The sequence below is a fragment of the Astatotilapia calliptera genome, chromosome 19 (assembly GCF_964374335.1).
Source record: "Astatotilapia calliptera chromosome 19, fAstCal68.1, whole genome shotgun sequence".
NCBI lineage: Eukaryota > Metazoa > Chordata > Actinopteri > Cichliformes > Cichlidae > Astatotilapia > Astatotilapia calliptera.
Window position 1 is genome coordinate 28,121,807 of NC_137440.1, and position 121,896 is coordinate 28,243,702.

At 41.7% G+C, this 121,896-nt stretch overlaps 3 protein-coding genes and 1 long non-coding RNA gene across 10 annotated transcripts; 2 read left to right on the forward strand and 2 right to left on the reverse strand.

Moving 5' to 3' along the window:
* Positions 1 to 15,342: 15,342 nt before the first annotated feature.
* Positions 15,343 to 18,311, forward strand: LOC145422595 (uncharacterized). Its single transcript, XR_013903909.1, has 2 exons — positions 15,343 to 15,525; positions 17,363 to 18,311. It is a non-coding gene; the product is annotated as an uncharacterized LOC145422595 (long non-coding RNA).
* Positions 18,312 to 19,611: 1,300 nt separating this feature from the next.
* On the forward strand, positions 19,612 to 22,058 carry id2a (inhibitor of DNA binding 2a). The gene is made up of 3 exons (XM_026152696.2): positions 19,612 to 20,099; positions 20,429 to 20,489; positions 21,352 to 22,058. Exons 1-2 carry the CDS (start codon positions 19,746 to 19,748, stop codon positions 20,483 to 20,485), a joined length of 411 nt encoding a protein of 136 aa, XP_026008481.1. The 5' UTR covers positions 19,612 to 19,745; the 3' UTR covers positions 20,486 to 20,489; positions 21,352 to 22,058.
* Positions 22,059 to 23,432: 1,374 nt separating this feature from the next.
* Positions 23,433 to 69,617, reverse strand: kidins220a (kinase D-interacting substrate 220a). Of its 7 annotated transcripts, none has more exons than XM_026151220.2 (32): positions 69,469 to 69,617; positions 65,915 to 66,073; positions 64,560 to 64,658; positions 63,767 to 63,865; positions 62,482 to 62,580; positions 62,039 to 62,137; positions 61,725 to 61,823; positions 60,759 to 60,956; positions 60,554 to 60,652; positions 60,149 to 60,247; positions 58,419 to 58,517; positions 58,141 to 58,318; positions 57,866 to 58,030; positions 57,573 to 57,752; positions 56,348 to 56,513; positions 55,997 to 56,148; positions 55,148 to 55,248; positions 54,823 to 55,008; positions 54,497 to 54,637; positions 53,381 to 53,618; positions 51,911 to 52,002; positions 49,400 to 49,544; positions 48,794 to 48,956; positions 34,851 to 35,029; positions 32,618 to 32,829; positions 31,768 to 31,881; positions 29,122 to 29,154; positions 27,817 to 27,933; positions 27,513 to 27,611; positions 26,341 to 26,559; positions 25,217 to 25,438; positions 23,433 to 24,858 (listed from the first exon to the last, which is right to left on the reverse strand). In XM_026151220.2, exons 2-32 carry the CDS (start codon positions 66,044 to 66,046, stop codon positions 23,968 to 23,970), a joined length of 5,115 nt encoding a protein of 1,704 aa, XP_026007005.1. In that variant the 5' UTR covers positions 66,047 to 66,073; positions 69,469 to 69,617; the 3' UTR covers positions 23,433 to 23,967. The 7 variants fall into 7 exon arrangements, with proteins under 7 accessions (XP_026007005.1, XP_080150262.1, XP_080150260.1 ...); XM_080294136.1 differs by having other exon boundaries at positions 69,473 to 69,609; XM_080294134.1 differs by lacking the exon at positions 69,469 to 69,617 and adding an exon at positions 67,931 to 68,070.
* A 2,848-nt stretch (positions 69,618 to 72,465) lies between these two features.
* mboat2a (membrane bound O-acyltransferase domain containing 2a) lies at positions 72,466 to 115,287 on the reverse strand. Its single transcript, XM_026151727.2, has 13 exons — positions 115,030 to 115,287; positions 94,011 to 94,156; positions 88,867 to 88,944; positions 84,068 to 84,163; positions 81,711 to 81,766; positions 78,907 to 78,961; positions 77,472 to 77,658; positions 76,705 to 76,897; positions 76,015 to 76,118; positions 75,853 to 75,917; positions 75,448 to 75,580; positions 74,505 to 74,656; positions 72,466 to 72,957 (listed from the first exon to the last, which is right to left on the reverse strand). Exons 1-13 carry the CDS (start codon positions 115,111 to 115,113, stop codon positions 72,789 to 72,791), a joined length of 1,518 nt encoding a protein of 505 aa, XP_026007512.1. The 5' UTR covers positions 115,114 to 115,287; the 3' UTR covers positions 72,466 to 72,788.
* Positions 115,288 to 121,896: the final 6,609 nt, after the last annotated feature.

Below are 121,896 nucleotides of genomic sequence, written 5' to 3' on the forward strand. Positions count from 1 at the left end.
AACAGGAAGCTGCTCTCCTGGAGACAGATGGACTGCCATGCTGTGGACACTCTCTCACACACACACACACACACAAACTCACACACACTCAGAGTGACACACAACAGTACAGCCAACAAGAGAACATATCAGAGCACGACTGCTGAAAACAGAAAAACACACCAACATGCTAGCCTAAACAGGCATCGCGGACACAGATGACGCACATTTGAGATAAAACGGAGGAAATATGCAAACTCTATAAACTGACTTAACAACAAATCACCAGAATTAGCCGCAACCATTGTCTATTTATGTAGCCAAGAACTTCTTCAAGGGACTGAGCCTCGTTTGATTGGCTCGTTGCAAGTTTGTTCGCAGAAAGGAAAAAAAAAAAAAAAAAGAATCCCAATGAATGCAGTGAGATGCTCATTGACAAACATACATGACACACTCGAGCTCATAACAGGTGTTAATCCTGCGAGCTTCAGGTATGTGGTGACAACCTTCTCACACCTGACTTGAGAGCTCTGGCGGATCTAGGTTACGCCAGGTTGTCACACAGGATATGTTGTGTGTACAGACACATGTAGACACACACACACACACACACACACACACAGCTTCTTCTCTTCACTTTTTTCCTGTCGCTCTTTTGAACAGCGACACACAGGAAAAGGAAGGAACAAGAGAGTGAGGGAGTGAAGATGAGAGAGAGTCTTCACAGACATCGACTCCAGCGGCGACAACAGCAGTATCACACCGTGTGTTTGGGTGTTTCTGCGAGTGTGTGTGTGTGTGAGCATCTGTGAGTGTGTGTGTGTGTGTGTGTGTGTGTGTGTGTGTGTGTGTGTACCCAGGCACGTGTGTTAGGTGTGTTTCACAGGATTGCCAACACATCTCCTCGCAGCGAGAGCCCTATAGGAACAGAGACATCTGTGGAGTGAAAGGACGCCAGCTTGCATGGTCGTCTCTGGAGAAAGGAAAAGTTGGGGAGAGGAGAGGAGAGGAGAGTCAACAGGAGCTCCAAACCTTGTCTGTCAGCTGATAATTAGAGGCGAGACGCTGTCTAATATAAAATAGTTTAATCTGACCATATTCCTTAATCAAGAATCGAGTCTTCAAGTTAAGCAAGTGAGCAAATCTACTTTAAATCTGCACCTGCTAAGCCTCACACCAAATTTTTCAAGGTAAACGTGCAAAAACTGAGGTCGAAATCATCTGCACTTTCTTCAAAGCTGATAGTGAGTGAGCTAATCTAAAGTCATGTGACATGCGTGGTGACTCAGCTGTATGGCAGCAAAGAAGATCCTTACCATTAAAGCTAAACCTTAACTAAAAGTAGGTGCTGTGTCATTCTTTCAGGATAAAATCGCTCACGGTGAATATCAGCAGATCAGTGAATAAATATCGGAGGCGCTGGCCTTCTTCTGTGATTCATCCATAACCCTGCAGCCGGGGACTTCCACTGCAAATGGAGTTGATGACAATACAAGCAAATGTCCTCCTTGTGTGTACAAGCAAGAGCACTCAAGCAGATGTGCACTGCAGACCTTGGGAGTATGAGCCAGGGAACGGGACACAGGTGCACCTGCTCTCTGCTCTCGATGAAAGGTCAGCCAGATTCAGAGAGAGATGCAGCCTTCTAGTGTGAGGGAGCCAGTGACACAAAAAAAAAAAAAAAAAAAAAAAGTCAGAGAGAGCGAGCTAGACTGACACAGGAATAATCACAGCAACGGTAAAGTGAAGGCAAGATGAAGAAATATTTAACTTTCATTTTTCGCAGAGTTAGTGATACAAACTATTTGCTGTGGACCCTTTTTTTTTTCCAAACCCACTTTCAAAACCATCTTTTTTTTTTTTTTTCTAAACAGCCATCATTGCCACATGTGGCTCCATGTCGGTTGCCAAAGTGCATTTCCAGCGATCTGAGCAGGTATACAGGAGAAAACATGTGCAGCCGGACCGGTGCCAGAAGAGACAGAAGGTCCGCAATGATGTTTCACTACATAGATTATGCAGATACCGCGGTCAGAACGAGGAACAGACAGAGTGAGGGAAACAGAGAGAGCGAAAGAGAGGGAGGGAGAAAGGGAGCACGAAAAACAGAGTAGGCGACAAACAAATACAGACAGAAAGAGAGGACAGCGACGGCGGCGAACACAGAAAAACGGAGCAAGTGTAAGCATGAGAGGGGGAACATGAGAGACAGAGAGAGGGAAGTGAAGCAGGGAGGGGTGTGTGTGTGTGTGTGCGCAGGCTACAGCTGGCAGAGGGATTCCCAGAGCCAACTGCCAGTGTAGTGGAGCTCCTTAACAACTTCACAGGCCTCTCAGAAAGGAGCTTTAAAGTGGCCACATGGCCTCGCCAGCACAGCAGAGCAGAGCAGCAGGCTTTACTTGGGCTATGTGCACACACATTTGTGCACATGCATTCATACACACACAAGCTCAAGCAAGACTCAGCCCGCCAGCTGCTGACAGGGACAAGAGTGTCCAGAGCGATAAATCTGCAAGTGTGTGTGTGAGGGAAGAAGGGGCGGGCGGGCGGGGGGGGGGGGTTAAGCAAGAAATAGCAGGAGAGCAAAAATCCTCATCTAGCTTTAGATACTCCACAGAAGTCACTGCATAGTTTCAAGTCACACTTTTCAATAAAAATATGAAGCCAGCCTCATATTTTGATATTCTGACCAAAGAGGCCACATCAGGTTTTGCCTCCCTCACACCTGCAAGCCGATTTTATCTTTTACTGAGCTGCCTCTTTGCACAAATAGAAAAAATGCATTTCTCCAACTGCTGCGTTCATCCTCGTCTGTGCTCGTAGGGGTGAAAAAACGTGGTACACGCCACTCAGCAAAGCAGCTTTGCCTTTCGCCGTTTGATTCCTCCGATAACAGTAACCACCAGCTCATTGTGAAATGTCCTCAACAAGTTAAGCCTCCTAATTTCAAAATCGTTCCCTGATCCTTTAAACGCTTGGTGCAAAGCAGAAATTGGTTCTTTTATCGCTCTCTTTATATGCACGATTATCATTATCCCTCTTTGGAGCTGAACTTTGAGGAAGGGATGGATGAGGTTTGGGGGGGGGAGTGGATGAGATGCCATCACACGACCCAGCTGTGTGTGTGGTGAGATGGATATCGCCCCTTTCTTTCTTTCTTTCTTTCTCTCTCTCTCGCACCTCCACTGGACGTTTGTCCGTCTGGATCGGCACAGTTGATTTTTCCAGGGGTTGTCCAGTCACAAAGGTTTTTCAGTCAGGATCGCGGTCTCTCCCTTTTTTCCCACCATCACTATGCTAGACCACCACTATACTAATGGTGGGGCATTAGCATTTCAAGGAGCCTCCATTAAGGAGGGCAAGAAAAGCTGCTCTCGGCGGGGGGAAATCCATTTTGTCCCAGGCTCCAACATCTGCTGCAGCCGTCCCAGCCAGAAGGACGCTCGGATAAAGCCCGAAGAGCCCTCTGATTTACTGTAATGACAGACAGACAGATAGACAGGCAGAACGGATGACCATATGCAGAAGAGAGGGAGAAAAAGGAAAAAGATAAAAACAACTTCTGTCTCACTGTCTGTCATTTTCTGGTGCTTTCTGTGTGCATGTGCCGGTGGTGGTGGGGAAGAGGGGAGGGGGCTGGGGGGGTCATGGGAAAGGCAGGTTGCCAGATTAGGCTCTCTGGGTAAAATCCTTCATGCCCAAAGTAGTGTGAAATTATTATTTTTTTAATTCTTAGAAGCAGAATGTCATAGTATCATAGACGTGGTATTATAATAACAGTTTAAGAGAAGCAGTAAGAGGACATCTGTAGTCATAATTAGAGGAGCTCACAGGCTGGTTGTCATCTGGCCCCACATAATGGCTGAAAGACCTGAACCAGAAACAGAAGACAAGTCGAGAGAGGGACAGAGGGACACGGGGCCTTGATCCCTACCCCATCTGTCCCGTTTCTCGCAGCTCCTTCTAACTTCTTCATCCCGCCCTCCCTCTGTAGTGGTCTCCTGTTTGCGTTGGTCTAAACCTACTAAGTCCCTCAGAAGCCTAAAGCCCGAACAGCACGGAGGTGAGCTGAATCACACGCCGGCCAGCTGGGAAGTCAAAGCTTTTAGCAGCTATACAGACAGGAAGCAGAAAACACCCGCAGTAGCAGCAGTAACATGAGGCCGAAGCAGGAGAAGAACGTGGGTTTGTTTTGGGTTTCTTTTTTTTAATCCTTACAATAACTCATGTAATATAATGACACCGTGCCCTTCTAATGATAGAGCATATTGCAATTACATGACTTTTTCCCCACCCAAAGGGAGCGTCTGTGATGTCATGGCGCCACAGCGTAGATATTTTTGTCCGTCTGCACAGAGCATGCTTGATAATAGCACATTCTCCGAGATGAACGCCGCAGCATTAGTGGCGGGCGTTTAACAACCTCTGGGTTGTTGTGACACAACACACCACCACGATGATGGATACTGGCTGTTGCCGTGCACAAAAATAAGAAACTTGCTGCAGCTGATAAATGCTGTATTTTATTTATTATTTTTACAGCAGCAGCACATCTGACTGTCTGGCAGGATAATAACACGAGTTCATCTGTCTCTTTTCTTCTACCATCTTCTAGGAGTAAAGACACAGATACAAAGTGTCTGCGGGAGTTTAAACAGATGGAGGGCCTCTACTGGGAAGGAGTTTTTCGCCATAAAAAAAGAGGGGGAAAATGAGGCAAAAAATGTCTTAACAAGGCATTTATTCTCATTTTCTGTCTTAAAATATTTATTGTTCCATCTCTAAATGTTTAATTTAGACATAAAACAGTACTATTAGGGGCAGAACATTGTTTCCAAAGCATTTACTCTTCAGAAGGGGTGGAAATATGAAATGCTTCAAGATATCGTGAAGCTATTTTTTATGTATGCATATCAGAAAAAAATGAAATTATCTGTTAGTTAGCTTTTGGAAAAATTCTTGTTTCCAAAATGTAGTTTTTTAATATTCTCGGTAGATTTAATGTCTTAGTTTGCACACTGCAAACACACTCGCACACACATATGAGAAGGAGGACGATGATGTCATCAAGTCAAGTCTGTGTCTCACATCATCAGCTGACCCGGTGGTGTCGCCTGCGGTGAGCACCTGGCTGCTTTCACCACAAGAGAGCCATTACATGTCAGAAGGTTGTTTAGAGCGCAGTCATTATGCACAAATACACGCACACACATACAGTACATAGAGCCAGCAGCTGGTATGCAACTCCAACTGGACAAAACAATAAAACTTGGAACACCGCAGCCCATTGGATGCTACAGAAACCTGGTGAATTTGGAAAGAGCTCTTTCTGGTTGACTGTATGTCTGTCTGTGTGTCTGTCTGCTTCTCTCTCTCTGTCTTTATTTCTCTGTCGTTCTCTTACTTTGGTGCCACCCAGCCTTGACGCCATAGCTTTTATGAAACACCAGCCTGACGGATGCCTTTTGCTCTGTGTGGTCCAGACGTAAGCCATCCAGGCCACTTGTGTTTGTGTGTGTGGGTTACTTTTTGCTCTCTCTCTCTCTCTCTCTCACACATACACACACACACGTCATCTCTTGCTCTGTCTCCACAGGTCTGGTTCTGAGCTCCATCACTCCTAACAATTATCTTTGGCTCACGGATCAGGCACCTCAGAGTCTGGGGCTGCTACAGACGAAGCACATGCCGGCTTAGAGATGTGTTTACAAGAACTGGGGGGTAAAGTACGTGTGTGTGTGTGTGTGTGTGTGTGTGTGTGTGTGTGTGTGTGTTCATGACAGAGAAAAGAGAGAAAATGTACGATGTTAGAGCAGAAGGCTAGCCTATAGTGCGCTACAGTCACCAAGACTCTAAAAGGAACGCTTGTAGTGCTCTTCCCAGTACCGGATCATGTCCAGTGTGCACACACAAACACACACAGACACAGCCAAACATGCACATACACATTCGCAGAGCCAGATGGACAGCAGTGCTAAGGCTTAGTTTAATGACAAAAGGACCCTCAATCTGGACATGGATTTATCACTCACTTTAAAGTCCATCTGCGAGAAGTTTGGACAGAAAACACAACTGCTCAATCTCACTGCCTTCCCCAGCTTGTGTTTGAGCAACTTAGCAACTCTCTCTTTTAGACCGCACTCACACACTTCGCCACACAGCGTGTCCCGCACCTCTCCTGTATCTTTAACAAATCTGAATGATAAATGTTTGAAGAGAGGGGCGGCTGCGCTACTTAGATTCCCGGGCCGGTGGCCCTGTCGTACAGGCATGCAACCATAGGCTTTTATTTCCTGGGTTTAGTGGTGTCCAGGGGCCTGGCAGCATGTGGGGTGGTGTGAGGGGAAGCTGAGAGGCAGATAGACAAGAAGAGTGACAGCACGGAGATAGACTAGCTACCTATTTATAGCCCGGGCCATCTGCAGAGCTCCCTCTTGTCTTTGGTCATCCTGTTCACAAAGGCTTGGAGGCAGATTCCAGCAGCCCAGCGCCCAGCCGCTCCATTCACTATTCATTCCAGAGCCGGCAGCACCATATGGATCCGGCCCCACTGCTGGGCCCTGGCCGGCCTGTTTCTCCCTCTCTATCTCTCTCTCTTCAGATTGACATGGTAATGAAGCCTGGGTGGCTTGCAAAGCGTTCTCCTTTCTTTTTCCCCCTCTTTCTTCCAGTGTCTTTCCCCTCTTCGCTCTCAAAGACGCCGGGCTTGAGCATGACCGGACACCCCCTCCTCCTTCCCTCCTGTTCTCTTCCTATTACTCTCCCTCCTCCTCCTCCTTTTGCAGCACTCGCCTTCTGTCTTTCTTTACAAGCAGCCCAGACACTCTCCTCTCCGTAGCCACTCTCAGACATTCAAATGATCTCATTTGATTCTCTCACACCTGTGAGGAGCTAATGTGACCTTAAGTGGCCAAGATGTTCTCTTGCCAGTTTCGCACTGCACAGAGATCGCCATCTCTGTCAGGGCTGACGCTGAAACAGAAATGAGTCAAAGTGTGTCACTTTTAAATCACCAGTGTCACATGTCAGCAGGAACACAGGATACTCCCAGACACCATATCCTCTTTTTCAGCTCACATCCCCTTTCCAGCTTGACCATCTCACTTTAATGAGGCATAAAAGGCGATAAAGCGGAAATAGAATCAGAGAAGGGGATTCCACGCAAGGAAACTGTTAATGAAGCTACAAAGCACAGCCCCTTGGGGGAAGTAAAACGACTGTGAAACTAAACCCAAACAGAGCTACTGTCAGGCTCTCGCAACCCTGCTTGGTCCTCCGTCATTGGTCGATAGGAAACACGAAAGGCTTTAAAATGAAATGTCTTAGTCTATAAACACCACATGCTTTCAAAAAGCCCTACTGAACAACCTGACACCATACCTCTGCAAATTGTTCTCAGAGACTTTGTCTTGCAAATATTAACTACAATCACAAGACTTTTCATCTGCCTTTCCCAAACATAAGATCAGAGCTCTAAGGTAAACGGTTCTTTCTCTACAGTACTATGATCCAGAGCAGTTTTATTTTGAAGTGGCCACTAATTGGTGCGTTTATAATCTGATATTCTCACAGCTACTTTCAGCTGTTATTACTGCTTGAAGAGCTAAGAAAGAAGACCCTAATGATAGCAGAAAAAAGAGAAAGTTTAGCAGCTGTTTGATGCAAATATTTTTTAAGAGGAACTGTAACTGCTAGAGCAAACTTTTGTGCTTTCTTGAGTGTTTCTCTCTAATTGCAGAAGGGCATGAAGAATAACTGTGTCCATGAGTATTTATTGCCGTAATATTTTTAGAAGATGGATAACGTTAAAAGTACATTAGTAGACCGAGGTATTATTCCCGCTGTAGTGTGCCAGTCACCTTGGGATCTGTGGAGCCTGAGGCCTAGGCCAGCCTAGTTAACCATGCATGCTGTGCTGGGCCTAACCTAATTAGGTGCCATCCCAATGTCAACACTGCTGCGTTCAGAGCATGATAAAAGACAAGGCTTCTCTTCCTCCTCTCAAACTGTGAAAGGGCTACAAAGAGCCGGGTAGGAGAGACCCTACCATCTGCAAGCTCCGTGTGTGTATTTGTGTATGCATGACTTTGTGTGATACTCGCATGCTGTCAATTTGCTTTAAAACACTCGCTGGGAAAGAAAACAGCTACAGGTTCTCTGCGCAATTGCTTCATCTTATTGTGAAACTGGTGTGGACTGGTGGGTTTTTTCTTAATTAAATTTAGAGCTTTTTCTGTGATAAGCCTTCAAAAGTGCATCCTGCAGCCAGCGGTACTTCATACATCCATCTACAATTTAATGATTCCACTTTTACTTTAGTCTAGGTGCACTCTGATTTCAATGCCTTTGTTTTTTGTATTCTTTTTTTTTTTTTGGGGGGGGGGGGGGGGGGATTTTCCATCGCATCCAGAGCATCATTAAAGCAAAGACAGATTTTTGCACTGAAATCCCAATTAGGGTCGATCAAATATGGCTCCCCAAGCACAGAGGCGCGCACGCACACGAACTCAACGTTGCCTTTTTAATGTGTCGTCAAACCAGCCACTAATTCCATTTATACGGATAAAACACTCTCACAAATAGATTACCTGCTACATACGATCCTCTCTTTCACTGTGAAATTGTGGCACGGAGCCACATCCTCCCACTGCTTCTTAGTCCATTAAAATACAGATGAGAGCGTTTTACAGCCTGGGCCAACAGCAACGCCTCCCAGCTAATCCACCAACAAACACAAACATCAGATGAATTATCTGTAATGGAGAGGACTCTGTTCTGGCACAGCTGACGGAGAAATGAAACAAAACACGAGTTTATTTTGGTAAATATTTGGATTTCGTTTTGATTCTGCTTTTCATGTATGTAATTAGCTGGCAAATATAGATCTGTATAGAAACCTTTGCTCGTCTATGGAGGGTGTTGGTGTCTTTAGGTGTGCTTCCAGCAGTTCCTTTCAGAGCCGCTTCGTGCCTTTGCGTTCTGAAAGCTAAATGCGAAAGGAAAAGTTTCTTTCCTCTCAGCATTTGAAGAGTTTGTCAACTTCAGCGTCTAAAAATGCACTTTGAGAAGAGAAATCCGCTTTCTGAAACCTCCATCCATCCATCTATCCGTGGCCAGCAGCACACTTGACAGTTTCACTGGCTCAGGAGCCAAGCAAACAATGCTGCTCTGACAAGCGAATCTCTGCCGTGTCGGAATCTCATCTACTTAAAGCACTATTTATTCAGCACACATCCTTTTAATGCTGAATCTTGGCAACGGTGCATGAAATCCAGCACCTTAATTCCATTAGCTTGTTACTCCAATAAGTCCCAATAATCTAAACCTAACTGCAACACATACACAAACCCTGGAAATACACAAGCCATAGCTGCTCCCTCTGGGGCATTTTTAATAACAGTAATAGCCTTTAAAGGTTGATTCATTCTGCTGAGATAAAAGTAAATGGCCACATTAACCTGTTGGCTGGGACTAGCTGTGCTGGAGCTTGTCATATAGAGGAAGTAAAAACTAGCGGCAATGTGAAACACAGCAGGTTTTTTGAGGATTTAATGTAATTACATCACAAAGACGTAAAGATGCCACAGCTTAAGGAAGTTCTCCTTCAAACGCTTTCTCTCGGCTGCTTTTTTTGGTTAGTTTCCCACCGTCCTGAATGAAACGCCTTATGCTTGATCATAGTCGACACACAGGGGTGAAGCTATTGTTGATAAGAGACTGAAACTTCTCTTCAAATGGGGCTTAGCGAGTGTCATTCAAAGACTTTGCTCTTCATTTCAAAAGTGACTCAGCTTTTGTTAGTCAAAGGGTAAAGAGGGTCCTTTAAGACCTAGATGCACTTGGTGGAAAAGAAGCGATAAAATTGTGCAAGTGAAAGAGAGAAAAAAGAATTTTTAAAAAAAGGCGAAGATGGCGTCAGCGTCGCGAGATAGATAATCTAAGAGGAAAGAGAGAGAGAGAAAGTGATGGGGATATTAAGAGTACACCAAAAGAGAAAGGAATGAGAAAGTCCGCTGGTAAGTCTGATCCTGTGTGAGCCGATGAGATGGGTGACGGGTGAGGAGGGGTGAGAGATAAGAGCCAAAGAGGATTAGGGCTGTGAGAACCTTTGTTGTTGTGATCAGTTAAAAGCACTGGCTCTCAATGATCCACCTGACCACTTCGGTGTGCTTACAGCAGCAAATCTGCATGTGAGGCATGACAAGACAACGTCAGCAATCCACTGCAACACGGGGACCCACGACCACAAGTCCACAGCCCTGCAGACAGATGTTTAACAGAGCTGACGTCTGCTTTCTTTAAGCATCTTTACAAATCTTAAATCAAAGCGTCAGATACCAATATGAGTGGAGAACACAAGCATGAGTCATGTGAATCCAAGATGTGTCCAAAAGCATTCACCACATATTTTCCCATGTGTTGTCTACAGCATTGTTCACACTGTTTTATCAAAGTATGTGAACAATTATGAGCCAACGGTACCACAATAGAACTGCCTCAAACATATACATACTGTGACAAAGTGGATGAGCGGTTGAAATACTCTCCACTTGTCCCAGAACTTTTTGCACATTATTCTCTCTATATATTTATTCGCTATGATTTGTTATTGTCAAAGTAACATTGCAGCACTTACTATCCCGGGTTTGTTTGTGTAAGCATTATGTTACTAGCAAACCAAACATTCGGCAAATTAAAGCAAATACTCAGTTACATGTTGCTTTATATTTTTATTATGTTGCAGAATTCGTGCATACTCACGTTGTTTTTTGTTTTCAGTCTTCATGTAGGTCAGGTGTGAGGAAAGGCCCGCCCAGCATTTCCTGATTTTTAAAGTACTGTCATGTCTGACATCAGCAGGTTAAACCAAGAGGAGGGGTTTCTTTTACCATAGGAATGCTTCCTTTTGTTTTTTTCGGGATACAGCGGGACTTGTTGAATATTTTTTCTTATAGAGAGCAATTTAGTTGCATAAATGTGTTAATCAGACAAGTGGTGAGCTTTATGTAATTCTCAGTCATTTGTGTTTAGTTTTAGATTCCTCAGCTCAAGCTAGTGATACTGGCTAGACTAACTGAAGGGAAATTGATAGCCCTATATATAGTCAGTCTCTGCTGATTCAGAGGAAGGAGAGAAGAGTTGTGTTACTAAAGCTGTGTGGGTTTGGTGGGGGGGGGGGGTTGTTAAGTTTTGCATATGATGGCGGTAACTGTGAATAAATTGCCTATCTCTGGGAACCCAAAATGTCTGCTGAGTCTGCTTACCTGCCACCTTCATTGACGCTCGAGTCAGATTATCTCACACATACATTCTTAAATCTTTTAATAAATTATGCTAAACATCCACTTGTCATGGCCTATTCATTTCTCCTTAAAGGTCATGACTGGCTAAAACTGATACTTTGGCTTTGCCAGCATAAAAAGGATTTGTTTGACACCACTAATTGGATTGATCAATGCTCAGAACAACGGGAAGGTTCAAAGACTACCTTCATCTTCACCTTAACGCAACAGCTAGATGGTTGAGACTTGGCTGTACCAACAGGTCAATGATCCCAAACACATCAAGACTGGTTTTGAAAATGATAAAGCAGGCTAACATTAAGCTGACCTCCCAAAGCTCCAACCTCAGATCTGTGCATTACGCTTAAAAGCTGCGTCTGTGGCAGGAATCCAGCTAATTTAAATGAACTCTACCAATTCTGCCAAGAAGAGTGATCAAATATCCAGCCAGAATTATGCCATAAGCTTGATGATGGCTACAAAAAGCATCTGATTGAAGTGCAACTTGTTAAAGGACATTTGACAAAATATTAGTGTGGGTGTGTGTATATATTTGAGCCTGTATGTATACTGTATGACCCTGTGTGTAGTAGAGAAGATCCAGAATGAATCCAAACTTGCGCACCTAATTCTTGTTTTTAAAGTCATTAAAGATGGATGCTATAGAATAATTCCACCCTAGAAAAGGCTGAAAGAAATCATTAAAATCCTAAAAATTACCATAACATTCATGCCCATGATGAACTTCTAACCACAACTGTATTACAGATAGAGCCATCATGACATCATCTACTGGTTTGTAACTTTTGGGTTTATTACCTGCAGTTTAGCATCATTACTACTGGCATTTCTTACCCTCAAAACAAGCCATTTATCATTTAACAGAGAATTTTGTTAGTGTCCTAGACGAGTCTGTAAGTGGGAGTCGAATAACTCACTTTTGGAGCCAGAGTCAAGTGGCCATTCGAGGTACTGCACTTTTTGGAATTGGTACATTTTGTCTGCCCTCCAGGTTGCAAATTAGGAGATTAGGGATTTTTGAAGAAGGTGTTAACCACTACACGATGGAGCCACTACATTCCATATGATGTAATTCTCCGTAGCAGCTTTAAAACGAACAACTTTTAAGACAACAAAATGCAAACAGCAATTAACATCACTTTAATGGCATGAGAAGGTGGCATGGGGTGAGAGGTGGGGTACACAGGTCCATTGCAAATATGAACACATAGTCTACAACATCCTTTCAAAATGTATTTATGGTGATGTACCGGTGGTCAGTGAATGTATAGGAGCATGTAATGTATCAAACAGGGCTGACCTGTTTTTACAGAAATAAGTGTGTTTCCTACATTAACTCTCTCTTCCTTCTCTGCTGTATAAATAGATAAAGATTGAGTAAGAGCAAGATGACTGTGGTTAGAAGGAAGTGGGCTTTGCTGCAACTAAGAGATACAGCTGAAGGAAACAGAGTTCTGCAAAAGACAGAAGTCAGTCCGAAATGTTTTCTTCTTGTGTTCCTGTCGGAGTGTGTCGCAGCAGTCAAGCATAAGGTCGTGTACCTTAAAGATATAAATCAATTTTTTGGTTGCTTGGCCCAGTGTATTGAACACAAACGTGACTCCAGCTATGACGTGTTTCTTTTAACTAAAAAAAGAAACATTTTTGTAGAGTTTATGTGCATGTGGTGGTCTGAGAATAAACCAAGAAAATTAAGGTTCTAAATATGCTCTTCATGGTTAAATATTGTGGTAAAGTAACCTACATGTCCCAGACAAATCTAGCATCCTCTCCAGCTAAAGATCCTTGTAGGTCTTTTACAGTGGTACAGCTGATTGTCTTTTTTATTGAAAGGATTAAAAATGAACAATTTTAGAACAATTTTGTACCAACATGACCCTACATGGTTCAGTAAAGATCTTTCAGCTTTAATCGTGGTAAGATTTTTTTACATTTTGTGTTATTGTATTATTTTTAGTTTAGTTTAGTTGTTGGGTTTTTTTTTCGTTAATTATGTGCTTCCTGGCCCAAAATGTTAACAGCTGCAGCTCAGATGCCAAATCCATTTCTTAATGGTTTGCTCCAGTTTTGTTTTGCTTCTAGACTTATTTCAACAAACCCCTTTAAACTTTAACTGGCTTTTCTCTTGCATGCTCATGCACATTGCTTCAGCATGTTTCCAAAGATTCAAAGACTTGCTTTTGCAATCCATAAAGAAAAAACAACTTGAACTCTTGAACTCTTAAGGTCTGCTGAGGAAAAATGATATGATACAGCTCTCTGTATGCTATTAGAAATGGTCCCTGTGAAGAGATTGCTCTAGTTCCTGGAATGTCTTGCAAAACGGCAGTAATAACTTTACTGAAATTTGGTGTCGTGGATGAAAATAGGGGACCGCTTATGCAAGGCTAAAGCTTATTTAACCAAAATGGCTTTTTTGACACATATCATCTTCGAGACGAGCACGCACAACCGCATTACCACAGAATCCAAGAAGTCTGAGGGCTAGGTGGTATCAGAACCTAGTTTCACGTCTCATATACATTCTCAATTCCCCTTGGAATAGAGGAACCTGACAAACTGAACCCTGGGATTGAAACAGCCCCAAACTTCATCAGTTTAAAAATGACGAACACAATGATATTACACTGTTCCTGCACCTGTCACATCCTAACAGTAACTGACTAGTGGTCATTAACGCCACACGTTAACGTTGACTTAAAAAAACATTTTTGTCACATGCGTGTAGCTGTGACAGATAAGCAATCCCAACTCCTAATTTCCACTCACACACCAGCTCACCTCTCTTCTCCCAGCTGCATTAAGAAAAAAAATCTCATTTCCACAATCATCTTTTAACAATATTCTACTAGAACCCACACTGTCATACTCCCTGTGTGAAAGTGGAGATATGCAGATATCTGATTACGGGGGTGCAGACTGCTAGCTGCAGTGACAGCTGTACCGCAGTGATAGGTGGGCGACACAGCAATGTTAGCGTGTGATTGTATGCCAACGGGCAATATTGCCTAAAAGTTAAACTGCAGCCAACTTTTTCACACTGCCAACTGGTTGGTGGTTGTTTCTCTGTCCAAAGAAGCCGAGCGGTTCAGCAGAAAATAAGTGGAGTTCTAACTTTACACAACTAGTTGCTTGAACGGTTTAAACTATAGAGTAGGGGGTAGCATAATGCACATCATATTGCTGCAGCTCAACTGTCCATCTCCATCCTCCACTTTTTCTCCTGCAGCCAGCTGTGCGTTGGGGAGAAGCAGAAGAGGAAGGCCGGCCTCCAGGGAGGCTTGGAGTGGCCACTCCACCACCAGCCTGGAAGGCACTTGGACAGCCACGGCCTTTGTCTCCCAGACCAATCTGGCCAAGATCTCTCCCAGTGCTTGCATGTGATGCGGCCACAGCCTCTCACGTTACAGTAAAGCCAGGCATGGCCGTTGCTCAGAGAGCAGAGAGAGTCCCATCTGGACCACAGGACAGACTAAAAGACGGGCAGGAGGTGGACTGGAAGACAAGGAAAGCAACAGGATGGAGGATTTTAGTCAGCTGCCAGTTAAATCAATGCAACAGTCTCTCTGATCTTAAAAAAAAAATCAAACATATCAGTATTTCACATAATCAAGTCACAAATGTGGGCTGAGAACTTAGGGTGTCTCACATAACCTTTTAGTTATTCTACTGCACCGAGATAAAACAATGAGTCCAATGAATTTGAAAGAAAATGATTCAACAGCTCTTTTGATAATGAGTAAATCTGTGTCGGCTCTTGAGCAAAAATACCAACAAAAAATCCCAATGGTGGTTTTTGTAAGCTGCTGTTGTCTTATTGATTGACGGGTTTACTGAAACGCTAATGTGCAGATTACTTGACGATGAGCCTGATCGTAGTCTGCAGTTCAGCTGCGATAAATGTAAAAGAAAGCCTTTACCGTGCTAGAGGTGACTCGGGGGCTGATCACGCTTCACCCCACCGCATCACATCAGTGTTTGGGGGTGTGGGCCTATTTTAGCAAACCCCGCCCTGCAGAATAGACGCTGCTTAAAGAGTCACTGCACCACTGTTTGATGTGTACACTCCTCCACGCGACAGGCGCGTGGCAGCCCTACGAAGAAGAGTGTCGAAGGGGAGACCGCTCGGTACTGAGGGACGGTGGAGAGCAAAGTGTTACTTACGGTGTACTCGGCTGATGTCACGTCGGAGGACTCGGAATTGCAGGAGGAATTCAGTGTTAGGAAAGAAAGAGAGCGCGCGGTTTGTACGATCAAACCCACATTTGAGAAATTACGAGTTTAAATAACCGTTGAAAAAAAAAAAGCTTTTTAATCATCGGTGTTTTCTCCTCTCCACTTTTAACCCTCTCCATCACACGGCTGGGGTCGATAACATCAGCCGTAGAGGGATATTATAACATTTTCTCCTATTTTTCTTGTTTTACTGTATTGTAATTGGTATTATTATTATTACTAGTATTATTATTAGTAGTATTTCTGCTGTTATTATGAGAACTGAAGACCAGTCGCCGTTCGGGTTAACTTTTAGGCGCACGGGGAGGACACTTTGATAGCCTCCACTGTGATTCACCGCATGCAGCAGGGTCGACCAAAAAGTTCATTTCTTTGCGTTTCCCGTAATTAAAGTATTGGCACCAGGAGACGATCGGCACATCGTTTAGAGCCAGCTTCATCTTTTTACCTTGAGAGTTAGGTAGGGAGAGGGGAGGAGGATCAACAAGTTCACCGGAGCACAGTCGGGCTGTAGAGCGCCCGACTCCGCTTTGGGTGCTGAACATTACTTTCTGATCCTTCCCTTGATATTTGAAAGAGAGTTGGTTAATGGGGATTTCTTAATTTATTTATTTTTTCATTATTATTATTTTTTATTTTTTACTATTCTGTTCGCTCAGATTGGATAATCTCTCTGAGTTACAACACTGTGTTACTTTAGAAAAAATTGGGAAACGTTTTGCAGTACTGCTGGAGTCCCAGAGGCATGTTTCTAAAAGTCTGACTGTGCGCTCACAAACTTTTGTGCAGGTTCTTTCCCTGCTTTTCGCAAGGTGATGCATGAACTCTGACACTGTGGTACAGAACAAGACATACAGCCACATATGGAAATAAGTATGAGCTTCATAGTAGAAAAGAGACAGATTACTTTAAAGTAAAAGAAAAAAGACTGGTTAGGTTTTGCAATTAAAAATAAATCAATCCAAACATAGTTGAACATAGGCCTGCAGTTGGTTTCTTCCCACACACCCACACCTAATCACAGAAAACAGAAAGAAGATGCTGACCGTTTGTTACCATTAACAATATAAAGTTTGGTGCAAATGAAAAGACAAAAAGAATTAATTTCATAATGACACTCAGAAATAAAACAAAGAAATTAAAATCTCCAATCATGCACTGAAACAGTCACAGCATGCATGAAGTCTTAGGAAAGTAAGAAGCATATTCATACTCCATAAAATATGCAAGTGTTCTTATTTAGCGGCATCCGTGGATCATTATGAGTGATTCATCTGTTATAAGATGAAGATTAATCAAGCTATTTTATATTCACTTGGGTTTTAATCTATCTTTGGCTTTAATGTTCCTGTGGAAAATCTTAATCCTTAAACTAGTGACTATAGATGTCAGATAAATATAGCCTAATGGAGTAAAAGTATGTCCACAGTATTTCCCTGCGGGTTGGGATGTAGCAGAAGTAGCATCAAATAAATACGGACCTGTAAGCTTATCCTCCATTAGCGAGTAAATGTAGGCTACTTAGTCACACTAGAGGCATCATAGGAGCGGACACGGCACTCGAAGAATCTCCAATTGAACTTTGTTTTAAAGACAGATATTATAGATCTATATAACTATATAGATAGACAGATATAGTTTTTAAAATCAGATTTGATTGGTGATTCATGCATTTGGCTACAGAAATTTAAAAATGGGCTATTTTAGATAATGCTTTAAAATAACCGCCCAAATAAGGGTCCAGATGTGTTTCAGCATGGCTGCGGGGTTACAAGACTTTCTTCTACATACTACAGAGGCTTTGGTCACATTCCTTTAGTGGTATTTTCTTCTTCTTCTTTAAGATTTGTAATGAGATAATCCGCTGGTCCCTCGAAGCACCACCACCAAAGCAGACTCCTCCGGAGACTCAAACCCGTCCCCGGTGTTAACGCTTCCCTGGTTCGGGCCCCGGCTCGATCAGCTGAGAAACACCTCTGACTGACATCCCCGAAACCCCGTCTCTATGGAAACCGCCTCGGCGGCGCCGGGAGGGCTGGCTCGAGGGCTGCTGTGAATGGGGTGACGTCACGGCGCCGGCGCCAGAGAGTCTGCTCCAAAGACGGAGAGAGAGGGAGAGAGAGAGGAGAGAAAGGAGAAACAGGGAAGAGTGAAGGCAGGGTGAGGCTGCGGCTGCTGCTGCTGCCGGTGATTCGCTCGGCTTTGTACCGACGTGCTCTTGCGCCAATTCATCACCTGTCTGTCAGGCATCAGTCAGAGGCGCAGAGCGAAATGTACACAGCTGTGGGAGCGAAAGGATGAAGGGGAGAAATGGAAAAATCCTATTGCACCAGATGTGGACGCAGACTGCAGGAGTTCCAGATTATATTAGAAATGAATAAAAAAAAATCAGGCTCGTCAGACAGCTGAAGGAGAAGCTGTCCGTGAACTGAACCACGCGCAAAACAATGGCACAGATGGTGTTTCATCGGTTTTTCTGAAATCCCGGAAACATTTCTTTGATGTATATATTTATATATATATTTATATATTTTTTATGAGAATTTCAGGACTCAAACCCTTTGCATAGCTTCTACTATTATAGACTAGAGCGTCTTTCTTTGCCATGGGTGAACAGCCTTTTTGGGCTTTTTCATCAGGATCCACCCCTGAAATGCTTCTCTTGTGGTCCATTAAGCTGTAGAAAGCGGATTCTTTTGACTTGTGGGGTTTTCTTTGATTAATCCTGTCAACCAAATTGCCTTGCCAAATTACTAGGCCTATATTTCAATAAACTGAAAATACGAACGCTGACCGCTTCGTCGTCTTTTTAAAAGTACACTGAAACGCGTCATCTGGAGCAAATTTGATCCACAGTGCCAAAATCGCGCACATCACATTCAGCTGCCCCTGGGGGCAATTACTTAGTGCAGTATTAAGCAGCCCCCATCACCTCCAGCCGAAGAATGAAGCGTGTAATTCCTGCTAACAAATGACTCATTCAGAAAACATTAAAGTGTCAATTGTAGTTAATCGCCTCTTCACGTGTGTGGATGTAAAAGCTACATTTGCACTCTGCTGTGCCGAAGTGCACTGGGTCTTTATTAAAGACACATCTCCAACGTGAAAGTGGTCTAAACACGATGCTCTGGATTACTACAGTTTAATACAACTGTGGGGAAAAGTCGCTGGAGTAAATCGACTGATGATTTTCCCTCTGATTGCAACTGTCGCGCATCATGTCTAACGCACACACGCACTTTATTGTGATATATTTTACAGACTCTTGGCGTCAGTGAATACAGTGAATACATTTTAATCAGGTATTGGGTGCGTTAGTTAGTTAAACTGTATATTTCTGCCACCAAAACAAAACAAACATCCATAATCTTTCGTGCACATGGGTACGTTTCCTAGTGCGTATAAACAAACAAAACAATTAAAGGAAAGAAAGAAAAAACTTTGACTGGTCTGAACATTTCTTTCTGTTGGTAGCTGTTTCAGTTCTCCACTTTAAGGTTATTGTTCTCCTTCATGCAGGAACCTGCCTTCACGCCGGTCCGGGCTGGTGTGAATTAAGAGTCATCAGGCGCGCCGGACACGGTCACTATCATCACTGCTCCACAACTTCAAATCCACAGCTGAATGCGCTGATGCAAGAAGGAAAAATAAGTGCTGGCTGATGAGGACTTTGATGGTGTTCCGTAAATAGGATTAGCAGATAAACTCTTGAAAAGATCTCCTTTATTTATTTTTATGTTGAATTTAAATACACCTTTCTAAACCCACTGAAGCTCGACGCCGATCGCAAATCTATGGGGTCAAATTTAAAACGTGCAGGCAAAGGTGCTCGCGCCTTGCCGTTGTCAACTGACATCCATGAGAATCATTAATTTTCTTGATCAGAAACAGGTAAGGGCTTAATTTTCCAAATTGCCCACCGGAGCTGCTGAAGCGCCCTCTGGGTTCCGCCTCCAACATGCGTTGCCACTGGTAACCTGGTGGAAAGGGGGGTGGGGTTTGAATGAGAAGCGCCAATAGAGGGTATAAAGGAAGTTGAGTGACATGTTAGCAGCTCCCAATCAGCGCGTTTGGCCCGCCCGTGCCGCATGCCCAGCCTACTGGCTATATAAACCACACTGACAGCTAGGTAATCCAGTCTGATCGCAGATCGTCTGGCAAATCACAGGACTTAATAGAAGCAAGACATCCGACACAAGCAAACCCTCTCGCTCAACACTTACAAAAATGAAAGCAATAAGCCCCGTGCGATCCTTCCGGAAAAACAGCGTGAATTTATCAGAGCACTCCTTGGGAATCTCTCGGAGCAAGACCCCGGTGGATGACCCGCTCAGCCTGCTGTACAACATGAACGACTGCTACTCCAAGCTGAAGGAGCTGGTGCCCAGCATCCCCCAGAACAAGAACGTCAGCAAGATGGAAATCCTGCAGCATGTCATCGACTACATCCTGGACCTGCAGATTGCGCTGGACTCCAGTGTCGCACTAACCAGCCTGCATCACCCTTCCCGGCCGGGGCAGACTCCGTCCAGGACTCCTTTGACCACCCTCAACACAGATATCAGCATCTTGTCATTACAGGTAATTACACTGTAGCTGAGCGCGTATCCTAATTGAAAAGCGACAGTCCAGAGTGTTGTGAGAGAAAGATTTGGTGGATTTTTTTTCTCTTTTTTTCATGTGCGCGCATAAGCAGTGCGCCTTTGTAGCCTATGCGTAACTCGCACAAAATGGCTTGTTGGAAAGGAGGAGGGGGGGGAAATGGCATGTTATATATTTTTTTCCTCCTTTTGTTCAGAATCAGATGAGGAAGAGATTTGACCTACATAACACTATTGCAAACGCCAGACACATCATTCGGATACTGCTTAAAGAATTAACATTTGGTCGGTTTGTTTGTTTGTTTTCAGTCCCCGGAGTTGCCATCAGAGCTGATGACAGATGACAGCCGGACTCTGCATCGTTAAAGCGGTAAGTAGGCTGTCCTCATGTCTGCTGCTGCATTCTGTCCAGGGCTTTTAGGCTCCGCTACAGCCTGTCTCCCAGTCTGCTGGAGCAGAATGGGCTTGAATTACCATTTACCCATCCATTTGTTCCACCGCGAATGTCGTCTCACGTTGCTGTAATGGTCCCACTAATGTTTTTGTAAAAGAATGCGATGCAACACTGGGGCGTCTGTTATGGCAAGCACGACTTGGGTACATTTTTATTATTATTATTACTATTATTATTATTATTAGTTACAAGGCTCATCCGAAACAAAATTAAAGATCACATCACTGGCTTCTGCGAGACTTTAGTGTCACAGATTGATCGAACTATTTCGTGTCTCATCTGCTGTGTGGAAAGACGTAGCAGACTGATATTTCGCGCTGGAGTTTAGTGGCAAGATATTCGCTCCAGGCTGCTTGGTTTACTGTATATAAGTAGCAATCGTCAGGGTTGTATTATACCCTCTTGTGTCTATAATGAAGAGCATCTGCAACAGGAAAATAATGGCTGTTTGGATTACTGCTACTACGATGTCTGCACATAATTGGTACAAGAAGTGGGTAGGCGCCAGCTGAGCGGCAATTACGCTGATTCTTCCCCAGATTGTAGGCTGAAGTTGTGCGAGAAGTGTGTGTGTGTGTCTGCCTGTGTGTGCGTGCGCCCTCTCCTTTCCCCCTCTCTCTCTTTCTGTGTGTGTACATCTGGAGCGCAGGGTTTGCTTAGTATTGGGAGTGTTTGGTTAAATGTTAAAAACTGCGGCTTCCTCCCTGGCGCCAGTCTGTCCGGATCTCTGCCCTGTTTGCATTTTCTAAACACGCCTCTCTTTCTCAATCTTTTGCAGGTGTTTGGTCAAGACGTAAAAACACACACAGGACCTGGGGAGCAGGACTTCTCTCCCCCCCACCCCCTTCTCTCTCTCTCCCTTCCCTCACCTCCAACCTCTGTCCTCCAGGCCTGGATTTTTTTTTCTCCTCTTCTGACGCTGAAATCAAGAGACTTTTGCTTATTATGGGACAATCTTTATGTGATGTGTTTTCTGTTTGGACACTTCATTATTATTTAACTTAAGACTTTTTTATTATTATTATTTGTGGGTCCTTTCTGGAAATGGAAGGCGCGTTATATTCCCGACAGCGGGAGGAAAAACGAGATTGTCACAAGGATTATCCTCCACCCCACCACCACCACCGACTTAACCCCATCCCTCTTCCTCCCTCTTCACCCCCCCTCCTGTCCTTCTCCTCCTTGTTGAAGTCTTCGCTTTTTTTGCGGAGGTGGGAACGTAAATAGACAGCTTGGTTAGTTACTGTAAAAAGTTTAGTCTTGTCAGAATTGTTGGCACATGAAGGACTGGACGTTGTTTAAAAAAAAAAAAAAGTTAAAATGAAAAGAATGAAACCTTGTGAACTCTCATCGGGAGTTTATCTTGTATAGTTGCAGGAATTTCAAACTTCTGCAAAAGTGTAATGTTGTACTTAATTATGCTGAAACTTTTTATAAAAGTAATGTAAATTGTACCTTTTTATACAAAATAAATCAAAAACGCCATTTGGATATGTGTCATTTGGGGGAAGAACCACTTCGGGTTGGGGGTAAATGTGGTGGGCTTTTGTTTGTTTGTTCAGGAGATATTAAACCAGTGCGTAAAATGATCTAGTCAGATACAGAACAAGCTGAGGTTATCTGTGTTGGCTTTAGGTTGGATGTAAAGAAAACATCTGAGATGCATGAAAAACTAATCGTACAGAGTGTCCTTATCAGACCTGCAGTATGTGACCTATAATAGTCTTAAAACACAGCGTCAACACTTCTCCAAGGCAAACACGACCTGGAGGCACGGTTGCGTAAAAGCTTACTGAGGACGCACTGACTGCACTCTTACTTTCTCACATGCCGCTGAAAGTAAAAGGGATTAACTGGTTTAGGTTGTGAGAGCCAGAAGCCGAGGATCTATTGTTTGGTTTTTTTTTTAAATGGTAGACAATTGTGGGAAAGAGGTGAAACTATAGGTCTGTGATGGGTTGGATTCCGTAAGTCGAGCTATTAACTTGCCTTTCCCCTTTTTGCAAAACAGAAGTACGAGTCAGATCAAAACGTCCTAGAAGCATCTGTATTCAGACCAGATTTTGACTAATCAAACCCCACCGGTGTCCGCAGTTTGGACTTTATCAGCTTGATTCCTGTGAAATTAAACTATAAACCAAGTCAAACGATGACGGGAGTTCAAAATCAAAAAGCCACCCGTGGTCATTTGGCAGTCCACTGTTCTTTAAAGCAGGCATCAAAAGCGGACTGAGGTAGAAAGGGGGGGCAGGGGGCGGCTAATGCGTGCTGTTGGGTGACGTGATGGACCCCGCAGTGAGACCTGACAGTCACGTGTTGCAGGATCTCAAATGTTTCCATACCACTGACCCGCCAAGTAATCTGTGGCCTCCCATTAGGTGATTATTTTATTTATTTATTTATTTTAATAACCCCAAGGGATACTTAAAAATCTCCAAGTGTGGAAACAGTCACTCTTATACAAACCAGGAAAAATCTATTTATAAATAAAGCATGTCTTAAAGTTAAGACTCATTTACAGTTAAATGTAGAAGTACCAGAAATAAAAACGGCTCCTTAAAGGACACTTTAAGAGTTACTGTGTTGAAGTTCAGAGTCCTCAAACCTGACAGGCGGTGTCTGTACAACCAGGCAGTAGCACGTTTGTATGAAGAGTGCGCCATCTATCGGTCAATACGAATCCTACCACTGAAGACATTTGCTTTTCCTCACCACATCATTAGGTAAAATATGAAAGCTATTAAAAATGTGACTTAATGTGCGTATTCTGGCCTATTTACCAGCGAATTCCAATAATGTACTGCACAAGCAGCTGAGTTAAGTCGAAGAAAACAAAAAAGAAAACCCCCGTCAGACTGATTTCAAGAGTCCACATACTGAGGATGTTTATTGATTCACAAAACACACTTACATGTGACGCTTTGCAGTCTAGTTCATGCATTTCTATCACACAGAAAACAGCACAAGTGTCTACACTTTGTTCTACCTGAAATATTCTAGCAACCTCACAACATGCTTTGAAGGCCGAATGCCTCAGAAACACTAGACTTGTTTTCTCTTCACAGTCATGGCTACTGTTCTATAAGCAACACTTTATTTTGTTTTATTTTTTACTGTAACATTACCGTCACTACACACAGAAAATCCAAACTAACGACAAAAACACACGGGACAAACAAACAGACCTTACAAACATTTTTTGGTATTTAACCATCAACTATCAGATTTATCCTTTTCAAAAATCAAGGTGGTTGCTTTATTAAACCTTACAACTCTTCTTTGACTTTGTCCTTAACAACACAACACTCATCTACGCTAGTTCATCGCAACACAATACAAACATCAAGAACCACACTCCGCATGACCCTTCTTAGTGTAACAAACACGTGGCTTCTTAGAGGACGCTCTCCCTCTCGTCGCCAAGGCTGATGGTTCGCAGGTTCTGGTTGTGGTGGATGGTGGCTGCCGTGGTGTTGGCAGTGCTGCTGCCGGGGATGATGATGACATCTGGGGAGATGATGTTGGAGCAGGCGGACTCTGTGCCTGTGATGGTAGCCTGCTGCTGATGGCTGTTGTTGGTGTTAGTGTTGGTGTCGCTGGGGCTGCTTGTGTTGTTATTAAGGGTGGTGTTGCTGGCGCTGTGGTTGAGGTTGCTGACCCCGCTGGATGGCCACCCCTCATCTGGGCTGCTGGCCATAAGGCTGGCCTCAGATGGAGCTTCGGAGCAGATGGACATGCGGGCCACTGTGGCATCCTGCAGGCCGCTCAGGCTGCTGGGTAGGGGGCCTCTCTTCTTCACCAAGCCCTCCAGCTCCAGTTCAATCAGACTGGGCTTCAGTGCATCTCTCTGTCTGCCAGTCTCTCCTTCAGCCTCTTCCAGGGATGGGTCTGAGGAGCTTTCACTGGAGCGCATCCCCGAATCGGACGAGTCCTTCTTATCGATGAGGATTTCGGTGAGGAAGCCAGGCTTGGCAAGCAGCCCAGTTGGCTTGGAGCTGTGGGAAGACAGAGCACCAAATTTTGCCTCTTTATGGAGGAGAGGTGTGGTGTTGTCAGAGTCTTCTGGGCCCGAGTCTTCATCATTGGGCAGCTTGTGGTAATATGACCCAGCTCCTTTCTTCTTGGAGCCTGGAGTCCTGGAGGACGAGCTGTGATCCAGCTTTTCATCCTCTTCGCTGATGGGGTCTAATCCATCGGTCCCTGAGGCAAAGTCTGTGGCATCAGAATTCTTGGAGCTTCTCTTGGTGAAAGACTTGCGGCTGTCTTGATCAGATCCTTCCTTGGCCTGAGAAGAGGGAAGAAGTTTCAATGAGGAGAACATAAAAATATACTGAATCCTCTGCTGCTGACCTCTGAGAGACCACTGACAAAAGGATTCCTATCTCTGCCTCTGGTGCCAAGACAAACAAAGAATATAAGCCAATAATGATGAAATGCAAGAAGCAGTGGTCTCCATTTTCTCAGCTGTGACTTCGAGTTCCGCCATTTCTCAGTACAGCAAAATACAACATTTCAAAATCACAAGTTAACTACACGGTACTTTCCTCCAGTCATGACAGTAGAGACTTATTTGAATGAGCTATTTCTGCCATCAGCGATGTGGTGACAAAAACACGACAGTGTACTTGTGACTGTCCACCCACCCCTTTGTCCTCTGAGCTGGCAGCCTGAAGGAATTGTCCAGGGTGGGGCTGAACAGGCCTCTCTCCCCCACTGCCGGACATCTCCAGCTGGGCCATCTGAGCGATGTACTCCCTGTAGGCATCATGATACTCAGCCTGCTGCTTGTCTGTCAGCTTGCAGATGTCATTAGAGGATTCCTGGGAATTCAGGCTAGACATGCTTGAAGTGCGGTGATTTGCCACCTGAAAAAATGAGGAAAAAGTTTGGTTGGGGTGCAACATTCATCCGAGTCTGTCATGTGCTGAGTACAGAGTGCCTCATGGTTCTGGGCTATTGACTTAAGAGTGCATAAAACAAGAGTGCAACAGCATTTACTCTGTGTGCAATCAGACATATACAGCAGCATTCTAAACTGCATGAATATGTACATGAGCTTTTGTAGCTCAGATTGATTTTATTTGTAGAGTTTATTTTTTGCACATCTTATATTTCGACTGTATTTCTTACATACTGTTTGGCATCTGTCGTGTACAGCAAAGGAAGAGTTTCACTGTACAGGGAAACATGTTTCTTTAATGTGCATATGACTAGAAAACTTTGAAACTTGAAACTGAAACTGATCATTAGATCTGAAATATTCTAAATCTGAGAATTGAATGTTTCCAGCAAAGACCGCGTGTGGAGTGGGAACTGGAGGTCATCTGAAACAGCAGCAGTGTCACTCGACGTGTGACCGTTTGCATGTGTCTCAGATGTTTGCACACTGGAAATACAAAAAGGTGAAAATACCAAATAGGGGGCCCTTTGACACCTTTTGGTTTGCAGTAGTGTCTAAGTATTTTTAATTCTGCAAATTTCAAGACCATCGTCAGCTTCCTCCGCTGTGCTCTTCTTTTTTTTTGGGTTAAACCACATTTATGTGAAACTGCTGAGGCCATCAACACACTGGCTTGGTGCAGCGACCATTCAACAGTTTGGGGTCCGACTATTTCCAAGTGTAACATGATAACAGTTACGCTTAAAAGTAGCAACTTCAATACGGTTGCACATCTGCATGTGTTAAAATAATGTGCCCACACACACACTGGTTGATCACGCCGCAGTTGTGATATTTCTATAACAAGCTCGTGACAGGAAGACTAACCGGCCAGTGTGAGTTGTTGCTGCGTCTCACAGGCTCCTCCAGACCCACGCCGCTGAGTTCCTCAAAGCTGAGGTTGAGGCTGAAGGCGGCTGTTTCGCGCTGGGCTCCCCCTGAGCGTCTGCTGGGCTCCCCGAGGTGCACGCTGCTGCCCTGCTCGCTAGCAGCTCGGGACTCATCCTGAAGTGCTGCCTGGCTTTCAGCATGCCGCTGTTCTATGACCTTAAACAATACAGGACAATATATGTGATCAACAAGTCACTTAGCGTGTTGGTTTTTGGTGTGTTTAAATGTAACAAGTACATCAGACTGCAGCAACAACAACAACAAAAGCTTGTGAGAACAGAATTGGGAGCTGTTCCTTAAGTAGATCTACTCAGCTGTCCCCTCCTCCCTGACAATACCCTCCCTTCATCCAGATATCAGTCAGCAATCTTGAACCAGATGGCTGTGCTAGCTGCATCCTGGCAACACAACACTGGTTTTTACATGGAGCTGCAAGGCCACTGCACTCTCCAGCTGCTTCTACCCAAGCCCTGCATAGGATCTCCGGTAAAACACGACCAATCTGGGGCTCTTGCCTTGGCATTAAGAGCACAGACTGACATTTGATGAAGTGGAGCCGGCTACATGTGTTAGTGATTTGAGCCGACTAGACCTCTGGCTGGCTGACTAGCGCCTTTCTCGTAATACGGATTATAAAATCTCCATCCCAATATCTCAGCACAACACGAGATGTCTTATTATGTGATATTGTCTGGATTCTGGCACAAACCACAACTGAAACAAATATCACCAGCGGGGCCCTGGTATGGTTGAGTATACGTCAGAGTCGCAGAGGGGCAGTTGATATTGTTTGTGGCGGACTAATGCTTTCCCTGTCAGCCTACATATGACCACTTCTGTTCACAAGAGTTTAACGGGTAATTAATAAAAAAACAACTTTATTTATCCAGGAAAGGAAACTCGTGAGATTTAGAGCCTATTTTTTCAACAGTATCACAGGCCCAGAAAGGCAAGATTGACCAAGCATCTTTTCTGGAGCATGAGAAACCAGAGCTTCAAGAGAAAACTCGCACAAGAATGGTGAGAACATGCACACAATATTTAGCAAGATGTTGAGTTGCACAATATTATTGCATTAAAGGCACCTAAATGAAGCAATCTAGTCTCACCATTCCTCTGAAGAGCTGCCAGTCACCAAAGTTCATCTCCATCTCTTTCTTCAGCTCATCTAGGTTGCAATGCGTGAGCACCCGACCATTTATATTGGCCTGCAACGGATAAAAAAAAGGACTGGTTTGCTCACAGATTCAATGCAATTGCCTAGAAAAGCCCACAGAGTAGCGAGAACTTCATGAAGAAAAACACTGCATTCATATGTTGCAATAAATGTGACCATCGAAAGAATGCCACACAAAGATGACGACAAGAAAAAATGAGGTGTTCACATAAACTTCTTTTAGTTTAAACGCGTACCTTCTTAATGGTGGAGGTGTACTGAGGCAGCATGGTGGGGTCGATTCCTTCTAGCTGCCTGAGACGCTCGCACACTGCGTCTGTGTTCAAAGAGCTGAGCAAGATGGCGGGAGAGCCCTACATAATAAAACACATTAACATATAATTGGAACATATTAAGACAGCTTTCATGGAGTTAAAGTCACCAGAGCAAACACACGCACACATTCTGTTAGAGCAACTCATAACTCCTAACACACTGATTAGGGCAAACTGAGCAACAATTCCTGAGAAACAGACGTGCAGGGCTGTTAGCTGCGAGGCACACAGAGGTGCAAAACCACGATCTCACACTGTATTTCTTTCTATCAGTCACACAGTGTAAGTGTAAAAGTAAACATAAATGCCAACCTATCCAAATATGCTGTTATCTTCCCTTATTCTTTTTCTCTGTGTATATATAAGCGCATAATGTGTGTGCTCAACACTTAAGGGATGGAGTCTGTGAGTCTGTGAGCCGACCAACACCGAAGCGGCCTCTGCTGATGAGCAGCTACGTAGCTCGATGTGACTAACACCAGTTGCCTGTTGATGCAACTGGCTGTCTGTGAAGGCCTCACAGACAGCCAAAATGCCACCCGCTGGCACGGAGACCAAACAAACCTCATCCACCCTCCTTCAACCAACCCCCCCTCCCGTCCCTTTTCTCACCCCTCTCCCTCTGGCTCTGCTCGTCTTTGAGACAAGCAAAGTTCTCCTTTCTTTCTTCCTTCCTTCTCCCTCTTCTCTCCCTCCCTTCCTTCCTTCCTTCCTTCCTTTCACATTCCTCCCTGCTCAGCCTCCTGCACTGACCTCCTATCACTCTCTTTTCCATCACTGTCTTTCTCTCACCCCTCCATCCTTCCCTCCTCCCGCTCCACTCGGCTATTAGCACTATTAAGACAAGGCTTCAGTCTAAGCCCCCTGGCTTTGTTTCTGGTTTCGAGGGAGAGAAGAGCAGAGCTTAGCCGAACTGTGAGTGGTTGTTAGACAAAAAACCTAAGCAGCTCTTACAACACAGTACACAATAATAGGTGCCAACTTTCAGTAATGGCTAGGATGAAGACTGGCACTAAGGGAGTTTAACTACTGATCATATCCACACTCTAGAATGAAACTATGTTAGTGACTCTAATAATTATACTAGTTAAGTTGTGTTTTGCATTGACTTTAAAGCAACAAGTCCGTGTTTCTACAGCATGCAACGTACACCGGTGCAAGTGTTAGGGATGAAGCAGAGATAGGTGGATGATGGAAATGGAAGTAGCATCGAAACCAAAGGTGTACCTGCTTGAATTTGTAAGGCAGCGGCTTTAAATGCTTGATCAGGAGACAAAAAAATAAGAAGCAGACGGACAAGAAGTCAGACAAAAATACACACAGACATTTATAACACTGTGAAACCAGGAGTGTACCTGTGAAAAAAGAAGGCGGGGAGGCAGAAATTTAGACAGACAAGCAGAGAGACTGTAAGGACACATGTTAAACTCATCACCACGACAACAGTGCAGACATTTATCTGTCAAACAGTAGGAGGGGAGACAGCTAGCCAGCCAGTGTTGTCGGCCTGGAAAAGAGGAAGCTATTGGAAGTAGAATTGTCAGAGAAAGAGATTTTGTTTTCGCTGGAGTCAGCTGGCTTTTACAGCCATAATCTTTGCAGACAGAGCGGACTGCGGAGGACATAGAGACAGAAAGAAAGATCCATCTAGAGAATGAGACGTTTCTCACTCTGCAAAGAAAAAGCAGAAGTTTCGATTCACTGAAGGCCTTGAATAAGGCTCCTTGATTCAGACACCAAACGTGTCTTCTAAGAGCGTGAGTGAAAGCATGAATGTCTGCGGGTGTGTCCGTGTGTGTATGTGTTTGTGTGAACCCTCCCAGTGTGTGTGTGATAAGACTGTAATTACAGCTGGGCTGAGCTCAGGGCTGGGCAGAAGGATGGGGAAGAGGAAACAGAGCTCTGTGAGGGAGGAAGCGTCTTGGTAAGGAGATAAGCTCTACCAGCGCTGGGCTCATTGTCAGTATATATGTGTGTGTCTGTCTGTACGTGTGTTGCCAGCCCCAACAGTTGCTCTGATGATAATCCCAGCAGCCAGAGGAATCCATACTCGCACTTACATCAGCTAGGCAATTACACTGGGATAGGGCTGCTTATATATCCCCACACTAGGAATTACACACAAATGTACACATACACATTTGCAGATTTGTAGAAATGCAGGGACACATGAGCACGACACAAAGAGATTAAGTACAAACCAAAAAAGGGAAGGAAAATGTGAAAATTTATACTAAGGAGGAAAGAGCACAAGGGAGATACGAGGAACAAAAATTGGTATTAAAATATAAGAGACTGATGAAGGTATAAAGGATTTTTTTTTAAAATTAAAGACACAAAATACAGACAGATAAGAGTTAGACGGAATGAACATTACTCAGTAATCTATATTTAAATCTTTCATACAGCTCCTCTAAATGCTTGCTGGCAGCAGCCTGATAAGTGCCTTTGTGAAGCAGAAATCTCCCGAGTAGCGTTATCATCAAATTGTTCTAATACTGGCTGATTTCTCTTCAAATGTGTGAATATCTGGATGCAGAGGCTCACTTCTTTTCAGTGCAACTCCAAGCATCCTTGATGTAAGTTCACAGGACCTCTACATCCATTTACAAGAAGAAGAAGAAAAAAAAAATCCAACCCGCTGTTGATTTTTGCACACTGCCCATCACTTATGATGGGCACAAAATGAGCAATGGGCAGTGTGTGTTTTTGGCTTTCGTTTTAAGACAGACCATTTTTGATCCCACACACTTTTCACCAAGACTTTGCAGTGTGAAATATCCATTTATAAGAGAAGTAGAGATTGCAGTGTGCCAGAATCAGAATTAACTTCATTCAGCGTGTTATAATTACATGTGTTATTGCTTGCACACTCCTTAGTGGGGGGTAATAATCACACCGGATGCAGCTTACTATGAGTATTTAAGCAGTCTGCAGCACGCAGCAGGCGTGACAGCTTATTTTAGTTCTCCTGGCGTTTGTAAACCACTGCAACAAAATAAGTAGCCTGCCGCACAACGAGGCATGCCTGTTATTCGTGCAGCATGTGAGGTTTAAGCATCAGGCCTGCAGGCAGATAATGAAGGACTACTTTTTTTGTTTTTTGCATTAGTGTTGAGTTTGTATGTGCGTATTACACGTCCGCTAATGTTAGTAAGGTTACCATTGTGGGGTCAATGGGGCTTGTGTGGAAGGCTTCGCTGGCATCCTCTGCAATAATGTCCTGATATGGAGTGCAGAATGGAGACAAGGATTGTACAGGGAGACGTGTTAACGAGGGTTGGGGTTATAAGCATGCAGCCTACTGGGAGGACCTTAAACTTCTTAATTTGCAAGGGTAAGGCTTTACAAACAGAGAAATACCCCCGCTAAGGTCAGGACCTGGACTGTGAATGAGAACAGTGATAGTGAAAACAGGGAGTTATAAAATCATTGAGAGGAAATGAAGAAATTTAAAACTAAAGCATATAGAATCACTAACAGGACAAATGAGGTGTGCGACAGAAAAGGAAGTATTAAAAAAGGAAAGGAGGTCATACTTTGCGGTTCACAATGGACTTCACAGCACATTAAACACTGAGTGCTAAAACTCCACGCTGTCCTGAGCCTGAAATTTTACAAGTTTAATTATTTAATCTATTAACTTAACTCTGTGTATGTCTAATCAAATAAGACTTTTCTAGCTGCCAGGAAGCACTGCTCAGATGTCATAAACTTATTAACAAAGTGAACCAGAAGAGTAAAAAGCGTTTAAACTTTCAATCGATCCAGTCAAACAACGTCAAACACACTATTAACACTTCTTTACGGTGTATGTGCTACGGTGAGATGAAAGCACGTGTGAAATGCATTTAGCCCAACTTCTTTACTTACAAGTCCACTGGTGTCTTGCGGTTGACCGGGTGGTTTAATGGAAGGACGCGAGGATGAGGGGACATGGTGGGAGAAATGCCGTGGCAGGTGATACACGTGATGGGGGAAATAAGGCTACGAGGGGAGAAAGAAGGATTGTGGAAAGGCAGGCAGGAAGACAAAATAAAACAAAAATCATAAAATCATATAAAGGAGCATGAGCATGTGTACATATAACAGGAAAGGATGCTGGGGGGGATATCATGGTCATGCGGCACTGTCCAAATCTGCAATGTAGGTCAACTGATAAGGAATAAAGGACTGGGCAGCTAAATCCAGTAACTCTTTGAAATCCATCTTTATTTCAATAGGTGCTTTCTGACCAGAGGAGCCAATCACAGTTCTTAAGAAAAACAATGAGTAAATATTAGTAGAGATTGAAGGACTCTGATATTGGCTGTGTGAGTCTGCACTCAGTGAAAATGACAATCACAACAACCAAAGTAGATCTGAATCAATATGATTTAATGGAGACTATCAATGGTCAAGGATCAGATTTGGAGGCTAACATCAGCAGCAAGCTGCTGAAAGAAGCTTCTGTCTAAAGGAAACAGCTATTTGTAACACTACCTAAAAGAACATCACACTGCTTTCAACTATGTCCTTGCTATATTTCCTTTCCGCCTACATTTTTCCTAATTCCTCATTGGTATGTTCTCACATGGGACCACCCCAGTGGGTAGTCCTTAGACCTGTTTGGCCTGAAAGCACCTATTGTGTGCCATTTTTGGGTTGTTAGCATTGTCATTTGGCCATATAGACACCTTTTAGAGTGAGTAGTAGGTACAGGATGTAAGTCATGTTTCCTCACCCGGTTGTAGAAAGGGTGCTGAGGGCCAGTCATTCCACTGAAGTAGGCACTGTGTGGCTGAGGAGGCAGGGATCCGGTGAAGGAGCCTGCTGGGGAGCAGGCGGCAGAGTGTTGGGTGTAAACTGACTGGGGACGGGCCGCTGCCTCTTGGAGGGGCAGTGTGGGATAGGTCACTCCTCCGATGTGCATCTGCTCCCTGGCCGCACGCACATCTAATAGACGGCAGAGGCAGGGAAGAAGTACAATGGAAAGAGTGAGAGAGAGAGGAAGGGTTTATCTGTGATGCTGATTATCATGTCTTGGCGATGACTATAAAGACCCTTCAGATCCACCCACACATCAATAATTTAGCTTTATTTCATAATCTCTGGAGAGTTTGGACAGTTGTGAATTCAGAGGAAAAAAACTACATATCAAACAGCTGACGTACATGCCGGCAAAATTCTTTGATTCTCAAAGCACTGCAGGGAATACAACAAGAACATTGTTCGTGAACATGTTCTCCTTATCCCAGTAAGAAGAGAGTCAAACAACTACAGACTGGAAAGAAAATTAGCGCAGATGTTACGATTACAGAGACCTTCAACTGTGAATTCCACTCTCACATTGATTCCTATTACTCTGTTTGCTCACAAACAGCAGGCGTGTTGATATTCTCTGTTTTCCAGATTATATGCCAGCCACGTGACGTTTTCTGGCACATGCAGCTCTTTGCTGTCCCCGTCAAATAAATTCGCCCATGTAAACAAACAAAGAGGACCATGTGAACTCATAGACATCATCCCGTAAGTGCTTTGCTACAACCGCTTTCACACGAACCATTCTGACTTTGAGAGAAGTCGTGGAGGAGGTAAGTAGGGAGCTTTGGTTAACGCTCCCAAATTAAAGTTAAATAAGCCTGAAGACAGAACAGAGTAGCTCTGTGCGGCTGGCAAGAAAGGAAGAACCAGAAACAGAAGCAGGCACCAGAATGTCTCCTGGTTATACAAGTGGCTGCTGAATGACACGCTGAGTGAGACCCAATCCAGCCTGTGAACACAATGGGGGCCTTATGATGTGAGTCAGGCTCATGGGCGGGTATCACTGACAGCACTGCCCACTGGTTGGCCACAGGACACTGGGCACCAAGTACCAACTGGTCAGGGAGGGGAGCGCAGGGAGTTCGATGACTGGGTAGGAGCGTTGGTCACCTTCCGTTTCGCCGTGGATAAGAGTGGAGGCACAAACGCCCACAGTTTTGAGCACGTACAAACACATGTTTCATGGATGCATACACTACACGCACCTTTTTAGGAACAGAGTACTGTACTTACAGATCGGGGCGTTTGGTTGTAGTACTTTGTCAGCTGCGCCCTCCGTGACTCAAAGTTGTTTCAGTGGAACAGACTTTCTGTGTGTGCGAGTGTGTGTTTTCTGTGGTCTCATAACGCTATGATGCAGCAGCTTCACACCAGGCGTCATCCACACTCCTGTACGGGCCGAATGGACGCTGACGCACGGTAGCGAAAGTACAACTCCGCTCTGGCTTACAGTTTAACAGTGATGCACTATTACGTCAGTGTAACTACAAAGTGTGAAATTTGGTGCTGCACTATGGCCAGATTGGAAACGGGGAGCGAAGGCATTGTCCTGATCGTACAGCGCTGGTCGACATTTGATTGTTTGGAAACAAGACCCACGCTGTGGGTTACTGAGAGCCCCTGCAGTGGGCGATTTCAGAGCAAACCCTGCTACAATGCTATGAGTAATGCCACTGCCAAATGAGCTGGCACTGCACCGGACACATTGCATAGAGGACAGTTTTCAGTGTCTCCATGCTATTGTTCACTATTCAGTTTGGGGGTTTTTGTCCCATCATAACAGCTAAATCATCCACGTGCCAACTGAGCTTGTCCGTTTGCTGAAGATGTCCATGAGATGTGGCTGAAAGCTTCAGAGGCAACAACAGAGTTCATCCCCTTCATGCTCCCTTTCCTTTCCCCAGATTGCAACAAAATAAAACAGATTTGGATGTGGTAGACTGCACTCCCCAGCACTATCATCAAAATACCAAATGAGGGAATATCTTTTGAAAGAATGCTAATCCCTGCAGGAGAGCACAGGAGACTGCCAAAGAGCACTGAAGTTGTTCTGACAGGATATTGCAACTCAAATATCTACTAACACTATGCTATTTATGGCAGGGTTTGTTTTTTTTTCTGCCATCTGTAAAATATACCATGTGTGTACAGACCTGCTATGATCTCCCGCAATTTGGGGTCCAAGTTAACAGTGCAGGGCAGAAACATCTCCACATCTCTGGCAGTAAGAACAGGCGTCCTGGAGGAGAGGAACACTTCAAAGCTGCGGATGTCTCCGTCGATCTCCAGCAGAGGCTCCACGTCCTTTGTGGTCGGGATGTTCTTGGAGATTCTTTAGAGGAATGAAGAATTTTTGAAGGAGTTATTGTAGTGAATATTTACCTTAATTGATACTTATTAAGACGAAAAATGCCAAGGACAACAAAAAACACATGGCACCACTGACTATTTGAGGGTGTTTAGAAATGTGATGTTTGCAACCACTGCTGGCATGACTTATCAGAATGTATGTATGACATTAGTTAACACCATTTTACTACATCTTGTATTGCACGTGAACACTAAATTAGAAATCAGAAAGGTAAATTACCCTTTGATCAAATACTTTAACAATACAAATAACAGAAATTTAAAAAGCACCAATTGGAAACAATATTACAATTTGACACCTTTTACTCCTCTTTATGAGTTAAGAACCAAAGAGAGCACAAGGATGACGACAAACTATTCTGTCTTACTGACAAATATGGCATAAATATGTAACTGCATGCTAAATTCTGACTTGTGGATTCATAGCAAAAAATAGAAATCATTAAATTCTGACAAAAAAAGGAAAGAGGAAACAACAAGCAGTTCTGTTAAGATTGAAAAGATATGACAACGGTCATCATCATCATGAGAGTAGAGAGATAACTGGATTTAGAAAAAGGCGAGATAGTGAAAGCGGGGATGTTCGAGTACAGATAGAGTGAGGGATGTTATCTTTTCTGAGCAGAGGAGGAAACCTGAGAAGATGACAATCAGGGTAATTTAGCAAGCAGCAGACGGAAGCGCGTCATGATGTGCTGCTACGGTTAACGTGATGTTTGTTATCACAGGCCCTAAGTAAACACCACGTTTGGAGGTTGTTCTGTTTCTGCATGATTATAGTTTTCCTGGTCTATACAGCAGGGGGGAAAAAGCTGTACTACATGAAGAACTTTAGATGAGAACAATTTATCGACGCTGTGTTCAGCTTATGGAATATTCCATTTTAAAACACTAAAATTAAAATTGTATAAACCAAATTTTAGACCCCGGAAATGCTGCATATGGATTACAAATGCTGAAAGGTTATGAAGTGAGGACTTTTATTTAAGCTGAATAATGTTAAAAGTGCTATCACAAAATCACAGAAAGGGTAAAATGAGGCCAAGGATACACAGGATACAAACAACAACAAGCCACAGCAATCAGTACATCTCGACCGATCCTATCATTCAGACAGGAAAATATGAAACTTGGAGTGACTTATGACACCGGCCATTCATCATGAGAGTATGCAGCTCTTATCAGATGAATGAGGAGACTTCAGTGGGGAGTAGACATTTTTCTCATCTCGGCTTCCATTTGTCATCCAAACCCTTCATCATTTTCTCAGTAGATGCTTTTCTCTCCCTACATCTCCCTTAACCTTCCCTCCTTACAGATCAACCTCAACTCACCCTCCTCTAATACATCATCCAGTCTGTCTAGTGGTGAGCTGTGCAGGGAATACAAGCTGGAAAAGTTGGGGTTTTTCTCAAAGACTGAGCTGTTTTCAACAGTGAACACAGACTCGTCTTTCTGTGACTTGATTGGATGATTAGTACGGCTGCTGCTGCTGCTGCATGCTAGCTAAGTCAGGATGAGGTCAGCATCTGGCCAGAGCTCAACACAGCAGACTGTTAGCTAATAATCCAAAATATAAACTAACTTAATCTGGTTAACACGGTGGCCTGAAATGTCCTCCATCAGCCCATTCCAGTGAAGTTCTCATACCTCAGTGATGGGTGGTCACAAACAAGTCCTTTAAAGGTGCAGAACACTCAGTTACAAGTTACATAATTTCCATTTCTGGCTGTTAGTTGACACTCCAGACTGCTTACAGTGAGTGAACAGGTAGGGCTCCAGTCCTCTGTTCAAGGACATTTCCACAGGACAGATGGCTGGTGATAGACAGGTCTGCTGCTGCAGCGCTAAAACCTGTGACCTTGTTGCAGGTTCATGCTCAAGTCTGACAAGAAATACTGACATTTGGGTGTCTTAGAGAGACATTCTGCCGTGTTTGGTAGTCATAATAAATGAAAAATAAATATATGACATGCAAATCCCGCATGTTGATAGCATATACATTATTTCAGTTGAATCAAGTGAATGTTTTCATATTTATCTTCCCACTCAGGATCTTCTCTTAGAACAGCCCAGGTGGCTCACAGCAACCCTTTGTACCCACCCAACTGCTACTTAGAAAAGACAGTGAGGAGTAGGGATGGGTACCGGTACCGGACATAAACGGTAGTAACCAGACCGAAAAGCAGCGCACATTTCGGTGCTTTATTTCGGCGCTTTTTTTCCTGAAATGTCATACACTTTGGATTCCAGCCAATCATTTTACCTTTGCAAGCGTAGTAGGCGGGCCCAGGTACGTACGTTCTTTTAGAGCAGAGCTACAGATTAAAAATGCCCAAGGCGAAGCGGTCAAAAGTCTGGCTGTACTTCACAGCAAAAGATGCAAACTCAGCAGCCTGCAACAAGTGCTTTAAGCTGATACTGTGATACTGTCAAAGGAGGTAACACTTCAAATCCGATGAAACACCTGGCGACGCATAGCGTGTTTTTAAAAGCAGAGAAATGCGCCGTATTTGATAGCTTGCACTGTGCACCGTGCACATCTACTGCGGGTGTGGTGCCTGTTATCGGACCCGGAGTTTGCAACATCCCCCAAAAACCCAAAGAGGAGAGTCCTGGCCCCTAGCCCTGCCAGTGTAGCAGAAATGATGAGGATGATGATGGCAGCAGCAGCCGTTCTTCTCTGCGTGAGTAGCTTAATGTTGTTCGTGTGTAATTTACGTTGAGTAGGCTAACCACGTTATTAAATTAATGCATGTAAGGTGAACTAGCAAACATCATCATAGCTACATGCGGCTGTCTTCTTGTTTGATGGCAGATACTAACTTCACCCTGGCCAAAAAGGCTAAAATGACCAAAGAAAAAGTGGAAAACAGTTAAACATGAGAGGTTTTTGGACAAAGTTTGTGTTTTTCCCCCCCATTGTTTAAGCACTGCTTCCAGCCAAGAGTGATGCCATAAATCCCCTATAGCTGCAGAAAAGGCTAACATTGTTGTCTTTTTACAAAAAAACAGCTAAACACGAGAGGTTTTTGGACAAAGTTCGTGTTCTTCATTCTTTAAGCACTGGTTCAAGCACCGTTTAAGCACCAGCACCATTTCAAAAGTACCAGTTTGGTACTGGTATCGGATAAAACCTAAACGATACCCATCCCTAGTGAGGAGACAGAAAAGGCTGTGAGTAGAGAGGACAGAGCAGCACAGCTGGCTCCAGTGGACAAAGCCCTCTCAGTGTTTCTTCCATTAGAACCTTTAATAAGACCCAAAAAGTTGAGGAAGCTCATTGTTGGCACACAGACGAACCCTCTGCTGTGACCTAGCGGATAAGTGTGATTCTGAAGGCACAGCTGTTACCTGAGTGTACATGCACGTAAGCACCACCACTGATGGTGTCAGCCTGAGTGCTGATTCAAATAACACTGATGAGAACAATTATGTAATATCCACTGCAGACACCTGGGCAGTCAGGATGGGAAAATTCAAAGGCACAGATGAAGGGTGGAGTATGTGTTTAAGCGCATGCGCGAGTGTCTGTGTGTGTGTGTGTGTGTGTGTACTGTATGTGTGTGGGGGTGTTTGGTTCCTTTTCTCATGAACTGTATTAACCCATACACAGACTGAGAGAATCTTGTGCTTTTCCCCATTTCCAGCTGGCTTAGTGCTGTTTATTTGTGGGTCTGAAGACACAGACCAACAGGAGCCAGTGAGTCACACACACACAAACATGCACGCACACAGAGCACTTCCTTTTGCTATACAAAGAACATCCTCCACAGACTTTCTAAGGAATCTTATATCTTTTTATAGGACCATCTAAAATAACTCTGTAATGTGTAAACAGGAAAAAAAATTAGAAAGGGCTCCAATTATGAAAGTATAACTGAGACTTATTATGCTTAGATGTACACACAGACAGAAATTTTGGTCTACTACAGACTGTTTATATTCATAGATTTATTATAGCCCGAGGAGTCATATGTTAGATGATAAGTTACTAAGAATTATAACTGAAAATAACTCAATAACTCATTTATCTTGTCATATTTTCAGACACATTTGCTTTTGTTAAAACTGAGACAAGTTTCACAAACAAATAAAAAACCCTTAATTTATACTGGACAACAATGGCAACCAAGAAACTGGCTACAATGTGCATAATTCACTGAGTTGTGTGTTTGCTCTTGGTAATGCACAATGTGCAAGCATACAGGAGCACAGACAGATGTCTCTTCTAAATACAACTGGATTTGCTAAGAGCAAGTCAAGTACATCCATCATGCCCAGACAAACTGTGAGAGAATAAGAAGACGACTAAGTTCCCAACTACCTATTCAGACAAGAAAGGAAAGACAGACACTGAGTGGAAATCCTGCTTCAAGGAGGACCAAAACGTGAAAAACAAAACAAATCAACAAATAGTGGAAAAGGAACCCCCCCCCACAAAATAAGCATAAACTGTACATAAAAGATGGATATAGCTACTGTGACCCATTGCCATATTGGGTTTCTGAAAAAGAACATGACAAACAGCTGATTTAGACTGGTAAAGCCTACAACGTAACCTACTTAAGCAGCCGACGGCATTGCCAGCATTCATGCGTCTGCATGCTGTATTATGTGTTAATCATCCTGTGGTTGTGTCCCGGTGTATTATATGCACTGGGACACAACCCAGCAAATTATAGTGGTGTGAAAAAGTGTTTGGAAGACTTGCTGTGGTAAATGAAATCATGAATTCTGCTTTCTACCAAAACATCCTGAAGGAGAATGCCCTGCCATCTGTTTGTGACCTCAAGCTCAAGTGCACTTGGGTTCTACAGAAAATGGAGACTTTGGCGTAGCCTTCGCTTGAATCCGATTGAGATGCTGTGGCATGACCTTAAAAAGGCAGTTTAGCTCGTCACCTTCATTTAGAAAATGCAAGTATAACAAACATACAAAAAAATGGGAAACACTTTTCACACTACTGTAAATCTGGTGCAAGCTACGACTGAAACAAATGAAAAGCTAAGACTTTTTCCTTTCTCTATACATCCATTGAGATCCATTCTGACAGTTTCAGCAATCTCCCTCCAGGAATTTGCTGACATGTGCGAGTCCCTATATTGAGGCTATGATTATTACACCTTATATAATAATATATTACCATAAATGATATTTCAGTACTAATGGACTGAGAGCTAACAACCTGACTGCAGGAGTCTGGGTAACACGCTGAAATGCATGTACCCATTAAATGATAAAAACACTTTTAAAATGAGATACGACCACTTAAAATGCCAATATCTAGAATTCCTATCGTTTGAGATGTTGGCTGCAAATCACTATGGACTAATTAGTCATTCTTATCAGAAACCAGTTGCTTAATGAGAAGTTGGATGTTTTGTTTGCAGTGTCCAAGAAGCCACTACACTACTTTCAAGCAGATGAAGAAAAAATTTTCAGCAGCCATTTTTGTAGCACAATAGGCCCATTGACAGGACCAGGCTTATAGTTGCAGTCATGCAGGCGCACAGGTCCAACCTCTTGCTGTGTGGCGTGGCTACTGGGAGCTTTCTGGGCTTATCCAAATGCTAATAGGTCCCAAAGCTGACTGGGGCATAGCCTTTCTTCTCCTCTCAACTCCCACACACTGCAGCTGATGGGAAGGAGCAGAATTCATCTCGCTCGCTCTCTCTTCAGTACTCTCGCTGGGCACAGAAAGTATGAATGTGCCACTTGACTTTGCTTTATAGCTGCCCACTGTGCTTATGGGTGACATTCGCACACACGCCACAAAGAGGTGGTCTCTCTGCCAAACATTTCCATAAAGGGGCCCAAAGACAGAGAGATGCCTCAGAACAGACAACCGCCTGTGCGCATTGTGTTTGAGAAGCTCAAGAGTTTCGATGTCAGACACTGTGCGAACAGTACAACAATGTGTGGGTGAAGAAGTTAACCAGGCCCGGGTCCGGCACATTCCTCTCCTGGTCAGAGTCATGTCAGAGCTGCTGGTAGTGTCTACCCAGCATGTGGATGAAAACAGCGAGGCCCTCTCTGGAAAAACAGTGGACAGGCGAGTTGGCGCGTGGATTCACAGCATCAAGGCTGAGGGAGGTTATTGTTACAATGGAAGCTGCCAAGACCTCCACCACCCAAAGGCAGAGGGGGAGAGCAAAAATATGTTTTCACTTTAGATGACGCCATGTTCTTTGTCTCCTTAAAAATCCAGACGCATTTCCTTGATTTAAATCAAATGCTTCAAGTACTGTGGACACCCCTGTCTCTGCTTTCCTCTTCGTCTCTAACCTTCCCTTTTCCTTGCTTCCTTGTCTTGGCAGTGCCAACTGACAACTTGCGGCAGCGTCTGCTTTCCATATACATTTGTGGCAAAGTTAAGTCCAGTAATTGAAACTCTCTTGTACTAAGCTGGACCTGTGCATCCCAAAGCAAACCACAGAGACAAGCAGGCTAATGGGAAACACACCATGCTGATAAAAACCAAGCAGTTTCGGAGCAAGCGGCCTCTCAGTGAAACGGGCTCAGGGCTCAGTGGTTCCATGAAATGTTGATTAAACTCATGTGTAGCGCCGAAATGGAGCCTCCTTGTTCCAGACCCCAAAAACCTTAACTGAACCCTCCACTCAGAGCAACTAGGGCCTCATTCTTGACAAATATTAAAACAGTAAACCTCAACTTAGTGATTTACGCACAAGAAGAGAGTTTGGAGCATCCTTGGGTCATTACACAGTTTGTTCATTGTGACAGTAATTGCACCATGAAGCTCATATCAGCACATGTGGTTGTTTGATAGCTGTAATGGCCAGTTGATAGGCCATATGATGCTCGGTTAAGTGGGGTGGACTGCTAAAGTGAAGACAAATGGGCAGCTGTAGATTATGCAGCTGGAATAAAAATGAATCCATACAGTGAAAAATTAATATGACAAACAAACTTGGGAGTCTCAGACTGGACGAGCAATCCTGTTCAACGTCACTGAAAGGGATACATGTGTCAATAATAAGAAGAGAAACTGGAATGAGAAAAAGAAAAATCAATGAGAATGTGAGAGAAAGAAAAGGAAATTACTGTGGTAAAACAAAAGCTTCTCCAGTTCAATTTGCATCCAAGTTAGAGGCAAGGATGTAAAGCCTCGCAGACTGTTTGAGCAACTACTACAGAGGCTGACAACAAGATCACAGAAAGTCAATGATAATGTAGAAAAAAAGCACCTGTGAAACCTTTCAGAGGCTAAATCCTCAATATGTTTCTCTGGGCTTCTTTGCAATTTCCGTGTGGTTTCTGCACACATATTCTAACAAGCCCTAACCTCCATTGACCTTTGAAGGGCCAGGATGTTAATGTCAGTTAAGAGCCGGATGTGTGTGTGTGCGTATCAAGATTGCCCGTGGCTCCCGCAGTGGCTGAGTGGTGAATCTCACTGTCCCCTTAAAGGTCAGCGCCGACCCTCTTGTAACCCTGTGCTGCTATTTATAATCAGCCCCCACCTTCTAGCAGTTCCAGCACAAAGACACGGGAAAGCACGAGAGAGATCAGTGATAATGCTCAACACTGCAGAAATACCAAAGTATCAGGCGGCTGTCAGCTTCTCAGCCCTCTGCTCTTTTTCTTCCATCTAAGTGTCACATTTAAATGTTAACCCAACCTTGTGGTCTGATGGATGGGCTCTAAGACCGGAGCAGAGGTCAGCCAGAGGTGTAGCGGTGGGGCTTTTACTGCATTTAAAAATGATTATTTGTGCTTTGTACAAAAAGAGAACAGAGCAGCTCTCTTGTTTCTGACCAATTAGACTAATCCTTCAACCTCGGCTTGCAGGCACAAATGAAAAAGGCTTTAAGGATTTTCTAGCAAAGAATGCTGCACAACGTTCTTTCCGGTAGCCTCCCTGCACAAATACACACAAGAGCAGTCAAAAACTCCTCTTCCACATACATACACACACACACACCTCCTCCTGTGTCACCTGTACACACTGGCCAGAGCTGTCTTTTTTTTCCTTTTACATTTTAAGTAGCTCAGTAGGGGTTGGGTGGTGTTGGAGCTGGCTGAGGCTGATTCATGCCTTAGTCAACGCCAGCAAACACCTGAGGGATGCAAGAACGACAGAGCAGGCCAAATCGACCCACACGCATACGTGCACTCAAGTGGAATCAGCAGAGGACCGGTTTCACTAATATAAACAGCCACGTGGGACCCAGGGGACATGTGCATGAATTTCTGTGTGTGTGTCCACCACCTGGACTATCTCACTTGGAGCAGCAGCATCACCTGAGGCTTCAAATACACCCGAGACGCTAGCACACCAATGGCAAACGCCTCATGCGGTAATCCTGCTGGTATCTGGTCTGATCCTCTGTAGTATTCACAAGCTTTGGTTCCGTTACCTTATTTTACCTCCAGAGACAGAACTCTTTCTTCTTGCTCTCTCTTTCTTACCTCCCCCCACCCCCCAACTGTTCCTGTTTTTCCATCTTTATCTCACACCAACCCTAGTTTCGTTTTTGTCTCCGTCTGTCTTTATCTTCCCTTCAGTCAGGTGGTCTGTCAGCACACTAGTGTGTAGACTCAGTGGCGGTGTCCTATCAGCGATGGAGCCAGAACTCTATTGAGACACAGGTGACTTCACATTAGCCTTTACAAATTCACACACGTTTGGAGGCCTCTTGGCAAATGGCAGCGCAGTGAACGATCGAATTACCAGTTTTACTCTGTATTTCACTGAAATACCTCCTGGGTACAGGGACAATGGGCTCTCTCAGAGGACAGAGAGAGGGAAGAAAACCATTTTGCGCATTTGTCGTGCAGCTAGATTATAGAATGTGTTGCAAATGCGACAGAACTCCATATGAATGGGCTGTATGGTGAAGAATAAAGACTTTTTTTTCTTCATTTGAGGGCAGGAAAAGTTCAGAAGTGTTCATTATAACAAAAGAACAGGGTCTCGCCATTTTTTAAGTCCAGATTTTTAAGAGCTTATTAAAAGAACTCCGCATAAAGGGAATCACCAGCATGAGCTTTGGAATGGCGCTTTTATCCCTGCACATAATTGCAACCAAATTACAATAATTGTGCCAATTAAAGTAATCCCGAATGAAGAGAGTGTCATCTTAATGTTTCAGTACTTGGGATAAGAGTCTCCCTAATTAAGAGTGAATTGGTGGGCTGCATATTCATTCAGACTGTGATTAGTGGAAAAAAAAAAAGTTTTTAAGTGTCCATCGAGTGGCTGGCTGTACATCACTGAAAGGGTGATTGTTTAGCGTATGAACGCTGGGTCAAGCCAACAAATCGGAGGTGAAAAGAAGATGAAAGGATGAGAGAAACGGTTCGTTATTCACAAGCCGTGACCTGGTGATTAAAAGCACAGAGGGCACAGAAAGTGGGAATTTTTTTTTGCCCACAATACTACAAAACATAGTGTCACTGTGTTTCTAAATACAAATTCACCTGACAACAATTTCTCTGCTGTGTTCTGCTTCCTGCACTGTGTGAATGTGTGTGAGTACGCATGTTTGTTGAACACAGCCTGCATCTCAGGGTCTGATTAATTACACCGATTCTCAGAGGAGTTGGGGGTGACATATGTTCTTGCACTGGTGTGAGAGCTAGCTAGTGTGTGTGAATTTTTGTGAGTTTTCTATCAACTGCATGCATAAGATTTGTGTGTGATTTCATGTGTGCACCTGTGTAAATTGCAAAAACTTGTAGTGGCAAATGAGTTTCAGTTGAAACATGCACGGATGACAACTCCTGAGTGTGTGTGTGAGAGAGTGTCTATAAGTCCATGGCATGCAATAGTTTGTGTGTATATATATGAGTGGGTGTGTAATGAACAGAAGATTCAGGTGCAACGCCAGAAACACACTCCTGAGTGCAGCAGGGGCATCCTGGCACACACAGGGTACCAGATGTCAGAGCAGCGCAGGAACCTGCTCAGTGGACCAGTGACACATTTTTTTTTCTTTTTCTAGAGCTGAAAACTGGATCTGGGCGTCCAGGAATAAACTCTCTTAGGACCCGACTGAACCCGCCCTCACAGATGATTAGATCCAAGTATGTTAACCCTACATCCAAAATTACTTCACTGTGAAACAAATTATCAAAAAACAAGTACAAGTCATTTGAAAGTCCCTGAAGATCCTGCAGTTAGCATATTTAAATCACATCCAAACCCGAAGATATTCAGTGTTTCAGAAACCAAAGAAAGCAGGAACTCCTTTGGTTCTGGTTCTAGCTACTTGAATGCCTGGAAGCAATATTTAATTTTTTCTACTAAAAAATAGCAACTTATCACATATTTTTGCCAACTGACTCATCCACTCACTATTTACACTCCTCGTGTCTTCATTGCTTATCCTTTCTCGTTGTTCTTTGGGTTTTTCTCTTTGCTAATACCTACCTTCTGTCAGCCATACTGCTACACTATAAAGCAAATTATTTGCTAACTTTGCTGGTTTGCTTTTTATTTCGTCATTTAGACATTTGATTTTTTTGCTGATTGTTGACTAATTCTGCATAATTAATTGCTGAACACCATGTCCTTAATGCCTATCCACTGCTTTTAATCTTCAACTAATGACAAAGAACAGAAAAAAGGACACAGCTGTAGTTAAGTTTAGAAAATATATTCTGATCACTTATTTTAATTTTTTTTTTGCTTTTTATTCACAAATACAAACCCCCATGGAGACTAGTACCAACCGTTCACAACAATAATAACAGATGTGTATTCAACATCCTAAAACTACTTGTTCAGACATTTAAATTCACTCTACAAATGAATTTCCATTAGATGGCAAAATGTAATATAATGATGCTGAAAAAGCTCAAGGAAATAAATATACAGCAATAACCGCAAAGCAGGAGAGGGCCAGGGTAGCTATAATCATCAGGTTTCTAATGGCAGCTAAGAAACAACTCCTGAGAAGAGACAATAACGAAGAGGAAGTAATGATGTAACCGAAAATGATAGTCATAATGCTGCAGGCTCCAGATCCAATTTACTAATGGAAAGAAAAAACTCAAAAGAAAGATTTGGGTTTGTTAATTTGACAACTACAAATTGAAGACTTGCAGATGTTGGTCTAAAGCATCTGAGTTTTTGTTTTCTTCTCAGGTTCTGTCAGTGTACTGGACACACCACAAGGCTGCCTCACTCGCCCAAGTGTTTTTTGCAATTTCCCCTGTGAAAGTAGTGACACAAACATTTTACCTATGCTTCGAGTAAAAGCTTGACTGCTTTGGACCAGTATCTCCTTCAGACAGTGCCGTCTTTGTTCCTCACACACCTCTTTCCCTCAGCTACCATGCATGAGCCTGGGCGGCCCTCAGTCTTAGCATTAACGATAGAAATCGCTGAAGTTATTAACCGATTACGCATTCTCCATCAGATTAAGGCGGCTGTACTAGCCTGTTCCTGCAACGGGAATCAGAAGTGAGCTTTTCTCTGCACGCCACGTCCTAAAATGACAGTTCACAGCCCTTCATTGATGCTTGTCAATGCAAAGCAAGTTAGTGAAAAACATTTAGCTGTTTCGAAATCCTGTCTGTTTGTGTGAGATAGGAGAGAAGGTGGGTAAGCATTTCTGTTTATTATTTCTTAAGAGTTCAGCTCACCCCCTTCACTGAAAGGCCTGTGTGTATTCCATAATAATTTACAGTGTGAGAGTTAATTTAGTTTTAATGTATGGGGCATGCAATCTGAACTGAGACCAACTAATGGTGGTTAGCCCCATTTAAAGCACGTTTGTACTTATGAAGATGGAAACAGAAAAAAATATTTAATTGCAACCACAGCTGCACTGTTTTCAGTCTTATGGTTAACAATAAGTTTATTTTTGATGCTGTGGTATACTTAGCTGTAGACACTTTTACAAAGAGAGGGCAGAGAAGAGGAAGAGCTGCTGCCTTGTGACTGAGATGCAGGGCGACAGTTGACCTATAAGGGGCTGACTCACCCCCCACGTTCACTTCACCACTAATATATTCACTTAGTAACGCTCAGGGGATGTGCAGTTTTGCTGTGTAAAAAAGGCTGTGCATGACAACTCGCACACATGTTTGCAAAATAAAACACAACAAAGAATAGATGAGATCTGAACCACATGAGCAAAAGGATGCTAAGTATAAAAAAAGGAAATTATCAAACTGGTCAAAGTGAAGCTGTGAAACGAGACGTGGGTGGATGTGTGTATTTTTTAACGCTCTGAAAAGGAAAGCAAATAAAAGAAGCTATCCACTTCTCAAACAGGCAGGCAATCCCCGAGACCCCGAGGTTCGTAGAGGTCAGTCAAGTGCCCATCCGTCGTTAAAGGGAATGAGACAGAATAACTCATCCAGAACAAAAAAAAGGGCCTAAAGAGCCTCAGATCATATGAAAGAGGAAGAAAAGAGCAGAGACAGAAAAAGACAGACAGACAGAGGCCTGAGTCTTATCAGCGGAAGATTGGTGTAGGAGATAAGGCCTCTAGGCAAGGCGTTGTGTTTAGCCTGTTCGAGGCTTCCTGTCATCATCATTAAGCCAGCTTCTTCGACGGCCACTGCGGAACAGAGCAGCCATTTGGAAAGACACTCAGCGAGGAGGAAGATAAAGAAAGACAGGGCCGTTGGTCAAAAGCAAGATGATGGCTATATTAGGTCTAATGAGTAGTCTAAGTACAACCCCATGCTGCGGTAAGGAGACTTGAATCCAGGCCTTTTGTTAGATGTAGAAACATCAGTTTTTATGGCTCTCTTATTTTCCACAATAATTACAGCAAAAGTAAGAACGTTTCTTTTAGGGTCTCCAGTGAATGCGAGTAGAGTAAACATACACAGGAGGAAATGTAGTGATATTTTTTCCCATAAAATGCAGAGAGAAACGAGACATTTAAAAATCTGCATTCTGTAGTGCCATATGGAAAAAGAAACGGTAATAACTTTTGTCCTTTAAAAAACCATAGAGCAAAAATCCAGTCTAATGAGGTAGTGGTTTGTGTTTGGAGATGGGGGATGGAGAGTTGTCGGCTGAATCTAGCTGGCTGAATAGCTGACAATAACCGTCTGTGACACTTCCCTGCCGCAGGAGTCGTGGGCGCTAGTGTATTGTGACAGAGTGCAACCTTTAAAGGCCAGCGATTGATGCACAACAGCGCCCAAACCCAGCGACTCAGCCTCTATCGGTCTCCTCCTCTCGTCTGCGGTGAGCACGCCTAAAAGCATTCATGACCTCACAGTATACACACACAGGGACAAGACTTTACTGCTCCTCTTGTAGACTTTAAAGAATTAGTGTCCCTTTGTGAATCTCGAATCCGGGCAATAACTCAGTCATCATTCGCCTTGAACATTATGGTCAATTACAAAATCTGTCTGACAGTTGCCAATTAGTGTGGCACAGCCTTTGGCACTACATGTGTACAGATTATCTCGCCTGCATGGAAAACAAAATCCTCTACTGCCACCTGCTGGTTAGGGTTACTTAAACAGAGAGCAATAAAAGCAAATTCTTAGCTGACATCTCAGGCTTTTTATTCCGGCTTGAAGATGTGGAATTTTACTCATCCAAATACATCCATCATCTAATTTTCACTTAGATAATTTAGTTGATGATCAGTCTGCTAGTGCTGCCCTCAAGTTAGAAAGAGAATGAATAAAAGGCAATAAAACAACCCGGGAAAGAAAGGCAAGAAAGTCAATAAATCAGATCAGTAACTAATCAAAAGATGATGTTTCTGTGTGTGTATACCTCTCATAGATGGTCTTGAGAGTAACCTGATCAGACATCCCATCAGCCTCTTCCAAGTACAGGATGATCCATGATGTCCTGTAAGGCCACTCTTCTGTCAGGTTTATCCATGACGCCAGTCGATCCCAGTTGAAGATGATGTGATTGGCGCGTAACAGACGACCTGCCAACAACGAATCAGAGGATTAGGGGCCACAGAAGTCACTTCCAATCTGCTTAATAACAAACATTTTCTTTTGGCTGCATCATTGACTTGTATAACATATAATGGTTTTGCTCACAAGCACTAATCAGCTATAGGGGCTTGTTATGCCAACTTGCTTAAAAACAAACTGTCAGTGGTAGTGCCAACTGTTTTTAATCTTCTACTCTGTTCTATTACTGTACCCCTTGTGTAATTTATTATAATATATTTATAACCTCTAAATCCTAAGTCTGCCAAGCCTTTGTGGTTAAATTAAAATTACTGTTTAAGCTTACAAGCAAAATGTACTCTTCATTAAAACAGAACTCTTGAAGCGCGGATGTTGATGTAAAAAAAAAAAAATGGCTTTATTACTGTAATAATATGTACAGTTCCCAAGCAGATCATGGTTAATTCCTCACCTGTAATAGAAACAATGTTGAGCAGCCTCCTCATGGTCTGTGGGCTGATGTCACAGAACCAGTCCTCGGTCACCAGCAGCTTGGTCAGGTCGAAGGACATCTGTCTGGTGAGGGTCCTCTGCATCTGACGCCGTCGGTATGTGTCCTTAGCAGACAAACACTCATTAGCATGAGGCTGGAGATGGTACATGCTGCATTTTACTTCACAATAAGTTACATAATGGATCGCCAAAAAACACTTTACACGAGGGACGTCCAACTCATTTTATATCGTGGGCCACACTTTGATCTTAAGTGGACAGAACCGGTGAAACTACATAATAAATGCATAAAATTACAGGAAAGGTTCTTCTAAGGTTCTTCTATATTTATAAAAAGTCTTCATAAATACAGTTAAAAGTTTAAAATCTGTGCCCACATTCACATTTTCTAAAGCTGTTTAATGAGCCAGATTGGAGTCTTTGCCGGACCGACTTTGGCCCACGTGCCTTATATTTGACACCACTGGTTCACAGTATATAATAAAGGGACCAGGAAAACAGGAAGTGTATTCTAGCCACACATGGAAAAGAAATACAGCAAAGGAACCATAGAGAGCCATAAATTTTTCCTGTTTAATGTTAGACTTCTAAACTGAAACTGCAGCAGTTATTGTGGACCCTGACTGATGTTTGTGAGAACGCACCCTTACTGTCCCGCTATGTGCATCATGAGACCAGAGGAGAGGTTTCATGGTCACCATGTGATCTAAGACCATTTTAAGAACCTTTGCTTCATTAGACTACGACTACATCTAGATGGGATCATTTCTATATTATTCCACATACCCCATATTTGAGAGAGAGATTTTATTTTAAAGTATCAGCAGCACCACAATAATTTTTAACAGCAAACACTACCTTACTCTCAACATAATCCAGTTAAGGTTTATACCGATAAGCCCTGTAAAAGAGATGTACATGGGTTTCTTTCCTTCCATATAACCAATCTCTTAATGGCCATGACATACACAGCACTAAATCTCTGTGACTGCACAGAAGAAATCAAAGAGCCGCTGTCCAACACTGAAAAGTCATGACACACAGGCAAGCTATTGACACAGATCTACCGGAGAACATCTGTGATGATTTCAGACAGCTGCAATGGTCATGAGCCAAGACAAGCCTTTTGGTTGACTTTGAAGTTGTAACACCAGTCTCATGACCTCTTTCTCAGAGAGATGAAACATATGGCCACCGCTCAGTCTGAACCAAAAAGGTCTATCATAGAGACACCTCTTTGGGGCTAGCTTTTTGGTATTTATTAACTTTTGCTGTAGCTTCACAGCGTCAATGGTTTATTTTGATGATTCCTTGAAGTGCTAAGAAATACTAAGCAGCAATTAGTTTCAATCCAATAAATGTTAAAATACTACAGAGATATTTACAGCATCACACTTAATTCAAGAAGTCACAGAATTTCAGTGTGGAGAGAGCTCATAGTCAATTTGCCCTCCTGCCCCCTCATTTTAATCTCCACTTCTAGAAATAGGGCCCTCCTGCCAAGTGCTAGCTAGCGGCATATAAAAAGAGAATGCTGCCCTGTATTAAAGGGGCCAACATCAATAATGGAGGATGCTGGGTAAACCCAAGGTACAACCAAATGTCAAACAAACAAACAAACAAGAAAGGAAAGTGGGAAGGAAAGGGGGGATTGGGGGGAAGGTCTCATAGGAGGGTGGAAGGCATCAGCGACAGCAGCAGAGTCACTTAGCCTCCTGCCAGCAGACCTGGTGCCAGTGTTTTGTCACAGGGACCCACTGCTGCTAGGCCTTGTCATTAGGCTGTGGCAACGCAGCAGGAAGGATAAACAGCCATTACATCAATTACACCAGGAACCTTGGCCGCACACCGAGCACCTCTCTCTTTTTGTCTCTGTGTGTCTCCTTCTGTCCTCTGGCCTCTGCACCGCCTGCCAACACCACGCCTGTACTGAACCCCTCCTCCTCCCTCCTTCAGGGAGGAGGCTGAAGAGAGATAGCAGTGAAGGTTTCTCAGCCAGAATATCTCACACGAAGCCAATGTTTTCTGGTCAAAGAGCAGTGAACTGGCAGCTTTTTCATTTTGTTTGATTAATATGTAGAAATCAAATGTGAATATTAAGTACTTTCCTAAACAGCGTGGGTTTTGGGGAAATTATTGAAACAAAAAAAAAACCCTGCCTGCTTTCATATTGTGTCCAAAGCTTCTTCAATGTGCTATTGCAGCCTTTTTGATTTGGGTATTACAGGCTGGTGCAAGCAGTGAACACTCCCTGCTTAAAGTAGAATTTGGACTAATGACACTTTGGAGTTTTTTTATTTGATTTTTCTTTTTATTAACAATCTGTTTTGAACTACCACGGCTCTTCCTCGTCTTCTTAACTTACAAACCTAAAGTTAGGAAATCAACCACTGATGTGTGTTTGTAAATCACACCAAAATATTACATGTAATACTTTTTTTTTTACAAACTTGACTTGAAAAGCTGTTACCCTGCGGTTTAAGGCATTCTTGCTGCCAAGTTTGGCCTGGTCTTGAGCCAGGCTGCTTTGAGACATCTTCTTGTCCGTGTCTTCATGCCATCCTAGAGAAAGGGATGAAGAGGAAGAGTCAAAGTGTCAACAGAGACGATCAAGCATCACCAAGTATTAGATGTAAAACAGTTTATGAAACTATGAGTTTATAAAATGCCTCAAAGCTCTGTGTAAACCTACTTGTATATATTAAAGTGACCATATTATGCCCAGTTACAAGTTTATAACTTTAATTTGTGGGTCAACTAGAAGGGTGGGTCATGGTTTTCCCTTTACTATACAGGACCACTTTTTATTATCTCACTGAAACGTATCATTTCAGCTGCTGCCTCTTTAAGACCCCACTTACAAAAATTCCAATCTACTCTAGATGGGTCAGCTTGCCTGGAGCGTTGGCTAATTAGCGTTGTTCTATGAGGAGGAGCTGCCTTCTTAGAGCTAAATGGTAAATGCCCTGCATTTGTATAGCGCTTTACTAGTCCCTAAGGACCCCAAAGCGCTTTACATATCCAGTCATCCACCCATTCACACACACATTCACACACTGGTGATGGCAGCTACATTGTAGCCACAGCCACCCTGGGGCGCACTGACAGAGGCGAGGCTGCCGGACACTGGCGCCACCGGGCCCTCTGACCACCACCAGCTAGTGGCTAGTGGCTAACAAAATCCTGGGGTGTAGCCAAGAATATGATCCAGAACAAAAAAAGTCTTGCAGAAGTTGCTACCTTACATAAAGCATAACCTTGGTGCAGAGATGATCATGAGCAAAGGAACAACCCGTTAAAGACATTTGCAAATCTAGATTGCTTTCTTTAAAATAACAGGATCAAGAACAGTGCCCGTCGGTATATTTTTCTACAAATGTACTATGAGGGAATTGCTAACAAAAAAGCATTCACATCTACAAAAGCTTACAAATTTTGATGCCTCAGTGTGACAATTCCAATATACTATTGCTCTGGCTTGTGAAATTAGCCCCACAATGTGCTAACATTGTTATGGGGACACTGCCAAAAGTAATCAATTGGTTATTGGGTTCCTCACATGGGGGAAGTGCACATTGTTTTTGCTCTTGCAACCAGTAACAGAAGACTTAGTGTGTTTGCACTTGGTGAGACATTTTAGAGTTAGCATGGCTTCAACAAGTAAGTAAAAATGGTGTGTCAAACTAGCTGCTGAGTGGAAATGTTTGTTTTATTGTGACATAGATGTGGGGGAAGTAACACTTGACCTACAAATGAGGTGCTTTAAACTGTTCAGTAGCAGCACTCTATTGTGGGAGAGATTAACTCCCTTTGTAGTAAACTTTGGGTGTAACTTTGCAGACTTTTTCACACACAAAAAGCTATATAACACACTAAAAGACGACAGTAAAGAAAAAAATAAAGCACTTTAAAAGGAAGACGTGTAGCCTTTGTCGTCTACCTTCACCAGACAGTGGCTCCCCGTTGGTGGGTGCTGCCATGCTCATCTTTTTAGCTGTGTTAAATCCTCTGCTGTTGAGGAACACGGGCAAGTGGACAATGTTTCTCATGTAGTCGTGTCCATTGATGTTGGAGTCTCTTAGCACACTGTTGAGGTTTTGGTTGATAGCTTTGATGATAATATGGGGGTCACTGGCAAAAATGGAGATAAAAGGGCCTTTAGAAAAGAGGACCCTTACCTGGAAAGAAAAAGAAACACCATAAGAAAGTTTTTCAGTATCTTTCAGTTGCATTAAATATATGTTTACAATCTAATCACTCCATGACGCGACACCTCGAGGTAGTCAGTCAGCTGTAGTACTTAAACATAATGACTCCTGTGAGAGCTGACTGTCCACAGCACATGGTGCTGGGGAATTCCACTCGACTAACTAAGAGACATTGTCCAAGTGTCACAGGACATCAATTTGTGCTAGATGCAGTGCTGGTTTGGTAACCCGTAGCCAACAACCCTAAGGCTCGCCTGCAGGACGATGAACCTCCTGTCCAAAAGCAGCTGTCAGCAGAATCAAGTGAAAATGTTTTCACATGATGTCTGCATCTTTAATGCACATGATCTGTTAGCAAAAGTACACAGACTGAGAGAAAAAAAATTACATTTAGTTAATTGACAAATGTGTTGTTTGAGTCTCTCTCAAAAGAAAAAGGTTATGGAGTGACTGGGACATGCTTGCAGAGATGAGAAGATTGCATTAGCACACAGGAGGCTGCCGTCTTCCCTGGAATTACTTCACCAAATAATAACATTTGGCTAAAGGAAATTATATTAGAGCAGCTGGGAAAAAGAATCTAAACTTGGAGGCAAGCTGAGGCAGCTGGGAACACCAAGGTGGCTGCAGTGCAACAGAGATGTGTGGTCTCTGTGTGCACAGGTGAAAGACCCACTTTGTGTTTAAACCACATGGCAGATGCTCTAAAACTCTCTGGCTCATAGTTATAAATTTTCTTGAGCGGCAGATGTCAAAAAAATCTAATTATTCCATTATCTTGTTTTCAGTCAAGAGGAAGCTGCTCTAATTGTTAATCTGCCTGTACTGACGCACATGAAAACACGCACCGTGTCCAGCATCTGCAGCACTTTGTCCTGCTCGCAAGCATCTAGCCCATCAATGATAACCGCCATGCGTGTCTGGTTCTGGGTAAAGCCATCGATAGTTTTGGCCATTTTTGACATCAGCTCCACTTCATGTTTCAGAACCTGTGAGACATAAAAAACCCCAAAACAAATCAAAGCCAATTCATTTTCTATGAACTAAAGGAAATCAATTGAATTAGAAAGCACAACTTCATAATTTCATAAGCAAACTGAATGTCCCACTGTCATGGCAACAGGATGTCAGAGGATTTCCATTTTCTCTTGATTATCTACAATTACTAAATTACCTTCATAAACCCTTCACTCTTGAGTCTATGCAAGTTGTTGGCAGCACTGTGCAGGCGTTTCCTCTGGGAGTTGAGGACAGAGTCAGCCACCTGCCACCAGGTCTTACAGTTGAGCAGCAGGGCCAGGCCAACCATGCTAGCCATCGCAATCAGCACTGCATTTACTGTCAGATTCCTAGGGTCCACCTGAGGAACCAAAAGATAAAAAGTAGGACTGAAACTCTGACACATACTGGGTAGGCTCTCTTCTTGTAAGGCTATTTCAGACCAGGATAAACAAAATACACCTACACAGTATTTTTTTCAGAGAACTAAAAACACCTACCTTAAAAATAGACAACAGTGCCACACCAGTGATCAAGCACCCTAGCATCAATGCAAAGAGTACAAATGAGGGAACACAACATGTTTTCTTCCATTTTTGACCTAAGGGGTTCACAGAAAGGAGACAGTAATATTACACAGATGCACAGAGGGCACAACACACCTTCACATGCTAAAAATACATCAAGAAGGATATAAAGACTTTTTAAGTTGAATAAAACAATGAATTAAAAAAATTCCTGCTACATCAGCAGCTACCGGTGTTTATACTGGGCTTACTGGGAGTTCTGGTCCGGAATCTACTCTGGAGCCTGCTCCTTCTTTCTATTCATTTACTTTCACCATTAACTTGCAAGTTTGTTTTGTTTATCATTTGTTGTTTGCTGTTGAAGCAGGTTAAAACCACTCCTGCATGACCAAACCAAATGTAGCTAACTAAGAGGGAGACAGATGTCGGGAGATTGTTTGCACAGCTTTCTTCAAAGGTCTATTTACTGCGACACAGGTATCTCTTGGTCTCTCGAGCGCTTTCTTTCATTTGTATTTCCGTCATATTTTTTGCCCACAATGACTCACCATCACAATTTGTGCAGTGGTTCACCAAGAAAAGTCCACAATGCTTATAAGACTCCCACAGAATTCCCATCATTAGAATTTTACACAAGTTCTGATTAATAAAAATACATAATTTATATTATTTATCCTTTGCTGAACTGCAGCACGTTTAAAAAAAAAAAACAGCATTTAGTTATATAGTGTATTATTTGTAAATGTAATATTCTTTATTGTCTCAGTAAACTTTTTCTTTACGAGTCCTGACATGACTCATAAAAAAAGCCAGTAACATCACCTTGGATCTCATCACTCTTGAAAACCCTAAACAGCCGGGTGGCTAAGAAGCCAAACTCCCTCTCGCAGGCATCTGACAGCGTTGCAATCATTTCAGCCATTGACGTCTCTCCTCCAACACTGGACAGGCGATTATAATCAGTAAACAAGAACCTGCATAAAGAGCGAGAGAATGCAGATCAGTATTTAGTTTAATATCATCACTACAGCAGACATATACAGAGTTAGTCGACTGTGCTAACAAATGCATTGCATTTTACAACTTACAACAAGAAAATTGTGAAGGTGTATTTTATGTGTTGACTACAATAAATCGAGTGGATGTAGTTCTGTGTCTGTGCATCATTGTCACCTGACAGGAAGGGCGCGGGTGGTCTGCTCAGGGAGTTCACGAGGGTTGACAAACATCAGTTTGAGCAGCAGCTCCAGGTAACCGACATGACGAGCGAGCCGGGTGCTGATGACCCATGCCCAGTTCCAGCTTTCCCTCTCACGCCGGCTTCCGAAGTACACCAATACTAAATGCAAAGACATATCACAGTCAACAAAGAAAAAAATAACATTGTCCACCTTACTCCATTTAACCAATATCTGTGATTACTTTATCTTCTTAAACCTCAAAAGGTTTGGCTTCTGAAATTCAGTAAGATTTTTACCAGGACCAAGCCTCAGTGACAAAAAAAAAATGTGACAGGCAAAATTTTTCAAATGCTGTCAAGTATGGTGTAACCAGGATGATGATGGAGTAGGATTGGTTGTGCTTCTTGTTAAGATTTTACGAATTTAAGACACATTAAAGCATTCACCAAACATGCAAAAAATGCCCTGCTTCAAGACCAGGAGGAGACTTAAAACTCTGGGAGGGTCACAAACAGCATGCAGGATAAAAATCTACTAAATCAAATACATGCTGTGGCGCCCCCTTGTGAATATGAAAACAGCCGAAAGACGTTTCTTCACGCTTTAGTAAATTATGATTCAAACAAAGGCTGATCTGTAAGCACTGAGCTGGATCTTTAAAGCATCCATTTTTCTCTTTATTTTGTTCTTAATTGTTATTTTTCACTCATTGTTCCTATTTTTTATTTTTTTTGCTTTAGTCAATATTTCTATACTGTCTGCAGTGGTTGCTTGACTATGTTTCTACTAGTAATTGTCTCTGTATTAGGATAATAGAAGACCCCAAAAGCCTAACCAGGGACAAGATCTGCAAATTAAGTTTGGCTAGAAGTCCTAGCATAGCAATGTTTACACATAATGTCCACTAAACAGAATTAAAATTTAATAGTAGCTAAGCTGGTAATTTTTTTTAAAAGGGGTTCATTACAACACTGTCACTGACTCATTATTAAAAGGCTTTGATTTACAGTTTAGATTAAATGTTTTTGCACAGCATAAAAACACGCCACACTGAAACAGGGGTCAAAATATTTTCCAGTTAAAGAATTCTGCTTGACATTCTCTTTGGACAGCAGGCTGACCTTTTATTCTCATCTCACTGCAGAGTGATTCAAATCAAAGCAGAGTTTTCCCACAATCATTCAGTACCCAGTATTCAAGCCGGTCTGTCTCCTCACCGAAAAAGATGTAGAGCAGGGCGAGGAGGCTGAGCGAGACCGCGATCGCCAGTTTGGGATTAACAGTAAAGCCCAGAACGACGGCCACTGAGCCGCAGAGCAGCAGGGTGAGGAAGACTACCAGCCATGAGAACTGGAACAATGGCTCTATCTGCTGGCCTGCAAATGTCTTCATCTCATCTGTTGAACAAGAGAAGAACGGAGAGGCGAAAACAAAAAAGAAATTTAAAAAACAATAAAAAGTACTTTCCACATCCCAGTACCACTTTATTCTCATCCAGGAGAATACATACCCTCCAGTTTCTTAAGAAGGAAAGACTTGCCACTGCCCCACTGAGCATACAGGCCAACGCAGATAGGCGGCTGCATCGTGGGCTCACTAAGGATGTCTGCTAAAGCGCTGCTATACAGGTCATAACCCAACATGTCTCCATCAGACTCAGTGGGGGACAGGTGCTCTGAGAGAAAGTTAGGAGGAAAAAATATTCAGAGAAAATAAACAGCTTCTTTTCTCAAATTCTGAACGTAAATTCTCCTTTTTTAGTTTGCAATGTGAAATGTGTCGTACTCGCTCCAAATATCTGCGTCAGGATGCTTTTCTGGTGGGTGCAATCGATGTTGTACGGTGTTTCTCCAGCTTTGTTGGGACGGTACAACAGGCGGCCATCTTTCGGGTTCCTCAGCAGCAGCTCGGCCAACTTTCGGCTACGCCCTCGAATGGCGATGTGGAGAGGCGTGTCTCCTTTCTGAGAGAAGAAAACACAGAGCTCAGTTAATGACTGTTCACTCCAAGCTGAGAACACAATCTAAAAACAGAAGCAAGACCAAGCGTGCTTTAAACAGTACCTTGTCCACTGAAGACACCTTGGCTCCTTTATCCAGTAGCAGTTCCACGATCTCTATGCTCCTCATTTTCGTTGCTTTGATAAGCGGCGTCTCTCCCTCCTAAAACCCAAACAAACACAATCACTCAATTAACTTTACAATGATTTCCCTTCAGAACTTCAGAACCACATCACCTTCGTATGCAGCAGACTATTTATTACATTACACACTGTTAAATTTCACAGCTTGGCTAAATCAATATGGGACTAATAATGTACAAAGCACAAAATAATCTATGCCTGAGGTTATTTGTTATCAGAGAGATGCAGCATGAACTCAGAGCAAGGGTCAGGCAACATATAAAAAGATTGAGGGGTAAAGTTGTGAAATAAAGTATTATACAGTCTTGAGAAACCCCTCATTTCTTAATATTTGCTTGGAAAGTCTGAAATAGGTGTAGCGATTTTTCGAGTCATGTCCAAACATATATGGATACAGAGTATATAAAGTATAGAAGAGTTTGCGTAATTCTAACAAGCATAAAATATTTGGTGTGACCACCATTATTCTTCAAAACAGCCTGAACTCTCTTGTGTAAGCTTACTTTTAATTTCTTTAGGTAGTATTCAGCTGTAGCTCTCCAGGCGTCTTAAAGGTCATTTAAAGCTCTTCTTTGGATGTTGGCTGCCTTGTTATTTTGTTCTCTGTTAAGATGATCCCACACTGCTTTAACAATGTTGAGGTTCGGGCTCTGGGCAGGCCAAATGCATTTCTCTGTTCCTTGCTGGATTTGTTCCCATTTGTTAGGAGATTACTTTACTGTTCACCTCATGCTCCACTTGTTCAGTTTCTTTGTTTATTTGTTTACTTATTTTTATTTTGCACACCTGAGATATGCTAAGTTTTTCAGCTCTCTGGAATCACCTACAATTTTATGTTTGTGTAAACTGTGTTATTGTTGAGATTTTATACAGATAAAACTAAAATAAAAAACAGAACAAGTATTTTGTTTTTTGCAGTAGGCTTATTGTAAGAAAATGCCTGAAGATACAATTTAAAATTGGGTCTTTGCTAAACTGCCTCATGTGTAGACATAACACTGTGTAGACAATGTGTTATGTGTAGACACAACACCGGTTCATCCTTGACTTAGGTGTCTTTTTTTGACCGGTTTCTTGAATGACTCATAGGTCAGTGTTAAGTGGCTTAAACAAAAACAATGCCTCTGAAAATGCTGTGGTACAATGACTGGACTGAAAATGAGTGAGAAAGCAGCCAGTGTACAAAGACAGACTCTGAAAAACCTTTAGAAAGCCTGGAAAACATTTTTGAAAATGAAAGAATTCCTCTGGAAGCAAAATATAAAGATATCACGGTGACTTTTGCACAGTATTGTATAAATCTAAGGTTTATTTTTATTTATTGTTATCCTCACCATTTGTTTAGTGAAATCCAGTTATAAAAGTGTTGCTATTTAGAAAACGCTCTGTAAAAGTGAAGGTTACAGCCTTCCAGATAATAATTTGTCCTCTCTGAACTTTGTGTGGAAACATATTTGCTGTTGTTGTCTCTGAATAATGGCCAAAATAAAAAAGAACAATGAATCAACACCACACATTTAAAAATAAATAAATAAATACAATTATATATAAATACCAATACCATGTTTTAAAATTTGATTTTCTGGAGGTTTTAAATTGCAACATAATCAAGAAATCAAATTAAAGAAGTTCAAAGGTCAAGAAAGATACCTTGGTGGCGCTCTCGGTGTCAGGGTTGCACTGCAGAATGTCTCTCACCATGGTAGCATTACCTTTCTCCACTGCCCAGTAGAGGGCAGTCTTTCCATCCTGATGAAAAATAAAAGCTTTTTTTGTACTAACAACAACAAATTGCATTAACAAAATCCCAAATAAAATAAAATATATATGGTTTAATATGCATAGCTGGGAATGCAGCATATTATGCTGTACTGTGCATATTTTTATGCACATTAAGGTAGGTCTATGCAACAACAACAAGAAATATCTGTAATTCTAACCCATGGGGAAAAGTTCACTTTACTGAGAAACAATAGGGATAAGTAAACAGTACTGATCAGTAGGGTGACATTTTACACCGAGCACATGAGAGGGCAGAAGGAGAGGAGCTTCTACCTGGCCCCTGGCGTCAATATCAGCATATTTGTTCAACAGAGCTCGCACTATCTCCACATGACCTCCTCTAACTGCTCCTATCAGCATTGTTTCCCCACTCTGCAAGAGAGAAACCAGAGAAAACCAAACAGAGAAAAGTGAGTTGTATTTTATTTCCATTGTATTTCATATCAGCCACTGCTGCTGCTACTGTCAAACATCTCACCCTGTCTGGAACATTGACGTAGGTTCCGGCGTCAAGCAGGTCCTGCACAATTTCTGTGTGTCCCTCCTTGGCAGCGATGGTAAGGGCTGTGTTGTGGTCTTTGTCTGTCTTGTTAACGTTTGGGTTCCTCTTCAGCAGCTCTTTGACGACCTCTGTGTAGCCGCCTTTCACGGCTACGATCAGAGCCGTCATTGAGTTCTGTGAAGCCAAGGAAAGAGGCATATTTAGACATCATTCGAACCCCTTTTTGCTATTCATTCCTATTATCAAACAAAAAATGTGCAGTTATCAGTAAAGATCATCCTTTCCCGCATGCCTGTTTATTTCAGGAGCTTTAAGAGACAATACACCCTTCTGTCAATGAACAATCTAGCTTAAAGAGCCTAATAACCCGGGTTTTGCAAACTCTACAGTCTCTTAGTCACTGCCTTTTAAACTGCTCTGTAACATTAGCTATGACAGTTCCATCCGATTACTGATGCAGCACGTAAAAAAAGCGCATCATTCACTTTGTATTAGCATAGATGCAACATGACTTGAAGCAGCACAGATGCACTACATTGCAGAAATCATTTGGGGGGGGGGGGGGTTAAGATTGTGTTTTGTTCGTGTGGAAATAAAATAAATAATGCTGCTACTCAAACATTCCAGACACAAAATAATTAAGAACACTATTTTTATTAATAATAAAAGTGACTTTGCTGAAACCTTTAGTGGCATCATCACAACTAATGCCAAATGAAGTTCTTGAGTACTTACATCTGTGTGGAGTAGTCCTTGAAATAAATGACAGCACTGTCTTGTTTATAGTTATGTGAACTACAGCTGAGGTGCTGCCTAATGTACAGCTTGACTCGTAATCAAAATAATTTACACAGAAAGGAAAACACTCCCTTTGACACAGTGTGTCCATTTTTATATGAAACGATTAGCATCACTGCTGAATGCTACTGACAGTCTACTTACTGCTCCTTCCTGGTCTACATCAGCTCCATTGGCCAAGAGGTGCATCACACAGTCATAGTGGCCCTTCCGGGCTGCCCAGATCAAAGGAGTGGTGCCATACTACAAATAAAAAATGACAGAGTGCAAGAGATGATTCAATCAACAACCTAGAGATTGATTAATCATGAAGGAAGGGCAACAAATAAGAGGCCCAGGACAGAGGAAAGGCACTTGGGGAATAAGAATGTTCTTTTAGACCGAGTCCTAACCACAAAGCACATCTTATGTGGGATTTAAAGCAAGTAAATAATGAGCATCTGTCAGTATGTAGTTACCTTGTCTGAGCAATTGACCTTGGCTCCGTGCTCCAGCAGGAGACGGACAATCTCTGCGTGGCCTCGACCTGCCGCCCAGATAATGGGGTAGACGCTGTACTGTTGGGGCAGAGGACAGCCGTGTAGTCATGCTGACAGTAACTAATGATCAGTGTTAAGCCCGCGGTCATACAAATGCTTCAAGCTGTAAAAGCAGATGATGGGGAGAGGCAAAGCACTGCGGTGCTTACCCCTTTTTTATCTTTAATTCTCAAATTTACTGACTTTTACCACTTATTTAAAATGAGACATTTCTCTCTATTTCCCTGCATTTACACAGAGTTTAAAATCATAACAAACAAACCAAATAATGTCTTTATTCAGATTATCAGATCACAGATGCCCAAAGATTTCAGAAGACACAGATAACATACAAATAACAATGCTGTGTTGAGTTTTTATACCTGTCCAGTGATGTTAGGGTTGGATCCTTTTTCCAAAAGCAGCTGGGCCACATCTGTACGACCTTTATAGGCTGCCCACATGAGAGCAGTCCAGCCTCCCTAAGTAGAAAACACAGATAATCTAGTTCAGCTAGTGAGGAGTTTAAGTGTACACGATCAGAAAACAGCAACACACACAACACATGTAATATTCAGTTTATTTTATTATAATAAAGAGGAAGACAAACAACAGTACTGACCTTACAGGCTAGTACAGATCTAGACAGATTTTGTGGTTGGAAAATGTGCTATTTAAAGATGACGTGACCCAGTAAGTGAAGTATCACACAGTGTCGTTTATTATAATCCCACTGTGATGACTGACTGTGATCTCTCCTACGCAGCTTAGACACACCATGAACGCCAATGAGTCAGCCCACCTCCTGACTCATTGCCATGGAGTTGCAGAGGCCAAGGATTTATAATGTAGATGTCTGGTACATAATACGAAAGCAAATGTATCCTTTGATACACGGTGATACATAAAGACTGTTAGTTTTCACTATCCTTACTGTGTTTTTTAACATTTCTCCCAGGATTTCAGCCCAGTTAGGAACAACATGTAGATCATATTTCCTAAGCATTGCTTTTAATCTTATTAATACAGAAAAAAGCTTCTATAGTTTGGTTACTGTCGAGTCTTTGCCTCTGACGAAGTAACTAAATCATATCACTGCCCATGCAAAGACAACCAGAGCCCAGTAAATGGGATTACTACTAGAAAGGAGCCATCAGACAGAAAGTAATTTAATTTTAGGTCGATTTCCAAGCTAATGCATTACTCTGTTCAACCAGCAGTGGAACTGTCACATCAAACAGAAAGCATTAATAAATATAAAAGGAATATATACCATTTCAGTAAATTCATAAGACTGATTTGAGGTCTTTTTCTTTTCTGTTGTTAAGCTATCTAGCCTTTTTTTTTTTATATTATCGTAAATTAAGTCATTTTGGTTGTGCTTGGAGCTTGTTCCAGCTCAGCAATATACCCCAAATACATTTAAGACTTTATTTGGTAACACTGATTGAAAGTAAGGGGAGTTAGTGAGGAGCTAAAGCAAAACAAAAGGCTATTGGCCAATACGTAACAGGTGTTGGATCACGTTTCACCCACAAGGCTAGCTAGATGTTGGGAGCCCAGTTTTCTAGCCAAATTTCATTTTTGCTCCTTTGTATTTGTAGTACAGTAAACACAAACTTTACATATTTTAAATGAGGAAAAATTTCACACCGTCTACATTCTCACCATGTCTCTGTGCTCAAGGTTAGCATTGTTCTCCAGCAAGTCCCTCACCACCTCGATGTGTCCCTCCTTAGCTGCCGAGATCAGCGCCGTCCAGCAGTCCTGTACACAGACACTACCTGTTACTTTGAGAACTCCCATTCTCTAAATCCAGTTGACAGAGCATCTGTCAGAGCAATAAATGGGACGCTCGAGGATGGTTAGAAAAAAAAAAAAGAAAACCGCACCTACCAGCTGGTCGTACCAGGTGCTCATGGGAACGCGGTGTCGCATCGAGAGACAAAGGTGTCACAGAGCGCGAGTGTGAGACACGGACAGGACTACGAAATGGAAAACTTCCTCTCTCTTCTTTGACTTTGAGTGCGCCATGTGTAATAATAGGTTACATTACGTGAGATGTTAATAAGTGGTGTGAGAGCAATGCATGCGTGCGTCGAAGTAGGAGGCTGCATGCGTGCATGCGTGAGTGTGTGCTGGGATCTGAAGTCGCAGGGTGTTGGCTAGTGAGTGGATCCTGTCATTTACTCAAATGAGCGAAGGTAAAAGTATGTAATAAGCTGTCATTATGGCTCATGACGGATCATAACAGCTGAGGGCTAAGCCCGAATGTGGTGAGTTCAGCAAGATGGAACATCAAGGCCACTAGTTATGTCTTCTTTGTCAAGTGGATGATGTGGTTTAAATGACCGCACTGTTTTTCACCTGTCCCTCCATTCTGCGTACATTGCGTTTACTCATGTTTGGGGCTGTGCTCTTTATTAAGAGATGACACGTGCGTGTGCATTTGAGAACTTACAATATCGTCCAAGTTAACGTTGGCTCCTCTCTTAATGAGCTCCTGCACTATTTCCAGACTGCCCTGCTCTGCTGCCACCATGAGGGGAGTCTGTCCATTCTGAAACAAGGAGACGCGGAGTACAGGTGGTTGATTATCCAATACAAATGAAATAAGACGTCACTGGAACAAAATGACAGATAGGTCCAACGATTTTATGACTTCATGTACAGTAACATAACTGATTACTGTCCCATACAAGTCTACACGCTGCTTGATATTTTCCACATTAAGGGAGAGGTCTGGAATTGTCTCAATTTTTCTTTGTCAACAAATTCATGTAAAGCCTAAAATTACAAAATCTGCTCTACTCGGGTACCAGACTGTCTGTCGCCGCACAATTTTATTTCTTTAATCTTTTAACAACCTGCTATGTGCTCTATTTTTTTTTGGTAAATGCTCCTATATGTAACTCGGGACTCATTTGCAGGAAATTTAGCACTTTGTGGTAATTACAGCAACAGCAAGAGGGTGTCTATACAAGCACTGTGCATAAACTACAGCACCTATATAGACAAACATGGAAACAAACAGCAATGTGCAACAATCAGATTTTGGCTACATGAAAATACTTATTAGTAGTAGGATCGGTTCAGTTTTGGAGTTCTGGTCTTTTTGTAGGATTTCTTGACAAAATATCATCTCACTGGCATTATCCTTTAAGATTGTATATGTTGCAAATACAGGAATCAGGCTACTTACAGCTGCTACAATCGTACAGTGTACAGTACACATAGTGTGGAGATACTGCATTACCTTTTAATGGCCTCGGATGTTTATATTCCCTTCTAAGCTCTATCCCTCTGTGTCTTTCAGGGTATACTGCAATAACGTCCTATGAGTACTAAGTGCACATAATAAACAATTTCTTTACTGTTGTAAAACAGTAGCTGACCTTTTAGTTGCAGCGACAAGAGATATCTAAAATGTTATCTAAAATAATTAAGAACGCAAAAGATAATAAAATAATAATGTTTTATGAGTACTATATCTTCATCCATCCATTCATTTTCTTAGCTACTAGCTGGAGCCAATCCAAGCTGATTTTGGGTGAGAGATAGGAAACAGCCTGGAGAGGTCACCAGTCCTTCATAAGGCAAGCACAAACAACCATTCATATTCTCACCTAAAGCCAAGAATCACCAATTAACCTAACAAGTATGTTTTTGAACAGGAAGAGGACACAAACTCCACACAGAAGGATTTCAGTTTTCCTACATAACACCAACTAAAGTTATTTTAAAGAGCCTTTAATTACTGCTTATTCTTCCCTGAACTTCTAGAGCCAACATTAAGGCTGCTGTGATGTGGCTTACATCACTCCTGCTGTCCACATCCGTGAACATGTCCAAATGCGCTTTGATGGCAGCCAGGTTCTCCTCGTCCACATAGCTGAACAGACTCTGGACAGCCAGAGAGGTCATCTTTAGGGACGTGCTGGTATCCATGGTTGACAGCTAACCAGCTATACACCCCTGCAGAATGAGAGCAAAAGCAGCATTCACAATGAGCTAAAGAGCACAACAATAGCTTTGTGGCCTGTGCAGCTAAATATACAGCACTTCTAAGAGACAAACAAGAAGTTAAAATCGTGACCGGGAAGAGGTGTGGCGTGCCTTTGAAGTGATGCAGTGGAATAAATCACCACTGTCCAAACCCCAACTTGCATGCATACATACAAGCAATAACAATACAGCAGAAACTAGATGGTGTACACATTAAAGTATAATATTTAAGAAACACACATATAAAAAGTTCGACATGTTGCAATATCCACTCTAATGCAACTATATTATCGATCACAAATTATCAGGACAATTTTTTTTGAGCGTGCATTTCAGAGGTCATTACAAATCTTTTAATATCATGTTAAAGTATCATTATAACCATACTTACAATCTATTAAACAAGCTTATTACACAGGGATGAGCAGGGGCTGTTAGTTCTCTTCAGTTTCGTTCAGTCTGTCTGCTGAGGCTGAAAACACTGACTGAAATTTGTCCACTCAGTATAATGAAGGCTGAGCAATCACAAAGCTCTGCTCAAGATAGTTAACCAAGCCATCAAATACCAATGAAGACAAACAATAGTCTTTAAACTTTGACTCTCTGATGTAATAAAGGCTAGGACAATCGGTGCACTCGACTGTTTGCTCCAATTATATCAGAGCCAGCCTTTTCTACCCTCCTCCACTTCCTGAAATTGGACATTGCGGAACTTTTGTACACAAGAAAAAAGCAGAGTTCTCCCTAAAAGTACTTTAGCACCGATAGGAAAAAAGCAGTAAGACGCAGTGACTATATGACAAATCAATGCACATAACCCACTGGAGCGAGATTATCTATAATTGGAGTGAACCATTCTCAAGAATTATCCTAAACCCAGAGACAAGCATGTTTCTAAATTTACTGAGTCATTTTAAGCCTTTTTACCTTAACTGGACGGCCAAGGTTTGTTTTTTTCTTTGACACTTTAACTACTGGGTATTGACTTACTCTATATTTAGAAAAGATATTCCCAGTTTAAGATAAAATGGCACAAAACTCCCATAAATGTACTGTATAATATATCTGGACAAGAAAAAGCCCCTAAAATATGTTTTCTTTTGAAAGGGGTTTTTACAGGAATTAGGGATTCAGCCAATCGATAAAAGCACTCATTAATCATTCATCAAGTTGGGCTCTTTCCTAATGGTCAGACCTACTTCCTGCCACAGTAACAAAGAATTAATCAGCTCCATTCATTGCTTGTAAGTTGCCCTGGCAATGGGCTTTATATACGGCTCAATATTTCACCATAATCCTTCAGACAAGCAGCTCAAGCTCAGGTCAATAAACACTCAAATGTCACATGCCTCTTGGGCTGTCAGTACAAAGGCCTGGCAGTTTACTCAAATGCAGAGTAACCAATCAATGCAAATATTTAACCTTTTTTTTCTGAATTCTTTATATTTTCAGTCAGGGATCGCCTGGTAACCATTTGCCCATATTAGACAGTGCCAGGAAGAGGTGAGAAAAAAATCCTTTGTTTACAGTCAAAGCAATTGGAGCCTGTTGACACACCCTCCCCAGCTTCTTGCCTCTCAGCATAATGGGTGGACAAATACACCCAAGAACCAATCAGTAAACATTAAGCGCTCTCTCCCTGTTCAGCAGTGATCAGAGTGGAGCTCAATCGCATCTTTTTCACAAAACACATGCACACTAAAGCTCAGAGACAATAAACCAGTAAAAAAGAAAGAAAGAAAAAACGTCAAAAATAAGCTGCTGGAGAAAGAAGGGAAAATAAGACCTACAATCTCCAGAAAACATTACTACAAAAGAAACTCTTACCTTCGTGAAGGGTAAAACTGGCAGTGGTTCTCTGCTCAGCTGCACACAGTTTCAACAAGCACTGCCAGGCTCAGGCTCAGCATCCCCCCCTTTTTACAAACAGCTGAATATTAGATGAGGGGGCTGGCCTACGCCCATCCTCACCCAACACAATAGAGGCACACGACCAGATATTCATTCATTACATGCAATGGCTTGGCACCGACTGATAAAGATAAAAGGCCAATTAGGATGTTTGGACTCATCTGTATGACTTAATTTTACAGATAATGCAATAAAGTAGCATGGGAGCTGTCACTTTAGTATCACTATAATCACAGTGTTTACAATGACTCAGGTGCTGATCAATTAAAATTAAATATTAAACTAACCCTTTGAATCACCCAACAATATAGTAGAAAACCAAACAATTTACTGTTATTAATGAAAATGAACACAGTTCTTGTGAAAGTGAATTAGTGCTATAAAAATGATCTACACACAGGATTCTGGATACAAAAATAAAGAAAAACAAAGGATTACCAAATAAATCAGTCGATCACTGCAAGTTATTTTCTAACCCATTCTTAAATGTGACAATTTATCAAATAAATTGTGTTGCTGCCCTGACAAAACAAGAAACTGGCTTTAGAAGTTCGGTTTTCTGGCATTTTAATGTCCAAAAGTCAAATCGACCAAGAAAATAATAAATTCTAATCAGTAATGAAAACACTTGTTACTTGCAACCCAATTCTCTTTGTTTCCAGCTGGAAAACTGACATAAACATGACATTTATAGTGTTTATATAAAAACACAGAGCACTAGCTAACATCACAAACCATCAAATAAAACTCCACGTCAGCTGTTTGGTTATCTGAACGCATTCAAATGTTAGAAGGGAACTAAGCAACACTGGATAGGGTCTCTAAATTTAACCTGTCAGCTTTTTATGACCAGTCATGTGGGTATGAAACTGCTGAGGATTCAGTTCCCTTATGCATACCAGGGTCTGCTAATGTCATATGGATAAGCAAAAACTGTCTCATGTTTTTGATACACACAGAGTCTTAAACTGCTTGGCTGTGGGCTTTGCAACGTGCACAAAGTTCATGGACACAACAAACTGACAGGCAAAACACCGTATCAACATCGTGCCATTTAAACGATGTTGATACGGTGTATAATATAAAGTCACCAAGTCTATGGTGCGTTCACTGCTCTGACCCCCATGACTCTTAAAAAAAGAACATCTGTATGACGCGCATATAATCAGATGGCTTTAAATGTGACGAGGCGAAGAAAAGTTTAGAAATAGTGTGGCTCGGTTATTCCGGTGTCTTGACAAAGGTCTTTTGCAAACACGATATTGCAAACACAGCAGCGACTTCCCGTTCACTATCACTAGGAAGCAACTTGAAAACACAAGCTAGCCAAACCTGGAAACGGGCTAACAGGCTAGCGTTAGCTTTCCAACAGGTCCCTACATTTTTATTTATTTTTTTTATCTCCTCTAAAAAGCTGGAGAAAAGTACACCAACAATTTTTAAAGTAGTCTTACCTACGCTGGGTTGCTCTGTATTTTAATTCCGGTCCAGATAATCCAGTCACAAAGTCTTCGTTTTTTAAGCCATAATATCTTTGCTTCTATTTGACAGAGGAGCCTCGACCTGCTACAGTAAGACTCCACCTCCTCGCACCCAAGAGTACAGCAGGGTAACATGTGGCAAGAAAACTAACAGGGGGAAAAAAGCGGGGAGGTGGGATTTGTTTTTACTGTACGACATTAATTTTACAGTTTTAACAGTAACTTTATAGGTTCTGAGTTTAAAAACACAACAAAATATTTTTCTGAATTCAACAAGTAGTTAAAATAAGCTTTAAGCACAAAGCTTACATGCTGTGCGTTGCTTTTAGGCAATTCTGTTGATATAAAGCAAAATATTTAGCTTTTTCTTTGGTCGCCTATTAAAGTATAATATAAATGCTGAACCTGAGTAAAGCATCTGGATACTCCCCCCAATTTGTACTCAATTCCCATTATGATGTGCATGGAGCAGTAGATGGATAATCTAATGATGATGGCAATTTTGTTACACTACAAAGCAGAAAATAAGGCCAATTCCTTTTGTTTGCCTCATTTTTTTGACTTTGGGTGGATGAAGGATATATCCACACAAGTCAAGTATTGTTTTAAAAAAAAAAAAAAAAAAAAAGAGACAAAAATCAATAAAAGATAAAAACCCAATTGATAAATATGTTTTAATATATTTTAATGATTCTACTCGTGTTTCTCTTTAACATGCAAGAATCTTAACCTCCTAAGACCTGAACTCTTCCACGACATGCTTTTTTAATTTCTCTTTGATATTTGGTCACATTGGGGCCCAATGAATGTAAAAACAAAGAATTACCAGATTTTATTTATTTTTTTACCTTATTTTTGTTTTTAAGAAAAAACTAATTTTGATAGAACAGTAGCAGTATAATGTCCTCGTAAGTGGATATTAGACCCTTGTAGAGCAAAATTGTGTATTTTGGTCTAAATAACCCATGATGTAATGTCCACATATGTGGACGGCAGGTCCTAGGAGGTTAATGTTATATGCACATGTGATATATGCAGCTAAAGCCCTTTTGTACTAGTGTTTGCATTCATTTAAAAACAAATTACTTTGTTTTTTTAACAGGACAAAAACAAATCATTTATGACATAATGGCAGTGTTAGTGTTTAAAAATAAGTTCTCTTTATTCCCCCACATAAATCAGAATTGTAATGTACTGTTATACAAATCTTTCAATAAATTTCCTTCTGACACAAAAATAACCAATATGTTCCACAGGCACGCACACGCACACACGCAGGCCCACTTATACACAAAAGAAAAAAAAACTCAAAATGCGCCATTTATGATTTGGCACTTTGGACATATGGAGCAGTTTGCATTGATCTGCTGGTTTGGGTGGCCATGCAGTGCAATAATCGCTATGTTTTTGAACAATGACATCCCTTTCCCCTTGGGTGGGCCGCTCTCACCTACACAGGGCCCAGGCTACAAATATAGTGAAGTCGAGTTCACATCAACGGGTCACATGAATACTGGTACACACACACAAAGTTATGGCAGGAAAATGCGAGTGTTATCTTAGTCTTAAAAACCAAAAAAAAGAAAGAAAGAAAAATCCCCAACTCATCTCTGCTGCTTTGTTACTACTTTACAGGAAACAAATGCATCAGTTTAACTTAAATTATTGAGAATGATTTTTGGAAAAAGAAAAAAAAAAAGGAAGCATAATTTCAAAGTGATGTTGTGGGCTTTGAAATCCCAAGACTATATCTTGCTCTTACAGGTACATTTATGTGTCACTATTATTCAAAGAGCAGCGAGGTGCCTTGTAAAAGGTCCTCTCTGCACCATGTTTTCATTAACTACATCATTCATTAATCCGATCTAATGATTTCAGAAAAATATCACAGCAGTCGCTGTTATAAGGTCCAACTGAGGGACTCTAGAAGGCTAATAAGGCGAGCCACGGACCAAAACAACATGAGGAAACAGGAACACCATACAGCAAATGCTGAAACATCCCCTAGGCTAACATTAAGTGCACACAATATGAAATAAGACCATTTACCACAACAGCTGGCTTGTGTGTTTGAAATTTGTACAATACTATAAAGTCACGTACATATATAACTGTAACTGGTTTCTTTATGTGCTTTTATGCACTGTGCATGGACCATTTGACACTTTATTTCTAAGTCAGTGCGGTGATCTGATTAGATTTCTGTTGCGTTTGTAGGACTTAAGACAATTACTGCACAAATAACTCAAGAAGGATGTAAATTCTGTAGGAATTCTGTTAATTAAAATCATTTTGGAGACTTGTTTTAACAACTGAACACAGAGGAAACCTGTCATGAGACAAATATCAGCAGAAATTTAAAAATAATAATAATTCTGAACCCCAAGTCAACAAGCCTTAAAAGGTATTCTAAGTTACCATAGGGTAAACAAACTCCCTTTGAAACACACATTTATCAGATGAGTCTTCTTTGCCCAAAAAAAAAAAAAAAAAAAAAAAGCAGCAGATATGAAAAATATAAAAAGATATCCAGTTATTAAATCTTTTAGACTGGAGAGGAATGAGATCTGAATTCCACTTTGAGATTCTCTCTTTCAGGCATAGTCAAGTCATCCCACAAAAAACAAAAGAGCATTCAGAATGGATTTCAATTAGTGTCATCACAAACATCTAAGTACAAAACACACACGATGTGAATTCTTCTGGAATAGAGATTAAAAAAAAAAAAAAAAGACATAGAAATCAAACAATATGTTGAGGATCCTAAGGCCTGTTTGAAATTGGCAGCTGATGATAAAGGTTATGTTTCTTTTACATGTACACGGTTTTCTGTTGCCACCTAACAGAGGCTTGTACCCAGACAATGACAAAAACCCTCCACATACTGCGCTTTAAATCTGTTTACCTTACATGAAACCACACTGGTGTAACTGCATTTAGGTTCCTGCAGCGTGCCATTCAAACTGTTATTTCACCTTCAAAGTACATAGAGGGTTTAAGGCAGCTTGGAGGTGTTCGTTTTCACTAATGTATTGTAAAGTAACCACTACCGCTCATTAGTTTACACCTTGGCCATTTCTTCACCTTGGTCTTGTATCCATGTCAGAAGTGTGATTGCTGTCAGCCTTGCTACTGGAAGTTTTTGCCAGGATGTAGACTTGTGTTTTCTGTCTGATAGGAGATATTTGGTTCTTTGTCAGGTAAACGGACTCAACACACTCCAGGTCTCAGTAGTTTATAGTTCGTCTCAGTGTTTCTGCTGCTGAAGGGGCGGCGCGTCACCGTCCCGACCCTCATGTGGTCTTTTCTTTCTGGTTGCAGTTGTTGTCTGTGCTGTTGTGATCTGTCTGGTTGTCCTTCTGGAGGTCGTCCTGCTGCTCTTTGGCCTGCCGGCGTTTCGACTTGACAGGTAGGGCCAGGACCACCAGCAGACATAGAAGATGTAACCCAAAGTACCAAGTCCTGCGAAAACATCGATGAGAGAGAATGTTGTTAACAAGACAACAGTAAACTGCATACTGCACATGTTTGACAACATGACTTTGTAGTAAACAAACAAACAAACAAGCCAGTTTAGCTTGCCTGCAGTCAGACCTTTCATCAACAGAAAACATCTGGCGCATCACAGACATAAAATACAAAAATTAAGACCCGGGACTGAAAAATGAGACAATCTTCTCCCAAAAGTCCAGCCCGGCTCTCCTCAGTTCCAGGATATTCATAGACTGCTACAAGACATGGCTCTACCAATTTTTTTGAGAAATGTTGCTGCCATCAAATTGAAAACAAACTAATATTTTTCTTAAAAATGGTACATTTTCTCAGTTTAAACATTTGATATGTTTTGTGTGGGTGGCTGTAGCTCAGGTGGCAGAGCAGGTCAGCCACTAATCAGAAGGTCGGTGGTTCGATCCCAGGCTGCCTCCTGGCTGCATGCCAGATATCCTTGGGCAAGATACTAACCCCATGTTTGCCTACTGGTGGTGGTCAGAGGGCCCAGTGGCGCCAGTGTCCAGCAGCCTCGCCTCTGTCAGTGGCTACAATGTAGCTTGCAATCACCAGTGTGTGAATGTGTGTGTGAATGGGTGAATGACTGAATGTAGTGTGAAGCACTTTGGGGTCCTTAGGGACTGAGTAAAGCGCTATACAAATGCAGGCCATTTACCATTCTGTACTCTATTGTGAATAAATTATGGGTTTATGACATTTGCAGCTCAGTAATGTTTCTTAACATTAAGAAACCAAGAAGAAGAAGACGAAGCTGTGAGCAAGGAGGGAGGGAGGGAGGGAGTGATTCGTTCATGCTATGATTCAGCACAGAGGGAGGGGGCGAGTAACTCAAATGTGCTGTTAGCATGCTAGCAGAGCGATGCTACTGTGAACCGAGGAGCTATTGTCTTGATGTGACTCAGGGTTTTTTCTTCCAGTTCAGAGCAGAAATGTTTTTGTTAAGAAACTGGCTGTTGTTTTTTTCCCCCCACACAATTTTAATTATAAGCTAGATATATTTCTACTAATGAAATTAGTTTGCTAATAGCAACAGGGATGAGTCAGTGTGTCAGTTGGGCTTGTGAATCATGAGTCACGAGTCAGTAAAGTGATTCTCGAGTATTGAACGATTCATTCATGATTCGCACATCACTACTACAGTGTCTGTTCTTTACTGCCTGTCTAGCAGCTGTTGTTGATGTTTGGATCGTAATTTCTTTGCAGCGACTGGTCAATGTTAAGGTCACTTGTTTTATTTCCTCCTCATCCTTCAATCATAAAGCTGTCTCGTTAACCATTACCGCCTGACAGGCTAATAAAAACATGTAAATTTCAACACTACGGGCAACGATTTCATTTACATTTTTAATACTACAACAATAATAAAGTTTAAGTTTGCTACAATACCACGGTAATCTCACACAACAGAATTGCTTGCAAAATGAATGTATTTTTTTAAAATAAGAAAGGCTGACATTGTGTCTCCTACTCCACAGTGTATAAGAAGCTCATAGACGTACCTGTAGAACTTGAGTGAGGGTCCTACTGCAAGTAGCACAAATGGCGCCACTGTATAACTAATGGCCACCTGAGTCCATGCCCACGTGATCACATCATAGATGCCCTTGTATGAGTCAGACACCAGGAAGTACGGCCTGATGTTGTGCCTTACCTGAAAGAGAAAGTATTTTTCTTACTGCAAGTTCAACTTGTCAATTTAAACATTTTAGGTAAATGAAGCTGTAAAGTTCGAATTATACTCTACCCACTCTTCCGTACGATAGACTAAAGTTGAGCTAACTGACCTAGTTCCAAAAATCTCCACATGACAGCAGGGATTACTGTCGGCTTCCACTCATTATCTGCCCATCTTTCTTTTGCGCCGTCTCTTTCTGTCCCTCGTAGATCTTAGGAGGAATCTATCTCTGAAACAGCTTTGTGTGGCAAAGGCCAGAAGTTGGCATAACTAGGTCAATGCTCTGCTTGTCTTCCTTCAGATAAAGAAGGATACAGTCGCTGCAGAAACTCACAACTCACTGCCCCGCACACAAAATTGACCGTTTCTGCATTTTATCTCTTTTATCCAGAGATTTAATGCATTCCTAGTGTACTATCAGTCCACTGTCTCTGCATAAATCTCCTCCTGTCTCCTCTTTTGACATAACTGGAATGAAGATGTCTGGCTTTGCTGAGATTAGTGGTAATGGCCTCACGCTCAAAACGAGGTTCAAGTGGCACACTACTTCATTATTATCCACTTGCAATCCATTAAGTGATTTTGTTGTGTGTTCGTTGGTCTGTTAAGTAGCTGTGGTAAATCTATAGAGGTCTTAAAGTCTAGTATGGCGGTGGCAAACAAATCAATTTTTGTAGCAAAATTTTAATGTAAGTTTTTTGAAAGTAAGTAATATGCAAATTCAGAAGCTTTTCATCAATTGAACAGTGTGCACTGCGTGTACTCACTGCACGTGCAGCCATGGTCATGCCGATGCCAGTAAGGAAGGTCAGATAGTAGCCAGGGTACACCCCGTGCCACATGGCTGACAGCAGGAAGGTGGCAGCAGTGGGGTTAATGGGACAGCGCTCGTAGCACACCCTGAGAAGAAAACATAACGCGTACATCTAGCGCTCAGTCCAAAAAAGTGGAGACCAATGAATCAAAATCTCATAAATGGGCAAAACTGTCTAATTTAAGTTCACTGCATCAAATACAAATGCTTCAGATTATAGGTTCTGTAAAATGTCTCCACATAAATGATGCAGGTATCAAGCAAACATTTTTGCTTATGTGTCAAGGACAATATACATGCACAACTTGTTCTCTTGCAGACTAAGAAAGCTACAGCATTATAACAGAAATGCTCTTACCTCTTAAGCCAAAGAGCTGTTTGAATGTTCCAATTGTCTAGGAACAACTTGAAACTGGTGGCGAACTGAAAACGAATACAGAAAAAAATATTCTTTCAGGCTTTACATAAAAAGTAGCTTTATCTGGATACAAAATAATAAAATGAGAACAAAGATCCAGACCTCAATGTCCAGAATTCTGAGATTTGATATCAGATCCCACCGTGGGGAGCCATCTTTGTTGTATCCGTTGAAGCCGAATCCGGCAGCATTGTTGATAGCATCAGCTGCGGGACAGAGGTACATGGGCTTCAGAGTAGAGCGACTACAGTAAAGAATGACAAGAGCTTCCCTCCCTGCAGTTTGTAAATTAGTGACGGAAACAAATGGAGCCTTGGATGCGTTTGTCTAAAATTAAGCACGACACCACTAGATCTTCACCACTAGATGGCACTGTTACCTCAAAAAATATCTTGAGGTTGCATTTCACATAGACAAGTTCAATTATAAAACTTAAAGAGGCAGTGGGGTTGAGCAATATGATCTTAGTAACACTTATAGACACACATTTCATCAGACTGTCCAGCTTATCACCAAATTTGAAAATTTGAATGCCAGTAGGCATAAGGTATTTCCTCCCTCTCCTGTCCCAGCTCTTCCTAACATTTTGTGCACGTTACACATGTTATTTAAAGACTGTTTCCTTTCCAGCATAAGGATATACAGTGTTTATGCAAATGTTTAAAATCTGCATAAAATCAGAATATACAGATTTTATTTGTAAACATTCAAATGACAGATTCAAATCTCTGAATAACACATTTATGGGAGGAAATGTGTTATTCACTGATAAGAAAGCCAAGTCAAACTCACCGAGCGTCCAGACAAAGTAGTACTTTGGCCTCAGCGCCAGCATTGCCAAGTAAAGGTAGACAACCTGGAGATGGAAGGGTGTGGAGTTTACAAAGTCGTCGTCTATCGAGCGCTCCACTGGGAGTAGCTTGTAGAGGGACAGATAGACGGCCAGCGAGATAGCACAGGTACACAGCTTGGAGATGACATCATTCTGGACAAAGGTGGGAGACAATAAAAGCAATTAAGCAATCCAATTAAACTCGGTGCACTCTATTATATTCAAAAACGAACGCTGGCAACATGACGAGAGGTGATGTTATTCTACAGAAACCCGGTTAAGCTGATTTGAAGGTAAATCAAGTCCTTGAGAATCCTTTCATGTTTTATATTTAGCAACATCTGTTTTCACTTTGTTCCTTTCTTTTATGAAACACTTAAACACAAACGCTAATCTTGGACTGTCGTTAAATTATTAATGCATTATGCATCAAGAATATATGAAAAACCTTGAGGTTTCGATATTTGCGTCACAAATTCCCAGTAATGTCCCAGTTTCTGTCACGCAAATCAAAACCCTGTATATGTATGGCAATATATTATTCTTAGGACTGCTCCACTTTGGGCCTTTTATCAAAATGTGCAATTTTACATCACAGTTATGTGCATTCAAGATTCAAGATAGTACCTTCTGTCAAGTAAAAACTGCAATTTTGTATTGACCGTTAGGCTCATCTGCCTAACCAATCTAAATGGAACTTAACTGTGTCCACTAATGTGCTTTGTACCTTGGGCGAGGGTTCGGTTTGCTTGTACTTTCCATTCTCCTTGCCGTTGGCGTTCTCCTGGTGCCGCGGCTGGTAGCACGTTCCTTCAATGAAGGCCTTGTAGTCGTTGTAGGAGCAGGTTGGCCCTGCCAGGATCCCCATGAAGTTACAGTTGTAGCTCAAGTATTCCAACAAACTGGGCATACGACTTGAGGAGACAGGGATTGAACATTAGAAAATATTCATCCATTCATTACAGAAACCAGACCAAACATATATGAGTGACTAAACCCATGTTATAATGCCTTAGAGCAGTATTGTCCATATCGACTGAGAAGAAGTAGGATTTATTCGACTGAACGGTCCAAGCAAAGATGGAGAATCTCGACTGACCCTGGAGACTTTTTTTTCTCCTAGTTTTTCCTATTTAAATTTCATCTGCTAGGTGAAGCACAGTCTGACTGCTGGAACATGCGGGATGTCCTTCCCAGCAGCCATTTCAGAGTAAGCGGCTGACTCAGAGTAGCCCAGCGAAGGATTGTGATGTCTAGGGCCTTAAAGCTACAATGAGTAGGTCTTCTAGTGATCACTATGTTTGCTCGGTTTTATAACCATCTAGGCTGGTTTGTGTAAGATTCACATGTAAAATATGTGTTATTCTTTGCTGTGCATTTTTTTCTATTCTGTTCTTTTTATTGGCTAGTCTTTTCTAACCTTTTTGACAAATATAAACTACCTGTTTCTAAACAACTACTTTTACTTTTGTTTTTGCTGCATTATGGTCTCCAATAGGAAGGACAAATGGCCTGCATTTGTATAGCGCTTTTCTAGTCCATAGGACCCCAAAGCGCTTCACACTACATTCAGTCATTCACCCATTCACACACACATTCACACACTGGCGATAGCAAGCTACATTGTAGCCACAGCTGCCCTGGGGCGCACTGACAGAGGCGAGGCTGCCGGACACAGGCGCCACCGGGCCCTCTGACCACCACCAGTAGGCAAACATGGGGTTAGTATCTTGCCCAAGGATATCTGGCATGCAGCCGGGAGGCAGCCTGGGATCGAACCACCGACCTTCTGATTAGTGGCTGACCTGCTCTGCCACCTGAGCTACAGCCACCCAAGGGGGGGGGGGGGGGGGGGGGGTCAGTTATACAGCAGGATAGATGGAGGGGATAGGCATTCCCACAGTACAAGTCACCAGAGAGTAGTCAATGTGCTGTTTCCTAGATACAGAGTGCCTAACAACTGCTTGACAGCGCCAGAGAGACTGAAAGGGGAGGGCAGTGTGGCGATTGCCTATGCAGAAAGCAATAACGCCTTTATTAAAGAAAAGAGGATCATTGCTCTCAGACTGAATGCCAATTTAAAAATCACAGCAGCTTTTTAATTCCACTTGATTCAGTGAACTCATCATTTGAAGCATCAAAAACATACCTGAGTCACATACCTGATAGCAAAGTATTTCTGACCGGGAGTCAGCTGCCCTTCTCGCTTGGTCAAACCTACAAATGTAGAGAGACACTTCAATGCCAACAGGTGACGTGCATAACAGCTTCACAACACACACACACACACGCATTATTTTAAGCTTGTTAAGGGTCACAAGCATTTTTCTAATACACTATGCTATTTTAGCTCTTTATTCTGTCAACAGGATATGGATTGAAATGGATTACACTCCTGCCACAGCAGCTTAATACCATTTAAAACTATCAACAAAACATTTTGTACCATAGATTCTGCAGCGTTAATTGTACAAGTTAGCGTAGGTGCTACACAGGGCCTGACCAGGGTGTATAACCTCACATCCTATGAGGCTGCCCTAAACTGCAAACTTTTGGACATCGCTTCACGGCTTTATCCAGAAAGTTGCAGGCGCGTAAATCCCCTTTTTATTTGTTTTTGTCCGCAGCCCTGGCCTTCCTTAATAACACAATTCCCTCTTCATTTATGCTCATCGGCCACTTTATTAGGAAAACCTGATTGACTGGTTCTTAAGGCAAATATCTAATCTACAGGAAAGGAACAGGAACTTGAGGTGACAATTCACATGGGATCACCATAATAGAAGACTGGAAAATACATTTCCTGGTCTTGATTTGCTTAAGCGCCACAGCCTACCTGAGTATTGTTGCTGACCCTGTGAGCACAGTACCCATCTTTTGATGGCTAGTAACATGCCCTGATGCCACAAAGCTCAAGTCATCGCAAACCAGTTTCTTGGAAGTGATGATGAGTTCAATGTACGCTCACAGAATAGGTATAGAATGGGTTCAGACCACCATCATGTTGGTAAGGAGACCACCTGTCTAACAGTGGAAATTAACTTATGCTCCATCAATTGCAGGCTGGTAAATTTTCCTTCCTGGCTGGCAGCATATAGCTGAGCGGGACACAACAATATCACTTGCTACAGGAACGATTTCTTTACAATATTAACGACCGTTACATGGAAATTTATGGCTCACACACACCTGATCCTTTGTTACCTGATCCTAAACCCAACACACTCTTTTTTTTTTTTTTAATATTCATTCTTACATTCTCATCTCTCTATTCAGTGCTTGTTTTTTAAGATACCCGTCACCCCTTGTCCCCATTTCACATTCATTAAGCTATTATGTTGTTTAAAAATTCAATACAATATCAATCACAGCTGAGTTAGCAGAGGACAGTGAGTGACGGAGAGCAAAAGCAAAGGGTGTAAAGAAAAGATGATGCAACAGAGCAAACAGGGTGTTGTGTGTGCATAACCTCATCGCCTAACACTGGCTGTTCCACTTTGCAGTCTGCTCTTTGTTATGAAGACCAGTGGCTATGCAATTCATTATACTATGAGATTATATGCCTGTTGTGCAAGCTAATATTTGGTTAAACTTTCCTGTTCCTCGGGCCACAATTTAACCCTCTGACTCAATTTAAAACTCAAATTAAATATTGACCTCTGAGACTGTAAACTGTGCCATCGACACATGTATTCTAACAAAGGGAGACAATAAATATTGGGCAGGTAATCAGGATGCGGCACTTCGTTCATGGCCACTTATTAGACCAGGGGTGTCAAAAATCATTTAATTCATGGGCCATTTTATCTCAGTGGACTGGACTTAACAGCGTTACTGCATAGCTACCAAGAGTAAAAGACATCCAAATTTTTAAGCCGTATGTAAAGAATTTTGTGAAAATGTTTGCAAAAACTTAAAATAAAAACATGCTGGTACAGCTCCTTGGCTTAACCAGCTCAGTTCATTGTTGCATTGCAGGCCATGGGAAATGCGTTGTCAGTAAGAAGTTCTGTAAAAGTGATGATGATTCAAAACTCTGGTTGCCCAACCTGTTGATTTTGTCCATGCCACTCACATGTTACATCTTGTTCTTAATGATTTGGCTTCCTACAAAATACAGTGAAATCTCCAGAAAACATGTACTCCTGTGAGACTTTGCAAAATCATCCAGTGACACCAATGCATTTGGCATAATTGCAAAGAGAAGCAGTTAAAATCCTTATATCACACTATTCAAGTAAACATCATCCAAATTGTCATTAGACTGATGACTGTGTTCAGTCAGTACACTGAGGTGACTTAAGCCACCAAGTGGGCGCTAAACAGCTGTGAGTACCTCTCTGATACTCGGTTAGGTGTTCCTATTTTAAACATGATTTCACTTCTGGATCTTTATTTACTCCTCATTGGCACATGTGGTGTTTCAATTATATCAGCAAAGTCTCTATTTGTTCCAGGAGCGGAGGGAGAGTCAAATGCAGGTCAGCCACAGGGAGACAAATTGGACTTTTGCACGTCCACTAAAAGTTGTGTTACCTTAAAAAAAAAAACAAAGAAATAATCACAGGCTCTGCAGTATGTCACAATGTAACACGGGGCTGTTCCATCACATGTCTTGTCTTGACTTGACTTTTTGGACAGCACAAAAGCACAAAGTCTAGTTTAATTAGATTTGGGATTAAAGAAAGTCTTAACGGTTGAGAAGGGGGAAAAAAAAAACAATGCAAAGTTGGTCATTGCTCCATTATATAACTATGTTTATGCTCTCCTTCTGGTTCAGTAGCCCACTGTAGGAACTGACAACTGGCTCAGAAATGTGGCCATCTGATCTGTTTTCACACTCCAAAGAGAATTGAACTGACATTTTCACTTTGTCACATCTGCTACTTCTTTTTTTCAAAGTATGCACACACACGCACGCACACTACACTGGAGACACACGGGCTTTAACGACACTTGTCCTTACCATCATGGATTTCAAATGCCATGCTGGTGATCTTCTGTGTGATAACCATCATGGGCCTAAAGACAGAGTAAACATTTAAAAAAAACCAAACAGACCAAATAACAAAAACGCAGCACATTTAAGTCTCAGTGTTCTGACTTTAGGATACATACATTTCCTCATGCACTAAACCTTTGTCCTGAGTTTTCCTGCCTGGCTGCTATCCCATATTCATTTAGCAACTATTGTTTGATATTTTATGTGGAATCTTCCAATAACAGTGCAAACACTGAGTGGTAGTATCTTCACAATGGCTAGTTTCCTCCAGGATAACGGCAGCCTTTATTAAACTTCCTGTTGTTGTTTTTTTCTCCAGTTCTGTGCTGGTCAGCCCTCCTTATCCCGACTTAATGATATTCTCTATCAGTGCGGGATATGTATAAGCCTGAACTCAGAAAAACACAGCTCCTCTCCTGGTGCTTGCATCAGCACATTCTGGATTAATTTTATACATGAAAGCTGCTGGTGGCATGAAGTTGAGCTACAAACGGAAGAATAAGCCACAGGGTAGAGATTATTTGCTCTTTAAAGGCCAATTGGGTAAAAGTTGCAACTATGGGATGTTACTATGAGACTTAAGCCAATTATTTTTATTTTTATTTTTATTTTTTATCTTGCACGTTTTACGGATAAATATGTAAATGAGGCGTTATTTACCTATAGTACTGTGCAAAAGTCTTGAGCCACATGTCATTTCTTTATATTTTGGTAAGAAGAGAAATAGTTGCAGAGATTCATGGAAATGCAGTATATTAAATACAAACAGTTTGTATAATACTAACCAGCCTGAAAGTCGATATTTGATAAGACCACCTTTATTCTTTAATAAAACCTAAATTCTCTTAGGCAAGCTTTCTTGATAGGTTTTTTAGGCCTGCAACGTTTTGCCCTCCACTTGTCCACGCACACACTGACCACCATGCCAAAATATTTCAAGTTTTCAGCTAATAGCTCTTTAGGAATCACCTTATTGATGCAAAACTACTATTTTATGCCTAACTGTCTCATCTTTTGGCATCAAGCATTTTTGCAGATTCAGCAAAGAAATTGGAAGAAATTGTGTATTTCTGCAAAAAGTGCCTAAAGCCAGAATTTAAAATGCGTTGTATGTTATGTGTTGACACAACACGAGTATGTCTTTTTTCTGCCTGAATGACTCATAGGTCAGTGTTAAGTGACTTAAAGAAAAAAATGTATTTACTGTATATTAGTCATCTTTGAAATATAGTGTGGAGATATGTGGCTCAAGATATTTGAAAAAGAAAAAAACAAAACTTTCCTAATTGATTACACTGAGGCAATTATTTTTTGTGTGGAGATGTTTTTGTAATATGCAAAAAATGGATTAACTCAATAAATATGCACTACTACTCTAATTAAATAAACACCTATCTTAGACGTTTCCCCTATTAGCCCGAAAGAAACATAGTAAGGAAACAAAATAGTCCAAAATCTGAATACTGGCCTTAAATAAAATTCCCTTTTTCCGAAGCACATTTGGCTGGGGTGGGAGGTACAATGACATTTAAGAAAACATGTGATTTTGACATTTTGAGCGAAAACAGAGGGACAACAGATGTAGCTGAAGGAGTGAAATCTCACAGAGGAAGTATGGCTTTGCATTAGGTTGCTTAGTAACTAGCCACCCCCAACCTGCTGGGAGTGCGGGCTGTGTGCTCAAACTGTCAGACTGTCTGGAGAAATGGGAACCAGCCACTTGGAACTGCAGTCCCTGCCGACGTCCTCGTGCGGACACAGATGAGCAGTGGGACTCAGTCTTGTATCCATTTAGCTCGAGTCACATCCAATATTCGGCCGATTCTTATCGACGACTTCTCCTTTTAGCGTCATTTGTAGTCCATTTGGGATTCAAGCTCAATCACTGAAGGTCTTTAATGTTAAATTAAGGTCCAAAATATCTTAAAAGTGCACCGATTATGCCTCATTTTCTGTCATTTGGCAAAGTCTCAAATGTTGAGGTCAGCACACAAGTAATCCCCGTGAGCCAAACGTTCAGGCTTCAGTCTACTCAAAACACACAGTTTCCCTCAGACTTTAGAGAGGACAGAGAGGGGATTATTCTTAAAATTTGGTCAGCTCAGGCATACAGTTCACAGATGCCCCACACACCTGATCTTTAAACACACTGTATATGCAAGGGCTAGCCAATCAAACTGGGCTTAAAGGGAGCGTGGTCTTAAAAGGAAAGCATTCGAAATAGCTCGTTTCAGAAAATGGATAACTGATGGGCTGTACAACAAAAAGCATTCTTTTGAAATGTGAAAAATGAGGATGAAAGAGTTCTAGTGTTAGCTTACCCTGTGAAATCTGCAGAGTACATGCCGTAGTCAAAAACGTAGACCCGTGTGATTTGACACAATATCAAATAGCCCAGTGTTACAATGAAGCAGTATCTACACAGAAAAGAAGCAGAGAAAAAAAATTATTAGATTTTATCTGCATTTAAGTGACATTTAAAAAAAAGAAATAAAGTAGTAGTCACAAAAGTCAGACACAAAAACCGCTAAGAAACTTGGGTACGACTTGTTCTCAACTATTCAACATAGCAACGAGGAGCTTTTCAGACCAGCACCTTGATATGTGCAACATAAACAGTTCATTTTAGAGTTCTGGGGAGAAAAAAAATAAACTTTCATCTCTTTGTTTTGATCTCTGTGGTTGAACAAAGATTTTTTTTTTCCCCCAACACAGCACAGTACGCAGTGGCCTCAGGAACAGGGCAGAACTATGCAGCGGGGGGGGGGGGGGGGGAGTCGTAAACTGGACAAAAGGGCAGAGAAGGCTCCAGCAATGTGTCTCTGTCAGGGAGGGAAGACGGAGGACAACACGACCTTTCAAGACAAGGCCCAAAAACAGAGCAGCGCTAAAGGGTCTAACACAAAGCTGCTGCAGAGTCAGCTCAAGTCAAAGCTAGCCAGATAGCATCCCTCCGCTGTCAACAATAAGAGGATTGTGCCTCTCTGAGAAGCAATACAGCATACCAGCTACAACAATGCTGTGCTGGAGATAAGCCACAACGGGACCTCTTGATTCTCACAGCCTACTGTATCCAAGACGTCACCTGATATCTGCTGCCAAGCACGTATGAAACAAAATAAAAGAAGGCACTCGTACTTCTCCAGTATGAAACATTTGTATAGCTTTCAAGAGCCATTTCTCTAGAAGCAATCAAACACTACAATTGCACACTCCTATTAATCACAAAACCCTTAGAGGAGACAGACAAAGCACAGTAAACTGGTGATAATCACTGCGTAGTCCTTTTTTATTCTCAGAGATTTGTATACAGCCCACACTTGGCATCTCATCCGAGGGTATAAGCAGTTTACACAATATTCTTTCAGCATTCTGCACATATAGGAGACCAAACGGCTCTTTGCAATGTTGCTAAGATTCCCACACCGCTGCCTGTAGCTTTTTCAAAGCTGGTTTCATTATTCTCTTGCATAAATTGACAATATTCTGTCCGTCAGACGCTTTCACATAATATTTCTCAAGGCTTCATTCATACGTGGTCCAAAATTAACACCCACTAAGCAGTAGATTAGTAGGAAGACTCTGCATTTGGTCAGTAAATATTGGAGGGCTATCTGTCACACTGGCTGGTAAATACCGGTGGCAAGAAACAAATGCAATGAAATTATGTAATGACAAAACTCTTTACCCCTTGAAAACTTGCAAGGAGTAGATTAGTTTGTCCCCAAGAAAGTGTGAACGCCCTATTATATCTGCTCCGTGTATCGTTGCACATGCGTCAGATCTGGTGAAAATATACACATTTTATTGAGCCCCCATACGGGGTTTTACAAAATGAGTCAAGTTAGAGAAGGCGGGGTCTCCCTGTGCAGCTATCCTTGGAAAAACCTGGAAACTATTTTTTGATGGTGGTCAAACTACATCTTTAATTATATATTCTGAGGTGTCATGACTCGTCATTATGGGTGCAGCGGAGGTCGTCAAGTGTTTGTCAGGGAAAGAGGTAAGTCACTGTTGCCTGAACAGTCATCCAGCATTGAATTAAAAACTGAAATCTGCATCTGCAGTCTGTCCTAGCTGGGGAAAAGAGGGGTAAATCGTGAAGAGGTCGCCAGTCCATCACACAGCAGACACAAAGAGAATGACTACTAACGCTTATTCTGACACTGACAGCCGAGATAAAAATCACCAATTATCCGTGAGAGGCGGCAGGAGCACCTGGAGAAAGCCCACTTAAAACATATTACTGATGCGTTGGAGTGAGGTACATTGTTCAGTTGCACTGGCAGAAATTACACTCACTTTTAACAAAAAGACTAGACTGTATGCCAGAAAGTGCACATTTAGTGATTTAGTGCAACACAAAAGGGAATTTTTCTTTTGACTCCACAAAAGAAAAAAAAGAAAAAAAAAGAATCTTTATCAAAAACCCTAATTTTGCCAGGATCAGCACTCTGCAGTAGAAGTGTGCAGCCACATTTTATCAGCGAGGATGTGAACTATATATGCAGGACCGGCTATATTTGTACTGAGCCCAACAGGGATCCTGTCTTATCATCACCTGATTTGTATTTGTGTAATTTACAGCTCAGAAGGGGGTGTTTCATTTCCACTCAAGGCATCAGATGGAGCCTGGAGACTAAAGCAGGCTGGTCTCCCGCTGTGGGACAGCGGTAGACAGGTCAAGCCACACTGGAGGTGCAGGTATGGATACAGTGCACGGTGTATACAGAAATGAAAACTAAAAGCAGGCCAAGCAAATTTGAGGAAGTAATTCATACAAATGTCACCCTTAGATTTACAGTCAATTTAAAAAGAGATCAAATTTCCTTAACTCTGTTGGCTAGCACTGGAGCTACAGATGTTTAAAGGGTAGCAAAGTGGTTTCATGAACAGACGGATGCAACAGACTTGGATTCAGACCCTTTTTGGTCTTAATGACCACTCAATGCATGCTACACTATATTCGCCTTTTCCACACTTAAGTGCTTTACCTAGCTTGCATCCACCTACGCCCTATTTAGAGTTACCAATTACTGTGCATGTCTTTGGACTGTGGGAGGAAGTGAGAGTATCCAGTAGAAACCTACAAGCACAGGGAGAATATGCATCATGCCAGTATCTCTTTATCTTTATGTTTTCCCCAAACAAATGACACATAAGTTCCAGACTTATGTGTCATTTGTTTGGTTTAGGTGAAGGTGCTGCCTGGTTAGAGAGTGTGCAGGTGGAAGGATACATTAAGTGCTCTTGGCTGGCTGTGAATTCTCTAGACTATACTCGATTCTCACAAGGGTTCAAGGTGACATCAAACTAGGGAGCTGGCAGGGCAAAGACCATTTGATATCAAATCAAACTGAAGTAGAAAATTGCGTTCTCACATCTAGCTCAGGCCCACAGCTCATGTGTGAAAATGTCTCTTGAGGCCAGTAAAACAAATGAAAAAGAAAAGAAAAACACATAAAATAAAGAAAAACAACCCAATTGATTAAACAGCTTTAAGTAGCTACATGCTGTAAAAGAGCCAATTAGATACAATTACCTCATTTTAAGGCTCAAAAGCTGAAAACTATAAAGATCAGGTACCAACACATTTGCATCAAGACAGCAGTTTTTCTCTCATTTCTGTAGAAGTCTGACTTGTTACAATTCTTTTTTTACTGCCAGTATCCCTGTAAGTGGGCTCTTTCATTACTCTGATAGCCTCTTTCATTAGTTACACTATATCTAACAATGTCACAGTTCTCCCTCTTTGCCGTCAACCAGCAGGCAGTGCTGTGTTCACGCTCGAGGCAAGTTGGAATGCATCTAGAACATTCCCCGTCATTTGCCACATCCAACAGGTGAGCCGTCAAAGACAGCAGGGAGCTGGGAGTGAAAGAGATCTGGAGCTCACGTGATGAATAGTACAAAATATGATGCCAACAACTAAACAAAGCACCTCTAGTCAGACTACAGCCAGACTTGGGTTCGATCCACACTTAGACCCAAAAAGCTGTCATACTGAGCTCCCTGTATGCTTGACCTTCCTCACTGTATGTTGTGTATGGGTTCGTTAGATTTCCCCATCTGTCACAGATGGCAGCTGAAATCCAGGATGTCATTTATGTCCCCTACTATGGATTGGCATTTTTTTTTTTTTTTTAAACACTGGAGAATATGTCGATTTGCCCTCAGTGTTTTCATGGCAGCTTGAAGTTTCACAGTGGAAAAAAAAATAGTGTATTTAGCTTTATAATAATTCACTGCAAGCCTCCATTAAAGGGGACAAAAGATTATTTCCTTAGGTTGATTACTGCAGACAAGTTTTAAAAAAAGAAAAGAGGGCATTAAGGTAAACGTTTTACCAGTGGCACACTTTTATGTGTTGAGATATTTTAAAGTTTACATAAGCTGCTATGTTAGAAATAGTTCAAAGAACAAAGGTTGCGATCTAAAGTTCAGACTGACGTGTCCAGCCACTTGGCACAAACCCCCAGCTCGATCTCAGCTTATTAGACTGATAATAACTAATTTGTTATGTAAAAATATAATGCAGGTGAAGGTTTCATAAGTGTTACCGCAAGAGGGAGTGGACTGCGCTTATGTACCAACCTGCAAAGACACAACACTGGGCTACAAAGGACAATAAGAGTTGAACCTCTTGCAAAGGGTGATGCATGTCAAAACGTGTTACTCATCTAGTTAACCAAAGTTGTCATTTCCATTCTGTCACTGGGTTTGGAGCCTTTTCTTTCTGAGAGCAGCTGTTGTGATGAATATTTCCTTAGTATCTATTTAGAGCGATCTTCCCAGGGGGAAACATCCAATGTTCACACCTGCACTCATAACCTTGAATTCTAGCAAAAATAACATCTAAGCCAATGTGAATATGCCTGTGCGTCTGAGTGTGTGTGTTTGTCTTCATGAGGCATGGACACAGAAGCCCGGGAGCAGAATCAGTATCAGTGTGACTTAGGCCTATGTGCCCTAAACAGATAAAGCACATGAAGCCTTAAAACAGTCCAATATCTAATGTAACATTAATGACAAGATTCAAGTGCAGCAAACTTCAAGTTTTGGTTTCAGGGTTTATTAAATCAAACAGATTTTTTTATAGGTTTGTGAGTTTTCTTCTTACTTGTGCATGTTCTCCAGCCCAGCAAACACCATCACACTGTAAGACAGGCCACTCTGGACCAGGAAATGAAGGGAATACCTGTAGAGAGACAGATACCACAAATAATAAATACCACTGTTTATTTATCTACCTGTATAGTTGTAAGGAAGAGGAAATTACAGCATTACAAAGCATAGTCACACCAGCAACCATGTGAGGACAGACCTTTGTAACTAGTAAAGTGTCATCTTTAGTCACAGGGCAAGGAATGTGACCATAACATCACACTATGTTCTTAATTAACATGTTAGTAACAGCACGTACTAACAAGATATTAAACCAACTCTGCCATATATCCACCTCTCTCCCTTTGTGCGAGGCACAAACAGTTCAGCAGTGGCAGCAGCTACCGGATGGATCTTTGAAGGGCGCAGTGTGTGATCCTACAGACGTCAAGCCCTCCAGGAGAGGAGAGATGTCACAGTGTGTTAGCTGTGACTCAACAAAGACAACACGTCTATCAGGGCTGGCGAGGAACAAGAGATCATAGGGGTGGGTGAATGGAATTAACTGAAAATACAAGGGTTAAGAGTCCGAGAGGGGAAAAGGCAATAAAATTCTTATACAAAGAGACTCCAACCAGTTTGCCTGAAACGTACTAAATAATCAGTTCCAAATGTTTGTCCAGCAGCATTGAGGAAAAAGCGTATGTTTCTGGCAGAGAGGAAATACAACCTAAAAGAAACCAGTCAGCCTGGAGCATTTGGAAGGAAGCTCCTTTAAGACCAGCAGTCGAGGGCTCTAACACAGAGCAGCAGCAGAATGTCTGTGTACTATAAAAGCCATGACGAAAGCCATCATATATGCCCCCTGAAAAAAAGCATACACCCAAAAAAAAAAAAAAAAAACAAAACAAAAAAACTATTGATGCATTCATGCATTTAATGCCCTTTCCTTCCTCTACATTACATGTTTATCACCAATTCCACTTGTCAAGTTCAACCTTTTTACCCTGTGATTAGCGGCTAATTCAGTCTTAGCAACATAAAACACTTAACTGGGAATACTGAGCCAAGTACAATAAATGCTATATATTACCTCCATAAAATGTATCTTCTTAATGACATTTCTATGGGTGTATAGTCTTTTTATTACCTACTAATTACTGCAGACAATAAAACTCTTTGGCGGGCGCTCACAGAGGTAAATATCAAATAGTGACTATTTGGCCCCTTTGTGCTAAAATAGACGACTGGTTTTGGCCAGAAAAAATGAAGTTTGCTCACATCTCTTGTGTTGTCGGACTAAGTCGGTGTTTCACTTCCTTTATAACTACACTTCCCCTGTTGCCAGTATCTGATGATAAGTTCCACAGCCTTGCTTGAGACGACTTTTCCAAGTAGCCTGTGGTTGAAGTCAAATGCTGTTCATTTACAAAAATAAATTTAAGTCCACTTGGGACCGTTATTGCCACGGGGCCTTGTGATTTAGAAATTGCAGTGCATCCACATGGATAACCACAGCCTGTGTTTTGCCTGAATTTTGAAAACATCTGTGGTTGCCAGCTTCAAAACTTACATTAAACTGATTAGGCTGCCAGATATAATATGTCCACACATCTCCTTCAGGATTTTCTGGTACAGAGCAGAGTTCATAAGTCTATTAATTATAGCAAGTCATTCAGATCTTAAAGCTTCAAAGCAGCTCCAGACCATCACACTACAACCACCGTGTTTGACTGTTGGTACGATGTTCTTTTTATGTTAGTTTTACTCCGGATGTGACATGACTCACACCTTCCAGAAAGTTAAATTTGTATCTCATCAGTTCTCAGAATACCATCCCATTGTGCTTTTGGCAAATGTGAGATGAGCCTTTGAGTTCTTTTTGGTCAGCATTGGTTTTCTCCTTGTAACACTCCCATGGATCCCATTCTGTTTCTTAAGGTTGGTGGCTGTAGCTCAGGTGGCAGAGCAGGTCAGCCACTAATCAGAAGGTCGGTGGTTCGATCCCAGGCTGCCCCCTGGCTGCATGCCAAATATGCCCGGTGGCGCCAGTGTCCAGCAGCCTCGCCTCTGTCAGTGCGCCCCAGGGCAGCTGTGGCTACAATGTAGCTTGCCATCGCCAGTGTGTGAATGTGTGTGTGAATGGGTGAATGACTGAATGTAGTGTAAAGCGCTTTGGGGTCCTTAGGGACTAGAAAAGCGCTATACAAATGCAGGCCATTTACCATTTACCATGAATCATCAACACCAACCTTAACTGAGACTAGTAAGACGTACAGTTGTTCCAGGTTCTTCTGTGACCTCCTGGATGAATTGTCGATGCACTGTTGGAGTGATTTTCATAGGCTGTTCAGTCCTGTAAAGGTTCCCTACTGTTCCATGGTTTCTCCATTTGTGTACAGTGGCTCTCACTGTGGTCGGCTGGAGTCCCATAGCTGTACAAATGGCTTTGTAACCCTTTCCAGACTGACAGATGTTGATGATTTTCTATTTTGGTTCTATTTTTGGATAACGTTTTTCCCTTAATAAATGAAATCATCATTTTAAAATACTAAAGGCCACTAGTGCTACCCCTCACCCTCCACGTAGATGCACCTGTGGTCTAAGTTTGAAGTTTCTAGGTGACTTTCTTCTTGAGTTCTTGGATTCACAAGTCTTTTAAGAAAACTTGACCTCTGACCTTGCAGTCATATGACCTTGACTTTGAAGTCAGGGTCACAGAGAATCAAACAGATTTCTAGTAGTGGCACCAATAGCATCAATTTGAGAATGTTCACAAAGTTGGGTTACCATGCCAACCACCCTCCCACCAGGCTGACAACTCCATCAGCTTTGGTTATCCTTGTCTAACATTAACATTTGTTTGATGATCTGAAACATTTAAGTGTGGCAAATATCCAAAAGAAACCAAAACAAATACTTTTTCATGTCACTGTACATAAAGAGAGTGTTTCTGATACTATATGATTGACTATCATCCATCTGCAGATTGGTGTCAGCTCAGTCATAAACAGTCTGTTGGTAAAGTGACATAAGACCCCATCGGTGTGATGATCAGATAACACTTTATCTGGCTATCACTTTCTCACTTGCTGTGCAGCTTGAAGTCTGATTAGGAGGAAACAAGTGTTTCCTGCGTTTGCTATATATACACACACGCACGCACACAGTGGCAATGTGCCAGAGGTACAGTAGATGGTCTAATACAGGACAACAGCTTCCTAATGAGACAGCAGTTACTACCCAATCGATTACTTTGCTTTGGCATGAAGGGCTGTGAAGGTAGTGGCAGAAGTGACAAGGGAGTGCAAAGACGATGACAGGCAAACAGCAGACAAACAAATGAGTACAGAATTTAAAAAAAAAACAAAAACCAAAAAAAGCCCGGAATAACGAATGAGGCAATCGTACTATCAAACCTAACCTCCGAACAACCACCGACAAATATGCAGGAAGTCTGGTTTCATTTTTGGTATAGTAACATCAACACAAATAAACTACAATAATCAGGCCATAGGCAGACCAAAGAGTGTCACTGTGGTATTCAGTTTAACTGATTATTTGGTTTCTTTGCACGCTAACAGATTTTACTAGTGTTTGATGAGCATTTTAGTAGTTTTAGCAACAATTTTATTGTATATGAGCACGACACTTGAGGGTTATCATTCATTGTAAACCATTTGTGTGCAGTAGAGGTAGTAGGGTAAGAATTTTCTTAAAGCAACAGAGTAAAAACCAGCAGTGACATTTTGTTTTTCACACCTATAGTTTGTTTACTCTAGTGTGAATCAGCTGATGAATTTGTTAACTTTTAATCTCTCCCTTGTTTGGTTTCTCTTCACACAAAGAAAAATCCAAGTGCACTCCAAGAGAACCAAAATTCATCACTACAAACCACGTGAAAATGTTCTAGACTACTGGAGAACACGGAGCGTTTACGTTCATTTTGTGGTTAGTTGGTAGCTTATACGAACCTTTGCACATCTGTAGTGCATTGCTGCATCTTGGAGGAAAAAGCAGACGTGGCTTTGGGAAGTTGTTTTAGTTCAACCTTGTAACGCACACCTGGTAGCTTGTTAGGATCAAGGTCAAATCACATTCACGCCATAAATGAACCGCTGTGAAATTCATTTTGAAACGCACTGAGACCACTTCCTCAAAGGGTCTTGGTGCAATTGTTTTGGTCAGCACCAGGGTGTGATTACTGTGTTCACACCTGCATAAATGAAATGCATCAACAGGAAAATGAACCAGAGTTCAATTTAAACAGAATAAACACTGCAGGTGATTAAGAAATTCAAATAGACCAGAAAACGACATTGGAAAGAAAGCCATCAGAGAGGTTTCTTTTTAAAACCAATCTCCTTCTTTGCCATTTGGCACCATTTGGCATCTCTACACTAGGGTAGATTCTGACCTGCTTGCACAGATCCAAAATGCCCTGGACACACCAGGTTAAAAAAAAAAAAAAAATTATGTGCGTGTGTGTAGGGGGGTGCACGAAAAGCCAAAACAACGCCAAGGCGCACCTCAAGTTGTGACTTAACGTTTGGCACGCATTCATATTTACAAGGACAACAAAGGCCAACGGAAACCATGACACTGGAAAATAAGTACTGCTGCAAGAGGGATGAAATCCAAAATGGTTTGGGAGTCTAGCTTTTTTTGGCTTAATTTCTATGACAGACGAAACCCAAACAAGAAGCAAATGTGGGTGTCTGTGTCACCATTTTTAAAAGCTGACTTTCTATCAAAACGACTTGTTTTGATAGAAAGTCACTACCTACGTGTAAAAATGAATGCTAGTTTAGCAAAACCAGCAGAGGGTGAACTGTTCACGTACGTCCTGATTTAGGAAGAAGCATTCTGGGAAATGTAGAAAAATAACTTAAGTAGAAATGAACACTTCATTACATAACATTTCTTGTATTATATAACATTACATAACATACTATATACTGATAATTGAACCATAAGTAAAGTCAAATAAATTTTTTTTAAAAAAAAGCACATAGCCATAACATGAAACTGGGACATGCCCTCTGTTTGCAGGAAAACAAAGTCACTAACGTGATAATGTAGGAAGGAAGGTTGGAGCAGAGTCTGAAAGCACACTGATGACAAGAACAGAGCTGCGGGATAAACAGAGGGGTGACTCACCAGCCAAAGCAGAAGAGAGCCAAGTAGAAGCCCAACAGAGTGGCCACCACATGTCTGATGAAGGGACTGGTCTTACTGGGATGAAGGTAGATCCGAAACCAAACAGCCATCAGCAGGGCAAACAGCTGACATGCCACAAAGTTAACCTGCGCACAGAGACACAGTAATGAATGATAAAAATGTATGCTTTTTCTGTGTATCACTTGCATATGAAAGATTATAGTAGAAGACACTGAGCATAAAACAAAGGTGTGGTCCACCTTGTGCAATTAAATTGTCTCTAATAGTGAAAAATAAAGCAAAAAATATCCATCTATTTATGAAAACAATAATATAATATGAGTCTGACAGGTCATAGCTGGGTTGGAGGGTGTTAGAGTGGGTGTTTGAGACCTTGTTTCATCTCCTAATGTCTCCAAATGGCACAGCAAAGAGGCTTTACACCAGTCAATAGTGAGATTGACTGAATCCAGTGGGAGGGGGCAAAGGAAACCTCTCCGTTTGATTAGTAACACCAAACACAGGTGGAAGATAGAAAAGAGATTCTTATACGGTATTGATCCATCTGGATTTTGCTATATCAAGGCTATTTGACACAATTGTGACAACAGCCCAAGCTAACCTTGTAATAATTGTTTGACTCACACTGTCTGTTAGGGCTGCACGATTTTGCATAAAATGAGAATCACGATTTTTTTTTGCTTAGAATTGAGATCACGATTCTCTCACGATTTTCTTCTCCAATATAAATATTTATTGCACTTAACTGCACATCAACTTCGTAACAGTTGAGACAGAACATGAAAACAATAAATAAACATAACAAAACAATAAATGTCTCACATTTTGTCATTGAAGCAAAATGTTGTACTGCTTGAAATTCCGTCTCCACCGTTGCTCTACGCTGCGTGTATAGAGCAGGTAGTGCAACAATAGAAAAATAGTTGCGGGACGGCACCGTGTAGCGTTTGTCTAGGGTGTTGATAATTTTCATAAATCCCTCGTTTTGCACAGTGTTGATGGGAGCCATATCTTTGGTCAGGTGATAAGTGATAGCCTCTGTAATTTCTTTGTGCCTGCGGGAGTTCGACAGGTATAGGGAAGCGCTGTATAAGGTTCCCGTTATTGATGTTTGGATGGTTGACAGGGACAGATTTTCTCCTGCCACTTTCTTGGCCTTACAGCTTCGTCTCTCCGTTGTTTTTTCCCTGCCAGCTGGCTTCTGTATCACGTGGTATAAGGCTCCGCCCTTGTCATTTGCTGAGCAGGAAGAGTGAGTGCTTGTTTTCATGCAAATTATGTCCCGGATCAAAATGCGGTACAATCGCCATCTTTTTTCCTTTTTTTTTTAAAAAAAAAATCGTTGTCATTTGGAAATGAGATCACACATAAGTATGAATTGAGATCGCGATTTTCTAACGATTAATTGTGCAGCCCTACTGTCTGTCATCATTATATTTCAAGTAGTTTTGGAAGTGTTGACATGTCTTTCAGTATACAAAGAGGTGAGTAAGGATCTATGATCATTTTAACATGTGCAGGCAACACTGAACCATTTTACGCAGTGTAAATCCTCGTGTGTCATATACTGGTACAGAAAACTAAATAATCTTTTCATGTGTGCTGTAAAACCTCTCACCACACTACACAAATGCTACATGAACATGCCTAACACATTATGAGAAAGGACATTTATTTTATTGACACATATCTTGCAAACATCTCATAGGGTTTTCCCTAAAATTACTATTGAGGCAGTGCATCTGAGCCAAATAAACAATAAAAAGCTAACTGTTCCCTATCATGTTTTGTTGTCCCACGCTGAAGCCTTTCCTCTTTGTCTGACACACGCAGCAGGGCAGCAAAGAGGCAAGCCCAGGCGAAGTGAAGATTTTACAACACAGCTTAAGTACGTGCAATCAGCCTTCACAACAGAGTCTTTTACAGTACTTTAATCTTGATAAAGGTGATTTAATAAACAGAGAATATGAATTGTTCCACACAAGTTATAAGAAAAGCTCTGCACATAGTGTTACTGGTAACTTAATGTGCCAATTATCTTCACATAGCTGAATCTTCCAAAGCTAGTCGTGGGCCAAGACAGCAGTCGATCCCCTCTGGCAAGGTGACAAAGAATGACTGATGCTTAATGTAGCCTGCAGGGACCATGTGTTTTGTGAAAGACTTTCAGTCTAAAACCCCTTGGACTTGACCTCTGTTAATACTGATGAATTTATGGGCTCAGTCACACACTTCAAGGCAGAAAACTTTAGGTCCATTTTGTATAAGTTTCATAAAGCCATTCACCATCAACACCAAGATGATGATGGCGAAAACACTCATCAAGGCTTCATAAAGAGACTTCACTAACAGTGGGTAACATCATTTATATTGTCTATGGTTCTTCAATGTTTTTAAACTCAATGGTTTTCCATGTCTTAAATATTATTGTGTTCATTGACATCTCACTTTTTTTTTTCCATTCCATCCATGTTTCTTTTTTTTTTTCTAAACAGTGATTATCTTAAAAACTATTTTTAAAATAGAAATAAAGAAGAGGATGACAGTATAGCTAGCTAGAAGCTTTACTGTGAATATGGGGAGAAGAAAGAACCACCACACCCTCACCTCTGCAACCTCAGAACCTAACCTTATGATATCTTTAATAATAGTTTTTCTATAACATCATACGTTTTCTGCAATATAGAAGCATGTCATTGCACATTGCACAGGCCTATTCCACATACACCCTCACAAATGCAAAGCAGAAGGCTGCACGGTAACTTCTTTATTGCCTCTCCAAGTCCATCTCTGCCCTCAGCCTCCTTTGGCAGATGCAAATGAACTACAGATACAAAACAAATTTCAAACATCAGTACATTGTAAAGGGAAACAGACTGTTAAGCACTAAGCCCACATTTGTTTGATGTCACGTTAAGCGATGCATGTCTGAATACATGACAGCCCGCCAATGTATATAGGTCATGTTAACAGATCCGTCTGGCCAGTGAACGGTAAAAGACAAGCAACACCATGAGCGCCATCCATTATCTATGGATCCTGCATGATTGATGAGAGAGAAAGGGAGGGGGACAGATATAGCCCTAAGTACTAAAGCCCTCGTGTCTGCAGGGCTATGTAGCCACAAATCATCTGCAGCATTAGCCTGAGAGTTTCATATCAGAATCTAGTTGGTTGAAAATATCAGGGCTTTTGTTTCTCCATGCGCACACAGACACACACACACACACACACAATGTATATGAGCCTCAACAATAGAAGCTACCCTGGTTTGTTCTTCTATTGTTACGAGTGATATTGTTTAAAAGGGGGAAACCAGTTGGCACTGAGATGAGTGTAATTAACAAATAATCAAGCAGGAGAAGCTAAACCAGATGGCTGTGTGCAGGTCCTGATGCTGATACTCCTTCAGCTTAGCCCAAAAGCAAACAAATCCAAGCAATCCGCTGGGAAGAAATGTGTCATTTTAGCTCCACGGCTGCCAAAAGAAGACTATGAGTCATTTATCTGTCTCATATGGATGAAAGACAAACAACCGCACCCAGCTGTGTGCCAATAAAGATAAGTTTTATTGACAGTGTCTGTCATTTCCATCTTTCAGCTATGGTTAACAGGGAAAAGGCCCAGTTTCAACCTAAATCATCCCCTGACTTGTAGTAATAACCAAGTAGCACTCTAGCGCAACAAATTTGGCAAAATTAAGCCGCAGTTCATTTGCAGATTGCTTCTAATTCTCTAAAGCTCAAGTGCTAAAAATAAAATAAGATGCCCTAATGTAATGACAAGAAATCACATTAAACCAACCTTCTCTGACTCCCTCTCCACCCACCCCTTCTCATGCAAGCCTCTTTCTTTGCACAGTGTTTAGCCAGTCCACAGCTTTGGATGTTGCTTTACACTTTGATTACCTTCAAGCTGCTCACTTGCTGAATATGACTTGTGTGCCTGTACACCGGCCCACGGGGTAACAGGCTGATATGCAAAGCAACAAACAGCCCACATTTTACTATAGTCACTGATTTATCCAAGTGTTCCAGTAAGACAAAAATAGCAGTTAAAGTCAACTAGTTGAATGTTTCTGTGGGAACCCAACTAGTTTTTAGGAGCGTTTAAATGTGCATGACTCCAATGAGCATTGAAAGTATGTCAAACCACAGGTATGCATCTTAAATTAGATCTTAGATTATTACAGCCACAACCCCTCGACTCTGGATTTGTACTGAAGGAAGTTACAACGTCCTTTGCTGACTAGCTGGAAAATCAAGAAGTGTGAATTGGCCCCTCCCTGGATATCAAAATATTGCCCTAAGAGCAAGGAAAGGGCGTGGCAGACAGACCGACAGACAGACAGCACTGTGTGAGTCAACAGTGAAGCGGTGCTGTGGGTCACCATTTGTGGCAAAACCTCAAGCGGGCCAACTGAGAACTGTCAATCATTTATTCTTAAACTGAGAAATGAGATTGCAGTTGTTCACCTATTACGCTTCCAAGCTATTTAATTAGGACAAATAAAGAACAGAGGACCCAGGACCAGTGTTGGGACTAACGCGTTATTAAATAACGCGTTACAATAACTACGTTATTATTGTGGTAACGAGCACGGTAACTAGTTATTATGCCAAAACCAGGAACGCGTTAGTCGTTACTAGGATTTAGAAAGGGTCGTTACTCGTTACTTCGTGTGGTGGCTATCGCGGCGCTTCCACAGATTCAGTAACATTAGCAAGTGGTGGAGGCCAGCAGTTGGAGGAGGGAAAGGGACACAGAAGGAAATGAGACCCGAGGCGGCCGCCGGTCCAAGTGTGAACTGAACTTCAGGTAAGAAGTTATGACCTGCAGTCTCTCTGGGTCAGATATAAACCAAGTTTAGGTGGAGTTTATTTTCGTTATTCTGACTTTTTCCGTACTGCGTGCTAGCTAGCATGACGGAGTTTCTATACAGCTGGGTGGGTGCTATGTTACTGATGTTGAACTTTATTTTGTTCATAAGTTATTAGAGTTGCCAACCGTCCCGTCTGGTATTCAGAGAAAATATTACGCGTTTCTTATTGAGGTGAAAAGGAACAGTTTGTCCCGTAATTCAGCTACAATGAAAAAGGCACAAAGCTGGAGTTATTCTGTGTTTACGCTGCACAGCTGCCTCTTCTTCTTTCATTCTCCCCCCCTCCCTCTCCTGTTTCTACTTCAATCATGAAAACTGATCAATGATCAGCTGATCGGCTCTCTTGTTTGTTTATCGCCCACTTTGCGCCAGAAAGAGGAAACCAGCGGATGTCGCGCTAAACAACAGCAGCATGTTTAAGCTTGATCAGCTGTTGTTAGAATTTATTTAATATTAATTTCTAGTATCAGCTGATGTTTGCTGGTCATGATATGGTTTGGTTATCTGGTGAGAGGGAAACATGAAGATGAAACCAGGAGATGTCCTTACTGGATCATCAGAGCTGAAGAGGTGATGGAGAAACAGGTTTACCTTTTAGGTGGCATGAATGAGTTGAAGTTATGAACTGTTTCTGAGAGACAAATAACACCAGGATCCTTTTCTAAGTAGCTGACAGCTGGTAACTGTGCAGGGGCGGGTCTAGCAAAGTGTTGCCAGGGGGGCAGGTAGGGCATTAACAGGGAATGGGGGGCACAAAGAAATACTTTTCTTTTTATTCTCATTTAAAATGTCTCGCTTTTAAAAAATAATTATCTGAATCTTACAACAAACAATTGATAGATTGATGCATATATACCATCAAAACAGTGTACATCACTGTCACAACAGTGTTTATTTTCATTCAAAGGCTTTATGATTTTTGCTATAATGGCGGCCGGTCTCTAGTCAAAATGCCCGGGCCAATTTTTTTGTCCCAGTCCAGCCCTGTATGCAGCTCATCTGCAGTCTGGTGTTACCTACATCTTCCTATTCAGAAGGCAGAATTTCCGAGTTCTGAGTACAATCGAAAGCACCACGACTGCAGTTTTTGTGTTGATGTAAAAGGCGCACATGACGCTGTGACGTAGGCTAGAATCATGGCAGCAGTCAATGACGGTCCAGGCGTGGGATTTCTCTCGTGGAAATATGCACATTATCTTTTCCTTTCTATTGGTAGGTGGCACAGTGCACTGTGGCAAGTAAGCAAGCTAGAAGACTGGCAAAGTTATGGAAGAAACACATTAACAAGAGAATTCTGAGTAAAACCAAAGTTACTTTCCCTAGTAACTAGTTAATTTGAAAGTAACGAGTAACTTGAAGTAACTGAGTTACTTTTGAGAGAAGTAACTAGTAATGTAACTCAGTTACTATTTTAAAGTAACTTACCCAACACTGCCCAGGACTAAAGGAGAACAGGAGAGTTCATGAAAAATCTGCAGGATTAAGACCAAATGTATACTTACAAATTTACTTCAAGGACTAAAGTCCTTGCAAGAAAAAGTCTCCTTAATAGTAAAGATGACTTTTTTATTACATACTTGCTACTTTACCTGTTGATTGTTATCTGAGATGGAAAAGATTGAATTAATGAGTAATGAAGGGGTTCATTTCTAAAGAAAGCACCTGAGAGTCTTTTATAGTTGCCAAACATTGACTAACTGATTCACACAGAGTTCATTGTGAGAATGCTGTGCAACATCTACACTGAATAGCTAAAAGTAAGCGCACATACATGACCACTTTAAAGAGCGGCTCCCCACTAACTGGTGGCTTATTGGAAATGAGAGCATTTGCATTCATATTCTCAAAGTGTTTCTGCACCATATGTTAGTTAATCGGAATCCTTTTATAGACAAAAGCTACAGCTTGCAGTACCTCTCACCGCTCAGTGCTGTGTGTTCAGCTCAGCGGGAAAGATATATTATTATTGCTCACAAGTCAATTACAAGAGCTCCTGCAGAATCTGTGAAATCATGTAGGAGATTGACATTAGAAATTAATGCCAGCAGTTGAGAAATAAGCTGTCAGGGAAAACATAACCATTTTCGGAACGGTTCTTTCACCCAGGCAGCACTTACACAATGAGACCAGATGACAAGCAAACTTGCTACATTTCACTCGCAGATGTGATTTTACACTGTGAATGGACACTGTAGCATCTGTGATTTTTTTCCCCCTTCTTCGCTTTAAAAAGGTGCTTTCAACCAGAGCCCTCTGCCTTTGACATAAATCTAAGGAATTCTGGGATATGTAGGAACCAGTGTTCCCTCTGGGTTGCATGCAGTACTTTGCAACAAAGTTATATCGTTATAGAAGCCGCCACATGCCAAAAAGAAAAGAAAAGCAATATCAGACTTGATAGTCACAGGATTTGTTAAAAGATTAGGCTAAATGTGTTTTCTCTTGGCCTGGGATGGTTGTTTATTGAATAAACACTTTGCAGTAGACAAGCTCCTGTGCCGAGGTACGTTGTTCCTTCATTCATAATACATGGATCCCCTCTTCCATTATTGATTCACTCTGAAGTCAACCTTACCCTGGGGTACAGCACTCTTATTGTTTCAGAAACTAAGGCAGAATATCTGTGCTGCAGAATCGTTCAAGATTCAAGGGGATGAAAGAGGAGAAAATGCTATTCTGGATAAATGCACTGCATTTATGACAAGGAAAAAAGGGACACAGACCAGCTTGGGAAAGGGGGAGGAAGACCCCAAAAACAAAAAGTTGCAGATCTGAGATGCTGGTAAGGTGCCATGTCCATGCCTGCTACTGACAGAATATTTACTTCTGAAGCTGAGAAGTGGCTCCAATGAGGCCTGGTGAGAACCATTGTGAAGCTAAAGCCCCTTCCATCCTTTGTCTTCAGCATACAATGTCAAACAGGGATGTCTCAGCAAATCAATCACATGTCATTACAGAGTGTACAGATCACAGAGACAGGCAACATACGGATGTTTTGATAGGTAGCAAGTGCCAGTGTGCAGCCAGCGCTTAGAGGCCATAAGCTGTCAGGCAGTTTTTCCTGGCAGCTGTGGCACAGGGCTCAGTTCAGCTCAGCTTAAAGACGCTATATTATAGACTGACACAAACTGGCACTGGGAAAGAAGCTGAAAGGAAGGCAGGAAATCACTGTGAATGCTGAAGACAGATAAGCCTGTTTCCTGAAGCTCATTACCAAGTCAAACCCAGTGTCCATGTATGGGTGCCTGCATGCATATGAGGAAACATAAAGGCCTTCGGGGCTGATCTTTTTCCAGTTTTTCCAGTTCGTTTATCACCAAAATGATATCCTCACCCACAATCTGGATTTTAAAGCATGTCTATAAAGCAACTACTTCCCGCTCTGTTCAGGTTTTTATCTGTCTCATCAGCCAGGAATTTTGTGTTGGAGAGGAGCTGCAGCTGAGCAGGGAGGCTGTGAGGAAAGAAAGTAGGGATAGTACAGGAACGAAGGGATGGGCGGCAAGTCCTTTATTATACTCTGGGCAAAGCTTATCTTTTTTCTCTTTTCCACAAAAACAACAGTAAGAGACTGCAACCATGCTAGCGACAGTTTCACGCTGCCCTGAAACACAGTTGTGCTTTGAGCTAAATGTTAACATTAAAACAATTATGTCATGCTCACAAGTTATGCAGCTATAGTGTTTACAGTCTTCATTCAGTGACACCATCGCAATGTCTGGTCCCCACAGAAAATATCCACTTCCTGACTGCTTGACCAGTGGTTCCTGTTGACCATTCACCTTCTCACCACTCAGCCAACATGCTTAAAAAGGTGCGAAATTTACTTTTGCCATTTCCTGTTTGTTTTTGCATTTTTCCCCAAGTTTCACTGCTACTAAGTGAGGAGTTGGACACCTTTGCAGACTAGTCGGCATCTTCCATACAAACCGCGGGCATTCACAGCAATCTAGCGTTTAATGACAAAACCATTCACAAGAATATTTGTGGGGCAGCACTCATTTTGTAACTAGTTTCACCAACTGCCGCAACCACTTGCCAACCATTTAGCAACCAGTAACTGCCAAGGGGTCACAAGGGGTCTGAGATGTTACTCATTTAGCATGCTAACATTTGCCAAGTAATAGTACAGTCACACTAAAGAAAATAATGTCTGCAGACTGTAATTGAAAAAAACTGACTTTTTAAAAAATTCAGAGCAACTGACTGACAGACAGACTCTGATATCCATATCACCTGTGTGACTAACCGCCAATAAACTCAGGATGTGATTAGTAGTGTTAATGTGGAAATCTACATGTGGCCTATGAGGAAACCGATGACAGGCTCACAATCACAGACACACGCCTCAGGTATAAAGCACGAATGCTAAGCAGAAGTGAGAATTTGCATCGAGTCTACTAAAGGGCTTATTTACCCACTTGTGTCAAACTGTGTGTTCTGATAAGAGTGGGGAAAATGCAATACAAAAGGTTCCCGTGGGTTACCGTGAGAGATAAACATCTAAAGACTGCCTTGATGAGTTTGACCTGCTGTCTGTTGGTGCCAACACCTTTTCCATAGATGAGATCTTTGCTTAAGGAATGACAAAATTTCACTCCAGTAAGCCTAAGTAGCACAGGTACACACACATACACACTCACAGGGGTAATATCACTTTTCATGAAGAGTATTCCTGTCCTCTCCATGTGTGTAGTCTGTGTTTAACACCCAGGGACTAAAATAGTTCCTTCCTGCACAAAGCCTCCCTTTACTCGCTGTGACGGGTGAGTTCCCATCTCAGCATGTGTGTGCATCTGCTTGTGTGTGTCTACACACACAGAGATAAATTTAGACAGTCATTAGCATAAAGCCCTTTTTTCCATGTCATTAAGTAAACCCACCCTTCCCCCCAAACACTCCTCCACCCATACAGCCTAAGCGACGCTACAGTCCCGCTCCGCACAGTCTCATTTGATTTCCATCAGCTGTAGTCCACAGTGACTCATGCAGATTCGAGTGGAGGGAGGGAACCAAAGCCTCGAAGTTAAACTCAACTAGTTCCACAGTCTGCATTCGATGCAAAACTGTCTGCGGAGGAAATATGGTGCACCACACATACACTGTCCTAATCCTCTTTAGAGAGTGGTGCAGTGCAAGCAACAGTTTTCATGTTAGGTGACAACGAGAAAGAGCACTCATGTTTAATTCCCCGGAAGATTAAAAACAGCTGATGATAAGAGTGTTCTTAAACGTTACAGAAAGCGGGGACAACAAAAGGATGACAGAGGAAAAGAGATGAGGAATTTTCTTTCTGAAACGGAGGTAGGAAAATTATACAAGAGCAAATGTGTCCATGCATATATGAGGCAGTAAATTTCAATAACATGTAATATAGTGAGCTCCATCCTCTGCCAAACAAACTCTCTGCGGGCAAAGACGTGGGAAATGTCACAAGTACTTTAGCCTCTGCCAGTAAATGTGCCACAATTGGTCATGGCTCCCAAAGACAAACTACCGTGTGTGTGTGTGAGTGTGTTTGTGTATGCGTGTGTGTTTGCTCAGCGCAACGAGGTTGTGCTGACAGTACGAGAACAAAAGTGGTCTTGTTCTTTCAGCCAACAAAAACAAAGCTCTGACATGTTTTGTGACACTGGCTATGTCTCTTTGCTAACTCGAATTTAAAAAAAAAGAAAAAAGAAGAAGAAATAAAAAAAAAAAAGAAAAGTTTGACACTTTCACAAAGTCTCACTTAAGTCAGTTCAAAAGGCTGTCAGATGAATAAGATAGCCACTGAAAACTGTGGAATAGAGGCCTCACTCAGAGCCATAAACTCACCGTGTTGCCCAAGGCTATATTATGTTGGAGATAATGAGGAAAGTGTCATGCGGATAAGGCTAACCTAAAAGAAGTGTGCACTGGTGCACAAAGACACACACAAACAGAGACGTGTTAAACCCTGCAGTGTGGTGCTTTCCCCCTTGGAGCTGATCCACAGATCCCAGTCAGGCTCTACAGTCACTGCTATTAATAGTCGAACAATCAGACATTCCCCACAAGGTACAAAGTAGCACTGGGCCAGAACCATGCTGATGGTGTGTGTGTGTGTGTGTCTCCAGGAAAGTGTTTGAACCTGTCCCAAGCAAAGATTATATGGCAGCTTTTAATCATAAATATCATCTGAGCCCTCCCCCACAAAAATCATCTTGGATCCCTAAGAAGGTGTTACGATAAAGTTGTGCTTCCACAGATGCACTGACCTTGAGCTCGACCTTCATTCCATCCATATTGTACATTACTGAATCAATGCAAACTGAAGAAACAAGTCAAGTCCAGTCCAGTTTAAGATTATGAGTCACATGTACTAAATGGGCCCAAATAGCATGTGAGTACAGTCTCCAAATAGGACTCATATGTGTGGTTAGTTTTACGAGCGATTTACAAAAGTTGAGTCAGAGCAACCAGGCTGTAGCATTTATTCAAGCATCGGGTATCCTATATAGTGCCCAGGAGTAAAAAAAAAAAAAAATGCACACATAACCCTCCCTAAAAAATGCATGCAAATAATTAGAATGATTAAATTTTGCTGGAAGGGTTTAAAGAAGCTGTATTATTATCTTATCTCTGTCACATTACCTAAGGGACTGACTCCAGAGCCTGTTCTCTGGACGGCTGCTGTTTCACATGAGTGTGTGTACTGATTCATGAATGCAAAATAGCTGCAGTTTTTAAACAATACATTTTTTTGGTGTAATTGATTGCATGTCAAGTTTTGGCCCAAGGGCAAAAAAAAATACTGGGCTGTTGCCCACACAGGTCATCTCACTTTACTCACACAGAGCTGCTGGGGAATTGCTAATAAAGATGAGCTAGTTACATCTCGAGCGTCTAAGCAAACTTTAATCACCACCCTCATGTTGTTCGAACATGAGGCCACAGCTGTGCACATGGAATGTGCAAAGACAGCATTTCAAAGGGAGGGCAGGCTGCCATGTGTGATCAGCCTTGCTTTAATAATCCCCTTCAATACTTTAAAAGTGAAGTAGAGGAGCTGGATCTAATCTTAAAGACGTCATATCAAGCCAGCAATTAAACTAAAGGTGGCTCTGTTGTCTCTGACTCAATCTGCATGTTTCTGAAATACCTTATTTAAACTTCTCCACCCCCAGCCGAGAGCTATAATAAATTAATCTACAAGAGCATGACAGCTTTGACAAACACTGTCTGAAGGCCTTTTTTTACTCAGTGAACCAGCTCTGCAAAGATTTCCTGAGTGTAACTCTTAAAGAAAGCCTTTTCTTCAGCCGATGAGGACCAATGCAGAGAGTAAAACAGCCTAAGAAAAGTGCGGCCCTAAACTTGCCATAAATAGTCAAATGTATTCAAACCAGTAACTGCTTGATAACACTTTGCAAGTTAAAGGAAACTGGCACTGACCGCTGGCAACGCCACAAATAGTTCACAAGAATTTACAGTTCATATCAGCAACAGAGGATGCAGGCTTTATTAGCTCGGCTATCGGACCTACCAGCACAAAAGACAGGTTTTTGTGTAAAGTTACAAAAGACTGTAAATGCAGGGATAATGTTACATAAGCAAGTTAAGTAACCGACATTAGCTGGATGGATGAATGTTCTGTGGTTGTTCTTCTGTGGTAATACATTTCTATTCTACTACTGATGGTCGCTGAAAGACATACCATCTGAAACCACGTCCCCCTTCACAAGTGTACCCCACAGGAAAGTAGAAGTGGAGTTTGTGTGTAGACACGCTTGTTCTAAAATTATCAACAGTGTGTCTTTGATATCTCTTTGTAACTGAGAGAGAGCGATCAAATGCTAGAGAAACCCAAGCAACTGCGGCCACTTTCTATATTAAAAATAGCAATAGGTGCAACTCAGCATGTGCAGAGTGGCAACTGCTAAAATGTTTCTGAATGGACAAATACGATCAGCCAGGCATCGTACAAGCAAAATGGATACAATGGCTCTTTCTAAATTCAAGGCTGTGCTATCCTTCAAAAAGTATCAAGAACATGTGTTACAATGCTCGGTCAATTGGCGCAGAAGTGACTGGCTATTAGCAGAAGTTGGCAATGTGACAGGAAACACTCGAGGCTGCTTTGATGCACATGTACATAATGTGGCGAAGCTTCAAGCACAATATGCTTTCATGTTTGCAAGTGGGGGGGATAACAATTCTAGCAGACCATGGCACACTAATTTGTAACTTTATCAGCTTGAAGCGTGCACATAGCATTGTTCACCTTTAAGTACAAATTAAAAAGCATCGTGTGGCACAACTAATCAAGTTCAAGGGAATCGATAGCAGAAGGTGCTGGAGAGTGAACACGATGAATCAAGTCCCACTTTTCAAATGACAATACAACTCGTACTTTTTTAGTCAACATTTGTGTTGACTAGTTGGAATGTACAGCCAGACAGAGGCCTGGTGAATGTGACTGTCTTCCAGTGAGGGTCAATTCGTTGTATGCCCACGTAGTACTGTGCAAAAGTCTTCAGCCACTCCTCAATGCTTTATTTTTTTGAGGAAATGGGGAAATAGGAACAACAACGTAATGAAATGTGCAAACATAGATGGAAATACAGTATATAAGGCAAGAACAGTTTGTTCAGCTTACCAATAAACTCCCCGTGGCAGGTTTTCTTTAAGTTCTTTAAGTAGTCTTCGGGACTAGTTCTCCAGGACATTCAAAGCTCTTCTTTGGATCTTGGCTGCCTTTTGTTCTATTCTCTGTCAAAAATGACCTCACACAGCTTTAATAATGTTTAAGTCCGGGCTATGAAGAGGACAATATGTGACTGATCGTGTTCCATTTTGTGCTTTTTTCCAGATGGTTGCTTGGTGGATCACGTTTGACATGATCCCCAACACCAATGGCTTAAATACAGCCTCAAACTATGAGCCTCCACTGTGTCTTACAGGTGGCTATAACCAGTGTTGTACTTCACTCTTGACCACCTCTGCACTGTAGGCGATTTGAACCACCAATCTCTCATTTGGATTCATCACCCCGCAAGACCTATCGCCACTGATTTGCAGTCCAGTTCTTGTTTAATTTGGCATACCTAAGGCTTTTTTTCTTTTTCTTTTTTTTACAGTTTACCTTACTTTCTTGGCATTATTGTCCCACTGAGACCAATAATGATGAGGTTTTGGTCTAGATAAATCAACTTAAAAGGTTTTCCTATTTCCTAAGGACATGGAGTTTCATGTACTCTTCCTCTGCTGCCCTTGCAGGCCTGCCACTTGGCAAGAGAAAACAAACAGGTTAGGGTAAAAGGACTGGACTGAAAATGAGTAGAAAAAGCAGGCAACTTAAAATACAAGCTGGGATAACTATTGTTCAAGACTACTTTAATAAATTAAAGTCTGACTCCATAGAAGCAAAATATTAAGAAACATACAGTGCAAGACTTTTGCACAGTACTGTATATTCTCTTATTTATATTTATATTGGATGCATCTCCTTCATCTTGTTTGACGAAATGAAAAAAAACTGGCTGTGGAATGAATTTGACATTTTATTTGTCCGAGGAAGCCCTTGTATTTGATAAGCTTGCGGAGAATATGTTCAGGCGCTGCTTCATGAGTTTTAAATTTGTTTATATGGGTTAAAAAAATAAATAAAAATTTTTAAAAAAAATCCTTTTTTGCTGTGCACCACTGGATAAACTGACATTATCTATCATTTAATTACTTTGAGAAAACTTTCCGAAGCTGCAGTTTCCTAAAGTACAGCCTCGCTCAGTGACACCTAATAAAGTAAGACTGTGAGCTTTGCCTTCACCATCATAACCTAAAGCAGATCTTCTCAGATGAGTTTTGCTTGGTCACATAAATTCACATTCTGCAACATCAAATTTATAGAAATTTGACTAGCCTGTAATTTGAAACAGCTAAAATGAGCCCCTGAAAATATCTTCTCTGTGCCACCTATATGCTGTGCCACTCAAGTACTAAACTGGCACTCCAGGCCCGAGAGTGCAGGCTTTTTAGAAACCCAATCCACCCTCATAGCACCACACCATTACCAACAGAACTAATGAGTTAGTATAGCTGAGTCATGTGTACATCCACTTTTGTGGCGAGCACTTCAGACTGAAGAGGAGCGACAGCTGCACAGATTTCCCTCTCTTTCTCAATCTACAACCTACCTGCTTTGCTCTACCATGCAAACAGCAAAACCCATAACAACAGGCATTAGTAGATAAACTACATTACAGGATATACGGAAATCACTTGACTGTGTGTGTGTGTGTGTGACATAACAGATGCCTTGTATCACACTTGACTGATGCTTTCAGCCTAATGGCTTTGCCATTCCATGACTGCATTTATGGTTAGTAAGAAATACATCCATACCCATCAGAGTTATCACTTCAACCCTAATACAGGATGAGGTCATGGTGAATACTGAGAGTGGAAGAAAAAGGGGGGAGCTCCAAGTTTTGCTCAAAGATTACCAAAACCAGCTAACCAGTGAGTCTCCAGACAACTTAAGAATTTGGGAAAAATCACTTGAAAGGGTAAATAAAAGGGTGACTGCCACGCTATGATGATAGAACGCAGGTTTGCGCACAGTTTGTCTCTCTATAATGTAGCAGACTCAGTGAGGGAAAGAAATATATGAAAGGCAGTAGCAGAATTTTAATCGCTGTTGAAAAGAAATTAAGAATAAATGGTCCAAAACTCACAAGAGGTGCAACAAATTTAATTTTCCTAATAACATTTAATGGAACTTAATCAGGACATTATGTGGGAGAAGTACTACAAAATGCAGTTTTAGTAATTACACTGATTAAGATGTGTAAATTGGAAAGCTATGGGCTGATCCTTCCTCTATGGTCAGATCTTGTACTTCTCTGGATTTTGCTGTATGTCACACTTGTAACAGATAAGTGTCATAAACACATAATCATTACGTCTAATTGCATTTAGAGGGAGCTTGTCTGCTTGTTATTATTACTGCGTTGCCTGTTATCAGCAATTAACAACAAAGCATTCCCATATTCCCAAGGAGGAATTACACAATGCTTGTATAGTTGATAGCTAACCATAATAACGCAACAGCCACTGGCACTGTATTACAGAGAGCTAAGGGACCGAAATCAATTGAAAGGATACAACTCCCAAGAGGTCAGCCAATTAAAGACAAAGGGGAGGTAGGGAAACTCTAACAAGACCCAAGGGCTTAAAATGAAGACCAGAAGCCCCAAGGCAGGGGACTCTGGGAACTCAGTCAGTGGCAGGAGACTTTGGAGAGGAGCAAACATAGGATTTTTCAGGCAAGGCTTATCCAAGCTCTGCTATCGCTTTACTAAATGAACTGAAAGAAGCAAATGTTTGCTTTAAGGCTAATAAGAGGAACATTAAGTTCATTTTACAGGAAATCAGAGGTATCTGGAATTATTTTGAGTCCCCTTTCAAGATCCCGTTTTTTTACACTATAGATGTGACTACTTTTATCTGCTTTCAAACCTCAGTTAAACGCATTTTAACCTAACCATTAAACTGAATTGTGTCACAGATCACAGGGAATTGACAGTGGATAAAAGAAAAGTGGGAGTCAAACCCTCAAGCACTGTGTGGGCTCAAAGGCCTTACAGCACAATAGCTGGGTAGGCAATCCAGCAGCAGCAACAAAAGAAAGCTTGTTATTGTGATAACAGACATGTCCGTTGACTGTGACAGACTGCAATCCAATATGTAGCACAAACAGAAGATTGATTCTACAGCTGGGCCTTTTGGGAGCACAGGACACAGAGCAGAGCCGCCTGTACACCGTGAGCCCCAAAGACTATATCTTTATATCAGACAGTGCACAGTGAAATTACCACTGAGCTACAAAACCTGCATGTTCACGGAATACCTCTCAGCACGGGTACAAATGCTCTGCTATTTCAAGATGAAATGACAAAGGTGAGAAATTGATACTTTTGTGGCTGAGCCATCAAATCACTGGAGACTAGAGAGAGTACTGTGTAATCCATCAGACAGTATTTCTCTGCATCACAAGGCAGGGCCACTACGGTCTACTGACACACTCACGTCTGCAATAATCAGCTGAAATCTCAAAGCTGTCTCTGAACCTGAATACATGCAAGCTCCTGCCTCCCAGCTTTAAAGGTCACTGCTTACATTAAAAACATCTCATCCAAAATCTCCACTGAATATTTGAGATCTATAAAGACCCTAAGTAAATGAGCAAAATGCCTTTTATTGGTGATGTCGTGCCAGTCGTGGCAGTGTAGCCTATGAGTGCACCACCTGCAAAACACAACATGGTACAGTTGGAAATTTCCACACTGCCATGCTCCTCTGAGACATCCCACACACCTGCACAGGTGGTAGTGCCGTCAGCCTTTTGAATGCAAGTAAACTTTATCAAGTCACATCACGTTTACCCAGAACACTGAATAGAAATGCAAAGTATATCATGCGTGAACTATGTAAACTTAATACAACAAGATCATTGGTTACAGACACGATCACCACCCTGTAGTTTTAGCCACTAGGCCTGAGCGCTGTAAGGAAACAAAACAATAACACGCTGTAATGGCTGCATCAACCATCTGTGCATCACAAAGTTGGTATTTACTGATGTCAGTGGATGATATTTATCTGTTGCGTCACATCTTCTACTAGTTGTTGGGTTTGTGAAAAAAAAAAAATCTTCATTTTGTCGGTTGAGGCACCTTTTTTTCTGATTTATGCCAAGGCAACAAGTATGACTTGTCAATTATTTATCAGTTGTTTGTCCTATACAAGACACTGTCTTATTAGACGTTAGTGCCGTGGGTCATGTGACTTATCACAGGTGATTTAAAATTGTGCCGCCCAGTGTTTCATTGTCTGCTGAAGAGCAGGTTTGCCTAAAATGTCACAACTAGATGCAATAAGTAAGAAAACCGTTGAGTCCTGTAGTGTGCAAGCCGTTCATTTTTTCCATGTTATATTTTTTCAGCTCTGCACCTGCACCGCATGATGTGCATGGATTTGTTCCCGTTTTATATTAATCAAAAAAAATTCTATTATGGCATTAGCTATCAGCTGAATTGCTTTTTTAAAGGACAGTACAGAAGTGCACAACTGGTGCACTGCAATGTAATTGCAAGACAAAGAATAGCTGCACGTACAAAAAAAGTTTATCAACTGATCTCTATTGCACTGTTGACAAGCAAGAAGGCTGTATCTGTTGTTTCACATGCATTTGGTATTGCTATCACCAGTTATTATAACTATATTAAGTTAATTCAAACATCACTTTCAGCCTACAAATGTCTAAAACAAAGGGTTAGTGCATATATACTTCATGGAGTCTCTTACTAGGCCTCCAGCTGCTGCATATTGAAACAGCTGCAGAAGGAACATCACAGCTGATGCTGCAAATTACAAAAGTCCCTTCTAGCTTCAGTGTCATCAAAAAGAGGAAAATTGAATTTGGCCATTACCGAAGTCGTTTCTGGTATGGAGTCATACATTTATAGATGGACTGCATAATTCATTCAACTGGGTTATTTTTGATTTTCTGTCACTCAGCTGAATGATGATATTGACCCAATGAGCCTTGATAACAAGCAAAGCAGCTGTGAGGTTATGTGAACTGGACATTTCAGATTGAAACTGGATCTGCGATGCCTCGACCTGTTTGTAAAAAAAAAACAAAAAAACAGGACGTGCAAACATTAAATCCAAGAGATTTGATTTGATTTATTTACCCACCAGCTCTGAAAATGGCAGCTAAGGCAGCTCTGCTTAATTGTGCAAATACGTGATAGAACACCAAGTCCTAAAGGGAGTAAGAGAGAGCAATAAGTGTCCAGCATCCTCACTGAAAGTGGATATCTGAAACAAAAACTGTCTTTCATGCTTCCTGATAAAAAAAAAAGGATCTGTAGACCAGTCGACATAAGAAGACTGAGTAGGAGGAAGATGGGATGGGGATGATTTCTTCATGAACACTGTATCTTTAAGACTAAGTGCATCAATTTGTACTAGATATGGCACAGTTTAGGATTTTGGAATGTAATTGTGTGTAATCTTTTCTCCTATAAAAACTCTTGAATCAGAGTAGGTGAATAGTGTTTGTGTGGGCACACAAAATGCAGTGGGAGGTCTTATTCAAAGTAGTGCCGGCATGTTACTGACAGAAGGCGGGCAGTGTGTGATGGAGAGAAAAAGAAGAGAGAAGGAAAAACAGTGTCATTTTAGATTTTACAGCTTCTGTTATAGCTCTGAGACGAGCCAGTGCCGAGGAGTCCTAACATACAGGGAGGTGCTAGACCAAAGCAGGTGTTGATGTCCACGGGACCGCACAGAGTAGAAATGGAAATGTAGGTATTTTAATGCCAAACGCTGAGGTTGAAACATGCTAAATATTGCAGGATACAAGAGAATAAAAATCTCAACAGCTTAGCATGAGATTTGGTTCCAGTCAGCTACAGATTCCTCTAATAATTCTAAAACTTATTATACAACTATTGCAATCAAAAAACAAGCAAATAAGTTTGGATCCCAGGGATGTACACTCCTTACTTCATGTGACTGAGTCCTCAACACATGACACTCCCTGCAGAAACTGGTACATTCTACGGAGGAGAAAAATAATGGCACATTCTTGTCTCCACATGTAGCTTCAACTGAGGATGAAAGACTGGTTTACTGCTTGACACAGCAAGACAAGGAGTTAAACATTGACTAAGTAGCTGTGTGCAGGGTCTGCCAATGGAGATGCAAACCACGTAGTTTATTCACAAATGACAAAATCCATGATTCTGGACACAACTATTTTGTGTAACAAAGTTACATTTTTACTTTTAAAATATGGTAAAACACTAGCACTAGTGCTTGGCTGGGGAAGCAAACATTCCCCACCAAAAAACCTTCTATAATGACTTCAAGACTTGCATGTGAAGAAAAATGCATGGCATTAGGAGCATGCCACTCTAGGAGGAGAACATTTTTGGGGAACTTTTTTTATGCTTTCACAAAGTGTTATTCAGACTAGTTATGGCAAATGCCGAAAGCAATGTGGGGAATAAAAAGTAAATCGAGGTTTGATTTCAGATCACAGTTAACAAAAAGAACATTACCTGACATTGACAAGGAAGGTAGCAAGGTAGTTATTTCAGTACAAATGCACGAGATTAGAAAAGACACAAAAATGGGCCTTATCTGTCTTAGACTAGTCAGACGCTTTTACAGACAAACACACCATCTCTGCTGTCCAGAGCTTTGAAACCACCATTACAGATCATTATGGACTGATCCACCAGAGTTAGTGGGTGTGGTGCCTGTGAGTGCAGCTAAAGTGCCAATGTTTTGCACTACTTCAAGAATCTACCAGTGACAAATATACTTCAAAATAATCCACACAAGGCACAGCTATCAAAAGTTACCCAACCCGTCTCCATGCTGTTAAAAAAAATGCCCAAAGACCTGGCTTTGGGCATTTTTTTTAACAGCATGGGTCTCTCTTCTGGTGAACAACACAACACTGTCACATGTTTTCGCGGTTTGGGAATTTTTTAAAGAGGGATTCATGAGCTAAGATTCCTACAGCTATGAACCTAAAATAAAGCCTTACATCATAATCACAAGCCTGATTTTTTAAAAACAGCTCACCTTTAACTATACAGCGATAGATTTTGTATGTAAGAGTGAAAAAACAATGCAGTGGGTTAATCGTTCCTGCCTGCATACTGACTCTTTAAGGAATATTTAAGTGAAATTTAAATACATTTAAACTAGTAGACCTCAATTAGACTGGAGGACCCGATGGAATATTTAAGAGATCCCAGTTTGGAAGAGACTGGATTAGGATCTGGGCATCGAAATAAAGACACAAAGGGCATTACCGTTAGTGTAGCTTGGCTAAGAACTAGCTGATGGTGACAGTGAACCACCAACTGTGATATTTGTGTGCGTGTGCATGTGTGTGTAGTCGTTTTCAGTGAAACCGCAATGTATAAATGCTAAGCTAACGATTTGGTAGTGCGCATCACCAGCCTCTGCTAACCTCAGATCTACGGATGCTTCCTAACTGTGACAAACATGTATCGTAACGTGCCTTTCGCTTCACCGATCAATTTTTTTCTTCATCCAAACACATACCTGGTCAAGAGGGAGGTTGATAATTTCACTGAGCGGCTGCAACAGAGTGGATCCAGTGCATGATGCTGTCGTTTGGGTAGCCATGCTTGGACGGTGTCCGTAAATCCTTTCGTTTCCTTTCCTCCCCTCGGTTCACCTCGCTCCCCTAGGCTGCTGCAATGACAAATACACTGCCGCCGCCGCTGTTCCTGCCGCTGCTGCTGTTGTTGCGACGAGCTGTACTGTTGTCATCCACGGCACACACTCAACGAAGATAACACAGCCGGAACAAGAGAGTTACCCGTATGTTCTTTCTTGCAACTCGTAGTTATATATGTATTAGCTACGAGTTGCAAGAAAGAAACACGTTTGAAAACTAAACCACATTTAAGCCCCCTCTCGCCTTACACAGCATGCTAATTATTTACATTGAAGAAAAGTGGCAACTCCTGTTAGGAGCACGCGCAATGTACGTTGTCGTAAAAAAAAAAATATCCACTGCTATTTATTCACGAGCTGAGGGTTGTTTTTGTTTTTTTGTTTGTTTGTTCTATCTAACGTTTAATATAATCTTCGTTCAATTTCATTAGCTCAAATAGGACACAGCGGTTGCTACTTTTGAAGGCCAGCGCGTGAACTATCTCGATTGTACAACACCTTTGATGACAATGACGTCGACAATGGTGTCGGTGTGGGTGGAGAGATGGCGACCCAGCCCTCCCTGACAACATTTTTTGACCCCTGTGTGCGGAGAACGTGAATCCCATTATCCAGTGCCACTGTCGTAAATCCGCATTTGGATTCGGGGTCCTCGAGGCAAATTGAATTTAAACGTGAGGGATGCTGCACGCTCCGCCCCCCTCCGTTCCACTGTCATTTACACCATTCCACACGCGAAGGGGGAGAAAAAGCATGACGTAAGGGGTGTTTTTGGTAATACTCGTTTAAGAAAAAGACAAAAACGAAGTTGGTGTAAAAAAACAAAAAAAAAGCAAGACCTTTATCTCAAATATCAGCATTGGTCCTTTATAGCGACATTAAAAGGAGGTAAACATGACTTCAGGGGTCACCATCTGTATAACCTGAGGGTGGTTATATAAAGATTATTATATTACACTTAAGTAACTCACGGATATTTCTAACATCGAAATTATGTAATATAATGTCGCTCAAAATGTCAGTATTTGCACATTTCCTTTTTATACCTGCTAGATACTGTTTAAATGTATAGTGCCCCTATTACTTTTCACAATGTCAGTCATTATTTTCATGATGAACGTCATTGTTTTTATTTATTTTATCACTGTTGTGTATATAAACCTTTTTTCGCTTATAGATTATGATTTTTTTTATTCTTTAGCCTGTGGCTGTAACAGTCATTTCCATTGCTCTATTTAATCTATCTGTTTTTTTCGATTTGAGAATGTAAGACAGGATGTTGCCTTTCACTTTCCACTGCATCATGAGGCTGAAAGGAAAACACCATTGAAGTCCATCAATCTGAAAGGTGTGCAGGTGCAGCTTTGCACGTTATGAAAATGATGTGTTTTCCCAAAGGCTTTGTATATGCCTTTTGTATATGAAAATTAGCAAACCAGAAAAGTCACACAACTAGTTTTATTCTCCGTCTGCTATCAGCACCATCTAGTGGTTCCCACTAAATTTTCCTTTTAACCTGCTTAGGTATAAAGTATCGGATATATATTTAAAATGGGATTATAAATAACTCGTTTATATTGTCACTGAAGTGTTAGTCATAGTGTGTGGTTAAGTTTTCCCTAAATAATCCAGTTATGTTTTGTTTAAAGCGGTAAAGCTGGTGTCTGCACCAGGCCTCAGTAGCCAATAGAGGGCAGCGCGTACTCATAAACAGCAGCTCATTCGCTTTTTCACTAGTCCTGCAGTATATGAAAACTTTAGGAGTCAAAGCTTATGTATAATCCCAGTATAGTAAACATATTACATTTTATTAGGTTTATAAAGACACAAAAAATACACCATGTGCTTTTTGGTCTCCAGTGCTTATTTGTATATGATTAAGTAATAAAGGTAACTTTATATATAAGAAATATTTTAATGACACTGGTACAAGGATCGGCTTGACTGAGTTAAATGCATTGCATAGCATTGATCAGATCAGACTCATTCAGCATGGCACAGCTCAGTGGACTCCTTAAGTGCCTCTTAATTAAAAGCAGGGTGATGTGTAACACAACTCTCTGATCTTTTGTTCCACCCCAACACCAAATGCATCACCTTGGCACACATAACAGCACGACAGCTGCTGTGGAGATACAGACTAGAGGCCAAATGGAGGATGAAAAGATTAAGATGTAGAGGAGCAATAAACACAGAAGACTCTCAGTTTGCCTGGTGTACGGGCAGACAGATTAGGTATACTATCACAACTTCCCGCTTCTTAGCAGGAGGGAACTGGAGTAAGAGGAAAAAGGAAGCAGAAAGGGAAAGTTAAAGGAAACACCTGCGTCATCCAAAGGAGTCTTAGCAACTTAACAACTTACTGAAGCTACTAAAACTGTGTGAAAATTATTCTTAAATGACATTAAGTTACACTTCTTATATTACATTAAGTGTTACTTAAACCTGTGCCCAGTGTGTGTGAATGCACACAAGAAGCTACTAAACACATCCCAGACAATGAATGTAAATATTTTTTGCAGGTGTATAGATTAAAGTGGATTTCAAGCATCACATTTTATCAAATACATTTTATCAGCTGTCAGAGGTAGACGAGTCAGCTTGATTTATTATTTTTTCTTCTATTTGTGAAGTTTTTTTTCTCTATTTACTCTAATATAAATACTGGCTCGCTGCCATGCATAATCTTAACTGAGACAATACAGCAGCGTAAATAAGCTCAACCTCTAAAGCAATATTTAATGCACGCGTGTGTGAGTGTGTGTCATGAGGAGTGTTCTTGTTTAAGAGGCTTGTGTTTTTTCTCTCACACGTCTGTTTCCTACACTTGCATGTGTTTTTGCTGGCAGCCTTGGTGGTCTTGTTTGCATCACTCAGTATCATTTTTACCTTGACTTTTGCTTTTAAAACTGTATTTTGCAGTTTTATTTGGAATCAGTCTGACCCCATGGGAGAATGACAAGGCTTTTTTTTTTGTGCTATCGCTTGTGCGTGTCTGCCTGTGAGGATTGGGGATGCTCAATTATTTAACAGTCGCTGGTGTATCATAAGGTTTTCTGAAGCTGCGCATCATACTGGATGCTAAAGGAGTCCATGAAATGTTAAAGAAAAGCTCCATGTGCAAGAAAGAAAACGGCTTGCATAAGAGAGAGCAGAACTGTAACTGTAGTGGGTGTAATGAATTGTCAGTTGATTCATCCACTTAGGAGTGTGTGAGACTGGATGGCATCAGCGCCTTTGTAATTGTCAGGCATTTATTTATACTGAGGCCCTCTGGAGATTGCACCTTCACTACACTATGCTCTCCTGGAACACTCACATACACTTCTTGTACCGCAGCTCTTATGTAATTACCGTTAATCATTCATAACTACACAAAGACAACTGTGCTTTTGTTCTTTACCGATGATATCCAATTAAATTGTGAAAAGACATGCAGTTTGTTAACTTGACACTGTCATGGCAACGCCGTCCTATTTCTCACTGTGTCTCTCTTACAAACTGATGCTACCTAAAGAGCGTGGAGAAAAGAGGTGGTGAGAAAGAGCAGGGAGAAGCTTTCACTGGGCTATTTAAAAGGTTGTAGCACGATGTGAATGGTGGTGGAGTTAATGGAAGTTCCCACTCACATACTAGGGAGGCCACATGCACACGTATGATAATCCCTGCATTCAGTCTTCTATTTCTGCTACTACTTCTATTTCCAAAAAAACCTTTTCACCACGCTAATATTTGTTTATCAGCAAAGCTGTGCTGAGGCAAAGCTCCTTATTTAGTCAATAGCTCATGTTTTGCACTCATTCTTGCTTCTCAGGAGACATGCAGCCTTTCTCTTTACATATCAGAGAGGAAGTGCCTTTGTGTTTGGGGGTCAGGCCTCACTCCCAAAGCTGGACTAGGCTTCTTGAAATAGAACACAAGTCCACAGAGATGGACTACTACTTTACCACCACAATCGGCAATGTCTGAAGAGCCCGCTCTCTTCCTCACCCCTCCCCTCTCCTCCCTTTCCATTTTGGTTTAGCAGCAATGCCCGCAGACAGCTTACTTGGCACAGGAGAGTGTCGACCGTTTTAATGGTTCTGCAATTCCCAGTGGGAATTTTCTGTGAGCACATTATCATCGTCACTCAAAATAGTCTAGTAGTATAACCTGCGGGAATAAAATGAGCTGTTGTTTAAGTCTGGGGCTGTGTTTTTTAATCGGTGAACAGTGTTATGAGCTTTTACTGACAGGTAAATCCTAGCTTTGAGATACTGAAAAACTTTCTGAATAAAAAGGGGAAAAAGGTTGAAATACAATATCAACATAATGCCGCATATTATCCAAATACCAAAAAAAAATAACAATAAATGAAAGTTGAAAGGTGTTTTTCAGAAAAATAAAAGCTGCAGAGAGGAGAAGAGATTTACTAACACTTCAAATAATTAGCATGGTGTGCCCCAGCTAGACTGCAGAGTGCAAACACACACACATGATTTTCCTACATCAACAATACATTTGGAAACATCTTTTTCCGTCAGAGAAACGGGAGCTCTCCCAGCTCATTGTTTCATTTTCTGCCCACACTCAGCTAAAGGGTGGGGCAGTCGTTCATGTACCCTCACTTACAGTCTGACTTTATGTAGTCTCCTAATGTCTCTCTATTTTTCCCCACTCATCCAGGATTGTAGCCATCTCAACTAATGGAGATGACAAATAGGTGACCGATCTTATCAAGATAGTGGAAGAAGAACAGATTAAGCTCACAATATATGTTCCCAAACTGGTTCTCGGACAGGTTTTTTTTTTCATAGTTTTGTCAATGAATGCATGCAGTGTTCAACTGATGTTTGAAATCCATCATGCAGAATTTCAGCTTGTGATCTTCGACCTAAATTCACTTCATGGCCACAAAGTTCAGAAGCACTGCACAAACCAATGCAGCATGCAAAGTGGAAACACAATAGAGGCTTCAGGGGAGGGGAAGAGTGGGAGTGTAACTGGGAGTGAGCATAGCAGAATTTAAGGAGGCCTGTCAGTTTTCACACATGTCCCTGTAATATTCTGATTTCCATGTCCAAAATCTATTTTCTGAATTCTTTAATGTTCCTCTCCTGTGAAACCACAACTAGCCAAGATACAGGAAGGCAAATCTGTAGTCTAAATCTCCGCAAAGTGCTTTTTAAATTCAAGCCTTCCTTTAAATTGACAACAGCTGTTTTTTTCCCAGTAGGATGAATAAATTAAATTAAACACTAGCAGCATTTTTTTTTCTTTTAGTTGACTTTTGGCAAGAAAATCAATAAACCAAGAAGATAATGAATCACAGAGAATCAGCTAATGTCAATCACCAAACGTCTTATTTAGACTAACCTCACGGTGATTCATGGTGGATACGTTTAATAACCAAATTGTGGTGGATATAAAAAATCCCAGTGGACTCTAGTATTGATCCGATCCAGAAAAGAGATCACGCTTCTGTTTCCTCCTCGCATTGTCATTCCGCTGCACTTCCTGTCTTTTCACCTGCTGCTGTTGCATTATGCAGGACAACTTCTTCTATGATGACATTTTCCATATGGATAAATAATTCCATCTAGTCGGGAAAATGGATGAAGACGACTGCTGTTTAGGCTCCACTTTGTGAACAATTTCTGATCAGGACCGACAGAATCATTGTGTTGCATGGAATGAACTCACTGGCCTTTCATTAGCCTTCCCAAGGGGATACTTGCAGGTTCACTTCGCTTTATTCTTTCTGTGATACACCATAACTGTAGCATCCACTCCTAATGCACTTTGAACTGACCCGGCATTTTCAGGATTGTGGAATGAATTGCATCTACCCTCCCTGCTGTGAATCCATCAATAGGATCTACAGTGCAACTTCTTTAAATGCCTCAGATGCTCTCACCTTATCCGTTATTGTATCAATGCAGCTTGGGAATTTGCACCATGCCACTTAGGGGGGCTTGCAGGATTTTCTGGGAGGTTCATTTGGTTTCAAGGTGCAGAAGAGTAGCAGATTTAGAGAGAATCTAAAGCCAAGTTTACCCTGTTTTAATTTCAATGGAATTAGTGTGGATGAAACAGTGACATGTAGTTCAAGGCCCTGTTAGCCTAACCTCCCTTGGTAGATGGATGGAGACAATAACAACATACTAAGCGTGCTTGAGTTGGTGGCTGTTACGTTCCCCTGAGGGGTCTAGGCGGGGAGGGGGAAGTAACAAAAGTGACCGGGTCAGAAAAAGGAGTCAGGGAGGCAAAACAGTTAAATAAAACAGTTTTATTGAAGTAATTCAACTAAAGGAGACGGACAAGCCGTTATCACCGTAAAAGAAACAAACAAAACTCAGGCGTCAGTCAGTAAGGCAAAAAGTCAAAAGGAAAGCGCAGCTCACTAGCTGGAAACACCACAAGACACTCAGCTCACTAGCTGGGCCCACACAAAATGGCACTCTGGCCCAGAGCTCACCCTGCTCTGGGCTTAAATACCCTTAATTGCTGATGGGAGTCAGCTGTACAGGAGGGAAAGGTGGCACCTCAGGCAGGAGGTAGTGGGACACGCCCACACAGGCACCCTCAGGAGAGAGAGAGGCCCTGCTAGGGCCGTAACAGTGGCAAAGAATGTAACTGTCATGTCTGCAGCCTAATAATGATTACCACCTTAAACTATTTTATCCACTTATACTGATCCATAGCTGGTAATGAATCTGTTTAGTGTAGCATCAGAGGAGGGGTTCATTT

Coding starts and splice junctions, on each gene's coding strand:
- id2a (XM_026152696.2), top strand. CDS start 19,746: ATGAAAGCAATAAGCCCCGTGCGATCCTTCCGGAAAAACAGCGTGAAT. Junction 20,100..20,428: donor TCAGCATCTTGTCATTACAG/GTAATTACACTG, acceptor GTTTGTTTTCAG/TCCCCGGAGTTGCCATCAGA.
- kidins220a (XM_026151220.2), bottom strand. CDS start 66,046: ATGGATACCAGCACGTCCCTAAAGATGACCTCTCTGGCTGTCCAGAGT. Junction 54,638..54,822: donor AGAGTGAAGGGTTTATGAAG/GTAATTTAGTAA, acceptor TATGTCTCACAG/GTTCTGAAACATGAAGTGGA. Junction 48,957..49,399: donor CAACATTGTTTCTATTACAG/GTGAGGAATTAA, acceptor CGTTGTTGGCAG/GTCGTCTGTTACGCGCCAAT.
- mboat2a (XM_026151727.2), bottom strand. CDS start 115,113: ATGGCTACCCAAACGACAGCATCATGCACTGGATCCACTCTGTTGCAG. Junction 88,945..94,010: donor GCTCTCTTCTGCTTTGGCTG/GTGAGTCACCCC, acceptor GTCTCTCTACAG/GTATTCCCTTCATTTCCTGG. Junction 77,659..78,906: donor CAGAAATACTTTGCTATCAG/GTATGTGACTCA, acceptor TGTCTCCTCAAG/TCGTATGCCCAGTTTGTTGG.